This window comes from Oryza glaberrima, chromosome 3 (assembly GCF_000147395.1).
Source record: "Oryza glaberrima chromosome 3, OglaRS2, whole genome shotgun sequence".
Lineage (NCBI taxonomy): Eukaryota > Viridiplantae > Streptophyta > Magnoliopsida > Poales > Poaceae > Oryza > Oryza glaberrima.
The window spans coordinates 11,096,232-11,232,678 of NC_068328.1; the positions used below are offsets into that span (position 1 = coordinate 11,096,232).

At 42.5% G+C, this 136,447-nt stretch overlaps 16 protein-coding genes and 1 long non-coding RNA gene across 20 annotated transcripts; 9 read left to right on the plus strand and 8 right to left on the minus strand.

Moving 5' to 3' along the window:
• Positions 1-13,587: 13,587 nt before the first annotated feature.
• On the plus strand, positions 13,588-14,995 carry LOC127768739 (WRKY DNA-binding transcription factor 70-like). The gene is made up of 3 exons (XM_052294376.1): positions 13,588-13,963; positions 14,082-14,186; positions 14,479-14,995. The coding sequence occupies exons 1-3, from the start codon at positions 13,911-13,913 to the stop codon at positions 14,951-14,953; spliced, it is 633 nt and encodes a 210-aa protein (XP_052150336.1). The 5' UTR covers positions 13,588-13,910; the 3' UTR covers positions 14,954-14,995.
• Positions 14,108-14,519, minus strand: LOC127768741 (uncharacterized). Its single transcript, XR_008016611.1, has 2 exons — positions 14,375-14,519; positions 14,108-14,299 (listed from the first exon to the last, which is right to left on the minus strand). It is a non-coding gene; the product is annotated as an uncharacterized LOC127768741 (long non-coding RNA).
• Positions 14,996-15,948: 953 nt separating the features above from the next.
• LOC127768738 (octanoyltransferase LIP2, mitochondrial) lies at positions 15,949-16,822 on the minus strand. Its single transcript, XM_052294374.1, has one exon. It carries the CDS (start codon positions 16,820-16,822, stop codon positions 16,097-16,099), a length of 726 nt encoding a protein of 241 aa, XP_052150334.1. The 3' UTR covers positions 15,949-16,096.
• Positions 16,823-17,001: 179 nt separating this feature from the next.
• On the plus strand, positions 17,002-19,488 carry LOC127768740 (tRNA-specific adenosine deaminase TAD2). Its single transcript, XM_052294377.1, has 7 exons — positions 17,002-17,141; positions 17,235-17,272; positions 17,389-17,455; positions 17,759-17,918; positions 18,004-18,100; positions 18,393-18,496; positions 18,981-19,488. Exons 1-7 carry the CDS (start codon positions 17,097-17,099, stop codon positions 19,019-19,021), a joined length of 552 nt encoding a protein of 183 aa, XP_052150337.1. The 5' UTR covers positions 17,002-17,096; the 3' UTR covers positions 19,022-19,488.
• Positions 19,489-23,012: 3,524 nt separating this feature from the next.
• Positions 23,013-28,205, minus strand: LOC127768737 (uncharacterized). 2 transcript variants are annotated; one of them, XM_052294373.1, is made up of 6 exons: positions 27,943-28,205; positions 27,494-27,703; positions 26,836-27,184; positions 24,320-26,270; positions 23,863-24,069; positions 23,013-23,642 (listed from the first exon to the last, which is right to left on the minus strand). In XM_052294373.1, the coding sequence occupies exons 3-6, from the start codon at positions 27,162-27,164 to the stop codon at positions 23,307-23,309; spliced, it is 2,823 nt and encodes a 940-aa protein (XP_052150333.1). In that variant the 5' UTR covers positions 27,165-27,184; positions 27,494-27,703; positions 27,943-28,205; the 3' UTR covers positions 23,013-23,306. The 2 variants fall into 2 exon arrangements, with proteins under 2 accessions (XP_052150333.1, XP_052150332.1); XM_052294372.1 differs by having other exon boundaries at positions 23,014-23,642; positions 26,836-27,187.
• A 2,111-nt stretch (positions 28,206-30,316) lies between these two features.
• LOC127768382 (uncharacterized) lies at positions 30,317-31,058 on the minus strand. The gene has a single exon (XM_052293942.1). The coding sequence runs from the start codon at positions 30,907-30,909 to the stop codon at positions 30,556-30,558; it is 354 nt and encodes a 117-aa protein (XP_052149902.1). The 5' UTR covers positions 30,910-31,058; the 3' UTR covers positions 30,317-30,555.
• A 4,624-nt stretch (positions 31,059-35,682) lies between these two features.
• Positions 35,683-40,222, plus strand: LOC127768826 (14 kDa zinc-binding protein). Its single transcript, XM_052294480.1, has 5 exons — positions 35,683-35,842; positions 36,770-36,827; positions 39,147-39,236; positions 39,767-39,884; positions 39,971-40,222. The coding sequence occupies exons 1-5, from the start codon at positions 35,787-35,789 to the stop codon at positions 40,036-40,038; spliced, it is 390 nt and encodes a 129-aa protein (XP_052150440.1). The 5' UTR covers positions 35,683-35,786; the 3' UTR covers positions 40,039-40,222.
• A 485-nt stretch (positions 40,223-40,707) lies between these two features.
• On the plus strand, positions 40,708-43,425 carry LOC127768059 (uncharacterized). Of its 3 annotated transcripts, XR_008016545.1 has the most exons (10): positions 40,708-40,925; positions 41,038-41,225; positions 41,308-41,403; positions 41,526-41,582; positions 41,689-41,769; positions 42,015-42,049; positions 42,212-42,301; positions 42,390-42,546; positions 42,732-42,908; positions 43,116-43,425. XR_008016545.1 is itself a non-coding variant. In XM_052293575.1 (9 exons), the coding sequence occupies exons 1-9, from the start codon at positions 40,796-40,798 to the stop codon at positions 42,846-42,848; spliced, it is 951 nt and encodes a 316-aa protein (XP_052149535.1). In that variant the 5' UTR covers positions 40,708-40,795; the 3' UTR covers positions 42,849-42,973. The 3 variants fall into 3 exon arrangements, 2 of the variants coding, with proteins under 2 accessions (XP_052149535.1, XP_052149536.1); XM_052293575.1 differs by lacking the exon at positions 43,116-43,425 and having other exon boundaries at positions 42,732-42,973; XM_052293576.1 differs by lacking the exon at positions 43,116-43,425 and having other exon boundaries at positions 40,709-40,925; positions 41,041-41,225; positions 42,732-42,973.
• Positions 43,258-47,235, minus strand: LOC127768061 (ABSCISIC ACID-INSENSITIVE 5-like protein 2). The gene is made up of 3 exons (XM_052293577.1): positions 46,606-47,235; positions 46,443-46,514; positions 43,258-43,406 (listed from the first exon to the last, which is right to left on the minus strand). The coding sequence occupies exons 1-3, from the start codon at positions 47,164-47,166 to the stop codon at positions 43,326-43,328; spliced, it is 714 nt and encodes a 237-aa protein (XP_052149537.1). The 5' UTR covers positions 47,167-47,235; the 3' UTR covers positions 43,258-43,325.
• Positions 47,236-55,495: 8,260 nt separating this feature from the next.
• On the plus strand, positions 55,496-59,028 carry LOC127765192 (uncharacterized). The gene is made up of 10 exons (XM_052290039.1): positions 55,496-55,685; positions 56,368-56,522; positions 56,635-56,743; positions 57,588-57,685; positions 57,766-57,834; positions 57,930-58,045; positions 58,122-58,176; positions 58,259-58,379; positions 58,470-58,612; positions 58,704-59,028. The coding sequence occupies exons 2-10, from the start codon at positions 56,382-56,384 to the stop codon at positions 58,803-58,805; spliced, it is 954 nt and encodes a 317-aa protein (XP_052145999.1). The 5' UTR covers positions 55,496-55,685; positions 56,368-56,381; the 3' UTR covers positions 58,806-59,028.
• Positions 59,029-61,240: 2,212 nt separating this feature from the next.
• On the minus strand, positions 61,241-62,624 carry LOC127767937 (late embryogenesis abundant protein 17). Its single transcript, XM_052293426.1, has 2 exons — positions 61,790-62,624; positions 61,241-61,703 (listed from the first exon to the last, which is right to left on the minus strand). The coding sequence occupies exons 1-2, from the start codon at positions 62,545-62,547 to the stop codon at positions 61,427-61,429; spliced, it is 1,035 nt and encodes a 344-aa protein (XP_052149386.1). The 5' UTR covers positions 62,548-62,624; the 3' UTR covers positions 61,241-61,426.
• A 3,537-nt stretch (positions 62,625-66,161) lies between these two features.
• LOC127765336 (histone transcription regulator 3 homolog) lies at positions 66,162-67,125 on the minus strand. The gene is made up of 4 exons (XM_052290204.1): positions 66,934-67,125; positions 66,782-66,844; positions 66,509-66,574; positions 66,162-66,384 (listed from the first exon to the last, which is right to left on the minus strand). The coding sequence occupies exons 1-4, from the start codon at positions 67,123-67,125 to the stop codon at positions 66,166-66,168; spliced, it is 540 nt and encodes a 179-aa protein (XP_052146164.1). The 3' UTR covers positions 66,162-66,165.
• Positions 67,126-84,089: 16,964 nt separating this feature from the next.
• Positions 84,090-90,760, plus strand: LOC127768100 (magnesium-chelatase subunit ChlH, chloroplastic). The gene is made up of 4 exons (XM_052293623.1): positions 84,090-85,790; positions 85,894-85,976; positions 86,787-88,589; positions 89,740-90,760. Exons 1-4 carry the CDS (start codon positions 84,371-84,373, stop codon positions 90,592-90,594), a joined length of 4,161 nt encoding a protein of 1,386 aa, XP_052149583.1. The 5' UTR covers positions 84,090-84,370; the 3' UTR covers positions 90,595-90,760.
• Positions 90,761-95,441: 4,681 nt separating this feature from the next.
• Positions 95,442-100,555, plus strand: LOC127767694 (probable ADP-ribosylation factor GTPase-activating protein AGD14). The gene is given in 15 exon segments (XM_052293116.1): positions 95,442-95,556; positions 95,696-95,757; positions 96,083-96,170; positions 96,252-96,313; positions 96,539-96,635; positions 96,882-97,274; positions 97,362-97,901; positions 98,150-98,260; positions 98,396-98,536; positions 98,603-98,707; positions 98,793-98,870; positions 99,676-99,775; positions 99,778-99,801; positions 99,909-99,954; positions 100,038-100,555. Coding segments are annotated over 15 exon segments (1,998 nt in total). The 5' UTR covers positions 95,442-95,451; the 3' UTR covers positions 100,084-100,555.
• A 382-nt stretch (positions 100,556-100,937) lies between these two features.
• Positions 100,938-101,885, minus strand: LOC127767695 (chaperone protein dnaJ 20, chloroplastic-like). Its single transcript, XM_052293117.1, has one exon. The coding sequence runs from the start codon at positions 101,658-101,660 to the stop codon at positions 101,163-101,165; it is 498 nt and encodes a 165-aa protein (XP_052149077.1). The 5' UTR covers positions 101,661-101,885; the 3' UTR covers positions 100,938-101,162.
• A 10,741-nt stretch (positions 101,886-112,626) lies between these two features.
• On the plus strand, positions 112,627-117,927 carry LOC127768226 (mitochondrial import receptor subunit TOM40-1-like). The gene is made up of 11 exons (XM_052293760.1): positions 112,627-112,992; positions 114,226-114,307; positions 114,379-114,478; positions 114,563-114,658; positions 114,744-114,794; positions 114,937-115,002; positions 115,665-115,766; positions 116,353-116,421; positions 116,505-116,588; positions 116,785-116,880; positions 117,470-117,927. Exons 1-11 carry the CDS (start codon positions 112,782-112,784, stop codon positions 117,524-117,526), a joined length of 1,014 nt encoding a protein of 337 aa, XP_052149720.1. The 5' UTR covers positions 112,627-112,781; the 3' UTR covers positions 117,527-117,927.
• A 3,894-nt stretch (positions 117,928-121,821) lies between these two features.
• On the plus strand, positions 121,822-124,888 carry LOC127765974 (non-specific lipid transfer protein GPI-anchored 2-like). Its single transcript, XM_052290960.1, has 2 exons — positions 121,822-122,539; positions 123,286-124,888. Exons 1-2 carry the CDS (start codon positions 122,092-122,094, stop codon positions 123,435-123,437), a joined length of 600 nt encoding a protein of 199 aa, XP_052146920.1. The 5' UTR covers positions 121,822-122,091; the 3' UTR covers positions 123,438-124,888.
• Positions 124,889-136,447: the final 11,559 nt, after the last annotated feature.

Here is a 136,447-nt window from a genome sequence, read left to right on the forward strand (position 1 = left end):
CCCATTCTTACAATTCACAATGTGAAAAATTGTAACTCATGATAAAATCAAATGGGACATAATTATTTATTGAAAAGAAAATTTAAATTGTTGAACAAATTTATTTTTTTTGACAAAATCCATATAAGAGTTTTAGCTAGAAATTGTGAACCAAAATTATTTATTTGTCGGGTTCAAATTTTGATGAAAACAAAGTTAATTTAAAATTTATTTAAATGTTTTTATTTATTTTTAAAATTTGTTGTCAAATAATTATATTCCCTTTGTTTATTTACAAATAGATCTTTTTTCATATAAGAATTATGTTTTTATCATTAAACTAGCACATAAGTAAAAGAGAGGGGTAATATTGTCAATTTCAAAAACATTTAACGGTCAACTCACAGTCAACTAACGGAATGGGTATAGAGGAGATCAAAATAAGAACTCATGGATATATAAAGGATGAGGCTAAATTCAGGGGTACATAAAGGATTGAAAGACGAATTCTCAAGAGTACATAGGAATTTTTCTCATGATTTATTGATTACGTGAAGACATTTTAGTCCCTATATTTACCGCACTCACAAGATATTACAAAGTATCAATGTATCATACGCTGATCATTTGAGATTTATCATACGTGCAGCAGTGCTCCTCTTAGAAAGTGGTTTTGTATAGTTGATCTACGTGATCATTTATTTAGGTTTTAGTTTTCACGCTCACTTTGCTTACGTGCATGAATTCTCTTTGCATCTTGTAGTTAACCAATCCACGACTTGTAGTACGTAGGTAAAAGTCGATGCCAGGTCATTCGTTGACTGCGACAAACTAATAATTAAACAAATTTGATCAGGCAAAATGATCTGAGGCGGAGGATATATACAACCGAGACTTGTAAGCAAATCTGGCACGTACTGAAGCGTCGACTGACGTCGACCTCCGCCGACTGCCCCCAATTTTTCTACCGGAATCACGTACGCAACACGTCGACGCTAGTCCATTAGTCTTCCTTCCCAAGTACCAAGGATGCCGTTAATTCATTCATTTCCTGTGTACTGGTTCCGAAACGGAGTCTGTGCGAGAAATGAGAAATCGAATTGATGCTGGCCTCGCCAGACAAGTTCCATACAAATATACGGTAGTAAGAAACAAAATACTCCTATGGTGTTTAATTTAACAGAGCTCAACTATTCGAATTCAAGAGAAATGATCAGTACAGTACCAATTTGCTACAGTACGTGGCGCAAAGAGGAAGCAAGCATATGCATACAGCATACTAGATGATCAGTTATCAATTGCCCGTACGTACGCGCGTCGGCGCGGCCACCACCAAGAAGCCGTTCAGATTCAGCCATCGTGTATGTATGATGTGTACCCAGTACCCATCCGCTCCTACCTCACTGCCGATCGATCGCGCCGCGGCCGACGAAACAAATGAACGAGAGTGCCGTATCTGCTGCCTCCCACGAGCACATGTGCCGCCTCCGCTCTTCGACCCCGTGGCGATCGGATGATCGATCGATCGACCGAACAAAAAAACTAAAAGCTAGCTAGGCGAGGATAGATTAGATTCTGAGTAGTCGTGTATCTTTTCCCCTCAAAAAAGCGCCTTTCGGGAGGCGTACGCGCGGTCGGTGGGGGGCGTACTGTGGCCAGCGGCGACGACGTCCGTCTGCAGATGCGTGGTTTTTTTCACCCTTCCTTTCGCGAGACGGGTGCGACCACTGTTGGCGTCGGTTGCACGCAGACGCGCACAGTACGCGCATACAGCTCGTTGGTCGCGTCAGCCGCATGCATGGCGACGAGAAGGCAACGACAACGTACGACGGCGACCCGGGAAAGGTTGGGCTCGAATGGACGGCCGGCCGGCCGGTGAGCTAGCTAGCTTCTCGCCAAACTTATCGAAAAGATTCACGTAGGAATTCGGATAACTCACGGGAAAAGGATATAGCACGATCGAGAAGTCTTCTTTTTTTTCGGGGATGATCGAAGGCTGGTCGATAAATAGTTGCGACTTGCAACGTCTAACTGCTGCAGCAAAGTAAGGGTGTAGGGGTGAAAAGTGGGAGCAGGTTGAATCAGCACATGTAGACATCGTTTTCGTGATATATGTGTACCTAATGGCAGTTGCTAAATCATGGACGTCGTTGAATAATGGGCATGTAAAGCGCTATCGCCTATCGGGCTCCATTGCTCCATTTCCCGCCTACCGTTGTGATCCGGTTCCGGTACTTCACCTTGGCTCAATTGCTAAATCATGATTTCCGTTAATTCATTCTCGTTGGAGCCCATGCCCATGCATGGATTTTGTAACACATGTCACAAGTTCCCTCGAATAGTTAGTTTTTATTCAAATTATGATATACTGTAGTTACAAAATTTTAAAAATAGACTAGATACCATAAGTTGGTTTTCCTAACCTTTTCGGATTCTCACCTGCTAAATTCTCATCAGTTATTTATTAGAATCTAAAGTTTCTCTTAATAGGCTCTTGAGGCTCTGTTATATATGTTAGCTCGAGATTCTATGAAACAAATGATGATAAGAATATAGAAATATGGGTTTCTAGCTTCTAACTCCTAGTTTGTTTTTTATTCTACAAATATATATATATATATATATATATATATATATATATATATATATATATATATATATATATATATATATATATTGGAATTTGGTTAAAATAATCTGGACAATTTAGGGGAGCTGAAGATTTTTTTTAAAAAAACTGCAGCTGCCAGAAGCTTCCCTCAAACATAGGCTCATGCACATAACTGGCACGGCTAGGGCCGTGCACAGGGGCGTCCGGCCTGTGCGACCGTACAGGGCCTCAAAAAATCAGCTCAACTGAAGAAGGCCCATCCCATGTATTCGTGTGAGGCCAGAGCGCCAGAACCCCGTTCGAGTCCGCGCGTATCTCTGCGTGGCGACTTCGCGTGCGCGACGCTTCATATTCTTAACTCCGAGCCCCGAGGGCCCACGACGTTTTGTATTCTCTTTCATTTTCGTATCTGTGACTTATTCAATTCGTCTCGAGTCTTGACGTCTCGTCTCCTCCGAGCACCAAGCCGCCAGCCGGCTCATCTAATTTCACATTTTTATTCAACCAGCGAATAGCAACTTAGCAAGCAACCAACAAGCAAGGCACTAGGCAGCAAGCCAGCAACAACAACGACCATTCTCCGTTTTCAATTTGACAGTTTCTGATTATGCAAAACAAGAGTTAAAAAAATATATTATTCTTGATATATCACATTTGCTCTGCCGTATATACATTATTTTAGCTATATTTGTTACTTGATTTAGGCCTCACTTAGAGCCTTGTACAGGGCCTACAAATTTGACGGCACGGCCCTGTGCACGGCTCTAGATCTCATATCTTTGTTGGATTTAAAGTTTGTAAGTAAAATTACAGTGATTTGAAATTTAATATTTCCTATAAAATAAGAACAGAAAGATTTATCCAAACTGTAATGTTAGATCATATTTATGGATTTCTATAGGCAGAAATGGCTAGCTTTAGAAAATCTTAGGTCAGAACCATTGTATGCATATCTTAAGACCAAGGGCTTCAATCCAAATTTGTAGGAAAACTAGGTAAATTCAATCCAAATTAAAGGAAAAATTCCTATATACGAGTCTTTTGGATGGTGAAGATTATTTCAAATGAATTTAAAAGGATGGGAAAAATCCCTCCATATTTCGAATAAATTCTACACGTGCTCGCACCTCACATTTACAAGATGGGTGAATAGCTAATTTAGTCCTTTAAGTTTCACCGAAGACTCAATTTGGTTCTTCAGGTTTTATTTTGTCCATATAGACCCTCTAAGTATGTGTTTTGGCTTAAAATCATTGTTGGGCCCACTTAATATGCCATATGGCTTTTCTATTCAACAGTTCTGTTAGAAAATGCCCCTTTTACCCTACCCTAGAAAAGAGAAAACCAAGATGAATAAACAACAATGCATATGTACTTTCCATTATTTCAACATATACACTTGAAACTTGAGTCTAATGGCTATCGTATACACTTGCAAGTACATAATTTAGTTTCGTTTATATAAATTACTATGCACTATCTATAAAAGAATTCATTGCACGCAAAATTTTCTCTTATATATGTGAGTGAATGGGGGGTATAAGTGTCATTTATCAAGAGAGTTGTTGGTTATGTTTAGCCATATGACTTCTAAGTGAGTTCAAGAATAAGTTTGAACTTTAATAAAAACTTGAAGGACTAATATGAACATATAAACACATTAAAGACTAAACTGAGCCTCAGATGAAACTTGGAGGACCACTTTAGCTATTCACAATGCACTTTCTCACTCACTCACTCACTCACTCACACACCCACACTCTCTCTCTCTCTCTCTCTCACACACACACACACACATTTCAATATACAAGACTTAAATTGCTGCAATTTATTTTTGTTTTAAAACATCTAAACAACATTTCATGGTTTTATTTCCTATAATATCAACAAGTCATAGCATCTTAATACTGTATTTTTTATATTTTTGTGTGTTTTTTTATTCCCGCGTCCTAGAGAGCCCTAATAGAGAAAAGAAAAGCATTGCATTACCCAATTACCCAGTGTAAAAGGATAAATCCGTGCTCGTGTGCCATCAGGTGGCGGCGTGGCCGTACTTTGCATCAATGAACGAACTCAGAAATGGGGTTATTATGGGGGCGTTACATGTGCACTTCAGCACTTGCCAGTTGCCACACCGATCCCATGCGTGCACGTACTCGGAGCAGGAAAAAAAGGTGGTCTGAGTGTACTTTTCTCGCCAAATTCGCAGGCTCCACCGGGGCGTTAATCACAGAACAACCAGCTGTTTCTCTCATCTCGAACCTACCATTGCATCTTTGCATCCGCGTGGATCTCTCATCCTCCAATGATGGGAGCAATAGTGATCGGGAGATCGGGAAAAAAGGCAGGTGCCTCGTCACCCACCCTGGCTTGCTAGCTCATGTGGACGCCACTTGCGTGAGGTATGCTCATATGCACCGTGAGGAGGAGGGGGAGATGTGATCTGCTGAGTTGGTGCTTTTGGGATCGTGATCTCGTCTTCTGGTGATAATAAGAGAACTGCAGTCCGGTGGACGTTTGTGTCAGGGGACCATTCATTTTTGGCGTGCAATTATATTGTCGGTGCAAAACTGCAAATTGTAGGCGTGCGAAGCAACGAATAAAAATATGCTTCGCTCAGCTCCGCTGCCGTCGTCACTAGCTTTGCATTTTTCTTTATTGCCTCTCAAATTCCATCGCTCTGTCCTGATGCTCTGTCACATAGGGTTGGTTTGGTTTGTGGTCTAAATAGGCCTTACCAAATTTTGTCAGTGTTAAATTTTGGTAAGTTTTAGCATGACTAATTTTGGTAAGATAAAGTTATGTTTGCATTGAAGCCAAAATAGCCTAAGTTCATTATTGAAATAGCCTATTTTGTTAGGCATGCCAAAATTTGGCTTCAAACCAAATAGACACTGAATACTATTGAAATTGCCAAATATTGGTAAGTCTAATTTAGACATCAAACCAAACCAGCCCATAATACGAAACTCGTGTCTCGCCGTTGTTAGCAGCAGCCATTTGCTCGATGTACTAGTTACTTGTTACTCCGTCATGACTTGGCTAGTTGGCTGTGTGTCGTATGGCAGAGATCGATGATGTTATTTTCATTATGTAAAAACAATGCGATAACTACAAGGACTTGGGTACAGCTAGTACTGTCCCGTGTTCTTGTCGATGGCTGGAAGTCGTCGCTAACCTTTGGTCTATGGTGCAGGGCTGCAGGCGCATCCTTTTTCAAGAAGATAGCACGTTGAAGAAGACCTGCAGCGCAGACCGGGTAATTTCGCAGCATAACTACTGAAGCTGACGCTCTGTATCTTGTCTGGGTGCGCTTAGCAGTTGGGACTGATCTGCAGTTGAGGGGCGTCAGTGCGGCGGGTCGGACGAGAACGTCCAAATGTTTGCTTGGAATCTGTCCCCTCTCCTCAAGTGGCAAGCCGTAACATCCTTTTCAGCTTATTTTGTCGCTAGCTTTCTCAGATCTAAGTTAAACAGTAGCTAGCAGGGCAGTCATCCAAACGAATAAGAACAGATCGTAATTTGACAACCGATCGATAGTTGTTTAAAGTGAAGATTGTATTCTCGTGCTCAAGGATGAGTATTCCGGTGACTGAGATGTACTCGAATGAAAGCGTAGTACATTCCTCCATGATATGCTGTATCTGCTCCCCGTAGAGTACTGGACTCTTTGGAGCCGCGGTGAACAGCATAGAAGTAGTCCAGTAGAGATCCTGCACTTTTTGGGACACACGTATATTAGCTTCGATTTTGATTCAATATAAAAAGATGTAATAAGAAAAAAAAATAGTCATCTTTTATGTCATAATTCAAAGATTTATCGTTACGCAGATCTTTGTCAACTTTTGATGAAAATCTGTGCGCGAACTCTGTTGCGTGTTTCTGCCGGCGGGCTGGCCTCCTCCTGGTGGTGGATCGGTTGTGTCACGCGACACGCAGATGTGTGCCGGCCCACGGACGGGCAGCACGGGATTCCACGGCTCGTTCCACCGCGCGGCGGACGCGCACACGGTGCAGCGCCGCCCGCCCGCAGGCTGCTTCCCGCGGCGGCGGCGTGCGTTGATGGGAGATTCTTGGCCCTTCGACTTGGAGAGGCGCGCTCCGCGCGCCGTCGAAATGTTGGGTCGAGCAAGGACGGGCCACCGCAGGGCTGAACCATTGTCGTGGCCCAACTAGTAGTTTTGGGCTACGAAGTCGTTTGAGCGATGGGCTCTAACGCTAGACGGGCATATTTTGGAGGAATAAGTTCAACCTAGGTCTCTTAATTTGTCGCCGAGTCTAAAATTGGCCCTAACCGAAATAGCAGATATAATGGGTTCCTCAATTTATAAAACCGGATCGCCTGAGACCCTAGACAATATTATACCCGGTTTCAGTTGACGTGGTAAGTTGAGTCAGCGTACGACCCATATAGGCCCCAGATGTCAATCACTGGCACTTTTCTTTCTCCTCACTCTCTCTCCCCTTCTCCCCTCACTTCTCGCTCTCCCTTCCCTTCTCCAAATCGCTGACGTGCCACTGTTGCTACCGTTGTCGGAGGAGCAACAAGGGACGACCACGGCGGCATCGGTGCCAGTGGTGGGCGCTCTTGCTGCTGCGTTTCACCTCTCCAAGGCTAAGTACCAGATCGCTGACGTGCCACTGCTGTTGTCGTCGTCGGAGAAGCAGTAGGGGACGACCGTGACAGCATCGCCAGTGACGGGTACTCTTGCCACCTTGTTTCACCTCTCTAAGGCTGAATACTAGACCGCCGATGCGCCATTGCTACTGCCATCATCGGAGTAGTAGGGGACGACCCCGTCAGCATCGGTGCTGGTGATGGGCATTCTCGCCACCTCATTTCACCTCTCCAAGGCCGACCACGATCGGCTCACCGCGAAACCCTCGATGTTCGAGTCGTGCAGGGCGAGGCTGAAGGTTGCAGTGTACACTAGCTGGAGAGGCACCACGTGCGGCGTCGACGGCGACTTGTAGTGGCTGTTTGGGAAGGTGGTCATCCCGCTTGACTTATGCTTCACCCACTTGCCGCCATCGGCGACGGAGCGCATGCACACCTATCGGGCCCCTTCGCCATCCATCGGCCCGATGAAGTTGGCCTTGGCCTCGTCGCTTGGCCATGGTGGTCGAGGAGCATCCACGGCAGCGGCGGTAGGCCCCTCAGGCGATCGTCCTTCACAAAGACGAGGCTGGGACCAGGAGCTTGCCGTCGCGTAGGTACGGCAAGAGGAAGAGCTCCATGAGCATCTGGTCGCTCGGCTTAAACTTGAACCCTGACGAGAGCGCCTGTGACCTCACCATTGCCAGCTCCTTTCCCATCGTCCGTTGTGCGCTGCCCCTTCTCCCCACCGGCGACTGCCCTTCTCCCTACCGCTCGTCGCACCGTTAGCCGTCACCCTAGAGGGGATTGGGAAGAAAGGAGAAGAGAGGGGAGAAGGGGTGAGATTGAGGAGAAAGAAAGTGCAAGTGACTGACTTGTGGGTCCCACGCTGATCCAACTTGCCACGTCAGCTAAAACCGGGTATAATACTGCTTAGGATCTCGGGTGATCTTGTTTTGTAAATTGAGAAACCCGTTATATCTGATTTTTTGGTTTAGGGACAAATTTTAGACTCGACGACAAAATTAAGAGACCTAAAATGAAGTTACCTATTTTGTACAATCCGTCTATCAATGCAAAAAGTTTCGAGGGGTTCCACGGCTTTTTGGCTACTAAGTTTATTTTTTACTCCCTCCGTTTCATATTATTCGTTTGACTTTTTTTAGTCAAATTTCTTTAAGTTTGGTCAACTTTATAGAAAAATATAGTAGTATTTTCAACAAAAAAAAACAAACATGTTATCACAATATATTCAATATTAGATTTAATAAAACTAATTTGATATTTTATATGCTAATTTTTTTCTATAAACTTGGTTAAACTTAACAAAGTTTGACTTAAAAAAAGTCAAATGACTTATAATATGAAACGGAGGAAGTATCCTACACTACACCTATCAAAGTGTTCTTTTCTCATTAAGATTAAGATTAAGATTTTACCTTAGTTTCCGTTAGCATGCTTTTCAAACAACTTAACGGCGCGTTTCGTGCAAAAAAAAAAAACAATTATATATAAAAATTGCTTTAAAATGTCAAATATACCCATTTTTAAGTTTGTAGTAATTAAAATCATACATTAATAGCTTTCTCATTTTACGTGCCCGCTTTTACTCTCAATTCAAAGCAGAAACGAACGGGAGGTCAGATCTGCACATTTTTTGCGAGCAATTAAGCAAAAGATTAGCTGTAGCTGTTAAAAACTCTCGTAAACAAGGCCAGACCATATGTATGAAACTCTGGCACCGGTTTGGGCTCCACATGCCACTGCGTGGTCTTTTTAAAAGGGTTTACTGTTTCCACTTTGGGATGGAAGAGCTAGTTAGAGCATTTGAATTGAACTGGAGTTGTCACATAAAAATATTGCCAGAATTAAGAAAGATTAGTCCAACTGACTGAGTTCTAAAGAACAGTATAACAAACATAGAGGGAAGGATAAGATGCATCGCTTGATCTTGCTAACTGCTCTCCAAAAGGTTTTTACATTCAAGCATATGCAGAGGCGAGCTAAGCATTTCGACGAAGTTACTTTAGTTTCATAATGATAAATCTGGAAGGGCTTGAGACGAACTGCAGTAAACTTTAGATGAGGTGACGGCACACATAACTGCGCACAACTAACCCGCTAGCTACAAAAGCTTGCGAGTTGTTGACACGCGAGCTAGCAACAAGCACTTTCCGGCTGCGTTTGTGCCACCGATCTGTGGGCGCCAACAGGAAACAGCACAGCTGTATTCGGTGTTCCTCGAGGCCATATTTCCCAGATTATCTTACCAGGATAGCTTCTAGAACCGTTCAAACTTGTCCAATATGATTTTCCATTTTTCATTTGCGACATATATGATTTTCTATTTTCCTACTATATGAAATCAAGCTCATACCACTGCTTTAAATGAGTAGCGGTCCTAAAACTTGTATGGCCATAAACTTAAAAGATACACATTTAGATTTCTAACTTAAAAGATATGCATTTCGTGTATGGCCATAAACTTAAAAGATACACATTTAGGGTGTGTTTAGTTCACGCCAAAATTGAAAGTTTGATTGAAATTTTAGGGTGTGTTTAGTTCACGCCAAAATTGGAAGTTTGATTGAAATTGAAACGATGTGATGGAAAAGTTGGAAGTTTGTGTGTATAGGAAAGTTTTGATCTGATGGAAAAGTTGGAAGTTTGAAGAAAAAGTTGGGAACTAAACCAGACCTTACTAAATGTATTAAGACCGTGTTTAGTTCACCCCCAACTTCCAACTTTCCATCACACCACGTCACATCACATCCAAAACTTTCCTACACACATAAACTTTCAACTTTTTTTCCAAACTTCCAACTTTTTTCAGGAACTAAACACAGCTTAAAGCTGGTCCAAAAATTGACATGGCATGCCACATAAATGCTGGCATGGCATCCCTAAATTGTGACAAGTGAACCCTACTAATGAAATTTCTTTTTCATTCTCTTTCTCTCTCTCTTCTTTTCTCCGCTTCCTTAGGTTTAGGCTCAATGTGGTAACTTGAGCACACAACAACGTCCATGTCAAGCTCAATGGCGGCAGCTACGGGTGAGCTCACCCTCCCTAAGTGCAAGCAATCCATCATAGGCTAAGCCTCGGCTCTAGCTATCACTAGTCGAGCTCCTTTGCTCGAGCTCTACCGCCGCTACCGCCGCTACCGCCGCTCTGCTCCTCCACTTTCATCTCTCTTTGTGACTCCTCTCTAGTTATCACCAATACATAGGAGCACCACCTCCACCTCCTCTTCAACCTCTCAGGAGCCACCCTACCCTTTGCCGCCTCAATTGCTGTCGGAGGATGAGCCAGGGTGGAAACCCTAGTTCTACTACCAATGCTTAAGTCCTTAAATCCGTCGTGTTCACTCCACCTCCCAACAAATTGAAGGTATTATTGGAATCCCCGTGTCTAGTACATCATTTTTCTAAAACCTTCTCGACCAATTGACTCCCGAAACTCGCTAGAGCCAATCCTTCTCACCTAGCCTTTGGTTTAGCCACGTGGTGTCCCTATGCCGTGTTACCACTTCTGGCCACCCTGCCCAAGCAAGATCATCCACCAGTTCTGACTCAGCCACTCCTGTCACCTCGAGTTTGGTCGCACCCACCACTGGGTCAACTTTATCCATATCCATCTAAGCAAAGCCTACCACCGGGCACCTTCTCGCCCTACTGATCCTTCCTTGAGCTTGTGTCATCGAACTCAAGGTGGCCTAGACCAGCGAGGCATGAGGATGATGGCACCATATTAGAGGAAGAAAAGGGAAAAAAACAAGCGTGAAAAAGAAAACAAAAGGGGAAACTTTTGCAGGACAGCCCCACTTTGTCTATGGGTGTAGGATTGGGGAAGGTGCCATGTCAGCGTCCGTGTGGCACACCACGTTGGATTTTGGACTAATGTTGGTACCAAGTTTAGAAGTATAAACATATAATTTTTAAATTTATAAATCTATATGACACATATATACAGGTATTAAATCTAAGGACTCTTTGTGTATTTTACTCTTTAGAAATTATCAACTCAACTCAACGGTGTGTTTAAACTTTAACTATTGATAAATTTTAGATTGTTGGATTATGAACGAATGCTGTGTTTATATTTGAAGCGCATTTAAACACCACTCACACCATCGCACGCACTCACAAGGTCCCGGCAATGTCGTCGGTCATGTGCAATGGCAAGTACCCGATCGTCTCTTGGTGTAGATCAAGCCGCACATGCATTAATTAACCGTGTTCTTCTTTCTAAATTTGTGTTTGTTTAATAGGGTGATTTTGTGTTTGTTTGCTAAGGGTGGTTTTGTCTTACTGAACGGCTGTATTTCTAACGTAAGACAATGACCATGTATATTTAACGTTGATTTCTAATTGGTGATGACCAGCCTTGCCGGTTTCCACTAACTAATCTTGGTTTTATAGTGCAGATAATGCAGCCTTGTTTTGACTGCAAGTGCGGTCAGTTTTAATAAAGACCAATGAATAAAAAGGTGCCTCCACATAACTAAAGACTTGCATTGGCCAACAGATTTATTGAAATTTGGTCATGACCCGCACATAAACCATTCTTCACAAGCTTAATGCGAGTCATAAGAAAGAAAAAAAGCTATAAAATGTGTAGCTTGGCGCTATTTGTCTACCTACATTTCATGGACTACTCAATAGTTTTTTTGCATTTGGCCCTAGTGCGGCGGCTGACGGTGCAATATTTTCTCCAAGGACTCTAATTAACTAGTACTATTATAATCGGATGGAAGATTGTTCAAGAAAAATCCAAATATTCAATGTTAGGTTCTAGTGCCTCTCATGCACATGCCAAATAATGCATTGCCTGAGAGCTACTCGTAATGATTCCTTTTGTTAATCCCTAAAGAGTACTTCATCGAAAAGAAATAGTATAGAACTGATCATTTCTCAACTATATTTTGAACTGGATATATTTAAGATCATTATCTATGAAATCTCATGAGATTTGAAAGTATATGAACACGGACGCCCCAGCGGCACGGCAGCTGTGCCTTCTTCTGCATTTCTCTTGTTTATTTTGCCGATGGCATCGCGGAGCCACAACAATACAATTTTCTATCACTTGGCTCCTACTTGTTAATCGTGTAGTTCATTGTGACCACACTTCTACCCTTATTTATTTCTGTTCATCAGGATTGTGACAACATATTTTAGTCTGTAACCAACTAAATTAGCGGGCAATTTACTAGTAGCATACTATATGCAGGTCAATGAATAAGCCAAGATCTGGATGTCAATAGCATGCATCCCCCTTCTCCTATCTTGCTATGGACCAATAGCAAGTCGTTACCTGTCCTGTTTCTAGAAGGAGTCAATTAGAAAATGCCACTGGTTTTTCTCTCGGTCCTCATAGTGTTTGTAAATAGTTAAGTTCCAAGAGGAGGACGTGGGGAGTAACCACTCCATATATAAAAAAAGGTGGAGAACTGGAGATGTATAGTTCTGAATTTTTGGAGATGGGTAAAAGTCAGAGCTCAGCTAAGCAGGTCTTATTCAGCAACAGCACAATAAACTATCTCATCCTTATGTGAGTACGTGTTTCCTTCTCTCTGAATTCATTGACCACGTACTAGTATTTATGATCCATCCATCCATCTATCTATCTATCTATCTATCTATCTATCTATCTATCAAATTTATGATCTACTATCAATCTATCCTGGCTATAGTATATTCATGGTGCATTGCCATCAGCATTTTCACTTGCAATTTTACTACCAAAAAAAAAAGCACATTTACTGCTTCAGGCTTGCAGTGCCACTTGATGCATCAACTGGCTGCTATCATCGTGATGCATTCATCAACTGGCCGCTATCATCGTGATGCACATAACGTCTGTACTGCCAATCTCTACAAAAATATCCCCAGTGGCCGGGCAATGCATCCGCCCAGTTGCCACGCGCCCCTTTTAACTAAGACCCCTATTGGAGGCAAAGCACAGTACATCACTGGTGAGATCATTTTCCGGGTCCTAAATTAGGCGAAAAGCGGGAGATTCCTTGCTGCCTCAACTTGTCCTGCAGCATGTGCAGGTCTTTAAAAAAACCATCGATATGCGTTAGGTATCAGCTAATCTCCCTCCCCAAGCAACGAGACGATTCCTGCCTCTGGCTTTGTGAGGCAAAGGAAAGAATCAGGTCAAGTCCAACTAGTTTATAATTAATCAATTATCTAAGCAATCACCAACGCACCGGGGCAGGCTTCCATTCTGGCCAAGATTTGTGAACTGGTCCGGCCGATTATATAATCAATTTGCCCGAGTTCCAATCAAAGCAATTAATTAACCATTTAATCGCCCCAAGTTGCTAGATCGATGACAGTGCTTAGTCCTTAAAAAACGGGGTGACACATCATTTTGAGGCCACTTGTAGCTCCTATGTGTGTCCGGGGCCTTTGAAGAAGCTGCAAAGAAATTTCTCAAGTCGCCCCGTCGGTGCGCGGGAGCACGTGACAGCGATACGGGGAGAGGAGAAGATAATCTTTGCATCGTTTTTGGTCTTCAGCTTAGAGAGCGGTGGTGGTTTTTATATGGTGATAAGGGCCTCAATTATGGAGCTCTTTGATGTTTTAAGCTAAAAAGGGGTGCCCTAGTTTGGTACGCTTCTGAATTAAGGCTCCCTTGGCCTTCAGTTTCAGGCTCACCCTAGCATTTCTCTCTCCGGGTGTGTGTCTCTCTCTTTCTTTCTCTCTGGAAACAATGTCTCCTGTGCCGAGTCCGCATCAATCACACCATCTAGGCCATGGCTCAAGGTAGCTAAAAACTATTGCTGGTCTTTTGGTTTTTGATCTTTATAAGAGAGTGGTGATGATAGTGCAGGGGGGATTCAATTGGAGTAGAAGTTGATATGTTTCTGAAAATAACTTGCAGGAAAGAGAAGCGCATGAGGAAGGTGGATACCTTTGCGCCGCACAACGACGGCCACCAGTGGAGGAAGTACGGCGAGAAGAAGATAAACAACTGTAATTTCCCCAGGTTCGGATGAAAGATGACATATTTGCAATATATTTCCTCATTTCTGGTATCTGCGTCTGTATATCTTCTGGAAAGAGTGGGCATCTGTTCATTCTTGTCAACCTTGTCCTCTCCTGCAAACAATAAGAAATTTATCAGTTAGACACCTTTCTGTGATGATACTTAGATGCTCTTCTCATTCTACCCACCCAAATCGACCACAAAGAGATGTGTTGCAACAAATAGTCGTAGAAAACTGAACCCTTTTCTTGTTCATTTCACTCAAACTGTTGTCTCGCCTGTCTCATTGCAGATACTACTACAGATGCACCTATAAAGATAACATGAATTGCCCAGCAACGAAGCAGATTCAGCAGAAAGATTATAGTGATCCACCATTGTACTCAGTCACCTACTACAATGAGCATACATGTAATAGTGCTTTTCTTCCTCTTAGCCCCTCGGAGTTCCAGCTGCAGACTGCATCTGGGAAGGCAGTCTCCATCTGCTTTGAATCATCTGGGGCTCAAGAACCAATGACCAATGCCAGCTCACCTTCTTCAAGCGCAGCACGGCGTAGCACACCTTCAGAGAACAAGAATCAGCCTCTTCCACGGCATTCGGAAGCCTATTCTTGGGGGGTTGGTGTTGTAGAACAAAAGCCGTCCTGCACTGAGCTCCAATCTTGCAGCACCGAATGTCAGGATGCATTTTCAGCTGGTACGATTCCTGAAGAGACAGTAGATGCAGGAAGATTTGGTTCTATCAGATTCTTCCATTTTTTGTAAATGAATTAATGGAAGACAGTTTATTTTATTTCAAAGAGCTAATATGATACACATGTTTTTTCCTCTACACCCTCAAAGAGTATGAGAGGTTTTCCTTGCATGTCACCATGAATTTCTTAGTTGAATTGAAATACCAGTGCTAATTTACATTCCAGAGTCCATTCCTGCAAATTCTCTCATTATTTACACAGAGACAATATCATAAATGTACCTTCAGAAGCAATGACTGAGATGTCCTCTAGGATGATGAAGAAGGAAACAACATTGGACAGATCTCTCAAACCATCATAGATATCTGCAGAATGGCCCCAAATAAGCTTGCCAAGATATTATGGTATGAAGAATATAATATTAATAGCTTCTTTGAAGACAAATTCAATGCCTTTTTCGGAGTAACTTGGATTTTTAAGTGTAGGTCCCAATTTAGCTTGAGACCATGTATGCTCCATTCATTAACAAAATACAAGCTGCCTTCAACATGCCAGAGAAAACTACATTTCTCCAATTTCCAAGACAATATATTGTACTCCCTCCGTTTCAATTTACTTGTCGTTCTAGCAAATCTCACATTAAACTAGAAGACGTGTCAAATTACATTGCTACTTTCATTAATTACATCCTAATCATCTTTCCGAAAGCAAACATTGAATTTCTTATGAGAGTACTAGTACTAGTAAGGTTATATTTATGAGAGTAAGAATGGAAAGACATCTCTAAAAGTGCTTTGGAATGTGAGAATGACAAGTATTCGACACAAATTTTAAATGCTAGAACGACGAGTAATTTGAACGGAAACAGATAAGTTGACGAACGCCAATAAGTCTGTGTTTATAGATGAAATGGGTGTAAACGTACACATGACTTACGCTCATGGTTCTTTTCTTTGTTTGACCTTCAAGTATTCCAAAGCAAATAAGGCTTTGTCCAAATGCCTTCGATCTCACGAAAACAGACCAAAAGAGGGGCAAGGTATCAAATGAGAGACAAAGCTTACAGCATCATTTATTCTTCATTTATGCTCCAAAATGGAGGTCACCTTCATTCGCAATGAACAAAACCAGGCGAAAATTTCCTAATGTCATTTCCAGACTTGACGGCAAGACGTTCTGAAGAACTCTAAGTTCAGTATACATAGTAAAACAATCAGGATTGCTTATCTGCAGCTAAGCAAACCATGTCGGCGCACTCGGATTCATCCTTGAATTCCACATCGCTGAAGCAGAATGTTCTTGCTAAGCTCTGCACGAGCTGATCATGGATCACCTCGTCGGGAGGGAGCTCCACCGCCGCCTCTCGCCGCAGAGAGGTGACCTCCTTGTCGGCGATGCCGCAGGGCACAATGTGCTCGAAGAAACCCAAATCAGGATCGATGTTGAAGGCCAGACCATGGCAAGTAAACCCTGACGAGATCCTGACCCCGATGGCGCCAATCTTCCTGTCCCCGACCCACACGCCGGTCTCGCCGGCGGCACCCGGGCGCGCCTGGACGCCGTACAGCGCCGCCACCTCGATCATGGCGGACTCGAGCCCCTCCACGTACCTCCGCGCGCCGAGGCCGATGGCCCGGAGCGAGAGGATCGGGTAGAGCACGGCCTGCCGCGGCCCGTGGAAGGTGACGTCGCCGCCGCGCTCCGTGCGGTGGATGTCGGCGCCGAGCGCCCTGAGGTCGGCCTCCGGCAGGAGCAGGTTGTGGTCGGTGCGCCGCTTGCCGAGGGTGTAGGTCGGCGGGTGCTGCAGCGACAGCACGAGGTCGGGGACCCGGCCGGCCCTCCGGTCGGTGACGAGCCTCTCCTGGAGCCCGAGGGCGTCGCCGTACCTCACCACCCCGAGCCTCCACGCCTCGAGCACCCTCCTCGCGCCGCCGCTCATCTCCTCCGCAGCCGCGAGGAGAAGAGGACACGGCGGCGGGCTGCCTCCTCCGGCTACCGTCAGAGACTGGACAGGATGAAGCGAAACTAAACTTGCGAGGTAAATAAATGGGCCACAAGTCTCTCGGCCCACGGCCTGAAAAGGAGAAGGAAAAGAAACCTAACCCACCTCGACCTGAACCCGATCGCGCCGCCGCTCGCCTGAACCCGCCGCCGCTCGCTGCACCCCAGTGCACTCACCACGCACGCCGGAAGTTCCCTTACCAGACCGGGCGATGGCGGCGGCGGCGGCGGAGTTTATGGAGCTCGCGCTCGAGCAGGTATGGCTGAAATCTCCAGCTTGATTTGCTGGGAAGAACACGTTTTACGCTGCTACGGTGTTTCTGGCGCTGAATTCTGGATCGTTTTTGCAGGCCAAGTTTGCGTTGGACAACCTTGAGGTCCCTGTAGGGTATACCCCTGCTTCGTTTCATACATAGGAGTTCATCCTTGGTTCTTGCTGTGCTAACTGCTAGTAACTCCTAACTGCTGCTGGCTCTACTTTTTTTTGTTATTCTGTCTTGGTAGATGTGTGATTGTGGAGGATGGGAAGGTGATTTCATCCGGTAGCAACAAGACAAATGCCACCCGGAATGTATGCATGCTCTTACATCTTCGGTTAGGAATATTTTTGCTCTTAGATTATTATTATTATTATTATTATTATTATTATTATTATTATTATTATTATTATTATTATTATTATTATTATTATTATTATTTCTTTTGATTGAACCAGCATTAAACATGCCAATTTCATTAAATAGAGCAGGAGTAAAAATTTTGTACAGGTGTAAAAGAAAACCTGTAATTGATACCAACTGCATTTACATGTAAAAGATTTTTTTTTGCTCTTAGATTAAAGCTGTAATTTGATTGTGCCTGTACCGATTCTAAGGCTACAAGGCATGCTGAGATGGAAGCAATTGATATCCTGCTTAGGGAGTGGCAGGGCATGGGACTTGATCAGCCACAGGTCGCGGAGAAGTTTGCAAGATGCGACCTTTATGTCACATGTGAGCCTTGCATAATGTGCGCAATGGCGTTGTCGATACTTGGTCTGAGATGTTTTATCTTTATTGTGTTAAAAATATGTAAGAGCATATGGATTTATGCTTTTTAACATGTTCATTCTTTTGACAGGAATAAGGGAGGTGTACTTTGGTTGTGCTAACGATAAATTTGGAGGATGTGGATCAATCATGTCATTGCATCAGAGTTCTTCTGCTGAACTGTCAGGGTGAGGGAGCAATGCAACAAGCAGCAGAAAGCTGTTTACTCATGATAACATGTTGCTTTTAGTGCTTCATTAGTTGCCCATTTCCCTAACATTTCAATTCAATATCATGATTTTTGCAAACTTGCACATGCTTAATATTTTCATTTTCTTGCACGTACAACATAGTTATTGAGTTCTTTACATCATTAATCCTGAACTATGTTAGTTGTTTATTGAGTTCTTTACATCATTAATTCTGAACTCTGTTAGTTGTTTATGGCACTCCAACTTCAAACTGTTTGTCTCTTGCTAGGGAGGAAATTCCCGGGCCAAAAGGTTACAAATGTACTGGTGGGATCATGGCGGAGGAGGCAGTGGCTCTTTTTAGAAATTTCTACGAGCAAGGGAATCCAAATGGTATGTTCTTTTCCCTGTATTTCTTCTTCTCCATTGTCTAGAATTATTGCTTCTGCATAGAATTCTCATGTAGGTTCTATGGTAGAATATGCTCTCTTTTTTTCTGGTCCATGAGATATTTGCAAGTACATGCACCCAAAGTGTTAATCAAGAGTTAGAATACCTCTATCTCCCAATTAGCACTTAAAATAACTCCTCTCTCCTAAGGACCAGAGGAAAAACTCTGTTCTTCACACTGCATTTACATGTAGATTTTGCACAGTTGGTATCTTAAGATATTTGCTTGGAATACTTGTGCAATCAATATGATATCATTTTAAAGTCACCCCGTTGTTACCACAAATTATAGTGTAAGATTGAGAATCATTTACTGATCTTGTGGGATCAATAAGGTGGATTGGCCTCGGATCATTGGTCCAATCATTCATTTTAATCCTCTGCGTTGTGAAGAAATTTGACATTTTCTCGCTTGCACACATTTCAGCGCCAAAGCCTCACAGACCTGTCCGTATAGCTCCCCAGTGACTGGTTTCTTTAGTTACTCTACAAGCATGATGAGGAAGATCTCAGGAAGGCAGATCTATAGATTGGATGGAGATCCTAATTTAAGGCCCATCACATGATTTAGAGTTGAGCATTGCTGTTACTAAACAGCCTTATGTATTCTGAAATAGCTGCCACATGCGTTCATGTGATTGTTATTATTATTTGCAGCCAGGTATCCTACAGGCTTGATGATTCTGGGAGATTTCCACAGTTTACAAGCCTGTGTTTCAAGCCATATATGCAATTGTTGTAGGCCTTAACTGTAGCCTTCAAAACAACATTGGTTTGTGATTTTTTTTTTTTTGAAGCCTAAGCCAGCTTCTGCTGGTTTTATATTAAGAGAGAGAAAGACTGTACAAATGGTTTGTGATATACGTGCATGTATGGTCCAATGCCACCATGTGTTTTTTTTCCCTGAAAAATATCGCACTACCATTTTGTTGATCGATCTTCAAAACACCTCGTATGTTTATTTTTATTGGTTCTGACAAATGAACAACGCATCCTCTTGGTTTTGATTGGTGAGTATATTTGTATTGGATTGATTTCTAATTTTGTTGCTGTAGGGATATTACGTAGAAATATCTCATAAAAAACAAAAAAAAAGGACTAAAAACAGTAAAACAAATGTATACTCCCTCCATCCCATAAAAAATAAACCAGTGAACCTGTCCAGATTGATGGGTCACATCCCGTACTAGATTTGATTGTATTTTGTCCAAATACTGTCTAGCTGAAATAGAGAGTCACATTATAGAAAAATCCTAGATAAATAAACTCACTCTTACACCTATAATTCATCTACCCTATAATTCATCAACTCACTCTTACACCTACATTACTCATTCACCTACATTACTCATTCATCAAATCCAGCTGACAGTATTCCTCAGTGCCCGATCTAACGATCATCGCGTCCACCTCAGTAGTGTACAGCCGAGGCTGCCGTAATCGCGTGATTTCTTTCCCATCAACGCGCGCGCCTCACTCCCGAAATCCTGCCACCATCTCAATCTGTCGATCCCCTTCCTCGAATTTCGGAATCCTGAAGCGCGAGCAGTCGGCTTCCGCACCTGGTGCCAGCGGCCTCGTCGATCACCTGATCTCTTCACTAGTGCGCGGTCGACGTTCTCGCACGCCTGCGAGGTCTTCTACTGCTGAGGAAGCGTCCGTAGACCGCTACCGAGAGGATCCGGCTGCTCTGTCGCCGAGGATGCGTCCCCGGCCCCGGGTCCCTCTGCCGCCAGCGCCAGGGCCACATCCCGTTCTAGCGGTTGGCGATCCTTGCCTCTTTGCCATGGCATGAGAGCTCTGCAGCGATGGCCACGGCATGAGAGGGGCCCTACCGTTTAGCTGCTGCCCTCCTGGCTGGGCCGTCCACAGCTTCTCTTCGCCCATTAATTGTGACGCTGCGCCTGTTTATCTCCTCCCTCTTGATCACTCACGGTCGAGAAAGGCTGTGGCGAAGTGGGCGGTGGATAACCTTGGAAGGCTAGCGACCGGGTAATCCTGATACATTATGCATGTCCTTCCCAAAGGAGCTCTGCTGCCAAGCACCATAATCTCTACAAGAGCACAGGCTCATATATGCAGGGAAATATCCTTTTTTTCAGTTATTTCAGAAAGGTTAATAGGTTTGTAGCGGATCTATCGTTGCTTTCTGACTTACTGTTTCTCTGAACACTGAAACTTTGGTTCCTCTGCTGGATTTCATGTAGATGAACGTGCAGGAAAGGTATTGAATCAACCCCGATAAGATGGTACTGGAGATCCTGCATGCTGAATCCAGGTCCAAGCAGGAAATGGCTCTGCTGCTTTGCCAAAACTTCATCACTATTTAAGCTCTCCACTCTAGATGTTCAGGGTTCTGCAGATATCTAGGCTGGAAAGCGAAGAATATATAGTACAATCCTAACATGCTACATTGTGTTAAAAACAAGAACTACATCTGTAGAATTGAATTGTATAGCAGAATTTACATAAATTATCATCTTAGTTCAAACTAAATATTAATACGAAGGGATATCGTCCAAACTTATAAAATGTTCATTATAGTAACGCCTGATTTTCAGTACGACTTGCCTGAACCTCACACTAACTGATCAAAATGTGCATTCATGACTAAACAAAGAAGAGGCTGCTCTCTGTTGCTCGGTCATTCAACAAAGAGGTCGGCTGATCAAGAGTTGTCTTATTGCAACCAGCCAATCTTATAGATATTCTCTTATCGTTTTATGCATATGTATGGCACAAAGTTATTTAGTGAGGTGAAGTCTGATCCTAAAAATTGGGGAAGATAGTTTTTAGATGAGTTGATGTCACTATATCATATAATTTGAAACCATAATTGAATGTAATATTTTAATCCGTAATTGTCCCTGTATGCTCTTTTTGTTTGATAATTTGAGAAGTCAGATTCCTTGGGTGTGCGCAAACGCGCCTCATAATCTAATGTTGAGCAGTATTCATGTTAATCAATATATAATAGGCTGCTTGGGCTCATATGTTCACACTTTTGGCTAGCAGCTACAAGGTTGCTTCTATCACTTTGTCCGCTGTGGATAATATCACGAGTAAAGCAGCACCATCAATGCCCAGTACAAGCCTACAAGGTAATTTTATCGTCAATACAAGTGTCAGAAACCATATAATGCTCACCAATTTGTGGTTTATCCTTTTAGACAAACTGACGTTTTGGTTTCTTACCGCATAAATGGAGCAGACAAATGTCCTCTGCAAATTTTATTCACAATCTGCCTATTCTATATAATTCTATATCCACTGTTCATTCATTCTTCTTACTGCACAATAATCATTTTGTACAAATAAATATGTAGTAGCTTTTTGATGTTCCTGCAATATTTGAATAGATGAGTGTAAAGGAATATGTTTATTCTTTGCAGCAGGCAGCTAACCACTGTTACATCTTGATTAGTAAAAAAATATTGCTTTATTTGCATTTCGCATTTTTTGAAACCCCTATGAGCCATTTATTAGGTTTTTGGGCAGCACATGCTTTTCATGTTAGATTTCAGAGCAAAATAGATGGAATGCTACAGGTTGGAAAATAAATATCAATGCCCTCAGCTAAGGTCACCAATGTTGGCATCAATTGAAGCTGCCTAACAAATAAGAAAAACTTTGTAGTGCAAACCCTATATATAATGTAAACCTGAAAACTACCGTAGAATTAAAAATTGAATGTTTGGTTCACGTCACCCTGAGTAAACTTTTGCTCCCAGTTTTAACCATGAGCAAAGGTTTTATTAGGATTAAAAGTTTTACTCAGGATGAACTGGATACATCTCATATGTTCATTTTTGATCCTACGATAGTTTCCCGCTTTGCACTACATATAAGGTTTGTATACATATTTTTGCAACAAATAATGTGTTGTATTTCACAACAGTTATGTATTGGTCTATTGTGACATAATTCTAGCAACTTTAATGATTTCTTCTGCTGCGGTGTAACCTGTAAATATTTTTCTTCTTCTCAGCCAAATGTTATTCCATTAGAGGATTTAATTTGTTTATTCAAATATCTTAAATACAATTTTTTTTCATCATATACTCTGATACAAATGACGATTATTGATGAAGCAATAGAAAAACATTAAGTGATGTTTGTTTATGGCTAAAGAAATTGCTCCCACTTGATTGAGAATTGAACTACACAACTAAAAGCTGCCCAAGTTTGTGATAGTTATAATAATAATTAAATTAGTATGGATGTTGACATATATAAATTTTTTATGCATGCTTACTAAATATCACCGTAGCGTTAGCACGGACCTGCTACTAGTTTCGTAAGAATGACGAGGATATGGTGCACTATTAAACTGGGTACTTACAAAATGTGCGAGGATATGATGCACCATTGCACTGGATACTCAAGAAAATGACCTGCAAAGTACCCAGGTGACCTGATCTGCCGATCAATCAAAATTTGTATGTGCAGCACCAGTAACATAAACATTGTCGAGGTGTTTGTATTCCCAAAAAAGAAAGGTGGCAATTAACATAATAGAGGACTAGATTTGACATAGCTATGATCGGAGGTGCCTCTGAGCATGTCATCCGTCGAGTACTCGTCTCTTACTAGATAATGCAACACATATTGCATTGGTATACAAGAAATCTAGAAAGCAGCAAACGCCCTATTCGGTATTCCATATTCACAAGCAAATGATCTCCTGTGTAAAATGGGGGGAAAGTAAAGCTGTTTGAAAAATGCAAGATTCTACAGCTACTTCTATGCAAATTTACTCCGATTCGAACAGCTTCGATGGCCGAGGGCTGCAGATGATGTCAGATGGCCTGCCGATACTGTCACGTAGTATCGAAATCTCACCCTCTTTAAGCAGTATTTCACCCTCCTTAAGCAGTATGTCTTCATCAAGAGATTTCATCTTCTGCTTTAATGAAGCAACATCATTTTGCAAGGCGCTGATAGTTTTTCGCAGCTGCTTCGTTTCCTGCCACAAGACATCCCTTTCATCACTTACTGTTTTGAGTGTGCACCGAAGAGCAGTCAATTCCTTCGAAGATTCCTGAAAATCCTGTTGGATCTGACTAATGTTCTCCTCTTTCTTCAAAACCTACAAGGTGCAGTACAAAAGGAATTGGAACAAGAAAAACTGCAAACAATTTAAGGGCAATGTAGCTTGCAGCATTTGATCGTTTCCCCTCAGAAGGAACTGACAGTGATATAGAAACAGAAAAAGTTATATTGCTTAGATGGGATTGGTTTCTGATCTAGGTAAGCCTCAGCAACAGTCTAAAACTCCTTTTGGGTGGGGGGAAGGATGTTAAGATTACCTGCATTTCCAAATGTTTGGACTTGTGAGTGAGGCAACATAGTTCATCCTGAACCCTTTGGATTTCATTTTGCATGACATCTTGGATGCGAACTGAAGATGCTAGATCTGACTGCAATTGTTCAATGTCTCGTTCTCTTGACAATAACTTCTCCTTTAGTACTCTACAGAGCATAGACTCTTCTTTCAACTTAAATTCAATGTCATCCTGCATAGAAAAGGGCAAAAAGGAAAGCGGAGGTTTAGATTTAGCTTCTGAGACTTGTCTCTGTACTAGTAGAGTTTACCAGATATATTTTGAGAACATTGTCTCTGTACCAAATTTCACTGTATATGTTTGAAAAAAGTGTTTTTTTGTGCTCTACAGAACAAAGTCGTAAGCCAACAACCACCGGCCCATAAGACTGAAAAATAAATAGGATACTTCCAAATGTAAAAAGGCCCTAGGAACTTCATACCTTGGATAAGTGGTCCTGTTTCAAGATACAGCTTTCAGTTCTCTCTCCAATCTTTTCTTCTTCATTATGCTTTTCAGTCAACATAGATCTGATTGCCCAAAGACATTGTTTTAAATTCTTGATTCTTTCTTGTATGCTCTGGTAACTCAAAGTGTATTCAATGGATGCTAATGCATCAACACTTCCGAAACTCTCACTCCTCTTAGATTTCATTGAGTCCAACAACTTGGCACAAAGCTGACTAGTATCATCAAGCAACGATAAGCCCTGTAGTTGCAAGTTGTCCACTCTGGTGTTGAGCTCCTGTTCAAGACGAACTGAAGAAATACTTAATTTGTTATCACTGCTTTGTAGACGATTTAAAACAGCTATATTCTCTTCCCTTAGAGACTCAACTTCACGGTTACAGGACTGAATTTCTCTTCTCAGCTTTTGTTCCACTCCAGTAAGTCTGATAAGTTCCATTTGCATCCTGCTGATGCTTTCACTAGTACCAAGGGATTTGTTTTCCAGTTCAGCATTGAATCCCTGTCTCAGGCCAGTTATTGTTTTCTCCTGTTCATTAGATATCCTCTGCAACCTTGCAATCACTTTGTGTAATGCTTTATTGTCACCTCCCTTCTCTTTTAAGCATTCCAGGATTTGGTTCCTTTCCTCTGCAGTTTTCGTTAAATTATCATTCAACTCAACCGATGACTTCAAAAGAGTATCATGCTCTTTCTTTACTTTCTGTAGCTCGTCATTGAGCTGTTTGTTTTGCAGTTCTAAACTTGTTATCTTATTAGAAACATCAATTCTGTTCGATTCAAGTAAAGTAACTTCTCTTTGAAAAGATACATTCTGCTCTGCAAGCTCTCTTACTCTTTCCCGTAATCGCTGTTCTTCTGATTGGAATTCTGCCAGTTTGACTGACCAATCATTTGACCTTCTATCAAGCTCCATTTCCAAGGTACTTTGCACATCACTCTTCTCCTTCTCCAGCCTTCTAGTTCTGGTGTTCAATTCTACCTTGGACCGCTTATGTTGCTCTTTGGCTGCAAATCTCTCTGTAAGACGTGCCTTAATTTGTGAAGACAATTGGAGTGCCAATTGCCTTCTATCTTCAATCAAAGTCTGTATCAGCTGCAACATGTCAGTTGAGCTTAAACTATTATCCCTCAGCATGTTAAGCTCATTATTTTCTTCAAGAGGAACCATGAAGCACTCATCAAGTTCTTTAGCTCTTCTAAGCAACTTCTCATCAGTGTCTTGTTCAAGGTTATTATCATGAAAACCATGAGAGTCATCACGACAACAGACATCTGCATCAAAGCATCTTGAGGTAGTGCCTGAAATATAATCCATTGAAGTGTCACAAAAGCATGGAGGTTGTGCATCTTCCAAACGATCATAAATATCTTCCAATGTAGCAATACTTTGTGATTTGCACTCCTCTATATGTGAAAATTTTTCAGAAGATGCTTCAAGCATTTGTGCATCATCTGCAGGCTCTGCACACACAGATGCAACCTTCCATATGCCCTTTGTTTCCTCCTGAGCTAATTGGCAGGCATCAATCATGTCGATGTTTGAGTAGCTATAGCTCTCAACGATTTCTTTGCAAGACTTTGGTGAAGATGGAGCTGTAGAATGGGGTCTAGGTGGCCGTCCCCGTCCCAAATAAGATGATGAGGATCTGACAGGTAATTTTAGCTTATGTTTCTCATTTAGACTGTTTGACTCTTGCTCTCCATCAATATATAGATCTAGAACTTCATTCTTGCTTGAAAGATTGGTCAATTTAGAAGGCCTGCATTTTAACACAACAGGAGAACTAACAGGAGAGTGTCCTGCTGAGCATGAGTAGCATCTTGACTGAGGTGAATCACTTTCCTGTACCCCATGTGTTTTTGGAACCTCTATCGTGTATTCTCCCATATTGGTGTGTCTTTCTTGTGACCAGGGATAGTACCTGCAGACAGAAAGATTGTAACCTTTTATTTCTACCATCCTTCAGTCATCATGCTAAATAGAATACCATGCATGATAATAGTAAGTTTAAAAGGAAAATCTCCAGCATCACAGTTATGATAAACAATTAGGACAAACAGAAACATAATTAAATGGGGCTAAACATGGCTAAAGGTTACATCTGCTCAAGATAATATGCAAAGAGTTCATTGCTGACTGAAAGCTGAATAAGTTTTCAAAAACAGTTCATTGTTAACTGAAAGTTGAATAAGTTTTCATAAGTGGTTTGTTAGTAACACAATGGGCATGAGCTAGAAATAAAAAATCTAGTAACAGATAGTGAGTCTATAATGCACCACCAAACATTGTGCTTGGTTTTAGCTCTGTCAAACCAATTAAAATGTAAAACTACCACTTACTTGGGAAAAAACAGATTGTTTGGAATTTTCCAAATAGGGGATGACACAGTGTTCAGTTATTATTATTAATGATTGATGTTGCTGAAGCATAAGTTACAGACAGTGGGAGCCTCAAGCACAAGTAAATTTTATCTTTAATCCACTTACTCCGCATCCCCAATGTGTCGAGGCGCATCAGAACTATTGGAGAAAGAGCATGGAATATCGCCTGAAAAGTTCATTGTCCGTTCATTCAAGGAACGATCAATTGCTGACGACGTCAATGACATGCACCTCCTGAGCTGAGGAGTGGATGATTCCTCACTGCTTGGTTTTCCATGCCGGCTTCTTGACCTGAATGCCCGTGTGTCAGGAGAATGGGAGGCACAGCTAGTCCCTCCATCCAGTTTGTTCTCATTCTTCTTATCATGTCCCGCTGATGCTTTGCCATTCCCAGCATTACTTGTGAATGAGCGGAACGGAAAGAACCTTCTCATCTTCAGGAGCGTCTAATACTCTTCTGCACGGAGAAAACATCAGGGTAAGCGCAAAGTAACCCTAAAATGTGTGCAACTGTTCTAGATCAAAAGTAAAAATTATTCAAATAATAGTGCAAGCTTTGGATCAATAGCTGTTCCAAGTAGTTGCATTGCTGCAGGCTGAGACACTGAGCAGTTGGTGTACAACTAAACGCAACTGCTAACTAATATGCATTAGAATTTCTAAGTAGCAAATCCATCAGAAAGTAAATGTATCACAAGTCTTTTTTTATAGACAATATGGAGGAGTCAAAAAAAAAAAGGACCACAAATGCTTCGGCACGAACCGCTTGGCACACACAAAATTCGGCGTGGCGATTTCCCAGTAGAACGTGCCCGCGTCCCTTGGTTTGGTTGCTCCAGCCGTGGCGGTGGCGCTGCTGCCCGTGGAGATGGGATATTGGGATCCCGCGGCGTCTTTGGCTTGCTTGCCGCTACCAGCGGCGAGGCGGATGGGACTGTGAGATCGGAGGACAGAGGCGGCGGAACAGGTGCTCCTGCGAGGGAAAGGAGTATTTCGGTCAGGAAATCGGTCGAACAGGTGGCGGACTAACCCTGAGCACGCACCAAGAAATCCAGATAATTTTCCCACAACCAAAAGATGACAAAAAAAAATCGAAAAAGACGAACGAATCTACGAGAATTCGAGACCGACGAGACTCATCAAGTGAAACCATGCATAACATCGCCTGCAAAAGAAACCAAGTTCGGACGGCTAGTAGAAACCAAGACTAACCTGATGATCTTCTTCCTCCTCGAAGAGAGCGCAGAGCAGCAGCAGCAGCAGACGAGAGGAGTCGGCGCGGATCAACCAGTATCCTATGATTGGGGGAGGTCTCAATAACTCCCACTCGCAATCGCCGATTTTCGAAGAGGGGATCGGCGGATATCTGGGGACACGGAGGGGATTTCAAACCGGAGCGGGGGAGCGGCCGGGGGGAGACGACGGATGTGTGTGGCAGTGTGGGGGGAAATCGTGGGGTCGGCGGCGGCGGCGGTGGCCAAAATCCAAAGTTGGGGATATGGCCGTTGGTCTCTGTGGAGCCTGCGATTTGGGGGTTTCAAACGGGCAAGTCCATCACCCCCGTTCGTTTGGATTTTGGGACAGATCGACCGACAAAATCACAAAATACTCCATAATAAACGAAAGGGGCAGCAAAAATATTCCATTTGTTTTCCTTTTTCTTTACAGAAAACCTGCTTGTTTTTTTTCATATTGGATTTTAAAACGAATGTAGTTGTTTTTCAATTTCTGGAAGTTGTAAGTGAAAACTTTTGTAACAAAAGTATAATTTGAAAATCGTTTAAGGCTCAAAATGGAATTTACAACTACTAGCTGAATGCACGTACTTTAGTACAGATAGAAAAATATATATATTATAACATTATCTGAAATTCATAAGAATATATATATATATATATCTCATGAGATGTGACCCATCCTTGTTTTACTATAGAGAACATTCATATCAATATTAGAAAGTTCAAGGGGGTATTTGTAAGGTGAGGTGTCGAATTCACTAATTCAAGTTTCTTTTAAAGCAGAGTAAGTGTATATATATATATATATATATTCAAGATTCAACAATTTAAACCAGAAAAAAGTCTGAATTAGCCCCCTAATTTGAATTACCCCTCAAACCCAAAATCCAGACATATTTCATCCTCAACTATCAATACTAGATGAATTACCCTTCTTAACCCAATCCGAAGCGGTTTTGACCTATGGTATACATGTGACGCCTACGTGACAGTCCAATTGAAAAAAAAAAGATTAAAAAAACATGTCCCACTTGTCATATACCTCACACATCTCTCTCTCAGTTGTTTGCTAGGGGCGAGGCAGGTATCGTTGAGGGGCGTCGAGTGCAGCGGCGGTCAAGAGGGCACTGTGGCGCGAGGGGAAGAAGGGGAGCAGTTGCTAGACAAGAGCTGGGCGGCTGCGGCGATGAACCTTAAGGGCAGTGTTGTAGATGAAGGTGGTGGGACAACTGTCGAACTCATCCATTCGGGAGAACGCTTGGATGGCCTCGGCGTGACAGTCGACAGAGGATTGCGTGGCAACGAGTGCCGCGAAAGTGTGAGAAAGGCCAGGAGGCTAGCGCGAGGGTGTTGAACATGAGCTCATTAGCATGGGAAGAGAAGAGGAGGAGTGATAGACGTAGGTGTGGAGTAGGAGTGAGCGGAGGTGACGGGGATGGCGTTGCAGAGGAGGGCATCCGAGACGGCGTGCAGGGTGAGGGTGGATCTAAAGCGCATATGTTTTCTTGCTGGGTCGGTTTGTTTTTTGGGGCAATAAGCTTGCTTCTTCACAAGCTTATCCCCGCCCCTTTCCTGTCCGTCCCGACCGGCAGCAGTTGGGTTTCCCCATCTCTCCTCAGCTTCCCCGGTCTTGCTATAAAGCGGAGCAAAGCGCATGGCGCTGAAAGTTAAGAAAGCTCAAAAACACACACGAACACGATGCAGGGCATAGCGAGAGGAGGAAGAGAAATGGGAGCAGTGCACGAAGCAACGACGGGAGTGTGGAGAGGAGCACGTGGATGGTGTCGACGATGTTGAGCTTGATGGCTAGAGAGTGGGGATCAACGCACCTATGCAACGCGACCCTCTTTCTCGCCTCCTCCCCCGCCGCGACGTGCACTGACGCCGCCGCACACCTCATCGAGCTCCATGACCAAATCTACTTCGATCGTGTCATCTCCGCCACCACCGATGCCGCCGTGCACCTTGTCCTTCCCATGGAGAGCCCACCTTACCTCAGCTGCCTACAACATCGCGCTCGGCGGCTGCGTCTCCTCCGGAGGTTTCTGGTGTTATCGCCTGCCAAGGTCGAGAATAGGGAAGAAAGAAAGAAGAGGTGGCAGCTGAGGCCTGCCGGCTGCCTCACCGCCGTCAATGCCACAATTAGGGACATTTAAACGGGAAAAAGGGAAAGGGAGAGAGGTGAGAGACTATGATAGCTGGACCCCATCATTTTTTAAAAGAAAAATGCTAATTGGATTATTACGTGTGCGGCGTAGGATAAAAATTGCTTCAGATTAGATAAGGGGGTAATTCATCCTATATTAATAGCTGAGAGTGAAAAATATTTCGGATTTTAACATGGGGTGTCTTCCAGCGCGCCTGGACGAGCGTAGCATTTCTTTCGTTGAAAACACAAGGCACTTTTTTCCATTATTTACACGCAAGTTTATTTTACATGATTTCAAGAAGAAAAAAGCACCCTCGTACGAAAATCTCGAAACTATATAGAGAGAGGAAACAAAAATTTCCCACACTTTTGTTCGTACAACTATGAAATTTATTAAACACGCACAAGTGCGACAGATCGATCAAACCATGGTCGCCCTCACGTCGCCTTCTCCTCCTGCTCCTGGGCCTCCTGGTGCTTGGCGTCCGCGTCAATGTCGACCACCTGGGCCGGCGCCGCGGCGGCGGCGGCGGCGGCGCCGAGGTTGGAGGCGTTTTGGCGGTGGTGCTTGCACCGGAAGGAGCCCGGGTGCGTGGTGGGCGCGCACACGCACGCCTGGGCGCCGCCGCCGCCGGCCCTCCCGCCGCCGCCGTAGCTCGAGAGCGAGTCGTTGGACCACGACTTCCTGATGCACCCCAGCTGCCCGACCGCCCGCGCCGTCGGCGACGACGCCTGCCCGTACCGGTACGCGCGCCGCTCTCTCTCCGTCATCACCGGGCTTCCCCCGTTCATCGCTGCGGATCAAAGGTGTATCTGAAGGCGGAGACCGCTGAAGATTTGGAAGAAGCCGCAAGGAAAAATCTCGCTATTTGTAGGCGCGGAAATGGCGTGGGCGTATGGCACGTCGGCTACTCGATTCAACGCCGCCGCTTCTTCGGACCTTCCAGGCAGCACGATAGCTTGCTAGCTGGGCTCGAGAGGTCTTAATAAGCTTTGCTAATTAGCCTACCACCTGCGTAATGCTTTTGTCAGTAGAGGCTAAGAAAGGCAAGTTGCACCGGATAATTCCTCCGTTTTATATTATAAGTCATACGATTTTTTCTTATATTATAAGTCATACGATTTTTTCTTAGTTAAAGAGACTGTTCAGATTGATATTATTTTCAACCATAATATTTTTTTTTCGTCAAAGTTGCCAAAAAAAAGTTCTACGTCTAGTTTGTTGTCAAATTTGTAAATATATAAGAAATCCTGCTAAAATTTTGACAATATTATCAACTTGCTAATACCAAAATTTGGTAAGGTTTATTTTGGCTACAATCTCAACAGGTCCCAAGTTCCTTAAGTTGATCAAATTTATAAAAAATTTATCATCATCTACGACAAAAGATTATTTCTATTAAATATATTTTAATAATACATTATTTTGTATTAAAAATATTAGTATACCATTTATAAATTTGATTAAACTTAAAGAAAAAAACTAGGAGTATTAATTAATAATAATGGCTTACTTGACCATTAGCAGCCAGTAGTACCGTGAGAAACTTCTACCATATCCGGGCCCAGTTTAAGTTATTAAATAACCCGAGAAAAAGAAAGGTTGGTTCTAAATTTCTAAGGGCAAGACCAACGTTTATGCCACCGTGAGCAATAGGAGTGGGGTCCACTAGAAAGAGCCACAACTGTATCCATATGTATCATGCTTATGACTAGGGGTGTGTTTAGTTCCACGTCAAAATTAAAAGTTTAAATAAATTGGAACGATGCGATGGAAAAGTTGAAAATTTGTGTGTGTAGAAAAGTTCGATGTGAAGAAAAAGTTAAAAGTTTGAAGAAAAAAAGTTGGAATCTAAACAGGGCCTAGGTAAGAAAATAAAGTGGGCCCTGCTGGATCCCACCAAAAGAAAGAAAATGGCGAAAGGTCCCACATGGCAGCCAAATGACTACAAATAAACAATTCAATGCAATGTTGTATTTTATTAGTATAAATAGCAAATCCTATATTTTATTGTCTTATGGCCATACCTTAAGCTTAGGGTGGTGCATTTTAGTTTGGTGATGCTTATGGTGCATCTCCATAATGGCAAAAGTACAAAACCTAGTAGCATTAAATGCTTAATGCTGTCTTTTTTTTTCAACATTGTAGATGCCCTAATAACAGTAGCACATCCGTACTTCAGACTGCGTTCTAAACAAGCCTACTTCATTATTTTTCCTTATCAACGTGATTTCCAAATAACTAAGTGGTATATTTTACATGAAAGTTTTCTACGAAAGTTTTTTCTTTTAAAAAATAAAATTTATTTTTAAATTTTATAATAATTACTCAATTAGGCATGCTATATGTTAATGGTTCATCTTATATGGTGTGCCGCCTTAAATCCCAACCCATCCTCCGCTCCGAGTCAACTGAAGTTTGTTTGTTGACCAACTTCATGGCGGTTTCTGTTTATTTGACCCATACTTTATCCATGTGGAAGAATCATCAATTTTAACATTACGTAATTCTTTGGGCCCTGAGTTCCTCGTGGTTAATCTGAAATTTTCTGGTCGATCTGTTCCAATCACTGAAAGATTAACCATGATATCTAATCTACTTTGCCTTCATATTTCAAGGAAGGGAATAAACACTACTACAAAATAGGTTTTTTCTGGCATTACATCTTTTTTCTCCAATGGATAAAATTTGAAACGCTTGTAAAAAATAACCGAAGGCTTATGGTTAATGACCGCTTATGAAAATCTATTATCACTAGCACTCGTTTTTAAAACAACCGTCGGTAGAAATAGCCCTAATTTCATTAGTGGTCTTCTTGGACAACTGCTTTTGAAAATAAATTTTCGCAAATGTTCTCCTGCATAGCCACCTGGAAAAGAAATGCTTCGCACTATAAAATAACCATCTCTCCGCACCTTATCCTTAGTAGTTCACTCCCCACCATTCACTCCTTCACTCCCATCTTCTCTCCCCATTTATCCCCACAGGCGGCAGCTATGTCGCACCACCAGCGGTGGAGGTCAAGCGCCGATCGTGGGCGGTGGGGTTATGCGAACCACTGTATGGGCACGAGTGCGGCTGCAGAGGGGCGAGCAACCAACTAACCACCACTACCACCCGCTGCTTCGTCTCCTCATCCCCCTCCCTCACCACCGCCTCCTCCTCCTCCTCGACAGTGACTGGACTTCTAGAACCGATGGCTTCACCGCCAGATCCGGCGCTGACAGTTGCGAGGCCTAGTACGGGGATTCCCACATCTGGTGGCTCCCCCATCGGATCTAGTGGTGGCAAGCATCAGCTGCTGCTCGGTCGGCGATAGCGACGACAACCTCCTTTCTCTCTCCCAGCCAGATCTGAGGTGTAGCCCCGACCTTCGTCTGCATAGGCATGAGCCTTGAGGAGCACGCCGTCGATTGTGTCATGTTTTTGCGGTGTCTTCGAGCCAATTACATAATTTTTAGCAAATTTTGCCAAAAGGGTAAAGCAAGCCTTAAACTTCGGCGCAATCTGAATATATATGTCACTAGAAAATCAGCGCGCCAGTTGGCGCACATGATTTATAGTCCGTATATATTATTTTTGTGTTATTAATTAGCACATTGTTCATAAAAAATATAGAAATCAATTTAATTTCTTTGAAACTCATGCAAAAATCATAGTTGAATGGAATTTTCTGAGTTCCAGTTTAACATAACAGATCATATTGTTGAGAAAATCATCAAATTTTCTCTTTTTTTCCACCCATGCTATTGTTTCTTCCTTTGTTTTTCTAAAATTATAATTAAGTTATTAACTCATTATAAAATTGGTGTTGGTATTTTTTTAAAAAAAAACAAAGTGTTTCACCCCTCACATTATTTCTACAATATTTTAACAAATATACATATCATCACATTATTTCTACAATATTTTAACAAATATACATACTATTTTTATAATATTTAACATATACTTATTAATATGCTCCACATTAAATTATGGGTATCATTTGTTTATTTTATGATAAGTTCTGATAAAACTTCACGTTTCATTATTTTCTATTCTTTTACTCTTAGTTTACTTGTTGAAAAAAATATATTAAAAATTGTTTAGCGATCCCGTAGCAAAGCATGGAGAATCGCCTAGTAATAGAAAGTGGAAGGGCCTTGAATCTTCGATGATTCGTCCCCTTCACCGCTCATCGCCATCGTGGCCCGCCATGTCTCAGCGTCACTGGAGATCGTGGCCCCGGGTTCGATGGGTTAAAGGATGCTGGATCTGGTGGCTTAGAGAACTGATCGTTGGATCCTGGCATTGGAGCTTTACTTGTCGTGTCGGTGCTGAGAGAAAGGCGATGGCCATTGGGGAAGACGACACTTGCGAGAACAAGGATTGCCGCGTCGATGCTGAGAGAAAGGCGATGGCCATTGGGGAAGATGACACTTGCGAGAACAAGGATTTCCGTGTCAGTGCTGGGAGAAAGGCGACAACCGTTGGGGAAAATGGCGCTTGCGAGAACAAGGATTGTCGCGTCGGTGCTGGGAGAAAGGCATCAGCCGTTGAGGAAGACAACGCTTGCAAGAACAAGGAGAAGAGGAGGAAGATGATGGTAGCGAAGGCAGCATCGCCCTCGTCCCTTGATTGTCCAAAGCTGGGTATCCTCATTGAGCCCTTCTTCATCCCTCTCTCTTCTTCCTCCTGGATGTGGTCGAGCTTAGGGTCGTGGTCATTGCTACTGTGGATGGCGAGGACGTGCTCGACCTCGATGCTCGTTGGCTGGTTGGCGCGTCCACACTCGCGGACTATCACAGCTGGTACGGCTCGACGCCCTCCGCTTGCTCCATTGAGTGAGTGGATCTTGCTCGTTGGCAACAGCTTCCGTGGATCCGGAAAATATTGCGGTAAATGTCTTCCTCGTTGCCGGTTTACGACAGCTAACATTGGCTCGCTGTTTATATTTTTTTGGGAATTGCTAAAAAGTTGTCACAAGTTTTTTGGCAAAAAAAAACTTTTGAATGTTACTATAGTATAGTTGTAGTATAACTACAATGTAACTACACTATAGTTACATTGTACACAATAGTGTAACTGTACTGTAACTATATTGTAATCTCTATATAAGTGATATAAAGTTGCATATAGTATTTTAATACTTATATACAAGTTACAATATTGTTATGGTATAGTTATAGTGGAATTATATTATAGTTAGATTTAAAAGTTGTTCCTTTAAAAAACTTGTGGCAGTTTTTTGGATACTATTTTTTTCTTATCCATTGTTTCCTCGGCATGCAATCTTTTTCACCAGTTCTTTTCGTGTTATCGTGTGAATTTTTTCAACCGAGTTTAGAATGCTCTGGATTTTTTCCTTTGTTTTATCTAGACTCTTCACACACGTTCAAAATGAACGTGCTCTTCTGGACACGTGGCACATTTTGACGATATATGAACTTGGTTTTTGGTTTGGCCACGTGGCCCAATGATTTGGTAGAGTTTGCACCCTGCAATCGGTATTTTAGATTTAACCAAAATGGGCATGGCATGAGCCGCATGACCCAAAATTGTAAGGGCAGAATAGTAAATTGACGTGGAAAACGAGGGTTTGCGTCTCTGGTGTGCCTTTTATCCACATAAGAACACTCGCGGCGGCGACCACTTGTGCTCGGGGAAGTTCGATCGATCCCTCACCATGGCGTCGGAGAAGGAGGCGGCGCTCGCCGCCGTGCCCAACGACAACCCCACCATGTGAGCACCTCTCTCTCTCTCTCTCTCTCTCTCTCCTGCCGCAAAACCCGCTCTGATTTGTAGGCAGTGTAGTACTCGTGTGTGCTTCTTGATCTCATGGATTGGCAGATTGCGGCATCACTAGTTTATCATGGCCTAGTACGCTGGGAGATCATTGATTCGAACACCTCCCTGTCTCTTTAAACCGAACTTGAGCGAGCGTTTGCAGAAGTAATTCGTGTAGATGGAATTGCTGGATTCATGTGATTAGGGTCCTTTACTAATTATTACTACTGGAAATGAGGCACACCACAAATAAGAGCTTGGCGCAAATACGAAATGGGGCTATTGAGCTGTACAATAGTGCAAGCATGATTGTTAATTAAATTTTTCACTAGCTTGCGTACCAATCTGTACTGTAGCCTGCTTTGGTTTTTACTCCATAAGTTATGGCCCAGTTTTTTTTTTCCTTCTAAGTAAGTGGCATCTGTCTCTGCTTACCCCAGTCAGGTTTATGACATCATTTTGAGGAATTTATTTGACCATTTCTCTAATAGCCAAATACCAATCCTACTTGTGTCACTGAAACACTCGTTTAACGGATTAATATTATGAAGTGAGCCCTGAATGCCTGAACATTAAAGCAGTAGGCAAATCGTCTGATACCCTTTTCATTAAATTTAAAATGTCTGACAAACAACTATAATACATCTCCACAGCGCATTGGAACTCAATAGTCAAGTTAAGCATTGATCAGTGGTTCATTTGTTGCCAAAAGAGCATGCTGTTTACAGTTTGCTTGATGGTAGTCAAGTGTAAGTTTTTCCTTGTAATCAAGATTAAGTTTCTGAAGATGTCAAATTATTGATTTAGAATGTGGTGAAGTTTTACATTCTGCACAGAAAAGTGTGCAATTGAATTGATTTCTGAAATTTGTTGCATCTGCAGATTTGACAAGATCATCAAGAAGGAAATACCTTCCACTGTGGTATTTGAGGATGAGAAGGTACTACTGCTTAGTTTCTTTTCTCTATTTTTTAGATAATGGATTAAAAACCTGGCCTCTACATCCAACGGGATGTACACAGCCAACCAAGTTCATACATGAGCATTGAAACTCCACCCATTACATGGGTAACAAAAACAAAATAACTTGGACCACAAAAGGTGTCAAGAACAACCAACAAAAACAGAAAACCACCATCCAGGCACACCACATCAAACAGACACGAGGTGCCAACCTAATCTTGAATTCTCCTTCTGAAGTTCCAGCCATAGTTGGAGTAGAACTCTAAAACTCTCATCTCTAACATTTTGCAGTATTCTTTCACCAAAGTGCCATCCTCTTCCTTAAGCAACAAGGACCAAAGTCTTGCCCAATATGTCCCCCTGAAAATCACCTGCAAAAAGGAGTAAGCATTTGATCCATTAAAGACCACATCATTTCTACTCAACAACGCCGCTATGCCCACAAAAACTCGATATTTTAGCCTAGGATTAACACCATTTAGCCAACTACCAAGAAGATGAGACATATTGAGCGGTGGACGAATGCCAAAGGTAAAATGAACCGCACTCCAAATATATCTTATCATAGGACAATCAAAAAACAGGTGTTGAATTGTATCATTAGATCTACAAAAGCAACACCTAAGGCTACCTTTCCACCTCCTCTTTGCTAAGTTATCCTTGGTTAAAATGACTCCCTCTTTCAAATACCACAAGAAAATTTTTATCTTCAAAGGAAGTCTTAGCTTCCAAATAAAAGATTTCCTCGGTATTACATTACCATACATGAGCTTTTTGTACATCGAATTGACCGTGAAAGTTCCATTTTTGTTAGCCTCCCAAAAAAACACATCCTTTTGCCCCTTTAAGCTTAAGTCAACCACGTTAGCTACAATCTCATGCCAAGCATGGAGATTGTCTCCCACTATGGCCCTCCTAAAGGAAACGTTCAAAGGTACCCTTCCAACTACCTTGGCCACCACCTCATTTTTATTCCTTACAGGATTATACAAAGAAGGGTATTTCTTATCTAAAGACTGATTCCCGAGCCAACGGTCTTCCCAGAATCTCACTTGTGAGCCATCATGCAATTTAAATGAACCAAAAGAACGAAAGGTATCCTTAACCCCCATTAGTCCTGCCCAGAAGTGAGAGTCCCCCCTTCGCTTCTGCACTTGCATAATGGTTTTACTAGAAAGATATTTTCTTCTCAACAAATTCTGCCAGACCCCCTCCTCATTGATCAGCTTGTATAACCACTTAATCAACAAGCATTTATTCTGAATCTCAAGATTTTGTATCCCTAAACCCCCGCACTCCTTGGGTTTACACAACACACTCCATCTGGTCAATCTGTACTTCTTTTTGTGCTCATCACTTTGCCAAAAAAACCTAGACCTAAAAAAGTCCAGTTTCTTAAGGATGCCTTTAGGCACCTCAAAGAAGGAAAGCATGTACATCGCAAGGCTACTCAAAACCGAGTTGATGAGTACTAGCCGGCCTCCCACTGATAAGAACTTGCCCTTCCAACTACTTAGCTTTTTTTGGAACCTTTATTCTATTTCCCACTGAGTTTCTTTTCTCTATACCCAGTTAGACTGAAAATAGCTTGATTGTGCTTTGTTTTGGAATCAGGAGCACTTGAATAAATTGTTGATACCATTGTTATATTTGCAACTATGAGTAGGATAAGGAACTTTTGAGGGCATAATCAACTTAGTGGTCTGTTATAATTGTTTTAATCGTTACTACTGGAGTCTATGGTCGTGAAGACAAGTCATCATCTATATAAAGGATGCACTTTGTACTAGTTCTGGTTAAGAGACAGATTGATCTGTTTCCCCATCCCTTCTCTACTTAACATACCAGTTCGCCTTGTCCTCCATAATGCCAGCAACTGCTTAGGCCGGACACCTTTGTCATGGCAGTCACCTCCTTGATGCAAACCAATAATGTCTAGGAGACCACACCCTTCACATGAATCTGTCATATGCTCACTACGGTATGACGGAGCACTCTGTACGGAGAGATTAGCTATATCCTTACCTAGGTCATTCTCACGGGTGCCAGAAATGTCGAATACATAGTTCTCTCTCACTAGGTACTAAAGTACTGCAATACAAGTCTCCAGTTTCCAACTCCTAAGGCCCAAGTAAACTGGATGCCTGTCGTTCTACTGTTATTGCATTGAAATGACTAAATCCTAGAACTGCAACAGTTCATTACTCTTATGTTTTGGATCAAACACTTTTGTTCATATTTCTTAATTCTCCAATGTGAATTTGTTTTGGGCATGAACTGTGAGTTTGTTTCCCAGGTTCTGGCTTTCAGAGACATAAATCCTCAAGCTCCGACCCACATTGTGATCATTCCCAAAGTGAAGGATGGATTAACTGGCCTATCAAAGGTAGCATTTAACACTCATCTATTATCACAATTTATGTTCCAGTTTATGTCAACCTTTCTCTTCATATGTAGTCGATTTATAGTTTACCTAAATTTACTAACCCTTTCGTGATTTCAAATTTGCCCATTTCTCATTTGTCCTTGCCCTCCCTTGTGGGCCTAGGAGCAATTAGCTGTGTAATCCAACCTGCTGACTCCTTACCCAAATAGAGAATATATAAATGTCATTTTGGTCATGTTGGGTAGATGAATGTGATTACTGTTATGGACTGCCTTTGGCCTCACTAATGCAGGCGCCATGAGTTGGTGCATGCATGTGGGAGATTGCCTAAGCATGAATGATGAGTAAGGCTCTCTTGTCACTCACTGCATTCTTACCTCGGAATGCACCCACATGCCACAAATTACCAAGCCCGTAAAAAACTGACATGGACTCATGTTGAGTGACAAGTAAACGTTAACAAGAGTAACAAGTAAAATGAATAAAGTATCTTCGAAACTAAATGCATTTCATGTTTCCCATCTTCACAGGCAGAAGAGAGGCATGTAGAAATACTCGGTTACCTCCTCTATGTTGCCAAAGTTGTTGCAAAGCAGGAGGGACTTGAAGATGGCTACCGTATTGTCATCAATGATGGCCCCAGTGGATGTACGTCTCATTTCAGTCTTCTTATACATTAGAACCTATATTTGGTAGACCATTCATCTTCAGTCACCTGATATCTTTATTTGCAGGCCAATCTGTTTACCACATACATGTACATCTCCTCGGAGGCAGGCAGATGAACTGGCCGCCGGGCTAACGAGTGCCCGTCTGTTGAACTGCCTTCATGGCAAGGATGTCACACTGCCTCTCCGTTGAATAATTCCTGTAACTGGCATAACAATTGGTGCCCTGAACTTATGCTATATGTTTGTGGATGTTACCAGGACAGGACATGACCATCCTGCTATGATTTATGGACAAGATACATTGCGTTCTCACTAGTTATTACTGCTTTTTTTTTCCATGTTGAATACTTGCTGTTGCCTGCATTGCTTCTGCATGATGCGTCTGTATTTCAAGAGCAGTGCAGTGAAAGATGATCTTCAGATGGAGTTGATAAACCTATCTCGAATTCAATGTCTTGACTCTTGAGCGAAGAATACGGTCACATGCATATTAGGTCGTGTCATCGCTTGGTTAAATATTTTGGATTGAGTCTACCAGTTAAGCACCTGACTGTTCTTCCCCCTCTCTCTGCTTTTCCTTAGATATTGCACTTACCAACATTTCTCGGCTGAAATTCGGAAAACAAAATCCTATGTGTACTAAAATGAATTTCAGGTGAAACGGTTAGATTACCGCACGACACATAAATTTTGCACTTCGTAAACGGGCCATAAGATGGAGGCAGAAAACGAGGCCCAAAAGGAAGATATTTTTGCCGGTTCGGTTTGCGTGGGACGGCTCCTCCAAACATCGCTTGGTTTTGAGACCAGGAAGAAACGGAGGAGAGGCCTCGGCTAATCGGCTTATAGCCAGCCGCAGCCGAGCGAACAGCTTTGCTCGGAATCGCCATGGCTATGGGGCTCCCCGGCCTCCGCTGCTGCCGCGGCCTCGACGCCGCGGCCGCGCGCCCTCTTCTCGGCCCCGCCCGCGCCCGCGCCTCCCCGCGCGCCTCCGCTCTCCGCTACTCCTCCCTCCAAGGTAGTAGCAGTCGACTTCTAGCTCGCGGCCAGTGTTCTCGGAACAAATTCGGGGTTTATTTTTTTTCTGGTTTGGCTGGTGCTGATTCCATGAGTTCTGCTTCTGATGCTAGCAGCTGGGGACAGCCTCGGGGAGGAGGTCCTGCGGATGTTCCTCGCGGAGAGGCAGGCGCACGGCGACTTCGTCACCAAGATCTCCGACATGGTCTGGAGGAGGAACGGCGGCGACCTCGGCGTGCTAGAGGCGGCGGCGGAACAAGAAAATTCAGCGGATGTCGCACCACCGCAACCTGAAGAAGCTGTAAGATGTATAGTACCAATTCAAAGTGTTTTGTCTGGTGTAATTTTTGCAGAGCAACACTGAGAATCATCCGGTTGTACAGGATGTCATGGGCGAAGGAATGTTGAGGATTGCGGCGACGAGAGATTGGGTCTCCGGTGAGAGCAGCCTTCCTATCAGCAAGAGGCTTTCTGCCAAGGTCTTGTGTCTGTCATGGTGTTCTGGGTTTGCTGCTCAATTGTTCATTGTTTTGGCTAGTGGCCATCTTTTTTGTGGAAGCAATTTGTAGAGAAATGTTAATGCTGTTGCAAACGATGACAGGATCGGCAGGATGAGAGGGAAAGAAGGAAGGAACTCAACCTTCTAAGATATGAAGCAGTAGGTTTTCGTTTCAGCTCTCCTGTGCTTCTTTTTTCTGATGAATTATTTTCAGTGAAGCTTTTGCATCCCATAACTGATGGTCATCAATCATAATCTCTCTCAGCTTAAGGATGAACTATTGCTCCTGACCACAGGAATTGGAGCTGCGTGCAGTTTATACTGTCTCCTAGTCTTTTCTCTGGAGGTAAATAGATTTTCAAATTTATAATTGGCATCAAATTAGACATTACTCTTTGCCGACGTTAAAACGACTAAGTAGTTTCGAGTTATTGTGGTAGTGTGAGTCAACATTAAGCCATCTCCTGTTCCACTAACTTCATAACCAACCGATATGAAACAGAATCAAAGTTATCTCCTGAGCTCAAATGGCTTAACTCTATCTATAATTTTGCTGATTGTGACTGAATCTGTAACGCTCCAATTGAACAGGCTGCTGTCAGTTATGCTTTTGGAGTTGCTTTCAGGTAAGCTCAATTTGCTTCCTATTGAACTTAAGAACTCAGAAGTTTGTGGTACCTTGTTTCAATATAATGTCGCTGGGGCTACTCTCTCAACAGACTGGGTTAACTTCTATTGCAACTATCAACGATAAAAAATAATCTAACCAGTCACATTATGTTGAACAGTTGCTTGTATCTTCAACTTCTCTATCGGCACACAGATAATTTGTCAAAGAAAGATGTTCCAGAAATTTTTATGAAGAAGAAAGTGAAAAGGTAGGTTTGAAAATGTTAATCATTTTTTATTATCAATCTTTTGCCCTCACTTTGTCATTAATTGTCCCTATATATGTGACAATGCTAGAATCGGCATAAGAAGCGAGGATTTGAAGAATACAATAGAGAAGGTGTTGGGTGGTATTTCAGTAGCTCTTTCGTCTCCAAGGCTTGTGATACCCGCTATATTTTTTGGATTGTCAACCTTGTCAGATCACTTTCAAAATAGCATTTTAAATTTTGAGGTATAAGCACAGCTCTGAGCTATTGCAGTGCATATATCAGATTCAACTCCATCTTATGAATTACACGCATTTCATTTATCTCCCTTGTTAACTGTGACAATTATGTAGCAAGGGTTATTATCCTGAACTTTGTTAGCTAAATTGCCCTAACATGTCCTGAGCAACTGTTTCTCCTCCTTATACAGCTTGTTCCAGGAATGATGGGTTTCTTTGCATACAAGGCTGCCGCTTTGGTACAAGTCTACAGGGACAATGAGGACCTTAGATTGATACTGCCTGAAGAAGATGCTGACAGCAGTTGATGTATCAGTAGTGAAGACTTATGTTAATCCAGTTCCTTTATAAATCAAGATAAGAATGATGTATAGATCATATCTCAGCTTTGAATTGAATAAAGTTTCTGTTATTTTTCTTCAACAAAACAAAACTATCCTGAATTTTGTCTGCTTTGCCTACATTCCCAAGGTGTGCGAAAAATAGTTGGAGTATGATTTTGGACTAGCATTGCCATTTTCCCATTTTGAATACGGTAACATTACAGTTTATCTGGGGCACTCTTGCAATCACAGGCTACAGAAAGCATTGCACCAGCGGGAGGAAAGCTAGGCTGCGGCTGCATAAACCACAAGTTAGGAGTACAACACTCTTGCAACAGCACCCAACAATCTGGAGACTGCAGAGAAAAGGGTGTTCTTACTAGCTAAGTAATTTTCAACATGGCAGTTACAGCTTGAACCACCTTTAATTCCAGGGCAGCTTACTTCTACTATTAACATGATTCAGAAGTCGGCCGAGTTAACCCGCCGGAGCTGATTCTTTGGCTCCTGTTGCGGCACATACTGCACTACCGGTTCAGGTGCCTGTAGCAAGCATAAATACACCGTCAGTTTGCAAACAGTAAACCATCAGTGTCACTATTGGGCATCGAACTATGAAAAGAAATCTCCACTGTTGAAGCAGATCTCAAAGAGCAAATGCCTACTAGTTCATCGTTCTCTGAGAAGTCAAAAAGAACACAGTTCACTAGTCCAGCTCGCAAACGGAGCTTTGTTACTTTCCACGTACTGCAAGTCTGAATCTGCTGCATGCTGCATGCATGCAGTTTACAGACTGCGCTGCATGTGGGTAAACAAAGCAGTGCTACTATTGCCTTAAGTACGACTTTACGCCCGGAAAAAAAAAAAGAGAAAACATACAAACAAAAAGATCGTTTCGGACTATGTTTAGTTCACATTAAAATTGGAAATTTTGTTGAAATTGAAACGATGCGACGGAAAAGTTGGAAGTTTATGTGTGTAAAAAAGTTTTAATGTGATGAAAAAGTTAGAAGTTTGAAGAATTATTTTGGAACTAAACATGGCCTCAATTTGTGTTTTCTAAACGTACGCACCCTTTCGAAGTTTATCTGTTGCTGAACGTTTCATATCCGAGCAATATCAATTTAGGACAATGAGGCAAGCGTTTCATACTCCCAGTCTCCCAGATGCAAAGTATAGGACATAAATCTCGTCTTTCGGAGAAGTTGCCACTTGCAACGTTACATGCTGTCTTCAGATTTCTTGACATGGGCATAGGAAGGCGTATAAACAAGTGAAAGAAAACCACTAAACTATGAGAGAGGTGCAGTTCGAGATAGATGTGCAGACTTTGTTAGCACATGGATAGTGGTAGAATTTTCACACTAACCTGAAAAGGATGGCCCAATATTATTTATTGACATGAAGTTCCATCATCCTAGTATCATGCTGATGCATGCCAATGGAGGAACTCGAGCTGACATACGATGTAATAAACTTCTCTAAACCCCTAGTTTAGTCCATCCTTATGTTAAAGAGCTTATACTAAAGAACACCAACTTTTAGTCAAGTGGAATACAGAAAGAGTGTCTGTCCGACAAACACACGATAGGCATTGTGAAAGAAATGGTTGGGCACCAATTGTAGAGTGATCAACTCATCATCAAGCAAAGGCAGCATTGTAGAGCACAACTATTTTCGGATGATATTTTGAAAAATCGAGTATATAGTTATCGGAATTGCTAACAGTTTGTTGACAGAAAATTGATGGTTAAATCTCAGTTTCTAAACCGTTGGATGTGTTTGAGATTCCTGTTAGCCGTTTGATACACATCAAGATTTGTGCTTCTAAGAAAAAAAAGTAAAAAAGCACGGTACTGGGTGGGATAATTTGGGATCGATCCTGTGACAATGCGGGCACGTGACTACCCCTCCCCGCGGGCCTACCCATGACTTCACACAAATTTACATCCTATTTTTATTGTAACTGCATGTTAGTTACATATGTAGGGTGCCATCGTTTGGCATATTGGTGGAATAAGACAAACGACATATTTGCAAACGAAAAATAATTTATGAATAAAACTTATATATATATATATATATATGTTCTTAGCGATCTAAAAGCAAAGGCTAAAAAATAAACTTCGATGAAAAAACCCTAAAATTAGCTCTAAATTTAACGTTGAAAATTCAATTTTTGGTTGATAAGCATATGAATATGCCAAACGATGGGGACCGTAATTACAATACAAATATATTGTAATTATTAAAATTATATTGTAATTGTATTGTATTTACATTTGACAGATTTTTAGAATAATTTTCAATCAAATGTTAGACTACTATATAGCTAGTCCCTATAGTTATTAACCAGAGGAAAAGAGAGAAATTTTCCTTTGTGCAAGATGCAACAGAGGACAAGACGGAACACCATTTGATTGGACAGAACTGTATCGTCCGTCCATCGCCAGACGTCCTCTCATAACCACTTCAGAGCGAGGCCAATCACGCAGAGACAACGAAATAAAACAAAAGGCTAGGGGGTGTTTAGATGGGGCTAAAATTTTTTAGCCCATGTCATATAGGATGTTTGGACGCTAATTTAGAGTATTAAATATAGACTAATAAAAAAACTAATTTTATAAATGAGAGCTAATCCGCGAAACGAATTTTTTAAGCCTAATTAATCCATAATTATCAAAAGTTTACTGTAGCATCACATTGTCAAAATCATGTCGTAATTAGACTAAAAAAATCGTCTCGAGAATTAGTCCAAGCTTATGAAATGAGTTTTGTAATTAGTGGATGTTTAATACTCTAAATTAATGTTCAAACATCCGATATGATAGGGACTTGGAATAAGTCCCTGGAAACCAAACAGCGAGCGTACGGGGGTGTTTCAGTTGAAGGCAGGCAGTTATAGTTTCTGAATGCTTGATTTGCTAGCACAACTACGATCTGTTGCAATTTCTTTTTCTCAAGCTTGCATCATCATGCTAGAAAAGAATTGTGCCAAGACCTGCCTAAAGAGAACTCAAGTAGACTTAAGGTGAAACCAAACAAGAATATGGTAATCATAAAAGTATCAATTCTCTAAGCACGTACTATACTAGATATGTTGCATTTTGTCCCTTAGAATGGAATTAGAGTGGCAATCCTGGCTCCACCGCTGAAAACAACCCGGTTGTTTGTTCCAACCAAATAGATGGTAGACCCCATTTATACATCATTGTATGGTGGCCCCAAAAATCTTAGCACATTAGCAATGAATTGGCCTGAGTGACCTACTACATGCGACAGTGTCTTAATTTGTCCCATACTAGAAATCCAAATGAGTTTAGAAAGCAAAAGAACACCCAAAATAACAAAGGCTAGAAACTCCATCCTATAATACCGCTAGTATGTGACAAATCCTTAAGGTTCCTGAAAGTGATGAACAAAAACAGGCTTGGACACCTGATTTGGCACACGAGCAGGAAAGTTCATGCAATATTTTTAGATAATGGAGTTCAAGTTCATGGATATTTCTGGGCATGCTGCGGTTGAGTAGTGGAGTGTTGATAATTTCATATTTTCATATGATGAATCGAAGCATACCTTGTGCATCCTGAGCCGCTTGTTCTCCTCCTCAAGCCGCGAGATCTTGTTCTCCAGCTCGTTCGTGTACGCCTGCGCCGCCAACCAGAGCTTAGTGCTTGAGCGGGCGCGAGCACGATCCAATGCGTGAGAGAGATCGAGATGGTCGGTGTGAGGAGCTCACCTGCTTCCTGGCGCGCGACCTCGCGGCCGACTCGCGGTTCTTGATCATCCGCTTCTTCCGCCGCTCCACCGTCTTCTCCGCGGCGGCGCCCTCACCCGCGGCGGGGGCGCGCTTACTCCCTGACACCGGGCCGTCGTGGTACAGCGCGTCCAGCACCGGCCCGGCGCCCAGCCCGAGGGGCCGTGGCACGGGGCGCCCGACGTGGTGGTGGTGCGCGCGCGCCCAGCGCGCGCCGTCGGCGCCGCCGCCGCCGCCGCTCCCGGAGTCCGCGCCGGCCCTGGACAGGAAGTCCTCGAGCGTCATCTGGCCCGCCGCTGCCCCCGCCGGCCGCAGGAAGCCGTTGCCCGTCGCGCCCTGTATGTCCCGCCACACCTCGTCCACCGTCTTCCTCCCCGCCGCCGCCGCCCCCGCCCCCGCCCCACCGCCACCCGTACGGAGCAGGTCGTCGAGGTTCACGCCGTGCAGCTGCCCCTCCACCTCGCTCAGCGCGAGGCCGCACAGCGACCCCTGCCTCGACACGCCCCCGCTCCCTTGGTGCGACGACATTGCCTGAGCTCCCATCCACCCCACCCCCAACCCCACGCGCGCGATCACCACCACCTGCGACACACACAACCCCGAGACGCACCCCCCCCCCCCCCCCCCCCCCAACCCTCACGATCAAACAATCAAACACCTGACCTACGCCGCAGCAACAACAACGACAACAACCACAAACCACCCACACAAACAGAGCCCACACTGACCCTCGTCCCTCGGCGGCGGCGCATGGCAAGAAGAAGCAGAGAGGAGAGTGGAGGTGGGGAGGAGGCAAGAATTTAGGATTCCACAAAGGGGGGTGGTGCGCTTGGGCCAATGGGGGCAGACAGGAGGCGATGCCCCTCTCTCCCTCTCTCTCTCTCTCTCGCTTGGGAAGAATCCAAAAAGCGATCGACGAGGCGAGAGGCGAAAGACGAGTGCGTGCGCCTGTGCTGTGCGTCTCCGCGCGCGCGCGGTGCTGGAAAAGAAAGAAAGAAAGAGGCGCTGCCTTTCTAGCTCTGTGACCAAGGTTCGCTTTGCCTTTGCCTTTGGTGGGCAGAGGGAGAGAGAGGGGGGGTTTTATTCGCGGGGGAGATGGCAGCTGCAGAATCTGCACAAGAGAGACGGGGGCCAATGTGACACAAGAGATCAGGTTATTCAGGTACTCCCGCCACATCAGTCTAAGGCCCCACGTAACAGTCGCAGCGTCACTGCTCTCTCCACCGCGGTGATTTTTTTTATTTACCGCTCACGAATCTCTTTGAGTACTGGAATTCGGATAACAAACGCACTCAAACGACGAGTACTATGTTATTCCTCCCTTCCTACATCGTATAATACAGGAGATTCGGATAAGATGTAACATTTTTCAGTACTAGAATGTGTCACCTCTCTAAATTCTTTAGTAGCACGAATATTATATACTATTTGTCCATATTTATAGTAATAAAAAATATGATATCCGGTTCTGGATTATTGTATTTTGAGACGGATGAAGTAGTTAAATTTTAAGGTTTTATAAGAATTTATTAAAAAAAAGGTATTGTTTGATAGCACTATAGTAAAAGCGCAGGAATTTGAGACGGAATAAAGAGAAAACATGAGGTCTGTTTTTGTAGGAGATATTTCTTTGTATTCCATATGCATTCGGAGCCATTTCTTTGTTTCAGAGAATATGAAGCTAGGGATCTTTTTCCAACTAAATTTCAATTATCCAAAATTCCTCTTTTTTTGCTGTTCTAAAAGGAACCTTTAATTTTATAGTATTTTTCATCGCAAGAAAAAGTTATAAGTGCGTTGTTATATGTTTTCGAGAATACCGAATTTTATGCACAACGGGTTGCCGCAGAAGATTCAGGTCCTAGGTGTGTCTTCAGTTCCGAATCTAATACGAGTGGCTGCCTGTGTACTACTCCCTCCCTCCCTTCGTTTTACAATATAAGTCATTTTAACATTTTTCGTATTCATATTGATGCTAATGAATCTAGATATATCATCTAGATTCATTAGCATCAATATGAATATGAAAAAGTATTTTCATATTTATATTGATGTTAATGAATCTAGACATATATATCTATCTAGATTCATTAACATCAATATGAATGAATGTGAAAAATGCTAGAATGACTTACATCGTGAAACGGAGGAAGTAGTACTATCCAATACGAATATATGTAATGACTTTGCTTTCACTATGTAGCCGGTGTATGTTCAGAATAAACATGAAAAGATTTTAAAGCCTCAGCTGCAGCACACTGTTCATCGCTCAGAAAAGAGAACAGGAGTGGGGTTGCAGCAGTACGCCAGTACGTGCAGCGAAACATTGATAGGATGAGAGGACCCAAGTGTATTATCGATGTTTGGAGTCGGAGAATTGAGGAAGATAAAAAAAATATACCCCATAGGCATGGTGGTTGCAATCTTTCTCCTCAGAAAATATTATCCCAGCCTGCGGTCAATTTTGGGGGTGGTTGTCACCTTGTCATTACCGCGAGAAAGTGAGGTTAAAATATCGGCAGCCCGGAGACTAACCTCCATCCTCACTGCTACCGTCTCTGTGGTAATCAAGTATTCTGTGCGTCCGATGATGATATTGATAGCTAACAAGTACTAACAACCAGTCTCAACCAGAAATTGCGCCAGCACAAAATTACTAGTACTACTGCTTAGCTGGTACTGTGACGTATTGGTTGTACCCGTGCCAATCTATTACTCAATCTAACCCACGATATAACGGATTATTAGTTTTTCTTGTAACGTTTGACCAGTCGTCTTATTCATTTTTTTTTTAAATATAAAAAACGAAAAGTTGTGCTTAAAGTACCGTAGATAATAAAGTAAAGTAAGTCACAAATAAAATAAATAATAATTTCAAAAAATTTTGAATAAGACGAGTGGTCAAACATTACAAGCAAAAACTCAAAATCCCTTATATTATGGGACGGAGGGAGTACATCCATCACTAACACGCATTTTGCTAGGTTGCCAGAATTTAGTTTTCAATTGGATTTAGGGAGGTTGACAAATTTATTGTTCGCCACATTTATCGTGTGTTTGTTAAAGGGACACACTAGCGGCTAATATGGCTGTGTGCAAATTAGATCATCAACTTATCAGCCGCAGTCAAAATTTTCAATATTAAAACTTCAATTATCTTAATAGTTTGTTCATTATAATTTGTTTTCCAATATCTACTTACAAGTCAAAAAACACATATTTAAAAGTTTTATCCATAAATTACTATTGTTGTTAATAAGATTTAGGGATAATCAGCTATAGGCGAGCGAAACAATGGGTATGAAATGGTTTACATGCATAGTACATTTGCACATAGTGGTCATGATAACAGTTTGATAAATCATCAAAACTAGGCAGATAATAATTTATCAGTAAAAGTTTTTCTTTTTGTCCTTACGACATGGCTTTTGAAAACAAAAAAGCCAATAGTGAACTTAAATAATCTTATCATTGGATTCGTATTCTCTAATAGCCTACTTCTTCCACTCCAAATATGTATACTACCCAAAAAAAAACCAATCATACCTAGTGCGGTATAAAAAAAATATATTACTATTTACTACTAGCAATAACATCGCTAGAGGATGACAATACTTTTTTTTACCGAGGCGCATGAGGCGGACGCAAAATTCAGATTGCTAGGCCATGTTTAGTTCCCACCCAAAATTTTTACACCCTGTCATATCGAACGTTTGAACATTTATATAAAGTATTAAATATAGGCTAAAAAATAACTAATTGTACAGATTATAACTAATTTGTGAGACGAATCTTTTAAGCTTAATTGCTCCATAATTAGACAATGTGGTGCTACAGTACACATTTGCTAATGATGAATTAATTAGATTTAATAAATTTGTCTCGCTATTTACTGACGGATTCTATAATTAGTTTTTTTATTAGTGTCTGAACATTCCATGTGACACCCTATATAATACCCGATGTGACACGCCAAAACTTTACACCCCTGGATCTAAACACCCCTTAGTTTTGTTTGTGCCGAGAAACCATATGCTTCATCCCAATTATATCTTTTTATGTATGATAATAATTGCTACTCCCTCCATCCCAGAATATAAAGAGTTTTAGAGTTGGACACGATTATTATAAAAGTAGGAAGAATTAAATAGGAAGGGGTTGTGATTGGTTGAGAAGTGAAGGTAGGTAAGAAAAGTGAATGGTGGAGGGTTGTTATTGGTTGAGAAATGAATGTTGATGAAGAAATTATTATATTTTGAGACAAATCCTAAGTGTTAAAAGTTGTTATATTTTAGACGGAGGTATTACTTTACTTTCGATGATAGCCAATGGATTAACGTTCAAACCTCAAACCAAACAACTTGAAGCAACTCCTCTGACATATAATCAGAGAGATATAAGTCCCTGACAGGTGAGATGTCCACCCCTACAGTATGGCCCCATGCGTCAGAGAGGATAGGCGTACTTCTTCTGTCCCACAAAAAGTAAATCTAAAACAGGATATGACATATTCTATTACAACAAATCTGGATAGAGATATATTTAGATTCGTAGTATTAGGATGTGTCACATCCAATTCTAGATTGGTTTTTTATGGGACGGAAGGAGTACATCCTAATCATAGGTATTCAAGTCAATACCCACATATATTTCTTAAAAGTTTAGCTATACTACTGACTTGCTGAACTTGTAGTTGTTGTTGCCCGGTTAGTTAACCCGTGAATCTTAGCTAGTGGTGAAGCCTTAGGTCCTGTTTGGGAAGCTTGTCCTAGCTGCAGCTTTTTCCAAAAGCTGCTTATGCTAGAAGCTATCCTAAACAGTCCACAGTTTCTGAGAATCTGTAGTTACAGATTCTGAAAAATAAAATAAGAAGTCAGAAGCTGGGTTTCAGAGTTTTTCTAGATTCTCATAAGCTGACTATCAAACAGCTGCTTCTCAGAATTTAAAGCTCCCTAAACAGGCCCTTAGATTCTCAGCAACGCCTTGCTTTTTTTTTACAGTGATTGTTTTTCTTTTGCAAGACAATTTTTTTTTTTTGAAAAATACGCCTTGCTTTTTTTTACAGTGATTGTTTTCTCCTATTTTCCTTTTTCTTTTGCAAGACAATTTTTTTTTTGAAAAATACATCTATCATGTCTTAAAATCATGGTAAGCTAACAAGATAATTCATCTTCTACTATATTTTTCTGTACTTTATTATCTACCTAATTAAAAAAACACACATATTTCCGTTAGTAACACAAGCGTTTATTGTTTCAATTTCATAGTGTAAATCTTGAATACCCACACTCTCAAAATCCTGCGTCCACCAACATTATTAGAGGGACACGTTCATGTGATGTACAAACCTGTCGACAACTTACTGTGCCGATTTTTTCTTCGTCCACTCGAGTGATGAATGCAGGTTACTATCAAACTTAACATTGCAGGATTAGCTGATATAAGACAAAACCCTGTAAAACTACAATACAAACTAAGCGGCCGGCCGAATGACCCCACAGCTCTCTAATGCGTGGATTAGCTGCTCGATCAACTCAAATGACAGTTGTCACAATGGAAGGTTCAGAAAGAACTGCACCATTTAAAGATGATGATAATTGTACGTCCAAGCTACTCAGTTCCATGAATGCATCATTGATGTGCAGTTGTGCACTAACGGCTGATATTACTACAAAATTGTGTCACTAAAAAAGGATCGGTTCCACTAATCGTTTAGCACCAGTACTTGTTGCTGTGTGCATAAGCTAGCTAGTTCCACACACTGCCCTTTATTCCAAAAGGGGCAAAGACTATGAACGGAGCGAAGAGACTGTACTTGTAAATGATTTTCTGGGGACATTATACTGCAAGTGGCTAATAATATGCTTAATCTTTTGGGGGCTACATGAACTCCTTATTGGAGACCTTGATAGTAGAATGATACTACTAGATGATGATAAGCAGCTGGGATGCAAAAATAAAAGAGCAAGGTGGTGGAGACTTCAAGTTCCAACGTTCGTACTATGCGCACTCACCAAGCAGGAATCCTCCTTTTTTTTTCTTATCTCTTTTTCGATTAGCAGGAATCCTTTTCGCAAGTGACAATATGATATGACGGTGGAAATTTCTACCTCAGTCGCAAGAATGGCTTCTTTTTAGCACATTAAATTATATAGTTCGGTACTCCGATAGTATTTGAAAAGGCATTGACATGCATGGTAAATGTAAGGACCCTTTAAAACATATGATAAGAAAAATATAAGAAGAAAAAAAAAATGTAGAGACTTAAATGTTGTGTTTCTTCAATTCTACCAGAATTGAAGAACACAAAAAACAGGAAAGATGCTGTTTGATTGCATCACACGAAAAAATAAATCAAACAAAGTTTCCAAGAAGTCTAACTTCTTGCTTATTTTCCCATGGAACAGGTCAGCAGATTACAATCATATGAAAATTTTTGTATCAAAAAAAATAATCTATAGGAAACAAATCCTAGAGGAAGGATTGGCAAAAGATTATTGGAGGATTCATTTCCCTTGTATTTTTTTCTCAATAAACCCCTCTGATTCACATGAAGAAGATATGAAACTTTCCATAGAAATTGTGCTCATAGTGCCAATTCCAAAGAAAAATAAGCAAGAGATTAAACCTCTTGGAAACTTTATTGGTTCAACTTTTCCTATGGTTTAATCAAAAAGGTCATCTTTTCAATTCTACAGGAATTGAAAAACATACTACTCCAATTATTGCAATTTTTCTTGTTCATGTGTGTTTAAACTTGGCCTTACTCTATACATAATCCGCCCATCTCAAAATAAGTTTATTTTTCATCTAACCCATGTAACAATACAAACAAATAAAAATAGAATATACCTACTTTATAAAAATATCAGGGCCTGTTTAGTTCGTGAAAAGAAAAATTTTGGGTGTCGCGTCGGACGTTTGACCAGATGTCGGAAGGGGTTTTCGGACACGAATGAAAAAACTAATTTCATAACTCGCCTGGAAACCGCAAGACGAATCTTTAGAGCCTAATTAATCCGTCATTAGCACATTTGGGTTACTGTAGCACTTATGGCTAACCATGGACTAATTAGGCTCAAAAAATTCGTCTCGCGATTTTCCTCCCTAACTGTGCAATTAGTTTTTTAATGTATCTATATTTAATACTCCATGCATGTGTCCAAAGATTCGATGTGATGTTTTCGGGAAAAGTTTTAGGGAACTAAACATGGCCTGTCAATACTCCCAATACAATTATTTTCTAGTTTCACAAACTTCAATGCAATGACTACTTTATAAATGAACTTACTTTGGTACAAATGAAAGAAACTAAAAAGAAAACTTATTACGGTACGGGGAGTGATTTTTATATAATATTATTAATTGCATTCCAGATCTCCAGTACATCGTCCTTTTGTAATGGGAGGTAAAGATGCATGAGTGATGATGTTTTGTGTGTCAAATGGTGATGGAAAACAAATGTGAGTACATAGTACGGCCTACTCATGCCTAATATATACAAGTACTGAAGTAGGGTGTGTTTAGATCAGGGTGTAAAGGGTGTAAAGTTTTGTCGTGTCACATCGAATATACAGACACATATTTAAAAGCATTAAACATAGTCTAATAACAAAACAAATTACAGAATCCGTCTGTAAACCGCGAGACGAATTTATTAAGCCTAATTAATCCATCATTAGCAAATATTTACTGTAGCACCACATTGTCAAATCATGGCGTATTTAGACTTAAAAGATTCGTCTCGTAATTTACACGCAATCTGTGTAATTAGTTATTTTTTCGTTTATATTTAATACACCATGCATATGTCCAAACATTCGATCTGACATGGTATAAAATTTTGCCAGGAGATCTAAACAGCCCGTATTATATCAAAAACTCTTCGCGTTGGACGCCCGCACACCACATCGCTTAACCATTCCGACGTGGGTCTAGATTTGGCCACCGGAGAAGAGAAATAAGCCAAATCTATACCTGTAAATTTTGTGATTTTTGATATTTCAGTCTATTTTATCTTAATGTTTATTTGAGTTAAATTGAAATATTGCACTGTGTATTTTAATGGTGTTTTACATTTTTATCATCTATTCTTTGAGAATCTGTCGATGTTCAAACGGTGTAAACTTGATGTTCCATGTGTGAAACAAAAATGTTTTAATCTTTGATTCCACTATCTTTCATTATTTTAGTTATTCAAAACATTTTTTATTTAGAGATAAAACATTTTTCTCTAAATGCAAGAATGTGTTGTTCATAGAAAAACATTTTTCTCGTCTTGGTCAACACATCTTTGTCATCTTGAGCAGCGGTTGCGGACGAGGAAGGGATTGGGATCACCTGCAGTAGGAATAGCGACTGCAAGTTAAACTACTGCATGCGATTACAACCGTTCATTTTGGTGATGAATGGACCAGATCTTCAGCTACAGTACTGACGCAAAAAATACTGAATATTTCTTGCTACAGTGTTCTACAGTATCCGGGTGCATGTGAACCGTTAGATTCGGATCTAACATGTGGCAGTGGACTGCATAAGTTATAGTGATAGTACGAACTACACCTGATACAAATCCACGAGGAAGTGCCTCTCGATGACGACGCCCCCGACGCGCCACCCGCCCGCCACATCACCACCGCCGCGCCGGGTCGGGCGGGAGGCGATCCTGCCGCCTGCGGAGAGCTGCGACGAGGCTAGGGCCGGGCGGCCTGGATAACGTGGGGGGGCGAATTTCTTCGTGGGCTTTCGTCTTCACGGTCACGGCACAGCCCACGAAAGTTTGCTAACGTGTCGTGTGCCGCGTCCGCGTGACAGCAAGCAGCCGAACCGAGTCAGTCATACACTCGTAGTCGTACTCCACATTGCCTTTGGACCGAAGGTTTCTTCTCTCCCGTTCCCGTAGCCTCTCTCCATCTCTCGCTCTCTTTCTCCTCGGTTTAAAGCTTCCTCGAGTCGCCTCCTCCGAATCCCCACAGCCCAGGCCAAAGGCAGCCTGAGCCAGGGTGGGGAGCTTCCTCTCCTCGTCTTCCTCCTCATCCTCCTGATCCCGGAAGGACCCCAGGGTACGTGACGTGCGAGCGTTCCCCTCTTTGCTTTTTTTTTTTCTGGCTCCAATTTGGGCGCCGATCGAGCGGGATTTCTGCGCTCGCTCTGGCGGGATCATCGAATCGTGGTAGGCGGGGTAGGGTTTTGAAGTTTCGGGGGGAGGAACCTGTCGGGGTTGCCGCATTCCGGGAGCGGGAGGAGACTTTGGTGGCCGTGGTTGGGAATTGGGAAAGTAGTTGGTTTTGTACTGGTGAGCCCCGGGTTTATGTCTTAGGTCTTGCGGAGCTCTGGCTGTGTCTGCCAAGATGTTGTTTTCAGGTATTGCTTTATCTTGGGAATAGTAGGGGGGGGGGGGGGGGGCATATGGAAACTTCTGAAAAATTGGAGTTTGCAAAGGTTCTGTAGAGTGGTAGATCGAAATTGGATGGACTGTTCACCTCGAAGAGAATCTGTGGTTGTCTAGTTCTCTGCAGGAGGATAAAATTGGCAATCTAAATTACTTGCTGCGAGCCTATGAGGCTTCTGGTTGGTGGCTTACACATGAGACATGAATATATAATGTGATTAATAGTAGAACATTCATAACACTGTCTTCCATTTGTGAGATGTTTGTTTTGTTAGATAACACACAATAGTTCACTTGTTATTACATTGACGATTCTTCTACGTTTTTGTTTGTGTGCCGTTTTGTTTGTTTAGATTACAAGTACTTCATGTCAATGACCAATCTAAGGAGGCGACTCCATCATGGAGATGTCGATGGAAGGAAGAATGAGCATGTTGACATATCCAGCGTAGATTCCCTTAATGAACCTTTACTAGGGAAATCTAGCTCTGATACTGGTGGATCAGAGGTCAGGCCTTTCTTATCATAGTTTTATTTACCATTGCTACTACCTTTTCGGACGAACACAACTGTAGTATATCCTTTTCTAAGGTATTGACAGAATTTTCCGCCATCTGAAGGTATATGATCCCAGAAGGCAAGACTTATGGGATGATGATAGAAAGAAGGAACAGCTACACTGGTCATTTCTTTTCTCAAATTTGATTGCGCAATGGGCACAATGGTTAGGTACTGTTCACTTGCAATTTGCAACTTTGAATAAGTTTTGTCCCACTTGACACTAGTTGGCTGCCAATCCTGTCATTGTTCATTTCTGTTTCCTGGTTTTCTAATTTTGGAGCACATGTAATGAGTTACAGATAATCCTTACTGATTATAACCTCAGTAAGCTACCCATTGACACCATCTTTCAGAGTTGATATTCTAGGTTAATGTGCCTATATTTCTCATACACAGTATGTTTATGATTTTGTCTCATACAAGCATTATTTTTTTTTAAAAAAAAAATTGGTGATGAGTAACCATTGGTAGAATGGTAGTCAGGTTGTCGGGCTGATCTAATGCACACAGGTATAGTTCTGTTTTTGTGTCTGCCCATGCCATACTTTATATAATTGCTGGCTTGCTGCTTTAGCACGAATTCAAGAATAATGGATGCAGCTGTCATCATGTCTTAGTTCTCTTATGGAGCCTTTAGTACCTTATCTTCATTTGCTGATGTCATCATTTTCATAAGAACTGCAAAAACATTCTTGTGGGTTAGTAAACTTGACTAAACAGAATAACTGTTGTGAAGTAAGTTTGCTAATTTGGATGTCTGTGTCATATCATTGACCCTGTTTCATTTTTTGAAATCATGCAAATAAATTGTTGATGTAGCAATGTTCACTTGCATAAGAAATCGTAGCAGTGGAAGTAGTATTTTTTCCATTCTGTAAACGCATGCCTTAATTTTTTTTCTCTGATTCACTACAAGTGGTATTGTTGTGCCGTGTTGCAACTATTTCACAGATGTAACCCTTAGTGCTTTCAAGAATAAGATACTGATTCCCCTTTGCTGTTCTACGTGCAGCAAATATTATTGTTGGCTCTGGATCACTATTTGGTAGATTGTTTCCCTTTTCGTTGGACAACCAGAACAGCAGTCCAGTGTATCTTAGTCCTTTGCAGGTAATGTATTGAGAAAAGGTATAATAGACACACAGGAATTGATGTAATTCTGAACCTTAATGTATACAATTTTCTTTCAGGAAGATAGACTGAATACTTTAAGGTCTAGATTGCAAATCCCTTTCGATGGCTCCCGTGTTGAACACCAAGTATGTAAACCTATTTCAATAGCTTAGGTCTGGCTATAATGTGGCCACAAGTGACCCTCTTATGCAAGCAAGTAATTTTGCATTGTTGCTATTAGGATGCTTTGAGACAACTTTGGAGGTTAGCATACCCCAACCATGACATTCCTCCACTGAAATCAGAACTATGGAAGGAGATGGGTTGGCAAGGCACTGATCCATCAACTGACTTCAGGTATTCCATTTATTCCATTTTCTGCTCCAGTCGAATTCAGTTACAAAGCCATCTAATGCTGATATTGTCCACGCAGGGGTGGAGGATTCATATCATTGGAGAACCTCATATTTTTCGCTAGGAACTATCCTGTAAATACCTTCTATATGATATTCTGAGAAGATTTGTTAATGCTGTTTGTTTTTGTATAATTACTCACCTATTCTGGTACAGGGTTCCTTTCAGGCGCTTCTGAACAAAGTACAAGGGCAGAGAGCAGACTGGGAGTACCCTTTTGCGGTTGCTGGGATCAACATTTCATTTATGCTGATCCAAATGCTGGATCTACAGTCAAGTAATATCTCAGTTTCCAAAAATCGTCTTTACACTATAATGGTTGGTGTGGTTCCCATTCCCCTGGTTTAACGCTCTTCGAACTGTGCAGGTGTTCCATCTTCAAAGTCAGGAGTTCGTTTTGTTGAACTGCTTGGACGAGATGAGAATGCATTTGATCACCTCTACTGCGTAGCCTTTCGGCTTCTCGATGCTCAGTGGCTTGTGAAACGTGCTTCTTACATGGAGTTCAATGTAAGCCCGAGTGGCTGGGTGCATATTATGCAGTTACTGTGTGTATGTTTTAATCAATGGCATGCTTATCTGTTCGTTTTCGTGGTGCCAGGAGGTATTGAAATCTACAAGAACTCAGTTGGAGCGTGAACTAGTACTAGAGGATGTATTGGAGGTGAAGGACCTGCCGTCTTACACAATGCTGGACAAATAATCCAAATAAGTAAGGGACTGTATGTGGCATTCAAGTGAAAAAAGTTATCCGGATCTGCAACTGATTTATGTTGGCGGGGCCTTTTGTTGTCTGACCATCTGAGTGCATATTTATCTTTTCCTTGTTCAAGAGAAAAATTCAGGCCTGTGTACATAGTGTTCATTTTCTGTAACTTATGACTCGCCATTTCAAGGCAATAATAAGCATCAAGTTGATCACACTATGTAGTATGTACTACTGTTTGTGCATTGTCCCGAATCAAAGTTGTTTTTTTTTCTTTTTAAATGCTACACCCTTCGTTCCATATTATAAATCGTTTAACTTTCTTTTTAATCAAAGTTACTTTTTAGCGTTGCTTATAGAAAAATTAGTAACATCTTCTACACCAAATTTAATATATCTACACCAAATTTAATATATTATTTTGATAACATGTTCATCTTTATATTTTTTTAAAAAAAATACTCGTGCGTTACAACGGGTGACGATTATTTTAATCTTATTATTGTTATTATACAGTTTAGTTAAGGTGAAATTCACTGTTGGAATTCGCTTGGATATATTTCTTTCTAGAAAATCATGAGCTACAATTAGGAGTCCAATCATCTCAAGTTAGCATGCGAGTTTTTTTAAAGAGATATCTTATATAGCTCCTTCCGTATTTCTAAAAGCGTACAAATTTAAAACCCGACTCAAATACGGATGTGCAATTTCAAAATCAAACGAACTTAAAAAACCAACTCATACATGGATGACGTACCAAAATACTGGTAAAAGTATTTTCAATTTTTGTAATGGTAGAGATAGATATGTGAATGTTGACTCTATATACATGTGCAAAGTTGGCAAGGAAGGCTAGCTGACAAAGAAATAGGGGCTTTGCAAAGAAAAATATGAGATGGTAAAATTATGTATGTTCATCAGGCCTGCTTAGGCTGCGTTCGGGAACCCCTTCTCCCGGGCACACAAAACGAAGCACGCGTTATTACATAATTAATTAAGTATTAGCTATTTTTTCAAAAATAGATTAATTTAATTTTTTAAGCAACTTTCATATAGAAACTTTTTTTTAAAAAAAAACGCACCTTTTAGTGCGGAAAACGAGAGAGAGGGGTTGGAAACTTGAAGATAAGAACACAGCCTTAGAGCACCCGTAATGGTAAAGTAAGGTGCTATCTATAAAACATGTACATCTCAATAATAGACTAGATTAATAGTAAACCATTTCAATGGTATGTCTACATGGGTATCTATAGCTCTTTAATCCATTGCCTCGTTTTTCTCTATAGACTATCTCTAAGTTAGTAGATAGCTCTGCTCTCTCTTTCCATTTAATCTTTTCCAAGTAAAAAAATATACTGACATGGATCTTTTATAGAGAGTCTATAAATAACTATTGCGGGTACCCTTAGTTAGGTAGGCTCCTCGTGTGATAGGGTGTTTGGATCAGGTGGTCCAGACGGATGCGTAGTTACACCCCTATGCCTGGAAACGGATGAGAGCGGCTCCGTGTATGAGTGTAAGTCCGTTAGGGACTGACCACACGATGGAAAAAGGAAAATCAGATACGGATTAGAGACACATAAATAGTTAAACTGGTAGCGATTATGTGCGAGGCAGATTCGGACACGACAACTTACCGAGCCATCGGCAAAAACATCTTTAATTTTTATAATAGTAGAGATAGTTTCATTAAATTTAATATTAAATATATTATTTTGATAATATAATTTTTATAATAGTAGAGATAGTTTCATTAAATTTAATATTAAATATATTATTTTGATAATATGTTTGTTTTTATAAAAAAAATATAAGTATATTGTTTTATAAATTTGATCAAACTAACCGAGAAAAAAAATCAAATCAAATGACTTATAATATCCAATGGGAACATTATAAACGTAAACGGAAACGGATGTGAGTCCTACTTTGCTCGGATTTTCTCACTTCGAACCGTCTGGTATTCTGGTGCGTGGCTAAACTGGCTATCTCGCTCCTTCGCATTATGCCGGCAGCAGCAGCATCGATTCGGATGGACGAATTGAGAGAGATGCTGAGCTCAATAACGTTTCACTCGGGGGCATCAGGCCATCAGCGATTGTCTTTTTTTCCCGTTGGTTTGCGGCAGAGGATGCATCACCAGACGACAGTTCACCACCACAAGTCCAAGAGCCCACGACTTCTCTATCCGTTCTCTACGAGCCGCGCCGATCGGTGGCGATTGGCGAACTTAAACGAGCACTCCCTCGCCAAAAAAAGATTCTCATGAGATTTTCAGGATTATCTAGCATTCGAAAATTTACTTTAGAAAAGCATTCTGGGAGGCTCATATATAGAGATTTGGAAACGTGCCCACGATAATATCCCAAATCCAGAACCAGAGAAAAGAACGAACATGCACACTAAACCACACGAGACATTTGAAGCAAAAGTGGTAAGCGGTAAACTGAAGGGCTTTATAAAGATTTTAGCACCACTGCACTTAGATTACCAGAAGGAACATACACGGTAGTGGAAACTTAACGAAAGCAAAATAAAAGCAGCTAGTGAAACTTGAAACACAAAGGTTAACATGCTGGGAGTTTTTTTTATTAGTCGTCCACCGCGCTCATGGGGGATCACATCTTGCCGTGGCGGTGGGCGCAGGTGGCGTCGGGGCACCCCTCGACGCACTTCTCCACGCACTTGTCCACCCGCTCCGCCGCGCGCTCCCTCGTCAGCCGGTCCTTCTCCTCGAAGTACACCGACGCCGCCTTCTCCGCCGCGCGCTCCTTCACCGCGCGCTCCTCGCCGCCGCCCAGATGCTCCTGCGTCGCCGCCGGGCTCACCGTCAGCTTCTCCTTGATCGCCCCCGTCACGTTCCCCAGCGCCCCGAGCAGGCCCTGCCCTTGCCCCCTGCATCATCAACAAAAAAAATGTGGACATTATTATCGATAGCTAGGAGCACTACGTGCTTGCGGATGGTGTTCCGGCGAGTTTACTTGTCGGTGGCGTCGTCGTGGGTGGCGGCCGTCTCCCTGGCCTTGTCGGCGGCGGTCTGGGTGGTGTCCTTGGTGGCGTCCTTGGCCTTCCTCGCCGTGTCGGCGGTGGCGTCCCTCGTCTCCTGCGCCGTCGCCTTCACGCCGTCCTTGAACTCCGTCGCCTTCTGCGCGGTGGTGTCCTTGGCGTCGCGCGTCTTCCTGGCCAGCGCGTCCTTGTACTCGCCCAGCTTGTTCTTGGTCGCCTCGGAGGCGTCGCTCGCCTTCTGCGCCACGGCGTCCTTGGTCTCCCGGGTCTTGTCGGCGGTGTAGTCCTTGTACTCGCCGAGCTTGTCACGGGTGGAGTCCGCCGTCTCGTTCGTCTTCCGCGCGACGCTGTCGTTGGTCTCGCGGGCCTTGTCCGCGGTGTAGTCCTTGTACTCGCCGAGCTTGTCCCGGGTGGCGTCCGCCGTCTGGGAGGTCTTCTCCGCGGCGGTGTCCCTCGCGCCGCCGAACGTGCGCCCGACGGCGCTCACGAACGACTTGGCGCCCTCCTGCACGCTCTCCAGGATGCCGCCGCCGCCGGCGGCGTGGTGGGCGGTGTCGGCGCCCATCGTGGCGGCGCCGCGGTCGGCGCGGGCGCGGGCGATCTCGTCCGCGGCCGACCGGGCGTCCACCTCCGCCTGCATGACGCGCTCGTCCCGCGCCCGCGCGATCTCCTCCGCCGCGCGCCGCGCGTCGGCCTCGGCCCGCGCCTCCCTCCTGTCCTGCCTCGACGCCATGGGCGCTCTGTGTAATTAAGCTTCGCCTAAGTGAACCTCTAGCTCTGTGATCAGTGGTTGCAGTGGTAAGTGTAGCTTCGCAGTGCACAAGTGCGCTCGGCACCGGCGATGGCAGAAGCGTCTATATAAGGCGGAGCGAGAGGGGACGGCGCGACACGTGCCCCGGTGAGGTGGACACGTGTGCCTCGGGTGAGTAGGCTGGCGCTAGTGACACGTACGTCGCCCGGGAGCGTGCGAATGAGTGGTAAGCGGACACGTGCCACTAGCGACGCTTTGCTTAATTTTCTCGCGTGTTCTGCTGCTGCAATGTTCTTGTCTCGGAGACTCGGATCTCGAAATTGGAATTCCAAGGACGTGTGCTCTATTATGGTCAGGAACTACGGATAGGATCATGCATCTTGTCCGTTGAAGCCAGAACAATGTTTGGTGTAGATTTCTCCTGCTGCTAGGATCCTTGTACGAATTCAGATGTCGGGACGGCCGAAGCCCAACTCCATAAGGAATAAGTTCACCTAACATCCCTCAACTTTATGTCAAGTCTGTCTGAGGTCCCTAATCCACAATATCAGAAATCTCCACCCCTAAACTACAAAACCGTGCACAAAAGATCTTGAGGCAGTATAGATCTCTGGTTTCGCTAGCGTGGCTCCTAGTCAACAGAAAAATGATATGAAAAATTATGAAACCCACATGTAAAGAAAAAAATGTGGAACCCAAATCTCTTCTATCTTATATTTTCTCTTTTCTTTTCTTTCTTCTATTCTTTTCTTTTCTTTTCTCTTCTCTTCTCTACTCTACTCTACCCTTCTTGGGAGGGCATCGGCGATGAGGGAGAGGCGGCCGGTGAGCACGCAAGACCTCCACCGTCTCAAGAGGCTCCGTCGCCGCCACCCTGAGCGCTTCGTGACAAAAGCAGGGAACAGAGCTACCGACAACAGATGGGGAAGAGGCAAGCGACGAGCCCGGTCGAGCGGGCGGGCTAGCGGAGAGGGGGAGAGGTGGCCGGCAAGCCTGGCAGCTGGTTGCCATAAGAGCCATAGGTGATGCGGCCAGGGAACTGGAGCGGCCGACATTTCCTCCACAAAATCTCCTCCGCCGCCGCCGCCAAGGCGCCACTAGCCTCGTCATCGCTGCTACATCCCTGCCATGAGGATCGCCTGTTCCACGACACCATCTTGGCTATGGCCGTCGTCTTGCCTTCGATGCCGCTGAGGGGGGTGAGCAGCTGCTTCCGGCTGGCACCGGCACTGGCGCTGCCTGCTGCATCCTTCGCCTTCGGCTACGGCAACGACGACCCACTTCTCTCTGTGGAAATTTGGTCATAATTCGGCATATTTTAATCCAAAATAACAAGATAATAAACATGATATTTACAATGGGATTTGATCCAGTGATAGTGGTGAATGTAATCAACATGAGCATGCTTAATGTAGAATAAGCATCAACAATCACATAATAAACAATGTTGACATTGCGATGAACATTAACAGTAAAACTTCTAATTGAAATAATGTAAGAAGGTTATACCCCAAGAATGGTCCTCCGCTGGAGTTTGAGGCAATATTGCCTCCGTTGGTGTTGACGGGAGCCTCCTTCTCCTTGTATCTAGTGTTGCCGTTGTCTCTAGTGTTCGAAATATTGGTGAAGGTGAAGTAGATGTTGATGAACAGTGAGTAGTCGCGCCTTGCGCTCCCCAAAAACCTGATCGCCCGCCCGTCCGTGCAAACGTCGCAGCAGCGTGTGGTTTCGGAGGCCTACTCTCCCAACGTGTGTGCACACACTTGTCGGGATGGGATTACCGTAGCAGCAACAGCGTTGGAAAATGGATGAAAGTGTGTCTCACTATTCTCGCGGGAGATCAAATCCATTCTCATTTTATAAGAGGAATGGAAGATGAAGAGTAAGAGTCATGGAATAGGAAGAGGAATAGAGCAACTAATTGTCATCAACTAGCCATGAACCATCCTCCACTACACCACCATCAACCAACAATCAATTAGGAGTAATTGATGTAAGTTACCAATGGAATAGGAAGAGGAATAGAGCAACTAATTGTCATCAACTAGCCATCAACCATCCTCCACTACACAACCATCAACCAACAATCAATTAGGACTAATTGATATAAGTTACCAATTCCCTAATCAAATGGATTAATTCTCAAAACTCTTCATCCCATTGATATCCCATAAAAGAATGAATACACATGAATTCCTAGCATAATGAGCCTTGGAATTTATTTGATTTAATTGATTTAAATGGATCAATTACCCAATTAAATCTAACAATCCCCACCAAATTTCAAGGCTCATGAGAATGCTCTCTATTCCATAGCAGCTTTTATATACCAGTGTTTCGGTGAAGACTGTTAAGTTGAACTTTCACCTAGAAAAGGAGCTACATCTGACCACAACTGAACAATGGACTATGCCTTGAATTGTCAGTCTTGTGCAGTTAGGTTTCACTCAATTCCATAACTGATACTAGGCAACCATTAGTATTCCCTCGGGTTGGAGCTTATAAGTCATACTCCAGGCCTTTCATGAGTATCTAGAGATCACCCAAATCTCATAGACTATGACTAGCAGTCGAACTCATATAGGTGTGTTCCTTCTAAGATGTTCTGCAGGTCAACATCTCTGCTTAATGAAAGTCACTCGGAACACATTGAGGCATAAGCCATCCTACCATACAGTATAGGAGAGAAGTACATCATGAAAATGAGCCCATTTAAGGGTCTCTTCTCTCGGTTACACAATAGTCACTACAAGATTCCTAACTTTTACCAAGGGTGTTTAAACCGTCGGCCACCTATTAAAACTGTCGGCCATACATATTACTGAGTGTGAACTGTCGGCAACTTCCCCTCAGCCACATGTGGTCGGTAATTGATCATATTGCTGAGGATACCCTCGGTAACTATGTACCCGAGGGTTTCGTCCCGAGGGTTTACGGTCGGTCCTTTTTTCAGAGACCACGCATGGTTCTTTCTTGCCGACCACATTTCCCGAGCGTATACCGTCGGTTATTCATTGAGTGACAGTATAATATACCGTCGGCCTTATTCTCACCGAGAGGTTTATTTTCCCGTCAAATTGTGATTACCCTCGACAATTTAGTAACCGATGGTTCTACACGCCTTCGGAAATAGTATTTGCCATAGGTTTTTATATACCGTCATCCATTCGTTACCCTCGGAAATAGTATTGCCGAGAGGTTATTTAAGTTACTTGAAAAAGAAAATCAAACCCTCGGTGATTTGATATTTTCTAAAAAAATGCAAATTTAAATTGTACCCATTTTTAATTAATCTTATAAAAGTAACTTACTGCGCATAGTCACATCAAAACAAATTTCAGCTTAATTAATCCATAAACAGATCCACGGGAAGTTCAACCATAGATATATAACCAAATTGTTCAAAAATATTTATCATCCATCACCATAGCAAAACTAAGTAATTCCTGACATGTCTTGCATGAAAGACTTTAATTGAAACAAGTCTGTAACATTTAAAATAAGATAGACTAAGAGAAAATTCTCTAAACTGCAAGGGTGGTCCATCTTCTACATAAGAAAAAGTAAGCTTCATAAAATTCATGGTCTCCATGTTCGCTTTTAGATAATCCATAAATCAATATCTTCATGGTCGCTTTCAGACATTCCATAATCCCCATCAGTGTCATCACCATTGCCCTCTCCTTCAGGAATCTCATTTCCTTCCCCAAGATCAAAATCATTGTCCTCATAATCAAGAATCTCATTTCCTTCCTCAAGATCAAAATCATTGCCCTCATCTTCACCAATATCATTTCCTCCCTCTTGATCAACATCACTCTGCATATATGATTGTATCTTAAACATTAGGTACTGCACTTTATTTAGATAATGTTAGGTATTGCACTAGAGCAAATTTTTATTCGCTATCACAAGAATATTTTGAAAGAAACTTATTTTCTACCTGGTCATGTTGATATTCAGCCTCATGATGATCTGGAGCAGACCCAACATCTTTAGTTGAGGAAGCCTACAATTTTGAAGCAACATCTATATATTATGCTACGAGTGTTTAGAAACACAAGACACTAACATCATTTGAAACAGAAGTCAAGATGAGTAAACCACTTTTAGTTGCTCTCATGTATACTATCGATATCATGGCATTATTTAAATATAGTTAGTTACTAAAACAGGAATGAAAAACTATTACATATTATCGAGAGAGTGAACTAACCAACTCAGGAGCATATTGTCTCACAAGGGTTTCATAGTCAAGTCCACCTTTAGCAGCCAATGCCTGCAAAGTTACAAAATCAAGGCCATGATTCTAATAAAAATTAAGTAAATGCTTGTTTTTGTATCCAATTTATAAAGAACAAATCATACCCGCACAACACACTCCAAGCCACGGTAAGAAGCATTATCTCTTTCCAAACATTTAATCTTCTTTTGTTGATAAATTTCTCTTGCAGAGACACGTGATGGTGGCGGTGTCACAGCCCTCTTCCTTGACTTAATTGCATCCTTATCTTTATTGCTAATTGCCTCATTAGCAATGGCTAGCCTACCATGTGGCATTCGACCTGTACTATTGTAAATAACATTGGCATCTAAGTCAGGCTTCTCAACTTGCCAGTTTGGTCCATATTCTCTTTCCATTCCTCTTGAAAGACATCCCTTTGTCAAAATTAGAAACCATGCATTAATCAGTGATCCATAATTCTTAAAATTGCAAATATTGTACATATATACGTCAAATGTTTTTCTATGTGGTCTTAATAGCAGAAAACACATGTATTTAGTGTCACAAGGCTGATCAGGCCTCTATACTTAACTAACTAGTAAGAAATTGGAGTTGTCAACTTTCAGGAATCAGACTACATAACTATTTCTAATTGCTTATTTGACTTGCAGTTTATATGTTTCTCAATCGAACATTATGTAAATTCATTATAAACTTCTTTTTTCATGCGAGCTGACGATCTAGAAACCATCAATTCATCTTAAAAGATCATTCAGATCACACCATGTGTTTTGGAGGGTTTCTAAATTGGCACACATGGAGGAGTTCCTGATGAAAATTTCGAAAAATAGGAGGCAAGTAGCATCTACGTCTAAGTCCAAACTTAAGCTAGTAATTGATCATGAGAGGTTCAACATTACTGAGGTTTTGGTTCTCATAATTAAGCAGCAGTCTTTAAAAAGTAAAATTACAGAGCTTACCCAAGCTTCTTTTGCCCTCTGGTTGCATAGCTGCTCATTTTTTCCTTGTTGCATCCTGTGTGTGTGCTGCCAAGCAGCAGCAAGTCCTTGCTGCCCACCTTTTGTATGTTGCTGCATTACAAATAAATTAGTATATGCATCGATTTTATATAGGAACAAGCTCTATGGATTGCTACAAATTAACAAGTACCAGGTACTGCTTTGTAGCGACCAAGCCCCGCGACCCGCCGCATTGGTATACAGTATCACCTCCAGCTAACCTATTTCTCTTCCCATTTAAAGATTTCTTCCTAAATTCAGGTGTACTCCAGTGCTCACAAAGTAAACGCCAACCCTCTTCAGTAACTGAAAAATCCTTTGGTTTAGCAGAAACCAAAGCTTGCACAGTAGGCCAATGGTTACCATCCTCATCAACATCCTCTGCTGGTACTTTGCCTTTTTTATATAACTTGTTGGTAGCTCTTTTCTTCTCTTCGAACAGCACCTGTGGCACTTTCTTCTTGAAATTTTGCTCCAAGACTTTATCAGCTTCCACTTTGTCAGTGGGATCACATTTAAAACGATACTGCCAAATCAAGCAAGAATAATATTATTTTTCCACGCTGTTGAGACTATCACAAATATGAGAAAAACTTACCCAAAATTCTTTAAGAACTCGGTCAGCTGGTGACATTATTCTTTCATTTGTAGACCTCTTGTAGTCCCTCCAAGTAAGTGCAGGTGTCCTGCATTCTACGAGACCAAAAGCACCAGGATAGAACTTACGCAATAGTGCACCTTGCACTGTTGATGGTCTACGAGATGAGATATAAGGATACACTTCAAAAGCGCTACAAACAGAAAGTAAAATATTAGTATATCCACAAATTCGTTCATCCATATATATTAGCTCTGTTTTGTAATAAAGATTTTTGTTAAGCATGCACTTGAAGAAGTTGAAATGAAATTTATGTAAAACTTACTCTCCAGCTGGGACTATTCTAGGACGATCAGCCTCCTCCAGTCTATCACCACACCCAGTCCTTGCACGGGTGTTGGACTCATCGTCTTCGACATTGGTTGGCGAAGACCCTCCATTTCCTGCTTGAGCACTGGAAGCTGATCCTGTTTGCCTTGATGATCCCTCACTTTGAGGTTGAGGTCTATGTCTTAAGCGCCCGCTCATCCTACAAGTGTGAGATGGTAATTAGTATAGTTGTATCACAGTGAAGCACTGCACAGAAAAATAATGAAAATAAAGAAACATGGTACTGGCCTTCTAGAGTGAAAACAAATTAAATAGCTGATTATATAATAGAACATAGTACTACAGGAAATTAGCATGACACTTAGGATAAATTTGCACCAAAGTATTGATTATATAATACCATATATTATTAAAATAAATTATCAGGATAACTCAAATAAATTTGCACCAAATTAATAAAGCTATGAAAAAAATAAACTCAATAATCATCATCATCATATTCTGAATCATTTCCATTCTCCTCGTCATCATTGTTCTCGTCCTCGTCATCGCCATCATCAACTTGTTCTTCAGAACCCTCCTCCCCACCACTTTCATCTGATTCTTCATGGATCTCATCACTACCAATGTTATCTGAAGGTTCCTCATTGCCTTGCTTTTGTAGAATTTCAATTTCATCAGGATCAACCACATATTCAGAATCATTGGTTGACATTATAATCTCATCAAATAAGTTCCCTGAATCTACGACTAAATTTCCCTGCAAATCCTCTTCTTGGTAACAGACATCTTCACTTGGGATGACCAAGCTTCTAATTGGTTGCATCTTGTATACAACCCACCAATCACGCAAGTCTCGCCTTCGGGAAGGATATTGCAGATAATATACTTGTGTTGCTTAATGAGCCATAGCAAATGGTTCAAAGTTTGTTAATTTTGAGGTAGACTTTATTTCTACCATTCCCAAAGTTGGTGTGGATCGTTTGCCCCGAATGGGGTCAAACCAACGGCATTGGAGCAGCACTATTTCAATCTTCCGGCCAGCATCAAATCTTAGTTTTATAATGTCTTCGATGACACCATAGTAGTCAAGTTGCTGGTCATCAGAGGTGAACGAGGACAAACAAACCCCTGAGTTTACTGTGGTCAACCTTCTATGAGATTTTTCATATTTCTCGGACCTAAAACGATAGCCATTAATATCATAAGAATTGTATGACAAGACCCTAGGCTTGCATCCAATAGCTAAATTCCACAAATCATCATCTGCACTTGGATCATTTCGACACTACAATAAGTAAATAATTTAGAAATTAAAAATATATATTTTGAACATTATAGGTAAGAAAATATAAGGATATATATAGAGTTTTTACAGCATTCTTAAACCAGTCAACAAATTCCTCTCTCATCAATTGATCAAGCCCCTCGACTGAAAGATTATTATGCATTGCATGCTTCTCTTCAGAAAACTTTCTACAAATAAGATATGATTAGAAATTTTGTTTGTAACAAACTAAATATAATGAAATTTTCATCACATACTCTTGAAATTTGTCGACCATAGAGCAATTAGTCAGGACATATAACATCGCAGCATTCAACTCTTGTGGACTAAGGTCTCGAGGCACACCTCTACCATGAAGCATGCCCTGTTCCTGGAACACATCTAAGGTGCAACCATCATTTTGCACCACTGTACCACCATTGTTGTATCTATTAGGCTTGTTCCAGGTTGTTCTAATGTCTTTGTTAAAATAAATAGACATAAAATTTGTTGTCTCTTCTACAATATATGCCTCCACGATTGAGCCCTCTACTCTTGCCTTGTTACGAACTTTAAGACGAAGTTTGCGCATACACCTATAAATATATTAGAAAATTTTCAATTTAATTGACAAGACAAATAGTATCTAAGCTAGTTAAAGCTACAATACCTTTCAAAGGGGTACATCCAACGAAATTGTACAGGACCGCCAACCCTTGCCTCATAAGGAAGATGTAGAATCAAATGTTGCATTGAATTAAAGAAACCCGGTGGAAACATTTTCTCAAGCTTGCATAACAGAACTACAATTTCCTTTTCAAGTCTATGCATTTGTTCTTTATCAATTTCTTTGGCGCACAACTGTCTATAAAAAAAACTTAGTTCAGACAAATCCTTCCATTCTTTCTCTGGAATGAACCCCCTCAATGCAACTGGTAGCAGACGTTCTATAAATATGTGAAAATCATGGCTTTTCAACCCAATAAATTTGCACTGAGACAAGTTCACAGCTTTCTTTAAGTTAGCTGCAAACCGATCAGGAAATTTCAAGTCCTTAAACCACTTCATAATGGTCAATTTATCCTCCTTTGTAACACAATATTTTGCCCTAGGCTTTTGCCACCTACCATTGGTGCTTTTAGTCATGTTTAGAGTTGGTCGATCACAAATATCAGCCATGTCAAGTCGTGCTTTCACATTATCCTTAGTTTTATCTTGAATATCTAGGCAAGTGCTCAACACTGCCTCTGCAACATTTTTCTCATTATGCATGACATCAATGTTATGACGAAGCATCAATTTCTTGAAGTATGGTAATTTCCATAAACCACTTATACCTGTCCAATTGTGTGTCTCCCCAAACCCTTCAAAGGTATGCTTACCGGTTCTATCAGGAACAAGGCTCATGAGCTGCTTGTATATCTCATCACCAGTTAAGCGCTCTGGGGGAAGATCTAACACTTTTGTTTTCTTTCGAAAACATTTTAAGCTCCTACGAAATTCATGATTACTAGGGAGGAACCTCCTATGGCAATCAAACCAACAAGCTTTATGCCCATGCTTCAACTGAAAGGCCTTCGTACCACCCCCACATATAGGACAAGCAAGTTTTCCGTGGGTGCTCCAACAAGATACTAAGCCATAAGCAGGAAAGTCATGAATAGTCCACACTACTGCAGCCTTCATATTGAAGTTTTGCTTCAAAAAACGATCATATGTGACAGCTCCATTCATCCATAGATCAAGAAGCTCATCAACTAGAGGCTCCATGAAAACATTTAAGTTTTTCCCTGGGTGCTCTGGGCCAGGAATAACAAGTGAAAGAAGAATATTATTATCTTTAGTGCACATTTCAGGTGGTAGATTATATGGAGCAACAAAGACTGGCCAACAAGAGTATGGAGTTGAAGCTATACTAAATGGTGTAAAACCATCTGTTGCTAGACAAAGCCGCACATTCCGTACCTCCTGAGAAAAATCAGGAAACTCCTTATCGAATTCCTTCCAAGCTTCCCCATCCGAAGGGTGACCCATAACATTGCTTTCCTCACGAGGCCTTGCATGATATCTCATATGCTTTGCCATGGTCTCAGACATGTACAATCGCTGCAACCTTGGAGTGATGGGGAGATATCGCAAAACTTTCCGTGGGACTCGCTTTGATCTATTTCCTCTAGCCGACTCTTCATACCGAGCCTCACCACAAACAGTGCAGTTTTCTTTATGCTCGTTTTCCTTATAGAAAAGCATGCAATTGTTTGTACATGCATGAATCTTCTTGTATGGCATGCCAAGACTGTGCACAAGCTTTTTAGACCTATGGTAATTTTTGGGGAGTTTATTTCTAGCCTCATCTCCTAAACTATCATGTAGTAGATTCATTATTTCATTATAGCAGGCTTCTGACATGTTATTTTGTGTTTTGATACTCATTAGACGTGCCACAATTGACAAACGTGTTTGTCTTGTATTCTCATGCACTGGTGTGTCTACTTCCTCTAGCAATCTGTATAGTTCTGCAGCTGTAGGTGTTGGTTCCTCACTCGGATTAACATCATGTGCAACAATTGCATCAGTTAACATTTCATTCATTTGATCTACCGGACCTATATGTTGTTCTGCTTCATCTTCCTCAAGTATTTCTGGCTCACCATGACTAGTCCACCTTTCATATCCTAATTGGAAGCCATAACGGCATAGATGGAGTGTCATTTCCTCTCTTGTGCGTTTGTGGCAGCAAACACACTTACTACATGGACAATAAGATTTCCCATCAACAGTAACTTCAGGCAATGAAAAAGCATGGTCTAGAAATTTTTCTAACCCCTGCCTCCAAGCTGTACTAATGGACCTGCCCTTTTTTTCAGAGTACATCCAACCACGGTCTTCCTCCATTAGCAGGTTGCCTGAGTGTATCATTCAAAATTTTATATACTATATTGCGGAAGTTAAAAATGAGTATATATGGGAGTTTTCTACATTCAACAGACAAGGGCATGATTGTGCAGAGAAGAATGACAGTATATAGATTCCTAAAAAAAATGGACAATCTGCAGGGGAAGTAAACTAAAGGACAATAGTACATGTCTTGAAGAATTCTACGGTGCCAACAGGTGTGCATGTAATATGGGAATACTGTGAAGTGAAGGGCAGGTTCGCTACATCCCAGATAAAAGGGAGAAGTGGATTTGGAGATTTGAGAAGAGGAGTATTTTCAGAATTTTTATGACAGAGCCAGCACTAGGCCACCTAGGCGAATAGTAGAGGCCACAGCGCAACATCCACTACAGATCTTTGATAATTATCTGAATTTAGCACATAGTTGTTCATCCACTACAGATCATTGCTAGAAAATTGCACTCAACAAAAATCGAAAATCAGAATAATGGAGAGAATAAGGCCATTGCAGGAAGAAAACTTTGAGGGAGGGAGAGCAGGAGGGAGGGATGACCATACCTTGACGTGGAGTGGTGCCCTCGCGTGTGCCCGGCGAAGCAAATTCTGCCGGTAGGGAGAGGAGGGACCGGCGATGACGTACGGAGAGAAGGGAATTCACAGATTCAATCTAATGAATCAGTTTTGCTACCAACTATTTCGAAGGAGAAAAGACGCAAGAGTTATATATTACTTATCGCGTGGGCGGCGAATTTGCGCGCGTATTATTTTAGGAGATCGGAAGTGGGCGCGAATAAGGAAACCGTCGGCCACACTCTGCGAATTGGAAATTTTTAGGTCGCTAACACGTACTTTAATATTTTGGTGCCTCTTTGTTCAGTGTGCAAGGCGTAGCTCAGCTGGTTTGGAATCATCATATTTATGTGTTGGAGGTCTTGAGTTCAAACCCAAGAACTGAAATATATATTTTTTAAAATTTCGGATTGTATTACATCATGCTTACAAAATAGATAATATTAATAAAATATGGCCACATTTTTATGCTCATGATTTTTTTTTTTGCACAATTTTAATACTATTGAATAATGTTCTCTTTAGTTTGACGTAAATGCATGCCATTTCATAAACTTATCTGGTCAAAGTTATAAATTCTTTTAATGCAAACATACATGAGCATACATGGTTGTATCATGTGAAAAATAATCGTATACCATTGCATTTGTAAAGAAATGAGATAATAATTTATGAGATTGGGACGTAACTACAAAGGTGCCATGAAGCGGGTACATACAGTGGGCAGGAGGCCGAGTTAATGAAATGGAAAAGGAGAAAATTGGCTATGAGAATAACTCGTACGAAGAGGATATATGAGAATAAAATGGATAAGCATATATACTATCTTTGATGCTAAGCACAAGATGTCTTACATATGAAACCAATCAAATTGAAGATAACAACTATGTGGTTAATATGGTAAAGACTAGAGAGTCTATTAATTTATTGTGCCCACATGTATATACTTCAATTTGATCTAAAATAAAGATTTTAAAAAAACAAAGTTACTATATATAAGGACGTTTGTTTTTTTCAGTTATAGCCTACAGTACATATTATATTACATTTTTTAATGCAAATATAGTTCTCTTTGTCACATATTATTGCCAAAGGTACCATTGTGAACCATCGGTAAAGTTATGTCCTCTCGGTAATTTTTTCCTGTACCTTCGGAACTTATAACCATTTCCGAGAGGTATATTAAACCCATCGGTTACTAATATACCCCGTCAGTCACTAATAATAATTTCCGAGAGTTATATTAAACCCCTCGGTTACTAATATACCCTGTCGGCCACTAATAATCATTTCCGAGAGTTAAATTAAACCCCTCGGTTACTAATATACCCCGTCGGCCACTAATAATCATTTCCGAGAGTTAAATTAAACCCCTCGGTTACTAATATACCCTGTCGGCCACTAATAATAATTTCCGAGAGTTGAATTAAACCACTCGGTTATTAATATACCCCGTCGGCCACTAATGATAATTTCCGATAGTTAAATTAAACCTCTCGGTTACTAATATACCCCGTCGGCCACTTAAAACCATTTCCGAGTGGTATCTTATAACTCTCACTCACTGATATATCCCGTCGGCCACATGCTAAATAGCCGAATGTTCTCATAACAACCCTCATTAAAATTTCAAACGGTCGGCCACCTAAATCTTCCTGACGGTCTGTAGGATTTTTTGTTTGGACGCTTGGCAAATCTTAGGATTCTAGTAGTGAGTTTGTTTCGCCATCCAAATTCACGGGATCTCCGATCACAATGGACAGGTTTCCACTATTGTGCAACTCTAAGTGGGTCTCAAGCCCATTTCCCTCGATGCACTGTCTATCACATTACGTGGTAGCCCCTTGGTAAACTGATCTGCCAGATTTTTAGCTGTCTGGACATAATCCAGTGCTATCACTCCGGAGTTTTTCTGCTTTCTGACAGATTTCAGTCTTCTCTTTACATGCCTAGATGACTTCATGTTGTCTTTCGAACTGTTCACCTTAATAATCACTGTTTGATTATCACAGTTCATTAGGATAGCTGGCACTGGTTTTTCAACAACCGGCAAATCCATCAGGAGTTCACGAAGCCACTCGGCCTCAACTGTGGCAGTATCTAGTGCTGTGAGTTCTGCTTCCATTGTTGACCTCGTTAAGATGGTTTGCTTGCAAGACTTCCAGGAAATAGCGCCACCTCTAAGTGTGAACACATATCCACTTGTGGCCTTTATCTCATCAGCATCAGATATCCAGTTTGAGTCACTATACCCTTCCAGTACTTTTGGGTAACCAGTATAGTGAATTCCATAGCTCATTGTACCCTTTAGATAGCGTATGACCCTTTCCAGAGCTTTGCCAATGATCATCTCCCGGATTTGAAACAAACCGGCTCAGCTTGCTCACAGCAAATGAGATGTCAGGCCTCGTTGCACTAGCCAAGTACATCAATGAACCAATGATTTGGGAGTATCTCAATTGATTCCTTGCTATTCTTCGGTTTTTCCTTAATAGCACACTGGAGTCATAAGAAGTTGGAGCTGGCTTGCAGTCACTATAACCAAAGCGACTCAAAACCTTGTCCACATAGTGAGATTGCACGAGTGTAATCCCACCCTCATCTCCTCTCAGTAGCTTAATGTTAAGAATAACATTAGCCACTCCCAAATCCTTCATTTCAAAGCTTTTGGACAAAAAGTCCTTAACCTCCTCAATCACATTGAGGCTGGTTCCAAAAATCAATATGTCATCGACATATAAACACAAGATCACTCCCTCTCCCCCACCATAGCGATAGTACACACATTTGTCAGCTTCGTTCACAACAAAGCCAGCAGATGTAAGTGTTGTGTCAAACTTCTCATGCCATTGCTTAGGTGCTTGCTTAAAGCCATATAAGGATTTCAACAGTTTACACACCATTCCCTCCTGACCTTCTAGTACATATCCGTCTGGTTGATCCATATAGATCTCCTCTTCCAGCTCTCCGTTTAGGAAAGCTGTCTTAACATCCATCTGATGGACGAGAAGGCCATCAGAGGCTGCCAGAGCAAGTAGTACTCGAATCGTGGTCAAGCGGGCAACTGGTGAGTAGGTATCAAAAAAATCCTTGCCTTCTTTTGGATATAACCCTTAGCCACAAGCCTTGCCTTATACTTTTCAATTGTACCATCAGGCCTAAGCTTTTTCTTGAAAACCCATTTGCATCCTACAGACTTGCACCCATATGGACGCTCAACGACTTCCCAAGTACTATTAGACATAATTGAGTCCATCTCACTGTGTACCACTTCCTTCCAATAGTCAGCGTCAGTAGATGAATATGCCTCTTCTATGATTCTTGGAGTGTCATCCACAAGGTATACAATGTAGTCATCTCCAAAAGAATTTGCAGTCCTTTGTCTCTTACTCTTTCGAGTTGCTACAATGTTATCCTCCTCAGGATTTTCCTCAGGCGTTTGATCATTGTGTTCTATCAGTGCAAAGTGCTCGTGGGGTAAAACAGGTTCTTGACTAGACGTGCTAGGTGTATTTTTCATGGGAAATCCATTCTCAAAAAATGTGGCATCTCTGGACTCAGTAATTGTACCAACACGCATGTCGGGTACTCCAGAGTTTACTATTAGGAACCTATAGCCCACGCTGTGGATAGCATAACCAAGGAACACACAGTCTACGGTCTTTGATCCAAGTTTACGCTTTTTGGCTATAGGTACATTTACCTTGGCCAAGCAGCCCCATGTGCGTAGGTATGAGAAATTTAATTTCTTCCTTTCCCATTCTTCGAATGGTGTTACTTCCTTATGCTTCACTGGAATTTTATTCAGGACATGACAAGCAGTCATAATTGCCTCACCCCACCATTCCATGGAAAGTCCCGCAGTGTCTAACATGGCATTCACCATCTCAGTTAGAGTGCGGTTCTTTCTTTCAGCTACCCCATTTGATTGGGGTGAATAGGGAGGCGTCCTCTCATGAATAATTCCAAACTCTTCGCAAAAGGACGTAAACTCATTGGAAAAATACTCTCCACCCCTATCTGACCTCAACCGTTTGATTTTCCTTTCAAGTTGGTTTTCTACCTCAGCTTTATAGATCTTAAAGTAATGCAATGCCTCATCCTTTGTTTTCAATAGGTACACATAGCAATATCTAGTGCAATCATCTATCAGTGTCATGAAATATTTCTTTCCCCCTTTAGTCAACACACCGTTCATTTCGCACAGATCGGAATGAACTAGTTCTAGTGGTGCCAAATTTCTCGCCTCAGATGCCTTGTGAGGTTTGCGAGGTTGTTTCGATTGAACACAAGTATGGCACTTGGAACCTTTGACCAAAGTGAATTTTGGAATTAAACTCATGTTAGCCAACTGCGTCATACAACCAAAATTCACATGACAAAGTTGTGAATGCCACACATTGGACTCATCATTCTTGCTAATATGGTTCACAACATTATTATTATTATTATTACACATGTCATCCAAAGAAAAACGGAACAGACCTCCACTGTCATAACCTTTTCCAATAAAAGTTCCATATTTAGATACGACACATTTATTGGATTCAAACACAAGTCTAAAACCATCTCTACACAATAGAGAGCCGCTAACTAGATTCTTCTTTATTGAAGGGACATGCTACACGTTCTTCAGCTGCACGGTCTTTCCCGAAGTAAACTTTAGATCGACGTACCAACACCATGAACAGCCGCAAGCGACCCATTTCCCATCAACAAGGAGGAACCTCTCCCGACCTGATAAGAAGAAAACAGGGAAATATCAGCACACACATGAATATTAGCACCAGTATCAACCCACCAATCAGGTGAATGAAAAACAGAGAGAACTGTAGGTAAAAAATTACCATACCCCGATGTTCCTCCGCCCTCGCTAATAACCATGTTGGCAGACTTCTTGTCCTTGCGATCAGGACAATTCTTCGCCCAATGCCCAGGCTTACCGTACACAAAGCAGTCGCTCTTGGCCTTTCCTTTGCCTTTCTTCTTAAAATTGGTTGTAGCCTTTGGTTTGACATCAGGCTTGACTTTCTTGTTGTTGTTGTTGTGGGATGCGTGAGGGTTCTTCTTTTGCACCAAATTGGCGCTAGAACCTCCCTCGATATTTTTGCTCCGGTGTCCTTTGCTCTCGCCTTCTCCTCAACACCCAAAGAGCCAATGATATCAGTAAAACTGAACTCTTGCCTCTTGTGTTTTAGAGAAGTAGCAAAGTCCGACCAAGAAGGTGGCAATTTGGCAATAATGCCACCCGCCACAAACTTGTCTGGCAACTCACAATTGTTGTTCTCAAGTACCTTTGCCAGCATCTGAATCTCATGAGCCTGTTCCACTACAGAACGATCATCGACCATCTTGTAGTCATAGAACTGCTCCATGACATACAGCTCGCTGCCGGCGTCGGAAACTCCGAACTTGGCCTCAAGTGCATCCCACATGTCCTTCCCTAAAGGCATGTGCATGTACACGTCCACTATATTGTCCGCGAGTACACTGATCAATGCTCCACGAAACAGGCAATCCGAAGCCTCGAACTTAGCCTCCTCCTCAGGAGAGAGAGGCGGTTCACTTCGTTTGCCCCGTGAAACATAGAAGCATTGCATCGCTGTCAACCACAGTAGTGCACGTGCTTTCCATCTCTTATAATTAGAACCATCAAAAGCATGTGGTTTTGGTGTTGCAGCAAAGCCAACTACCGAAAATGACCTATCAGGTTTTTGGATTGTTGGAAATTTGGTCATAATTCGGCATATTTTAATCCAAAATAACAAGATAATAAACATGATATTTACAATGGGATTTGATCCAATGATAGTGGTGAATGTAATCAACATGAGCATGCTTAATGTAGAATAAGCATCAACAATCACATAATAACACAATGTTGACATTGCGATGAACATTAACAGTAAAACTTCTAATTGAAATAATGTAAGAAGGTTATACCCCAAGAATGGTCCTCCGCTGGAGTTTGAGGCAGTATTGCCTCCGTTGGTGTTGACGGGAGCCTCCTTCTCCTTGTATCCAGTGTTTCCGTTGTCTCCAGTATTCGACATATTGGTGAAGGTGAAGTAGATGTTGATGAACAGTGAGTAGTCGCGCCTAGCACTCCCCAAAAACCTGATCGCCCGCCCGTCCGTGCAAACGTCGCAGCAGCGCGTGGTTTCGGAAGCCTACTCTCCCAACGCGTGTGCACACACTTGTCGGGATGGGATTACCGTAGCAGCAACAGTGTTGGAAAATGGATAAAAGTGTGTCTCACTATTCTCGCGGGAGATCAAATCCATTCTCATTTTATAAGAGGAATGGAAGATGAAGAGTAAGAGTCATGGAATAGGAAGAGGAATAGAGCAACTAATTGTCATCAACTAGCCATGAACCATCCTCCACTACACCACCATCAACCAACAATCAATTAGGAGTAATTGATGTAAGTTACCAATGGAATAGGAAGAGGAATAGAGCAACTAATTGTCATCAACTAGCCATCAACCATCCTCCACTACACAACCATCAACCAACAATCAATTAGGACTAATTGATATAAGTTACCAATTCCCTAATCAAATGGATTAATTCTCAAAACTCTTCATCCCATTGATATCCCATAAAAGAATGAATACACATGAATTCCTAGCATAATGAGCCTTGGAATTTATTTGATTTAATTGATTTAAATGGATCAATTACCCAATTAAATCTAACACTCCACTGTTGCTGTTGCTTCCACACCTTGCTGTGCTTGCGGCTCGTGTAGAGCGACACGACGATAGCGCAACGACGGCCACAACGACGAAGAGAGACGTGGTCTAGTCTCCTCCTTCTCCCGCCAATCGCCTCCTCCTCCCACTAGGCTTGCTGGAACTCCACCTCGTGGCTAGCATCGGGCGGCAGCTGAATGGCGGCAACGGCTCCTGATGCCGCCTCCCCCTCCCTCTCCCGCCTCTTCCTCTCTCCCCTTGTCCCGTTGGGCGCCTCCCCTTACCTCCCAAGCTTCGGAAGAAAAGAGCAGAAAGAAAAGGATGCTGACACGCGAGCCTCACATTTTTTCTTCTCATTGACATGTGGGTCCCATAATTTTTTTTATTTTTCTTTGCTGACTAGGATGCTATGTCAGCGAAACTAAAGATCTATACTACATCCGGACCTTTTTTGCACGGTTTGTATAGGGGTGGAGATTTCTGGTATTAGGGATCAGGGACTTTAGATAGACTCGATAGGCCGAGATAGAACTATATAAGATGCTGCATTTATGCCCACCATATAAGTTATGTATTTTGTGGCCTAAATAGGCCCATCATAGCTCAAACCGTAACAAAGAACACCAGATCATCGATCCATTCTCAGTTCATCTAAAAGCACAGTCCGTTTTCTCCAAAATAAAAGAGAGAAGAAGAAAAAACACAGTCCGTAGGAAAGGATAGCTAGGGTCGGCCGCTGGCGACGGAGAAGGATTACACGAGGAAGCTGGTAAGTCAGTCCTGGGCTCAGCTAGTTGGGCTACTTTATGGCCCATAAAATAGTTGAACTACTAGTCGTCGCGGAAAGGAAAAAGTATACATTTTCTCCCTCAACTATCGCCCGACTATCAAAACCGGGTATATCGACTCCTCCAACTATCAAAACCGGTGCAAGCAATATCTCTTGGTGGTTTTGGAGGTGGTTTTGGCTGACGTGGCGTTCTTTACCGGGTCTTTGTCCTACATATCATTCAGACAAAAAAAAAGTGTTGTGGGACCCACCTCCCCCTCCTTCCCTTCTTCCTCCCCTGCTCTCTCCCTTATCTCTCTCTTGGGAGCGGCGGTGGTGGCGGTGGGGACGAGGCAGAGGGAAGCGGCGGCAGCAGTAGTCAGGAGCGGCCGCATCCTCCTCCTCTTCATCCGCTCTCCTCCACCGCATCCTCCCCGCAAACCCTCTCTTCCGCCTTCTCCTCCTCCTCCCGACCGCCGCCGCCGCTTCCCACCGCCACCGCCACCGCTGCCGCCGCTCCCCACACCTACAGCAGCTACCGCTCCCTTTCTCATCGTCCCCACCGCCACCGCCACCGCCTTCGCTCCCCACCGCCACACTCCTCGACCGCCGCCGCTCCCGAGAGAGAGATAAGGGAGAGAGAAGGGGAGGAAGAAGTGAATGAGAGTGAGGATGATATGTGGGTCCCACAATATTTTTTTTTGTGTGAATGACAAATGGATGCCACATATTTTTTATTCTAATGCCACGTAAGCGCCACGTAGGACAAAGACTTAGTCAAGACCGTCACGTAGGCGCCGCGTCAGCCAAAATCACCGAGGGATATTGTTTGCACCGGTTTTAATAGTTGGAGGAGTTGATATATCTGGTTTTATGTTTGGAGGATATGAATCATACTCGGACGATAGTTAAGGGAGCAAGTATACTTTTTCCTCGCGGAAATATCGGATACTAGCCGAACGTTTTGCGTGCCGGGTGTCGGAGATGAAAACTCCGACCCCAAAACGCTAACGTGGTCTCACTGTTCGAGCGAGATCAGCGCCGTGGATGCCCGTATATACTCTTCGTTTTTTTGCGATTACCCCGTATGCTCTTTCGATTATCTTGCATATCGTGCCCTTCGTACGAAGAGAGAGGCCATTAGTTCATCATCAATCATGCATCAGATAGAGCTACGGTGATTAAGTTTCTTTTCCCTTGCGAATGTAGTACTACCAAGTCACGCTCTGAGTTTTTTCCCCTCCAACGGCTTGATCAGCCTACAGTGCAAGTAACGAAAGAGCAGATAAAACAATCATGAACTGAAATGTTACAGGGTATACGGTTGTACATTTAGGACTGTAGTTGGTCAGACAAGGAAGAACACAGGGAGGAGATCAGGACACAGGGAAGAAAGGATCAGATATTTGCAGCGTTTGTTATATAGTTATCGTTGGTTAGGACAACTTTCTTCGCATAGTGTTTTGTCATTCGATGAGAAATTACAGTTTTACAGCGTTCCAGATAATCTGCCTTGGAACAAGGTTCAGTATACCCTTCGTATATAGAAATCATCAAACCAAAGTTCCTGTTGCACACGGTACTAGCACCGGCATTGCACGGAGCAGTATTTTTGGTTGCATCTGCTACTGCTAGTTCTTTCAGTATCCGAGTAGTTACTTCTCTCCTCTCATAGTCTCATTAGACGAGGGAAACGTGATTTACACATACTCACAAACACATGAAAAATAAAAATGATTGACGACGTTGGATCTAGCATCACATGAAAAATAAAAAATATATTTTTTCTTTGATGGGAATTCTATACGATTAGCATGCAAACAGCCAAACAGTAACTTACACATTGTTAGGGACCTTTGATTTGAAGAAAAAACGTAGGATTTTTAGAGGATTTGAACCATATAGGAAAATTTCCTATGAAACCCTTTAAAATAAAGGATTAAATCCTATCATATCCTTTAAAATTCCTATGGAATGGACAATCCTATAGGGATTTTGGAGGAAATTTAGCAAGAGCTCCAACCTCTTGGAAACATTCCTTTGAGTCTATCTCTCTTATCCGATTCCTGTGTTTTTCCTACGGATCAATCAAACGGTCATTCCTATATTTTTCCCGCGTTTTGCAATCCTCTGTTTTATATTTACATTTCTGTCAAAATCCTACGTTTTTCCTATTACTCTATTTTTTTTTCATTCCTACTACGATTCAAATGAACCTTAATTCACCCGGCAATCAATCGGATTAGAAAAAAAAAAAGCAAAATAAAGAGAACCGTCATAGAGCAGTCCGCAACGCCGCAATGCTCGCCCGTACGCCGCTCCGCCTGCCCATGCCGCTACACGCCGCTGCGCCTGCCCATGCCGCTCCATCGCCCCAACCGCACGCCCGCCGTATGACGAGTCGGATCCGGCGGTGCCGAGCTCGTAGCCGCTGGATCCGGCGTTTTGCGAGGGCCAAAGAGCAGCGAGAGAGAGAGAGTTGGAAGGCGGTGGTCGTCGGTGAGGAAGAGTAGCGGCGGCGACCGGCGTGGAAAGTGGAGGCGGCGGCCGACGACGAGAAGAGGAGTGGAGGCAATCCATCCCTCATCCCCAAGCCCTCCCTTCAGGCCGGACCTTCGTCCCCATCGTCCCGGCGGCTGGATCTGGTTGCTTTGAGCTCGCAGGCACCAGACCCGGCAGCGGGCAGTCGTAACTCGTATGGCTAAGGGAAGGCCGGCGGCCGGTGATGTGAAGGGAGGGGAAAGCAGCAACCGTCGTTGCGCAACGGCGGCGACGACGCTCGTGAGGCACCGACCGAGCGAGCAAATGAGGAGTGGGAAGGTGACGGGATGCTCGACCCCCTCTCGTCACGCTGCACCCACTGGAGGGCGCGGGTGCGAGCCAGGTTCGGTGCAGGTAACGTAACCCAAACACGCCCTTATCCGCGCGCCTCATCGCCTCGCCAAGACGTCAACCAAACACACACCCCTTATCCGCGCGCCTCATCGCCTCGCCACGGCCCCGCCCGCCCAGGAAATCCCGCGCGGCCAATCACAGCACGCCCGCCCGTGATCGCGAGATCCGACGCCCCACCCGTGATCGCGATCCCACTCCCCTCCACCCGCGCGGGTACCCCCCCACGTCGCCTACTCGCCTCGTCTCCCCGTCATCGCCAACGTGTCGCGGCTTTCCGCCACCAAATCGATACGGAACCCGGCGCGCATCCGGTCCTCTCGTCGAGGCGAGAGGAACCTATACATTCGCCACACTCCCCTGCTTCGCTTGCTTGCCCTCCTCTTGCGTAGGGAAAAGGAAGAACACAAGAGCAAGCGAGAGCCCAGAAATCCTATCCTCGACTGGAGGTTTTTGTGTATTGTATAGTGGTAGATTTTTTTACTGACTTGGGAGTTGTGTCATAGTGTGGGTTGCGTTCTTTTTTTAGTGTGTAAACGATGTCGTCTTTAGTGTCGACGCCGTTCACGACGGCAACCGGGGTGCAGAAGAAGCTGGGGGCGCCCGTGCCGCTCCACTCGTTCTTGCTGAGCCGGCGGCAGCCAGCGGCGGGCGCGGGGAGGGGACGCGCGGCGGCGGCGATACGGTGCGCGGTGGCCGGGAACGGGCTGTTCACGCAGACCAAGCCGGAGGTGCGGCGCGTGGTGCCGCCCGAGGGCGACGCGTCGCGGCGCGGGGTGCCGCGGGTGAAGGTGGTGTACGTCGTGCTGGAGGCGCAGTACCAGTCGTCGGTGACGGCGGCGGTGCGGGAGCTCAACGCCGACCCGCGCCGCGCGGCGGGGTTCGAGGTGGTGGGCTACCTCGTGGAGGAGCTCCGGGACGAGGAGACGTACAAGACCTTCTGCGCCGACCTCGCCGACGCCAATGTGTTCATCGGCTCGCTCATCTTCGTGGAGGAGCTCGCGCTCAAGGTGAAGGATGCCGTCGAGAAGGAGCGCGACCGGATGGACGCCGTGCTCGTCTTCCCGTCGATGCCGGAGGTCATGCGCCTCAACAAGCTCGGCTCCTTCAGCATGTCCCAGCTCGGCCAGTCCAAGAGCCCATTCTTCCAGCTCTTCAAGCGCAAGAAGAACTCCGGTGGCTTCGCCGATAGCATGCTCAAGCTGGTGCGCACGCTGCCCAAGGTGCTCAAGTACTTGCCCTCCGACAAGGCGCAGGACGCCCGGCTGTACATCCTCAGCCTCCAGTTCTGGCTCGGAGGCTCGCCGGACAACCTCCAGAATTTCCTCAAGATGATCGCCGTCTCCTACGTGCCGGCGCTCAAGGGCGCCGACATCAAGTACGACGACCCCGTTCTCTTCCTCGACGCCGGCATCTGGCACCCGCTGGCGCCCACCATGTACGACGACGTCAAGGAGTACCTCAACTGGTACGGCACCCGCCGCGACACCAACGACAAGCTCAAGGACCCCAATGCGCCGGTGATCGGCCTCGTTTTGCAGAGGAGCCACATTGTCACCGGAGACGACGGTCACTACGTCGCCGTGATCATGGAGCTGGAGGCCAAGGGTGCCAAGGTCATACCGATCTTCGCCGGCGGGCTGGACTTCTCGGGACCCACGCAGCGGTACCTCGTCGACCCGATCACCGGAAAGCCGTTCGTGAACGCGGTGGTGTCGCTCACCGGGTTCGCGCTCGTCGGAGGGCCGGCGAGGCAGGACCATCCCAAGGCGATCGCCGCGCTGCAGAAGCTCGACGTGCCGTACATCGTGGCACTGCCGCTCGTGTTCCAGACGACAGAGGAGTGGCTGAACAGCACATTGGGCCTGCACCCGATTCAGGTGGCGCTGCAGGTTGCGCTCCCGGAGCTTGACGGTGGCATGGAGCCCATTGTGTTCGCCGGCCGTGACCCCAGAACAGGCAAGGACATTTCCAGATTCCTTTTGGTCTCACTCACCTACTTCGCAGGTAATCCTGTACTTGTAGCTGAGCCTGAAACTGTTTTTTCCTCTGTTTGATGCAGGGAAGTCACATGCGTTGCACAAGAGGGTGGAGCAGCTCTGCACTAGAGCAATCAGATGGGCAGAGCTGAAGAGGAAAACTAAGGTACGCAATTCCACACGGTTCCTGTATAAATTGTAGTACCCGTATAGAATTGCATTGTTTCTGCTAGAGAGCAAAGGCAACCACAAACGTCACATCTGGATAGTTCTGAATTCACTTTCATATCTTCTTGAGGTTTTTGAGGGATTTAAGATTGCATGCTAAACAAACATATTAGCTTAACAACTTCACTGTCATGCTCAAAACTGGTATTGCACATGCGCCATTCATCCCATGAAGAGCTCTTGTACATTTGATGCCGCAATCCTGATGTGAAAATTCCAGTAATGCATACCATCACATGATATTAAGTTCAATGAAAAGCCACGTGTTATGCAATCATTAGCTGCCAACTGAAAGTTATCCTTCAAATGAAACAATACATCATGTGAGAACAAAAGGCTCAATACTTAAGGTGCATAAAGTATGTTCAACTGAGAACTAGAACTACTCGTATAATCGATCAATCAACTCTTCCATCCTCTGAAGAACTCATGTACATAACGGCGCCACAAGCTTGCCACATAATCCCTGTGATGCATACCTTAACATGAAGTTCAGTGATGAATATATTGTAGCATTACATATATGCTAAAACTGCCTACTGACTGAAGTTTCAAATCATGAAACAATACAATCATTCGTAAACATAAAGTCAAAAGTTTATGTGTATGATCCCATAATCCAATTATGTTATCTAGTTTGCAGTTTCGTGAAAAGTTCCTAAGTTGAAATACTCATTCCAAGTATAGTATGGTGACTAGGTTTGCAAAGCACACAGAAACAATAACCTTATTTGTTTGTCTGCTGCAGGAGGAGAAGAAACTGGCAATCACTGTTTTCAGCTTCCCACCAGACAAAGGCAATGTTGGCACAGCAGCATACCTGAATGTTTTCAACTCCATCTACTCCGTCCTCCAAGATCTGAAGAAGGATGGCTACAATGTTGAGGGTCTTCCAGACACAGCTGAGGCCCTCATCGAGGAGGTTATTCATGATAAGGAGGCCCAATTCAACAGCCCCAACCTCAATGTTGCTTACCGCATGAACGTGCGGGAGTACCAGTCACTCACTTCCTATGCCTCCTTGCTGGAGGAGAACTGGGGCAAGCCACCTGGGAACCTTAATTCTGATGGTGAAAACCTCCTTGTCTATGGGAAACAGTACGGCAATGTATTCATTGGAGTTCAGCCCACTTTTGGCTATGAAGGAGATCCGATGCGGCTTCTGTTCTCAAAATCTGCTAGCCCTCACCATGGCTTTGCAGCATACTACACCTTTGTTGAGAAGATCTTCCAGGCTGATGCTGTTCTTCACTTTGGTACCCATGGGTCTCTTGAGTTCATGCCAGGGAAGCAGGTTGGGATGAGTGATGCATGCTATCCTGACAGTCTCATTGGCAACATCCCCAATATCTACTACTATGCAGCAAACAATCCATCAGAAGCAACTGTTGCCAAGCGCAGAAGCTATGCAAACACCATAAGCTACCTGACACCACCAGCTGAAAATGCTGGTCTCTACAAGGGGCTCAAGCAGCTTTCAGAGCTCATCTCTTCTTACCAATCTCTCAAGGACACAGGACGTGGTCCGCAGATTGTGAGCTCAATCATTAGCACTGCAAAACAGTGTAATCTTGACAAGGATGTTCCCTTGCCTGAGGAAGGTGTGGAGCTTCCACCAAATGAGCGTGACCTTATTGTTGGAAAGGTGTATGCCAAGATCATGGAAATAGAATCACGCCTCCTACCATGCGGTCTGCATGTGATAGGTGAGCCACCAAGTGCCATCGAGGCTGTGGCCACCTTGGTGAACATAGCTTCCCTTGATCGCCCAGAGGATGAAATATACTCACTGCCTAACATACTTGCTCAGACAGTGGGCAGGAACATTGAAGATGTGTACAGAGGAAGTGACAAGGGAATACTGGCGGATGTTGAACTGTTGAGGCAGATAACAGAAGCTTCACGTGGTGCCATCACTGCCTTTGTTGAGAGGACTACAAACAACAAAGGGCAAGTTGTTGATGTTACAAACAAACTTAGTACCATGCTTGGTTTTGGTTTATCAGAACCATGGGTACAACACTTGTCCAAGACCAAGTTCATCAGAGCAGACAGAGAGAAATTGAGAACCTTGTTTACTTTCTTGGGAGAATGCTTGAAGCTAATTGTGGCAGATAATGAGCTGGGAAGCTTGAAACTTGCCCTCGAGGGAAGCTATGTTGAACCTGGCCCTGGTGGTGATCCAATCCGTAACCCGAAGGTTCTCCCGACAGGGAAGAATATCCATGCTCTTGACCCTCAGGCAATCCCAACTACAGCTGCCTTGAAGAGCGCCAAAATTGTTGTAGACCGTCTGCTGGAGCGGCAAAAGGTTGACAATGGTGGCAAGTATCCTGAGACAATTGCACTTGTCTTGTGGGGCACCGATAACATCAAGACCTATGGTGAGTCATTGGCCCAGGTGCTGTGGATGATTGGTGTGCGCCCGGTTGCTGACACCTTTGGCCGTGTCAACCGTGTGGAACCTGTCAGCCTTGAGGAGCTTGGACGTCCCAGGATTGACGTTGTTGTCAACTGCTCGGGTGTCTTCAGAGATCTTTTCATCAACCAGGTATGAATTCTGCCCCAGCCTTACATATGTAGAACTAGCATGGTGGCTATAATAGCATATGTGTTTTCTCATTATATTATTAAAATATATTACAATGACAACATAATTTTAAATTTTGCAATAACTTTACGAAACTATTAATGTGTAATATTCATATTGTATTTTATATACGTGTTAGTTATTAATTATGTTTAATATCAAATTTTAGTTACTTGTAAATTATATATATTCCTATATGGACTCTAGACTCGTCTTTTAATATATTTTTTCAATTCTGAATTTTTATTATTTCTAATTCTATTTCTACGTGGACTCTAAACTCATCTTTCAATATTCTTTATTTTTTAATTTTAAATTTCAGTTACTTCTAAATTGTATTCCTATATTGACTTTAAACTCTTCTTCCCATGTTTTTCTTAATTTCGAATTTTAGTTATTTGTAAATTGTATTTTTATACGGACTCTAAACACTACTTTTCATTTTTATTATGTTTATTCCGAATTTTAGTTAGTTTTAAATTCCTATATGGACCCTATACTCTACTTCTAATATTCCTTATTTTTAATTCCGAATTTCTATTATTTCCTAATTGTATTTCTATATTGACTCTATATTCTACTTCTAATATTCCTTATTTTTAATTCCGAATTTCAATTATTTCCTAATTGTATTTCTACATGGACTCTAGTCTCCTCTTCTAATATTCCTTTTTTTTTAATTCCGAATTTCAGCTATTTCTAAATTGTATTTCTATATGGACTCTAGTCTCCTCTTCTAATATTCCTTATTTTTTTAATTCCGAATTTCAGCTATTTCTAAATTGTATTTCTATATGGACTCTAGTCTCCTGTTCTAATATTCCTTATTTTTTAATTCCGAATTTTAGCTATTTCCTAATTGTATTTCTATATGGACTCTAGTCTCCACTTCTAATATTCCTTATTTTTCAATTCCGAATTTCAGCTATTTCTAAATTGTATTTCTATATGGACTCTGTTTTTTTTTCTCCGATTAATGTGAGAATTTCTAGACCATGAGAGCGAACGCGGAAGCTTCTTTTTCTATTCCTTTAATAATATAATAGATTTTGTGCATATATAAGGAAAAATCATTGCTGAAATAATGTACTTATGGAACACACTGATGCAGATGAATCTACTGGACCGGGCAGTGAAGATGGTTGCCGAACTGGATGAGCCAGAAGAGATGAACTACGTGCGTAAGCATGCACAAGAGCAGGCACGGGAACTTGGCGTTTCATTAAGAGAGGCGGCAACAAGGGTGTTCTCAAATGCATCAGGCTCTTACTCATCGAATGTGAACTTGGCAGTGGAGAATGCATCATGGACTGATGAGAAGCAGCTCCAGGACATGTACCTGAGTCGCAAGTCTTTTGCATTTGATTGTGATGCTCCAGGGGCAGGCATGCGAGAGCAACGCAAGACATTTGAGCTTGCTCTAGCAACAGCAGATGCCACATTCCAGAACCTAGACTCATCAGAGATTTCACTAACAGATGTGAGCCACTACTTTGACTCAGACCCGACAAAGCTGGTGCAAGGACTGCGGAAGGATGGGCGGGCACCTTCCTCATACATAGCAGATACAACCACAGCAAATGCACAGGTGAGGACATTGTCAGAGACAGTGCGCCTTGATGCAAGGACAAAGCTACTGAACCCTAAGTGGTACGAGGGGATGATGAAAAGTGGCTACGAGGGAGTTAGAGAGATTGAGAAGCGGCTGACAAATACTGTTGGATGGAGTGCAACATCTGGACAGGTTGACAACTGGGTTTATGAGGAGGCAAATGCCACATTTATTGAAGATGAGGCTATGAGGAAGAGGCTCATGGACACCAACCCCAATTCATTCAGGAAGCTAGTTCAGACCTTCCTAGAAGCCAGTGGCAGAGGCTACTGGGAGACATCAGAGGAAAACTTGGAAAAGCTCAGGGAGCTCTACTCTGAGGTTGAAGACAAGATTGAAGGAATTGACCGGTAAATTTATTTGATCTATCAGATCCTGCATTCAACCAAGGAGGAGAAATCCTTCTGTCTCACTGAATCTAGAGTTGAGACTTGTACACTTTGTATAATTTATAAAAAGTTGTAACATGACATACACGAGGATACCGTGTTTTAACAAAGAGGGTGGCTGTGAATGAAAATGGAGCATGGGTAGAAGTACTTGAATGAATGAAAATGGCGTTCCCCAACTTCACCGATGTCGCCGGCGCCGTCGTGCTCCTCTTCCTCGCCGACTCGTCGCCAGCGCCGTCCCCGCCTCCACCTCCTCCCACTGTTAGGTACTACTTCCGCGCAACACTCCCGTTTCTCCATTAGGTGTTCGGCGCGACGAGTCGGCAACGGAGACGGCCATCCGGGCGGCCGTCGGCGACAATGCTGGGACCAGCAAGGCCCTGCGCTTGTGAGTACCACACCGCCTCCAATTCCAATTTGAAGCGGTTTTGGAATGGTTGTTCATGTTAATTTCAATATGAAGCGGTTTTGAAATGGTTGCCATGTTGCTAAATTGTTTGTGTGGAATCTGCAGGTTGCTGAAGCATGGGGGGTGCTTGAGGCGTAATGGCACTGGTGGCCGCAGTGATCCGTATGTTTACATGGTATGTGAAACTTATGCTAACTGTTTGAATTGAGACGGGAATACCAAATTCGATGCATGTTCTGTGTTGTTGAATGATGGTGGCTCATTGTATTGTATCTTAAGAGATATTCAGAATGGAGTAGTATTACCCTTTTATAGTGTGCAAATTTTTTGAATCGAGATAGTGAACTTAGTAATTTCCAGTGGCCCAGTTGGACATACAGATTTGAAGCAGTGCTTAAACCTGACCTAAGTTTGCATTAGTGCTCACTGATCACTCTTTAGTTCTATTTATTGTGTTGCGAGCTCTGCACAGGGAAAGTTCACAGCAACAGTGGCTGTTAGGAACTTGGGAACCTGACGGCCATTGCACAGGCATACACCACAAAATGATGTCTGAAATTTGTGAATGATGTCTGTAATTTCTACTACCTGTTTGTCTTAATTACTGTTTAATATTGCCTTCTTGCATATAAGAAGTATAGCCATAGGAGAAATCATAGTTCCCATGTTAGAAAGAGCGTGCATAGATATTTGTAAAGATAGGTTACTGGATAGAAATATAGACAAACAATCGTACACTCAGGGATTTTATGTCATCACGTTTTAATGCTTTATATTAATGTATGTCGAACTGGAACCCTCAAAGTATAATGAGTTCCATTTTCAGACACTTCTTTTGCAGTGAAATGTTATCTGAACTTCTCTGTGGGAATGAAATCTGTTTGTTGAATTGGAATTATGGGGATCTTTTTTTTGAAACTGAATTATTGGATAGTTTGAATAGTCCCTTTAGTCAGCCTTTGGTCCTGATGAACAAATTTGAAATGAAGTCCACTCCATTTATTTCCCCTTGTATTGCGGAAGCTAATGAAGCTACCAATCTCCACATTGGTTATTTTTCACATTTAATTATAGCTACTAACGTGCTAAGATGAGCATACGCTAGAGTGAGCTTTGTTCTGAATTCTGACAGTGGAAGGCTGGAAGCCTTTGAGGCTTTGATAATTAGTCTGCATACTTTAGTTCCTCTTCTTTCTGGAGAGCATGTTCTTGAACCAGAACGCTTGAGTCCTTGGGGGTAACTCTTTAACGTCTTATAGACTATAGTCCACAACTCCACATAGACGATACCGAAACGGGATGTGTACCCGAGCCTCCACTCGAAGTTGTCGAGCATTGACCAAGCAAAGTATCCAATCACTTTGGCACCATCGTCTATCACCTTCTTGAGCTCAGTTATGTAATCTCTGTAATATCTGATTCTTGCAGTATCATGCACACCCTGGGTGATATTGAAGTTGCCAGGTTGGTCCATTCCTGCAAGAGCATAACATTGATCATAAAGTAACCCTTGTTTAATACTACTTTTCATTGTCAACAAGATTATTATTAGGAGAAACAGGGATAATTCTAATAGAATTGCCGAATTAGTAACATTTTCAGAAAGGATCATCATAGGGTTTCCATATGTTTCCTTTACATAGGTCACAGCCTTGTTGATTCCCCATGGCACAATGTAAAGCCAGTAGGAGTTTTCCTGCGTGAATTCAATTAATTCAACTATTGAAGTGCGATGGTTTAGCTTGAAATTCAACTTGTCCTAACTGTTTAACGTACTACTGTACAATACATTGACTGCCACTTACTTGAGCTCCAATGGGCACGCCATTTCGTTCATCTGGAGAAGACAGGTGAGTGCATGAGCAACTGATCCAGTTAACAGGTGAGTAGTACAACATACTGAATTATGTATCAGAAATTCAGAATTATCGGGGTGGAATCTTTGGAACTCACAGACAAACCCAACATGCCAATCATCCTGATGACTGACCGGCGTCAGGTTCCATGGCCCGGGATCCTTCATGTAGAAAGAGGTGTAGTGGTTGATGCCAACACAATCTATGGATGGAGTCCTTCACCATCCTGGACTCCTCATCACTGATGATCGGCATCCTTCCTCATCACTGAAGATCGGCATCCTGTCCTTGACGATTCCGAGCATCGTGTACGGGTACCGACTATGGATAATGGGGTCAAGGAACCTTTAAGGGATCATAATGTCAGTTTTTAGATCCAAAAGAAGGTAATTTCAGACTTTCAGTTGGTGCCTGCACCAGCTAGTCTTCGGTAATGACCTTACAGGACACAACATGTTTAGACTAGCACCATTTTTAGTTTCCTGGAAGAGGAATCAGGCTAATGGCTCATTCGAAACGCTGGAACTTTACAGGATTTTCACGGAAATTTAGTTTAGTTTTCAGAGGCCCCATCGTTTGGCTTTTTTCCTAATAAGCCAAAACGGTTTATTAGGGAATAAAAATAAATTTTTAGGTAAAACTTTTATATATATGTTCTTAGTGACTTAAAAGCCAATACTGAAAAAAAAACTACGTTGAAAATATCTCAAAATTAAGTTTGAAAATTTAAATTTTGGCTTTTTCTTTGGCTTATTAGGCCGTCCGATGGGAGCCCAGGTTTTTTTAGTTCCCCCGTTTCGGAATTGAGAAGAATCGTTCTTAAAGGAATTTGATGCGCAGAAAATGAGACTACCTGATAGAAGGTAAAAAGTTTTGTCACTATAGTGTTACCAATATGCATTAGCCACTGAGAACGCCTTTTTTTTTTGTCCTTTTTGTTTTTCACCTTTTATACTTTGTTAATTGCTACTTCTTTATTACAATTTTTACCAAAATAAAAATGATTCACCGAGGAGTGACCACGCGGTCCTCCGCAACCTCTTTGAAATGTGTGGTTATTATACCTTCCTACTTAAATTAATATTGGTGGTTGCGGACAGTATTTGTAGCTGGAGTGGCAGTTCAAACAATCAAACCCAACAGCAAACGGCGTCTCTCTCCCATGTGTGTGTGCCTAGCCGGTGACCACACACTTCTACCCAACAGGCGGAGGCTACCGGCATCGGTAGAGCTGCTCAACAACCTAATCTTTGGCCAAATCTCGTGCCCACCAGCGTTCTCCAGCGGAGTAGCCAAGCCAAGCCAACCGGGCATGGTTGGCTTGGCAAAGCGAGATGTTAAGGCACATGTTATCCGTGTCGCTTAATTCAAGCGGCAAAAGCTTTAAAGCGAGATCCACCCTTGGGACAAGGGGAATATGGGATTAAGCTCTCTGTCTGTACTCTGTTTGCTTGGGTCCGTTTCCTCGGTATCTTCGCTAATGACCTTATTACTACTACATGATCTAACATATTAGGGCATTCCCAACCCAAGACACTAACATAGTTTCCATAAACTCTACATCATCAACAAACTAGTACTATATACTACTCTTCCAATGCAAACATTACTATTCCATACTTAAATTTAATGTTACTTATCTCACATAATGTCTTGGATGTTGTGTAGAAACCATGTCTCATGCAAGATATTGTTTCCTTCTCTTTCCTCATTTATTCACTTGCCACATCATTTTTCATTATAGGTGACAGCTTATTTAATGCTATGGACACCATCCTAGTCATTGGGTTGGGAATGCCCTTAAGACTAGCACCGTTTTTAGTTTCCTGGAAGAGGAATCAGGCTAAGAGCAAGTATAATAGCTAGCTATAAGCCTACTATAAGCTTAGATGGAGGAGAGAGATAACAAAAAAAATCAAGGATGTTGGCTCTCATGCAAGAGCTAAATTAACATAAGCTCCTAGATAAATACATTAAATGCATAGGTGAGAGATAGAGAGAAGAAGAAAGTTGTAGCCAACCTTAGCTAATCCATTATATATATTGGCTTTAAAATGGTCTAATAGTAGGAAGTGAACTCTACTATTATCCTTACTCTAATGGCTTACTCAAAACGCTAAAACTTTAGAGGGTTTTCACGGAATTTTGTTTAACTTTTTTTAAAAAAATCCTTCCGTTTCGAAATTGAGAGGAGTACTTAGAGCAACTTTAGTACTAAACGTGGTTTTTAAAAATTAAAGAAGTCGTTGCAATTCCACGCTATTACTACTAGTCATTTCCACACCCGTTATTCCCAACCGCATCGCGTCGCGTCGCCGGCTCAAGCAAACGCACCGGCGCCTCTCGCCGTCGCCGTCGCCGCCATCTACCAGCGTCTTCTTCTCCGGCGCTTCCGTTTCACGCCCTCTCACTTCCTCGCCGGTTTCCACGGAGGAGGGAGCGATCCAATCCTCCGAGGAGGCGGCGGCGGCTGCGGGATCGCGGGATTCGTCGTTCGATCTGTGTGGCTTCGGGTGCGCGGGGGGGGGGGGGGGGGGGGGGGGGGGAGTGGTCGATGGCGGCGGCGGCGTCCAGGAAGGAGGAGGAGAGGAACGAGCGGGTCGTGAGGGGGCTCCTCAAGCTGCCGCCCAACCGCAGATGCATCAACTGCAACGGCCTCGTAAGGATTTTTCCCTTCCGCCACACTCGCAGCTGCTCGCCGATCTCCTTTCTCGTGTGTGTGCTTCTGATCCGGAGTGATTTGTTTTTTTTTCTTGTTGTACTGAACCCTCTCCGTGTGTGCTGGAACTCTGATCCAGGGGCCGCAGTACGTGTGCACGAGCTTCTGGACATTCGTCTGCATCTCCTGCAGCGGCATCCAGTGAGTGCTGGGCTCTCGCCTCTGTTAATTTTGGACTAATTTTGTGTAGTGTATTGCATCCATGTGCCAGCGGACATAGTATTCGTAGTTATTTTCTAGTTCATGCTTGTCGATGCGACGAGAGTTCAGTTGTCCTGTTCATCAGTTCAGTTTATTTATTTCAGTCTTGTGGGATTAGCGTGCTTAGCATACATAGCATTTCATTTATTATTGTAGTGAAAATTTTTACCGTGTCAGAGGCTCAGAGTTGTCAAGTTCTGGTCTCCTTGTGAAGGAGCTTTATATGTTCTCTTCTGTTATTCTGACACATTCATGGAATTTTTAGCCGTGAGTTCACGCACCGTGTGAAGTCAGTATCTATGTCGACGTTCACCACGCAAGAGGTCGAGGCCCTCCAGAACGGTGGGAATCAAGTAAGGCGATCAATTGGGTTGGTTTGATCTTGGAAATCCCCCTTTTGGTTCATGTCATGACTCTTAAACTGAATGACGCAGAGAGCCAGAGAATCGTTCTTAAAGGAATTTGATGCTCAGAAAATGAGGCTACCTGATAGCAGGTAAAAAGCTTTGTCACTATAGTGTTACCGGTATGGCGTTAGCCACTGAGAACACCTCCATTTATTGTCCTTTTTGTTTTTCACCTTTTATGCTTTGTTAATTGCTACTTCTTTATTATTTCAAGGGCATCCTTCTATCCTTCTCTTTTAAAGTTACCAATACATTGTCTTGTGAATACATATATAGTGGGCACAGTACATGCTTACGCTAAACTATTTTTGCAGCAATGTCGACAGTCTTAGGGAATTCATAAAAGCTGTTTATGTGGAGAGAAGGTATGCTGGTGGAAGGTTTTCTGAAAGGCCTCCAAGAGATAAACAGGTATGTTTAGCTTAATTTACAACATCTAGTTAGTCTGCATGAGAACTGTTCTTTACCTGTCCATTTGTTATCACAAAGCTTTTGAATTTCTGCTTCAGTATGCGTAGATGACAATGAATACTTTTATAGAAGTTACATTCATGTTTTTTTTCCTGTGATTCTTTGGAAATTTTAAGTTTTCATTTTCTCAACGTATATTCTGCCAAAATGCTTCTCTCTTAACTAATTCATGTTCCATCAATGCAGAATCAAAAGAACAATGAACAAGAGCATAGAAGGGCTAGTTCGTACCATTCATTTTCTCAGAGCCCACCTTATGATTACCAATACGAAGAAAGACGCAATGGCAAGCAATCCGTGATGCTAACTAGGAAACCTGGTTCAGATAGGGGGCATGATGGGAAGATGTCTGGATTTGCTTACAGTCCACAGAGCCTGCATGAGAGGATGTCAGAAGACCGATTTGCCAATGAGAATTCTGGACCAAGAATTTCTGACTGCTCAGGGTCAAGCATCAGTAATACATTTAGAACGACACCACACTCACCGAATTTCCTTGATAAAGGGTGTTCCAGCCCCTCTATGCAACAAAATCAATCAAACATACAGGCTTCTAGTGGAATCACTCAATCTGAGGTGGTAAATATTCCACTCTAAACAAATAATTGGTTTTCCTTTCTTTTCATACCAAACAAGACATGTATTAATTTTGATTGCTTTCTGCAGAGAACTATATCAACAGGAAACATAGATTCGTCATCTACAAAATCAGGCAAATCAAGCTTAGCTGATATGTTTTTTGAATCTGATATTGCTCATAGAACTCAGCAAACGAAGGATTGCATTACTCCAAGTTTCACAGCTTTCTCTGATGTTGCCAACATTGCACAGAAAGATCTCCTTAATGAGCCTGTTGCGCAGCAACAACCTGTAACTGGTTTGGATCAACCAGTAGATTTTTTTGCTAGCATGCCTCCAGCAACTCCATCCACTGATAGAATGCTCACAGCAGCTCCATCAATGGACAATGCTGGGTGGGCTACATTTGACACACCACCAGAAGAAAAGCAACCTGGAGTGATTGGGCTTTCTGGCATTTCCGTAATGGATAAACATGCTTTGAGTGGTGATTTGTTTTCGTTTGAACCAAATAATGATCAACCAACGTGGCTCCAGAGCTCAAAGACCTCAAAAAATAATGCTTCTGTGACTGATCAGTCTGATGTACGTTGTAAATATACATCCTCTGATGCAAGTAATTCTCAGGTGAGGAATATTTGCATTGCTCTAGAAAAAACTTTTTTCATATGCTCTCATGTTAGGACATACATGCAACAAAATGCAGTCCATTCTTCAAAAAAATGGTCATTGTGTTTTTGCATGTATCATTTGCAAATGCACGAGAATTATTTTTTCATTTTTTTTTTAAAAAAAAAAATCTGATTGTGCCACACTACTATGATATTCCACTTTTGCATTTAAACTTATAAATAGTATTTTTCACATTTCTTCAGGCTTGGAGTGCTTTTGAGGCCAAAAGTGTTAGCACCCAACAAGCCTCGCCAGATCTTTCACTAATGAGTTCTATAGAACCTAAAGAACCAATTGATGAAAATAAATTGCAGGTGAGTAAATTATGAAACTTGTGAATAAGCAAGTTATTTCCTGTTGCTGCAATGCTATTCTGGTATTTGACCTATCCTGTTAAGTGTCAACCGTTTCCCCAGAACTTAGTAGTGTCCCTTGTTGTGTTTTTGCAGCTCTGGCATTCATTCGATGATGCAAGTGAGACTATGACTCTCAATCTGTACAATGCTCAGCTGCAAACTAATGAGCACAAGAATGCTGATAACAATTCCCTAACAACAAGCAATCCATTTACTTGCTCCATAACGTCAAAGGTACCCCTTTCTTCTCAAGTAATTTTCATGGTCCTGAACAACCTAATATATTTTTCCGTCATGTAGGAATCTCGTGGTAATGATTCCCAAGAAATTTTCATGGGTGGATTAGCTCCTAGCGAACCCTTTGCTCCATTCCCTGAGCCATCACTGTTTGCTACTACTTCCGTGGTAATGTAGATATTTAGCATATCTGTACACTTCTGCTGTTCCTTGAAGTGATTCTGGATCTGGAATATAATGCCACCGTTTACAGGGAGAAGCCTCTGTACAGCAGATGCCGTTGAATCCATTTGATCTTCCATTTGATGCTGACTCGGATTCTCCAGATATGGTATGCTATTCTTTTTTGCACATAGTAGCCAATAGGATCCAAAAATGGCAAACCAGTCAAACCACCGAGTCCTGTTTTTTGGCACCCCAGAAATCATATTGGCAACTTTAAATATTTAAATATGTAAAGGGAAAAATGACATTTAAAATGGAAGAGATAGAAACTGGAAGCAAACACCCGTGGCTTGGTTCATTTGCAATTTCCAATATGTTACAGAGTTATTTCTTCATTCCCTGCTTTCAATGCATTTGAGTATCAAGCATTTTATGGATGGTACTGTTAATATCGTTTTGTGCTACTGTCACTTGGAAGCTGTTAATATCGTTTTGTGCTACTGTCACTTACCTATCTACGGTGAATACTGTGGACTGAATATATGTTTAGAATTTGACGATGTGGAATAGACGTATTGATGATGAAACAGTAGATAACCCTTTCATAATTCTCATGGAGACGGACATGGCACCCACATGATCCAATATAGATGCAAAATACAGTTTCCAGAGTAGCATGTGTTGTGGATTGGCTAGGGTAAGGATCCGAAGACCGGGAGATAGGGCACTGGCCCTCTCCCTGCTGAGCTAAAAGAGGCTTTGAGGCTTTGATTTTTATATTTTGGGACGGAGGAAGTACTTATTTTCATACTGAAAACCGTGTAATCTGATTCTTTAATAATAAATGAATAATTATTGATTTACCTAGAGTCAGCATAACACATTCTTCAAAATGGACAGTCTGTTGTATGTAGTGCTGGTCAGCATGGCATTTTGCCCATCAGTTATCTGAACAGCACTCCATTTTGCAGTTTATGGATGTGACAGCGTTGCAAGCGGTTTTGCCTAATGCTGACCTATCAACTTCTTTCGTTGATGGTTTGCCGGAAACATGGTTCTCCAACAATGCGTCCGCTATGTTCCACCGGGGTCACATGGTAAGCTTAACTCTGAGTCTCTGGCAACCATCTATCTACCTTCGCATAGCTTGTTCCTGCAAACATATAGAGCTTGTGGGAGGTTTTAACGGCCCATGCATCTTCAGGTGGACCTCCATGCCTTGTCGAGCAAATCCCCAACTCTGCACTCAGGTAAGCTGCTTTGACCTGCTTCTGTCCAATATGGCATCACTTGCTATTCATCCATACGCTGAAATCAGCCTTGTTTATTTCAGGAACATAACATTGAGCGCTGTATCAACTGGAAATCCTTTTGCATAGAAAATGGCCTCAGCCTTCAGTTTACAAACTAGAAAAGCTAAAGGCTCGGTAAAATCCTTTTCCAAAAAGCAGCTCACCAGTCACCACCAAATTACCAATTGGTGTGTGATTCCGTCCTTTGGTTAGTGAAACTATGCATATGTACAAACAAGGAGGAACATCGTGAAGGGGACTGCGCGGAGAAATTTTGCACACATACGGTACAAACCAAGGAAGAACATCATGAAGGGGACTATACGGATAGGATAGGATGCGACTCGTTGGTTGTGGCAAATGACAAGCTCGGATGTGGGAAATGGTAGACTTTCTCACAAATCTTATCAACAACTGATTCAGTTTTAGTGTATTTTCTTTAGGCAAATGTGTACGGATACCATTGCTCCTTGGAGCTATAGTGCAGCATGTTAGCTGCGGAGTTCACTGGAAAGATTTTTTTTTTTTTTTTGTGGAAGTGATTATTTAGATTCCTCGGTATATGGATCAGTCCCAGAATCCTATTTTCAGTTTTTTTTTTGGACTAAACTAACATTATAGATTGTCTTCATTTCCACAACAGATCTGAGAATTCGTTTTTTTAAAAAAAAAAATCTAAGAAGGATTCACTCCAAACTTCATAATTTCTGAGTTGTACTCATTTTTTTATTACTGCACAATTCTCTTTGTTTATTTCTGATGTTCTAGAGCTGAGGTGAATGTGACGCTTCCCATTATTTGAAGGCTGCCATATGACGGTACACAACTTCTCTAATCTTTACTTTGCTTCTCTAGAATGCGTGAAAACTGGTCAATTAACCACCGTTTTCTTTAAGTAAATGTCATTATCTGTTTTCCTCTTAAGTTCTCTTAGAAAGATCTTTTCCTCCCAAAAAGTAGGTATCAGAATTCAAAATGTTTGAAATTTGTACATTCTTCTATACTACTACCATGTACCACCTATAGATCATATCCTAATACTCCGTATGGTATATACACATCCCAAGGAAGGCTACAGAAGAGGAAAAAAAAAGTGAAAGAAAAAGAGAAAACTCAACAAAAATTCAAAATTCAAAAAAGCCACTGCGAATTCTGCGATTCTCGGCTCAGGACGGAGACGGCTGACGGTGGCGCATCCTGCTCCCCCACGTCTCCCGCGACGCGGCCCGCCACTGGAGCCCGGCGAGCTGCGCCTCCCAGTCGGCGAACCCGGCCCGCCGCGCCGCCTGGGCCCCGGCGCCGGCGCCGCAGCAGCGGAGCTGGATGTCGTAGCCGCGCCTCCGCTCCGGGTCGGAGAGCACCTCGTACGCCTCGCGCGCCAGCATGAAGCGCTCGGCTCCCCCCGGGCACGCGTCCGGGTGCCACCGCCGCGCCGCGCGCCTGTACGCCGCCTTGATCTCCTCGGCGCCCGCGGTCTCCTCCACCGCCAGCACCTCGTACATCGTCGCCGCCCGCCTCTCCGGCGCCACGGTCGAGGCCGAGGCCGACACCCTCACTCTCGCCCGCGGCGCCGCCACCCCACGCCCCCGCCGCTGGGACCAGCTGCTCGCCGCCCCGCCGACAAGGTACCCCACGCCGACGGGCCTCGCGCACACCGAGCTCATCTCCGATCTCTCTCTCCGCCGCCAGGTGACTGAGGGCAACGTGCAGGTTGCGAGTAATAAAACCAAAATCAAATCTACACGCCTTGATCTGATTGGGCAAATGGATCGCGGGGTGATAGCTGTTTGTTCTTGTTGGTTGCGGCAAAACCGCTGCAAGGATGTGGGGTTTATATAGCGCGGCGAGCGAGTGACGGAAGCTGGGTGCCAAGGTCGTCTCGCTTCTCTGGAAGACGCGGAGCAGCGGGAAAGATAAGCGCGAAAGGCGTCATCGCCCACGGGAAGCGCCTATCCCATTCTGCCTGACTTGGACAACTCTTTTAGGCTTTTTATTGTTTTCTATTTTATATAAATGCATTCGGAATTTTTTTTTTCTGAAAACGTTCGAAAAAGTGCTGGTGTTGAAAAAATGGCTTTCACTGTCACAGTTCCAGTAAAGATGTAATCTGCGGCACTACATGATTAGGAACATGTTCTGTGTACATAAGCTATCATGTGTACACATCGTACACACCAAATAACAAATATTATCAAAAAATTTAAAAATTTATACATGTATAGTATTACACCTGTAGGTAAAATCTTAATCTCAAATTCATTATATTTTAAAATCTTAATTTTTCTATATTTTTTTTATATATTTTAGTTCATGTACACGATATATACACGTGAGGGCTTGTGTACATATGATATGCTCCCGCATGATTAAGTCACCCTTTATAGCTAGAAAAAATACATATGAAGTTACAACGGTGTCCTCATTGGACTTAGCAACCCTAAGGGTATTATGGTATAATCAATTGGCTATCTCGCCCATTTATGCTTGTGCTAGCTTGTAACAGCAGTTGGAATGGTCCTTGGTTTCTTCTAGTAGAATATTCCTTCCAGGTATCATGGCCGAGCTTCATCCACATCCTTCGCATGTAGTTTGGCTTTCTTCTCGTGATTAGCTCAAATACCTTATGCCCACTCAAAATGTTCCCGATGAAGGTTACTCACCTCGACAATTATCCTTCTGACACCTGCTTGAAAACTTGAAGTACACAACAGCTAAGGACCCGGCCGGTGTGTCTCGGTCGGAGATACTTCCTCCGTTTCATAATGTAAGTTATTTTAGTATTTTTCACATTCATATCGAATATATATATCTATCTAGATTCATTAACATCGATATAAATGTAAATAATGCTAGAATGACTTACATTGTGAAACGGAGGGAGTAGAAAGGAGCGACACATAGTCTCTGCTACAATAGTTGGCTCCTAATACTTCCAGAGCTGTTTATTTATTTCATACTAAGCTTGAAAAAGATAAGTTCTTCAACCAAACAAAAGACATGCACACACATCCTATGTAGGTAATTGCTATTACGTTCTGACACGAGACCAATAATATATCTTTAATCTCACTAAACTCTTATTACGTAGGAATAAAATGTATTCACATATGCAACTATATATGTGTAATATGTAAGTGCAAATTTAAAACATGCTAGGTGGAGTTATACGTTCACATCCTATCATGACACATGTTTGGTGCTTCTCTAAATTGTGGGTGTGTTTATAGGGGTGAATGTGCGTGCATTGTGAGCGTCTGCGGTACTATGTTTCTTAATAAATAAATAAATAAGTGGTAATTTACACCAGACGAGATGATGATTTTTGCTACATCGGTCGCTCTTTTTTTGGAGTTTAATATACACATGATCATATTGTTGTTTTACAAGTGGGAGTGAGATAACGATGGATAGAGAGTAAGTAGAATATTAAGTGTACATGTATTATAGTAAGAAAACTAACAACGTGGCAACTTATGATGCATATATATTGTCCATTTATAAACCTAACGATATCGACTGCTGACATTAAGACAACAGAACAACATTAATAAGTCAGATCCATGATTGTCAACATAATAAGCAAAACAATTAGCATATTCATGACATCAAATTCAATCCTCAAAAACCACTTGTGGCACAATTTGTTTAATAAGATTGAGATATATATGAGAATGACATATTATTTTTAAAGGTCCATCGGACGATCTATTTCAGCTACCTAATACTAACAGCTTGATCGATGCTCTTTTGCTTATCAAACCTAGTTAAAATTTTAAACTTAATTTTAAGTTGATTTTTACATTGTATTTTTAAGTCACTAAACATATATTCACTCCATCCCAAAAATATAAGAACTTAAGATAAGAGGCTCTGTTCAAATTCGTAATATTAGGATGTGTCTCTCTATCTAGTTTTGTAGTAATAGGAATGTATGATGTGTCTTATCCTATCTTACTTTCTTATATTCTGTGATGAATATAATATATAAAATATTATAATCTGTTATTTAAGTGTTTTTATAATATGTTATTTTGGACAATTTAATTTCTATGCTGGTTTTATGCTCCGGTTTTCTGGCCCTGTGACTGCTGCAACCTCTAGCCGGACTTGTAAGATGATGACTTGTAGGAAGCGGTCAAAATCCATGCGGCCAAAAGCCAATGGGGCCAACTGTCGTTTCAAAACTTTGTCGACGTGGATATCTCAAGCATATGGAGTATACTGGAGTACTCATTGACTTGCTCTCTACTCACACTGTGAGATCTCTATATCTGTCAGCAGCCAGAGAGATGGATGACTGGACCGACCCTTTTCGCCTAAACCATCTAAAATTGCCCGTAGTTTTCTAGCGTGCTCCTGTTTTCCTCTCCCATCTAGAGATTCAAAGTAGTACACTAGTACTTTTAGTACGTGTTCACTTCAGGCTTTGTTTAAGATAGATTAGCGACGGTTTCAGTAAAAGGCGGGGATTGAAAGATAGAGGAATAAAAAACATAGAATTTAGTTATAAAAAAACATTAAACTTAATTTGATAGAAATATAAGTATAAAATAAAGGACCGTAAATCACAGAAAATATACAAAAAATAATTATTAATTTGAGTTGACCGCATGAAAAATACATGAATCAGATCATAGAGATAGAACTTTAAAGAAAAAAGATTAAGAAGTTAAAGTTCTTACTAACTTTTCTCTAAAATCTATATAGAATTGTCTATTCTATAGGAAATTCAAATGAAAGGATAGGGTTGAATGTTTGTTTCAAATATTTTTCTAGAAACTTTCTGATAGGATTGAAAGTTTTCAAGTTTTCTATATTTTTCTTACAAATTTTGAAGGTGGACTGACCATGTTATTGTCACATATTATCTATTTTATTATTGTGGGGGATAAATAAATGTTGGTATAAGAAATAAACTTAATTAACAGAAGCTAATTAAGAACAAGTGTGGTAACAGGGCCTATAATAAATGGAGAGATCTTAGCCTATATGATTGGAATTCGCTATTTCGCTCTCGCTAGCTTCTAGATGATCGCTCTGACGTGACGCGATCGGTGGGCAGCCAATCGATTTTTGGGTTTCTAGATGCAAAAGAAGACGCGCGCACCGGTCGGCGTCGTTGTCCAGATCTCGTGGCCAACCTGGCGGTGCCGGGTAAGCTTACTCCTCTTTCAGTGGCGCGTACGGTAATGGTGGTTTAGCTAGCCAACTTACGGGAGGAAGATCTGTTTGTTGGTATGTGCTTCCTCATATATTCTAGTATGAACCTCGATATATGTATATTCAAATTAATAGTATTAGGATGTGTCATATCCGATACTAGTTTGGTTTTTTATGAGACGGATAGAGTACTACTGATAGAAGAACACATACTCCCTCCATACTCGTAAAGGAAGTCGTTTAGGACAGCGGCATGGTCTCCAAAACACAACTTTGACTTCTTGTTTCTATAAAAATATTTATTGAAAAGTGATATATGTATACTTTTATGAAAATATTTTTCAAAACAAATATATTCATATAATTTTTATATTTTCAAACTCAACAACTTGAGAGTTATTTATGATTTATATTTTCAAGATTTGACTTAAATATTATTCTAAACGACTTCTTTTATGAGTATGAAGGGCTTCTAGGAGGTGCATGTGCGGACACGTGGCTACAACAACTTCTAGAAAACGAACGTTCCGATCGATCGATCGGTTGATTATCGGTGTAGCAACTTCTACAGCAACTTCTGGACATGTTGATCGATCGGTGATCACTACCAACTTGTCTGGACCATCTCTACAGTAATTCCAAACATCTCGACCCCTCTTCTCCCTCCAATTCCGACGGTTCTTCACCGGTCAGGGCTGGAAGAAGGGTCAGGCCTCCTCCCTATACTAGTACTAGTATAGAGTAGTTTGTCGTGTAGCTCAGATTCATTTTGTTTTCTTTTTCTCACCGGTAAAATTGCCATGGCGATTGGAGAAGATGATGTCAACAGCGGTGGCTGTAGGTGTGGGTGTCCGTGTGCTCTAGGAAATGGGTTCCCGTGTAGCTCACCCTCTCTATCGACGGTCCCCGCAATGAAGGCGGATGGATTTGGGATAGTCGACACGATTTGCACGGTGACGAGAGGTGCTGGATCCAGCACAACCGGCTCCTGCTCGTTGATCGGCCTAGCGGACGAAGCTAGAGGTGGCGGATCTGGGTGGTCGGGCCATTCTCCATGGTGACGACGGCTGGAGGTGGCAAACCGAGTGCGCCTAGCTCCTGCTTGTTGGTCTCGATAGGCGAAGTTGGTGCAGCTTGCTTTATTCTCTAGCCTCGGGTACTCGTGGTTATGGATGCCAAGCAAGGTGGCCCCAACAAGTTCATCGATTTTTGTGGTAAATCTTCGACGGCCTTCTTGCTTGATGGCTGACACAATGTCTGGGTTTCATGGGGCGTCGCTTGTGAGGCACAGTTGCTCTTCGTGGTAGTGGTCATCTGGTGATTTGTTGTCACCGGGTTAGAGTGGAATGCGTGGTGGTGAGGCTTGATCGAATCGCTGCTACCGTGTTTCGTTTCCACCTAATCGTTCCAAGGCAGAAGTTCAGTCGACGCCATCCTAATCCTTTTGTATTTAAGGTGGGCTGGGGTTTGGCACTATCTTCCAATTTCTCTTGCAATAGTTTCCAATTTGAGAACTATGTTTGGGTTGAGCGCACACCACCGATATATATGCTTTTCAAACTACTAAACGAGGTGTTTTTCTAAAAAAAGTTCTATGCAAAAGTTGCTTCAAAATTTATATTAATTCATTTTTTAAAAGCTAATACTTAATTAATCATGCGCTAATGAGTCACCCGTTTTACGTGCGAGAGGGATGAGTTCCTACCACCAAGCAAAGAACTCAGCATAAGGCAACCACAATGTGGTTCAGAAGCATGTAGTAAGCAATGAATACACTTTTATTATCAGGTTGTACGTATTATGAAAGGAGGTAACAACAACTACCTGGTTGTAGTGCTACTACCGGGTAGCAAGCAAATAAAAAAAATAGCTTTACATGGCAGATGAGGAAGGTAGCAATTCTACTACATTGGAAATAACATTTTTTTTTGGTGGACCCCATCTTACTCCATAGCAGGCAAGAAACATTGTGCCCTCTGTCATGCACTACTACCTCTTGTTGTTTGGGCCCACACTAATACCAAGTTGGGTTGGATACACTGAGGCTTGGTTTAGTTCCTAAATTTTTTTTCTAAAAACATCACATCAAATCTTTGGACACATGTATGGAGCATTAAATATAGATTAAAAAACTAATTGCATAGTTAGGGGAAAATCACAAGACGAATCTTTTGAGACTAATTAGTCTATAATTAGCCATAAAGTGCTACCTACATGTGCTAATGACGGATTAATTAGGCTCAAAAGATTCGTCTCGCGCTTTCCAGGCAAGTTATGAAATTAGCTTTTCTATTCGTGTCTGAAAACCTCTTCCGACATCAAGTCAAACATCTGATGTGACACACAAAAATTTTCTTCCGCCAACTAAACAGACCTTGAGAATGCCTTAAGTTAGCTGAAAAGATGCGATTTGATTGATCGAGTGGACGACGTGCCTGATTGCCTAATCAGATTCAGGTGATGTTTGGGATGGGAGAGACTTGCGCTAAAATAAGTCCCTCCCATCCCAATCACTACCTCAGAGTCACAAATTATTCGGCTGAAAGGTTCGATCGATCACGCAAATAGGACTCGCTGCTGTCCATTTTCTACTCTGTCAGGCCTCAATTTTAATTCTTGATGTGTACAATGTACAGTAACTGCTGCACTTGTATGCCTGCAATTAAACCAAGGACGTACTCCGTAGAATGGATCATGACTGACATATCCATTGGTTCCCTTGGAAAGCGACATCACAAATTCAAAGAATCACAGCCATTTCATTCACCAAGCACCGATCGATAAAAGTACTATCAATAGTACTCCTGTGGTTTATCGGAACATTTACCTGCTGCTACGTTGTTCACGTTAAAATTAGAAGTTTAGTTGAAATTGGAACAATATAACGAAAAAGTTAGAAGTTTATGTGAGTAGAAAAGTTTAATGTGATGAAAAAAGTTGAAAGTTTGAAAAAAAATTAGGATCTAAACACGGTGTTAATTGACTCTGATTCTGCACGTATACAGCCTGAGAAAATCAAATCATCAAGCCGGTGAAAATTTCTTCCTCCATGAAGGCCCGGGAGGCCGGGAGTAGTAGTAAGATCAGATCGTGCCATGCCATGCATCTCGAGGCGTCGTTGTCTTCTTGGGAGAAAATTAAACCGTGCCGACCAGAAGAAGCCCAAGTGGGCACCGCAAATCTGCAACTCGCCGCGGGTGAAAAGGAGGCCGCGGCTTGTACTCTTGTGCGTTTGATGCGCCATGTACGACTTGTTCTCTTCAACACCCAAGCCGTAGATTGCTAGTGTAGCACAAGCATGATGGCCCCAGGATCGTGGTCATGACGCATGTGTGCATCCACAAGCTATGAAGGACTGGGTATCCCGCAAGGAGAGACTGAGGTTGATGCTCCAGTTGAGATTTTGAGATGGATATGTGTCTAGAAAGAACAGATGAATCTAAAACTTTCGCCAAAATTTGTGTCTAGAAAGGGATGTCATTTTCCAATGTCAAATTTGTGACTTTCTCGTTACATGTTCAAGGACAGCAAAGGAAGACTTATCAGTTGGTAAGGCAACCAGTTGTGTGGGTTATAGATGGCCATATGGTCCGAGGCCCGACGGCTTGGCCCAAGGCATGGTAATTTGGCCCAGCCCAAGCACTGCACGGCCTGACACGGTCGTGCCCATGCCGGCCTGGCCCGACAGTAGAGGACTGCTGATCGGCGACTGACCGCGCGCGCCTGCGGCCACGCGGTAAGTTTCAGCCTTCCCCTATATACTACAGTACTAGTATACTATACTACCCCTTATACTACTATACTATGTATATATATTTATACATATAAATATACACATATGTATACTTTGAATATATACATGCTCACTATTGATGTATAAAATATATACACTTATACAAACTTTGTATACATACGTATACATTTGTATAAGAGAGAATCCACTCAGTGCCACTGAGTTTTCACCACTTCTACAACATACCGCTGACTTTGTCAAGTTGAATAATATGCCATCGTGTTTTCCCGAACGTCTACTGCGTGCCATCGCCGTCCACAAGTCGTTAGGGTGCATTCGTTTGGTGTATTGATTTTTTTTCTTAATGACTAAAATGCCCTTGACTAATAAACCCTAGCACCTATTGACAGAAAACCCTAACCCTGCACACCCAAATCGATCTGCCCATAGCGAGGCGACGACTCGATGGAAGGCCCGCCGCCCAAGTCCCCGACGCGCCGCCGGCCACCTAGCTCCCCATCTACGCGCCGCCAAGTGTAGGGATCCCCATCGACGCGCTGCGGCGGCAGGTCGCCGGGCTCTCCATCGATGCGCGGCGGCGGCCGGTCGCTGGGCTCCCCATCGACGCGTGGCCGAGCGCAGGGCTTCCCATCCACGCGCGTCGGCGGCCGGTCGCTGGGATCCCCATCAACGCACGGGCGCGGCCGGTCCCCAGCATCCCCGTCGATACGTGGCGGCGGCCGGTCGCCGGGATCCCCATCGACGCTCGGCCGCTGCCGGTCGCCGGGCTCCCCATCGCCGTGGCCGGCCGACTATGCGGCATCGTGGGCACAACCGGCCGCCGACTACGACCCCGCGGGCAGCATCTTGGCGCTACCATCCCCTCCGACGCGACCACCTCCCCCAGCATCACGGCGACCACCCGCCGACCTTGCCTCCACCGCCGGTGTCCTGGCGCTTCCATCCCCAACTCTGCCGCAACCGCGACAAGCCGCCAACCTCGCATCCACCGCCGGCGTCCTAGTGCTTCCAGCCCCATCTCTGATGCAACCACCTCCGCAGTTGTCGCCGCAACCAGCCGCCAACTGCGTTGATGTTCTCTTTTATATTTGTGGCCATCTATGTCATCCCCATCTATATGCTTGTAACTTTTGCGGTGCAGATCATGTGTTGAACTTCTATTTTGGTATGCATATGGCTGAACATGTACCGATCCTTATGATCCATGAACCCTTGTGATTCATCTCTAAACTGTATGGGGTTGGCTAATGTAATTAAATATTTATGCTGTCTTATTAAACTGTATGGATTTGGCTAATTTTAGTAAAATATTTTGGTATTCATTTCTATATCTATATGAGCTCAGTGCCATGCACCATGTTCAAACTTGTTTTATATCTAACTGTATGGGGTTGATATTTTTTCATTATGTACATTTATTTTTTTCCGATATGTCCCATTTCAAAGTCAACAGATCACTACGTCTCTACCAACGCGTGAAGCTAGCAATCATAGGCTGTTATATGATTCAATCAGTTTATCTATATGTATTCATATGTCCATCGGCAAAAAAAAAAAAAATACCATGTACAATGAGTTAGGGGCAAATAGGTTTTTTTTACAGCTCTAACAGATGCCCAACTAACAACTTCTGAACTGTGATGGCACGCAGTAGACGTTCGGAAAAACACGATGGCATATTATTCAACTTGACAAAGTCAGTGGTATATTGTAGAAGTGGTAAAACCTCAGTGGCACTGAGTGGATTCTCTCTTTGTATAAGTGCATATGCAAACTTTGTATATATAGTATATAAAGTTTGTATTTCTATATGACGTATACAAACTTTATATACGACATATACAAAGTTTATATACGTGTGTATACAAATGTATACGTACGTATACTCACGTATACAAACTTTATATATGTGCGTATACACACATATACAAAGTTTGTATACATCGTATATAAAGTTTGTATACGTCTACTTTGTATATATCGTATGCAAAGTTTGTATTTGTATATGATGTATATAAACTTTGTATACGACATATACAAAATTTGTAATATAAACACACGTATACAAACTTTGTATAAGTATGTAGGTCAAAAATCAAAAGTTAAGTATATACTTAAAAAACGAAGGAAACGACAAAACCGGGAATTAACCAAAGAAAACCGAAAGAGAAACGAAAAAACCAAAAAAAATAAAACTGCGCTCACGAGTCCTCCCGCGCCCTCCTGCCGCCCCTCCCCCTCTCCATGCGTGCCACGTGGCTGCGCCGCGCGGGGGGAGGGCGCGCGACCATTCGCTGATTAGCAATTTCGCTGACAGCGGGGCTGTGCCTGGGCTGCTCCCTCGGCACCGTGGGCCGACACAGCCCGACACGACCAAAGAAAATAGTTGAGGGACCCATCATAGACTTAATTCGGCTATTTGAGGTATAGCCCAAAGACATGAGGTTTACAAAATAGACATATTCTAGCCATATAAGACCCAACCTAAAGATATGAGGGACGAAAAATAGACTTATTCCAACCATATAAGACATAGCCCAAAGAGATGAGGGAAGAAAAATAGACTTATTTAATAGAGAAACACGGCGCGTTATCGTGCCTTTGGGCTGGTCCGGCATGGCCCGAGTCTTGTTGGGCCGTGCCTGGGCTGGGGGGTGCAGCCCATGGGTAGGCACGGCCCAAGTAGCCTCGGCCTAGGCCCAGTCGTGCCTGGGCCGTGCTGGGCTGGGCGGCCCATTTGGCCATCTATAGTGTGGGTCTAGCCTCCAAGTTTTGCCACCACCCCTTTATACTTTATTAGTTACTCGAAGGAAAGAGCTAGTGCATGCTCCCACCGTTGCTTAATAGATAACGTCGTTAACTATCATCCATCTTATTTGAAAATTTTCTGTAAATATATAATATATAAATCATGTTTAAAGTACTTATAGTGATAAAATAACTCAAAATAAAATAAATAATAATTATATTATTTTTTTTGACATGAATTCACAGCAGATCATAATAATCAGGTCAGGCTCGTTTAGCGTGACTATGAGGTGAACTCGACTCGAGCTTGTTCTCAGGCTAGTTTGAAGTGAGAAGACAACTGAGAACAGCGAGAGCGCTAAGCACAAAAGACAATTGGCAACGGATCTACATTGGAAGAAATATGCCAAATGAACTACCCAGGTGCGCTAATATTGGGTGGGTGGGCTTTTACAATTAAAGAGGTTATGGGTAAGAAACTTAAAATTATAATGATAATTAAGGTGGTTTACGCAATTCTGCCAAAAATCAAACCATGAAAATAGAGAACAAACCATGAAAATAGAGAACGCTTTTGCTATGTCTCATTCCGAATATTTACTTAGCCTTTCACTTGATTTTCTTGATCATACTATTCACCTTGAAATGTGTGCAATCTGGCGGAGAAAAAAGAAATGCTAACACAAGAGGTGAGAAAAGAACCCACAATCTTATGGTTAAGGCCATGCAGCCATAATGAGCTAGTACATACCAATCTTATTTTGCTATGCACACATCCAATATAATTATATAGTGTAATTATGGTGTACTGTTCTAATTACACAGTGATTATACATTATAATTAATTAATTATAGTTTTGGGAGGGTTTCTTTTCATTTCTCCCATTGAAAGGAACCCTCCCAGAACTCATGAAAAGAGCGTCACTCGCCGCAGCGGCAGGAGAAGCGACTGAAGGTCTGAAGCGAGAGAGGAAAAGAAAAAAAAGAAAATCAAAAGGGGGTCGGTGAAAAATTCCACCTCCGCCGCGTCGCGAGGTGGGAGACGAGAGCCCACGCCTCGCTCGCTCCCCCTCACCCAAAAGCCCATCCAGAACCTCCCCCGACATCTAGGGTTTTCGCCGCCATGGGTTCGGCCGCCTCCGCCGCCGCGCCTCCCCCGCCGCCCACAGCGCAGCCCCACATGGCCGCGCCGCCGTACGGGGCCGGCCTCGCGGGGATCCTCCCGCCGAAGCCGGACGGCGAGGAGGAGGGGAAGAAGAAGGAGGTGGAGAAGGTGGACTACCTCAACCTCCCCTGCCCCGTGCCCTTCGAGGAGATCCAGCGCGAGGCCCTCAGTTCGTGCCCCCATCCTTGCCGCTCCTTCGCTTGTTTAGCTATTTTTTGACTGCTACCGCGTGTGAATTGCTGCGGCATTGGCGAATTGTTTCATGATGATGCGTATTATCTCGTGGTTAGTGATAGAGTGGTGGTATAGTAGGTTGCTCGGTCGCGAACTGATTTGCTTGATGCTGTTCGGTGGTCCATTGGTCCAAATTGCTGTTGAATCTGAAATGTGTAGTTCTTCAGTGCTTTGTTGGTTGTTTCAGTTGTGAGTCCTAGAATTTGTTTGGCGATTCATTTGTCGTCTAAAATTTGTGAATAGCATGTTTTACTCTGGAATCTCGAGGCATTTGGAATCACTGTTCTCTATTCATTTGTAATATACGTAGATTACATTAACTACTGGTGCATTGCACTCAACAAATCCTAGTCCATGCGATATTTGTGCAAACTACACTTTCTAGTGTTGCAGTAATATCTTTTTGCACATGGTACTATGGTAGTATCCTCCCATACTACCAGAACTCAGAGCCATGTGCCACTACCCTAGTCCCAATATTGTTCCGACTTCTGAGTGGAGCAACCTTGTCATGCTACAATGTGCAATTCAGGCTTTAGAAAGGGGCAGGGTTAACTTTTTTTTTTTAATTCTTGCTGTTGAGTCTTTCCTGTTTTTTCAAGTGACCTAATGGCCAATGACTTATTAAGTACTGTATGGCTGTTCCTAATGTTTATGAGTTTATCAAACCTGTTTGTCTAATGAATAATAAAGGAGGATATTACAAATTTATAATTAGGTGATTAAACATAGTTAGCGTAGTGTAAGGTAAAAAACCTTTAATGTATCTACAGTTTCTTACATTCAGACCAACATAATCGTGCACATATATTTGTCTGAAAATGCCTTCAACTCCTTACATTTGAACCTAAATAATGACGAACAATCACAGAAGAAATTGCACTGTGGCCACACTCACGTGCACAGTTTCCTTCTAAAGTTTGATTGCTTAGTATGTATACCATATAAACATTAGCTTCTGCAAACATAGCTCCATCCTTGTAATACCTTTCACCAATCTTAGTTACACCTTAACATTCTGCATGAGTTACCCTACCCTCATTGCAGTGTTAAACTTGAAAGGACTGATTGTGCGATTTGATCTGTTGTTGCATACATGCTATTTTCTATCTGAATTTTGGCTCTTGAACATTTCTTTTGTGAGTTTGCTGACATTCTCCATTTTCAGTGTCGTTGAAACCTGAACTTTTTGAAGGATTGAGGTTTGACTTCACTAAAGGATTAAATCAGAAGTTCTCACTCAGCCACAGGTAAGGGAAACAGATAATGTTGATATGTGTTTCACTTTCTTTTGGGCAATTTATTCTGACAACATCAACAGTGTTTTTATGGGTTCCTTAGAAGTTCCATCTCAGTCAACTGAAACTATAAAAGTTCCAACATCACATTACGAATTCGGTGCCAATTTTATAGATCCAAAGGTTTGTCCGTATGGAATTGAATATTATGAATTTTTTGCATAGTGTATTTTGTAACTTGTGATTTTGAAATGGAATTGTCTACAGTTAATTCTTGTAGGAAGGGTGATGACAGATGGAAGACTGAATGCTCGTGTGAAATGTGATCTGACAGATGATCTTACTCTGAAAATAAATGCACAGGTACCTGAATTTGAATGTTGTGGTTAATCTTATGTGTGATGACTGATATTTTTCTTTATTTGGCTTTTGAAATCTCATTCCCCAGCTTACTCATGAGCCGCATTACTCCCAAGGAATGTTTAACTTTGACTACAAGGTCAGTATTTCAGACTACACTTCTTTGACCAATAAGTGAATTTCAATAATCTGTGAGAATTACTTATTAGAAAACTACTTTTTAATTTTGATTGCTTCCATCTGATATCTGTAGTCCTCTTACAATTCACAAATCTGTGTAGGGGACAGACTACCGAGCTCAATTTCAAATTGGAAATAATGCGTTCTATGGGGCAAATTATATTCAGGTAAGCACCTTTACTTGCAGACGTGCATTTATCTTTAAAAGCCTCACATTGTCATCTTCAGGACTTTAGGTAAACTGAAAAGAAAAATGATGATATGTAAGCTTCTCCTTAGTTGTTCGTTTATTCATTGATTGTTTAGATTCTGCAGGAAAGATGGTTTAATATCTCGTTGTCTTGAATTTGTGATATTGTGGTTATGCTTATTGGCCTGTTTATTTGCTGTATTGATTCATTTGCGCCTTCCTCTGCCTTTTATATTACGACTGGAAATAAACTATACCATTTGGTTACAGACAGAAGTTGAGGTATTACGTTTGATATCAATTTGGAAATATCATGTCAGAACTGACATTTGTGCATTCAATATGCTGCTATGCAATTATGGTTCACAATTTACAATTGCCTCTTGTACACCTTGTTTGGGATTTGGATCATATAGGCTTCACGGTTCATATTGAGTTGCCTTGTAGTTTAGTGGGCAGATACATGTTAATCCTGACTAAACCAATTTCTGGTTTATATTTATGGTAAATTACCTGCACAAATATGGTTGTGAAGTTAAAATTTTCTTTATCTAGCACAAGTACAGTTGTGAAATTAAAATCTTCTCTGTTAAATCTTGTCTATTCTTGACAGTGAAACAATGAACTTTTGCATTTCAGAGTGTTACGCCGAATTTGTCAATGGGAACTGAAATATTCTGGCTTGGCCACCAAAGGAAGTCAGGAATTGGTTTTGCTTCTCGATATAATTCAGATAAAATGGTAAGGAGCTTATAGACCTTGTCAGTAGTCGATTCCACAATTCATCTTTGGATTGAGAACTGTTTTGGGCTGTAAGATAGTCAAGTTGATTGAGGTTTAACTGTGTAGCTTTTCATTCCCTGTAATCCTGTATACCTGTTTGCATGTGTACTTGATGTCCTCTTTCCAGACTGAGATTTCTTCCATTTTGGATTGCACTTTCCCCCAAGTTACTTGTTCAGTACCCCTAATGTCACTGAAAACAATGCTGGCTTGATTAGAAGAATGGGGGAATATATCCAATCCTTCAGGTTTGTGTATGCTTTAGTGTTTTCCCTGCCAATCCGATGGGAGCTGGGTCAAATCCACTCCTATCAAAGCAGGCCCTTAAGAATGAAACTCACCATTCCCGGTAAAACAATCCTTAGCAAGATCTGGTCCTTTCCTTTCACCAATCACTGTAAAAGCACTGTTATTCGTCATTGCTCAGTTGTCAGATTTAGTGACATTGTTAACAATTAACACAACCTCTTGTTTTGTACAAAGAGAATTGAGCTACCTTGAGGGTGTAAACTGAGCAAGATTTTTCTGTTTACTGCCATTGTAGGTGGGTACTCTACAGGTTGCCAGTACTGGTATAGTTGCCTTGAGCTATGTCCAGAAAGTTTCCGAGAAGGTAGGGCCCCACCAAGACCACCATTATTTTCAACAGAAGTTTCACACTTTATTTTAATCTGATTGTAAGGATATGGTATGCAGGTTTCCCTTGCGTCTGACTTCATGTATAATCACATGTCAAGGGACGTTACTTCCAGCTTTGGTTATGACTATATGCTTAGGCAGGTTAGTGTTTCTATCAAATAGCAAGTAGCAATGTATTCTTTCTTGAGCTTATCCAGTTTTGCATCTCTTCATGGACCTGTTTGTGTATATGGGTATCTGTGAATAGTACAAAGCTGTGTACTCTTGCTCCTGCAGTTCCTTGTTTTCTGATATTTCCGTTTAGTAGTTTTGAATTTATCAATGAATTTTACTGCAGTGCCGACTAAGGGGAAAAATTGACTCAAATGGTGTTGTTGCTGCATATTTGGAAGAGAGATTGAACATGGGAGTTAATTTTCTTCTTTCTGCAGAGGTATTAGTTGTATTACAGTTCAGGCTAACCTGCTCTATTCTTACCACTGTATTTATACTCCCTCTGATCATAAAAATATCATATTCGCAACTTTGAACTATAATTTCTATTACAAAATGTTCGAAAAACCAGATAAACTTATAATACTATATTAAGGGAGTGTTTGAGAGGAGAAAGGAGAAAATTGAGAAGATACGTAAAACGAGATGAGTCATTAGCGTATGATTAGTTAAGTATTAATTATTTTAAACTTCAAAAATGGATTAATATGATTTTTTAAAACAACTTTCCTATAGATTTTTTTTTAAAAAAAATACACCGTTTAATAGTTCAGGAAGCGTGCACGCGGAGAACAAGAGAAATCTTCTCTCTTTGTCCCTGGCTCAAAGGCAGCCTAAGTAACGCTTGAGATAAATCCAACATATAGTTTTTATACATCCAATCTAAATAATTTTATAGGAATAAGTCTACATAGTCCCCCATGACCAAAACAAATGTTCTCATGACCAGATGAAGTATATATTTTTTGTTAACAAGAAGTGAGTTTTTCAGATTAGTGACTTTTGTGAACTTATGTTATGTGGTGCAGATTGACCATTCAAAGAAGAACTACAAGTTTGGTTTTGGAATGACCGTAGGAGAGTAAAATATGTTAACTGGAATGGTCGTGACTTGTGAGAGGACATGTGGTACTTCTGCGGTTGGCTGTATGCCCCTTGGAAGGATGTTCACATACTTCAAGCTTCGTGTTACGAGTGACCAGGTTCTTGCCCTTCTGAGTTGTGAATGCGAATATAGGAACGCTGTTGCTACTTTTACAGTCTTTTTTTGGCGTGATGGAGGTTGTCTCATTTTGGTTGCTAGATAAAAAGGGCATTAGGGGAGGGTAGTACATGATTCTTTGTTCAATCTTGGATGGAGCAAGCTGAATAGTGTTAATAATGTTGTACTGTCTCTGGCAAAATTTTACCCCGAGTGTCCGACGCTCGTCCTTTTTGTGTAATAGTAACACCTTGCACGAGCTGCAGAAGATAGCATTTAAAGTCATCTCATGTTTGATGTCCTCACGCGCATCCTATGTTCATAAATTGTAAGCCATTTGCGGTCTGCTGAACAAGTTATTGCTACCGACTGATGCACCTATTTTTGTTAGTGTAATATACATTTTTTGTTTGTTAGTGCATAAAAGGTATTAAAATTGCGTACCCGCCTTATGTGCATGATCAATCCTAAACATATGATGATGTTCTGCTAATCTATACGCTAATTTACTTGACCTATCAAGAAGGACGAGCTATTGAGCTAACCCTGACAATAGCCTAGCAAGTAATATTTCTACAAGAGAAACTTATTGGTCACAACTGGAGTTCGAGAAAAAATATGACTAACGACTGTAGACAACGTTTTATCGCCAAAGATATTTTTGGCACCTCAACACTTTACAACATCCATTTTTAATTTTAATCGGCTGTGTTACTCAATGAACTTCTAAACCGGACAAATATAATTATGATTTCATTAACATCATTTATAGGTATCCAAGGAACAAATATATCAGCGAAGGCAATACAGCAAGGACGGACAACAGCTTCGCTCTACTCACCAACCAATGGCATGATTATGCAATAATGTAGTCGGGTTTAGGCCACATGCGTTGCAAACCCGAAATATGAGAAAAAAAAATCATCAAGAATGCAATTATATAATACTCCTTATTACTTACAAACATGACAAGTTATACTGCCATGCCATAAACAGCAAGGAGTGAAAATAACATGTCACCCGTGGAAGACGCCACGAAGGTAGCAATTCGTCCATAGATGAAGTTCATAAATTTGGGATCTAGAAGCATGGCAATTTCTAGCACAAACTAATATGATAAAACATTGTATGGAGTAGTAAATATTTATATACCTATACTTCATATCAGGGCAATTTTTAGCAGAATCTAGTGTGATAAACCATTGTGTTATTTGCGGGGTAGAGAAGGAAGATATTTCACATGCTTTGTGTCGTTGCCCACATGCAAAAGCGCTTTGGATGTCAATGAGGGAGGCAGGACATATTTCACAGGAAGCCAATTCTGCAAACACAGGTATGGCGTGGCTCTTTGATACTCTTCAATTCATCCCAAATTCCCAATCCCTAAACAAATGATGTCTCTAATGGTGTTTTGGCGAATCTAGCATGTATGAAATGAAATCGCTCACGGCAAATCGGCACCACCGGTGGCTGTCTCGCAGAAGTTTATCAAGAGCTACATCGACACTCTACTCCAAATCAAGCAACACCCTCAAGCAGATATGGAGAAGGCGAAGCATGTGGTGAGCTATGTCAATATGTCATACAACGTGCTACGAGATTGATGCTGCCTGACATAGGACCGGTTCAGAAGTGGGAGAAACCAAGAACAAGGTGGATGAAGCTGAAATTGATGGGTCTTTTGAAGATCAGGATGATCGGGGAGGAATTGGAATGATCCTAAGAGATAGTGCTGGCCAAGTTATTTTTGCATCATGGCACTCTCTGGATTATTGCACCGAGGTGCTGGAAGCTGAGTTTTTAGCATCCAAAGAAGGTTTATCCCTAAGGATCCAATGGATGTGCCTGCTAATTGTCGTAGAGACGGACTGCAGTACGGTGGTACAACTTCTTCAGGCCAAAACCAGCGATAAGTCGGGACTAGCTTATATAGTCAAAGAGGCAAAGGAGCTCATGACGGGACATAGGGAAATAGTGCTCAACAAAGTTCACCGAAGCAAGAATAATATTAGTTCTAAATATGAATATGTGTCCTTGTTGGTATTCTAGCCTGGAGCTAGCATTATTAAAGAACTTTAAAATATGAATATGTGTGACACTAAATATTGTTAGTTTAACAATTATTCAAAAGTTACGAATATTGACTTTACGGAAAAATATGAACACGTTATATTATTTTATGGGAGCTGTTATATTACGGGATTCCGATTAGACAGTATGATATCGTGCATGTATCGAATTCTGATACCCCATTAGTACCTACTAATACTTGTCAATATCAAATATGATACCCTGCCGGTATCAATATCAAATCTGATACCCTACCGGTATCAGTTGATACTTGTTAGTACTAGCTGATACTTATCGGTATTAAATCGGATACCCTATTGGTATCAACCAATACTTATCTGTACCAGCTGATACTTGTCCGTATCAGATCTGGTACTCTATCGTATCAACCGATACCTGTCGGTACCTACTAATACCCAATAAGTACTAGGCCGATATCCTTTCCCTCTCCCTTGATCCCTTTTCGGGCGATGACGACATTTTCCTCACCGATGCCTCTCCCCTCTCCGGCGAGGTCGATGTGCTCCCCAGCGATACAGAACCATTCTCCTGCAAGACCCTATTCCCCCACCCTCCTCTCTGGCAATGAGCTCCCCGGCAACGCAACAAGGCGGTGCGGGCCTCTTCTTCGAAAACGTACTTTGGTGGCGCGACAAGGCGGTTAGGCCCTTCTCAAATGAGCTCCCATTCTGCAGCAACGTCCGATGACGTGCTCCCTGGTGACCGAGCGAGGTGGGCATGGGTCTCTTCTCCGGCGAGTCCCTTCCACTTCTCCAGTGATATGCTCCTTGACGGAGCAACGAGGCAAGGCGTTCTCCGCTGCCACATTCCCAATGCCGCACTGCTCTTTTTTTGCATGCTTGATGCCTGTGCTATAGGGGACAAGGCACACAATCACGGAGACGATATCATCGCGGGTGCTTGGGATGGGATTCCATCCCCTAGCATTCTCTTTTCTTTATATCCATGAAGTGATAAGATAAAATCTTAGGGACATCAAAATAATTTCACGTCAATCTTTGTATCTACTAAAGCTCCTTAGAACTACCTAGGTCCTCTTTGATTTGTAGAAAAACATAAAAATTTTAGAGGATTTCTATCGTATAGGAAATTTCCTATCAAATCCTTTGAAATGATGGATTGAATCCTATCAAATCATTTGAAATTTCTACGGATGGACAATTCTATAGAGATTTTGGAGAAAAGTTAGCAAGAGTTCAAACCTTTTGGAAAATTTTCTGAGTATCCCTCTCATGCGATTTCTGCATTTTTCCTACTTGAAACGATTGTTTATGTGTTTTTCCATGAGTTTTACAATCATCTGTTTTGAACTTAAATTCCTGTCAAAATCCTATATTTTTCTATTTGTTTGTTTGTCAATACCGCGTTTAAAAGGATCCATTATATTCCGTGGATAGAGGCCATGTGCTGCTCCGGCAATTCTTCCTCTACATCGTTCTCACGCTGCAACCATCTTGGAAGCCCTCTCTACTAGGCTCCTCCGACATTGGTGTCAATTCATGGTGGTCCCCTACATTCGCCTGTGCGGTATTGGTAACCCCGTTGCACGCATTCATCCCGAGTTGTCTCTAGGTCTGGCAAACCCGATGTGACGTCTCGTCCTTCATGGTTCGACAACATCGACTCTTCGGCGTCATCTTCCTTAACAACTGCAACAGCACGTCATCGTCATCGTCTTCAACACGTCCTCGCTCACGACCACTCTACGGCGTCCCATGCGCACCCTGCGGCTCGGCTATCTCGACATCATTGGCTCCCCGACTTCGACTACATCGACCACAACTACTTTACACATGGCTTCATCGATCATGGGTCCCTCATGTCCTTCGTTTTGGTTACGTCGAGTATGACACAAAGGGTTATCATCCGTATTGAGCACTCTCGTCTTTCTTCTCCAGTCTAAGTGTTCATGTTGCTCACGCTTGGACTGTGGGGGATGTTAGAATACATGGATAGGATCGTATTGTATCCGATTTGTTGTGATATGATAGGATTAGTTTTCATCTCTATCTCTCTGAGTTTACTTAAGATACAATCCATATAACATATATATATATATAGACCCCTGAGACTCAATACAACGTGTCCAATATTTGTAGTATTCCCCTCTCTCTCTCTCTCCCTCTGGTATTCAACAATTATTATCCGTTTATATTTTCCAGTGAAGTATGGCTTGACGAGATGTACCCGAACTAGCGTTGATGGCCCCCAAGCTGTTGTAGATGGAGTATATGTAGTACACCCCCGTCACTCGGCGCACGCACACGAACACAAAAACACACAGCCGCACACGCACGCTCGCCGCGCTCCCCATCTCCACATGTCAAACACATATCAAGAAGCACAAGAATCGGCGCCATGGCTATGATTATGCTGCCCGCGGCCTCGGCCGCCGCCGCTGCCTCCGTTTTGGCGCTCCTCGTGCTCACCTCGCTGCAGCCGCACGCGGCGCGGGCGCAGGTAGCGTCCTCGCCGTGGGCGGCGCCGGCGCCCTGGCCCGGCGAGCTCGACTGCACGGGCGCGCTGCTGAACCTCTCCTCGTGCCTCACCTACGTGGAGTACCGGAGCACGCTGACCCGGCCGGACAAGGGCTGCTGCGGCGCGCTCGCGGGCGTCGTCGACGGCGAGGCCGCCTGCCTGTGCGGACTCGTCGGCGGGTACGGCGCGTACGGGGTCCGCGTCGACGCCGTCCGCGCCCTCGCGCTGCCCACCATCTGCCGCGTCGACGCGCCCCCGCCCAGGCTCTGCGCCGCGCTCGGTGTGCCCGTCGCCGAGCCGCCGGGCGGCGCCGTGCCGGAGGAGTCAGGTACGACACGGCCGCCCTCTGCCGCGTGCAATCAATTAAACGGAGCTGTCGTAAATTGACCGCCTTTGCTACACCTTTTCCGTTTCTTTTTGCAATGTGGAGTTTAAATGCACAACCTTTAATTTGTTGAAAATTGCATGCTAATCAAAGACCTGTACTTTACTAGATTCTTATACTGCACATACTCCTCCCGTAAAAAACTAAGCTAGTACTGGATGTGACACTATCTAAATTCATTAATAGCATAATGTATCCCATATAATCTTAATATTTGTTTTTTGGGATGGAGAGAGTACGTTGTTACTAGTAGCTCAAAACTATCAAATCATTTGCATCTTTAATTTGACAAACTCCCGTTAGGAATCAGTACTCCTGGCTCCACCTCCACCTATTCCATTGTCAAATCAACTGTCATCTAGCACTAGCACGCGATACAGCAGAATTTTACTCCACTGTATGTAAAAATCGAGTTTTCTGAAGTAGTGAAGAGCAAAGTGAATCTACGTAATCAAGTAGGTGTATCAGATAATGTGATTATGTTTGTACTGTTAGTGATATATTCAGTGGCTAGAACTTTCAAGGAATCAAAATATTCGACCGAACCACCACCCTTTTTGGGTAGCCGAATGTCGGCACTGCCAAAATTAAAGCAGCACGGCAAGAAAATGTCTGATCAAATTTCTCATGTATACTTGTTTCACACGGCGAGATTTGACTGTACTGACAATGTCTCAAACATCCGGCAGGGTTGTCCGGCGGCATGCCGGCCAACGCACCGTCAACGGCGGCCACCGGCAGCAGCGGCGGCGGCGGTCCGGCGACGCACCGACCCACAAGACGCCACCTGATTCTTCTTCTGCTGCTCCTGGTGTTCCCCGCTTCGCTGCTGCTCCTGTAAAACTACCCCGTCACACCGGCAAGCAGCACACATCTGACCTGTACATGCATGTACACCGTTCGTCGATTCAATTCCTCTCAGAATTCTTCCGTGACATTGCCCACGGCTTAGATCGCGTCATCGCCGCGAGCAGCGTCCGCCATGCCCGATGCCACCCTCGTCCGGTGGGTGGCGCGTGATGGCGACGCCCGAGCGAGCTAGCGGAGCCGAGCCGAGCAGCTTCGGCGCGGGGGAGCAACCGACCGGGGCAGCAAGACGCGTGACATGGTTAACGCCGCCTCGGCTAGCAGGCTAGGTGGTTGGTGCATCGCGCGCGCGCGGGCACGGGCGGCATGTGAGCCTGCGAGCTGTGGCCGCTGCTGCTACTCTGCTCGCTGTGTGGATCGCCAGCGATCGGTTGCTGCGGTGCGCGTGTGCCATGCCATCGGCAGCCAGCGATGCGTGTACAATACACACACGGCCTCGCGGGGAACAGCGTGGTACGGGGGCAAGGGGGCCTTGCGTGCACGCCGTCGATCGTGTATTCGTGTGAGAGTGTGACCTGGTTTTGTGCGTTTCGGCCGTGCCTGCGTTGCCTGGTTGGCTCAGGTACGGTGGGGCTGCGCCGGCGGCTGGTGGACCGTCGTTGTCGACGCGAGGTGGCCAACAGGGCGACCGTTTGGTTGGTCTCTCCAGTTTTGTCTGCTTCTTCTCCTACCTGCCAGGAAACTAGTACAGTATCCAATATGGATAGTTGTCAAAAAAAAGGAAAATCCAATATGAATGGGCTGGGTTAAGATAGCGCTGGCAGCGCCGATAGGCCTGGGAAAAGGGAAGGAAGGCCCAACTTAACAAGCTGATCCTCTGAGCCCATGTAGTGAAGTACAACAAATAAATAAGTTCACTTTACTTCCCTCAATTTGTCACCAAGTCAGATGTTCGTCCCTAAACCGAAATACCAGAAACAACGTGTTCCTCAACTCTCAAAACTATTGTGGATAAGGCCGCAAGGCGATCTGAATGGTGGTTTTAGCTGACATGGCGCCTACGTGGATGGTTTGACTTTGGTCATCGTCCCACATGGCGTTGACTCCTCATTGATAGCGAAGGGAGGATGAGATAGAGAGTGCCACGTGAGATAAGGATCAAGTCAAACCATCCACGTAGGTACCACCATAGGACATTATTTGCAGTGGTATTGAGAGGCAAGGGAGGGAGGTGTTGTATATGGTATTTCGGTTTATGGACGAATTTCATACTTCGTGATATATTAAGACCCAAAGTGAACTTATTCCTATAGCAAAGGGGTCGAGATTCTGTGGCCGTGTTCTGCGTATTGGACCCTTTCCTGAGACATCCATTATAGATCGTTGGAAAAAGTCCACCTTACAGTTATGGGTCAAGTTTTAATTCATGTCATCCAACCGCAATACTAGGTATAGAGCATCTCTCAACTATCAAAACCAGTATGAATCGAGTCTCTTAGTCGTTTTTTGATGGTTTGGCTGACGTGGAATTCTAGTCAGCATGAAAAAAATGAAAAATATATAGGACCCATATATCAGAGGGACCCATCTCTACTCCTCCATTCTCTCTCTCTCTCTCACTCTCCCTGTGTGTGTGTGTGTGTGTGTGTGGACCTATGGACGCACGGCGGAGGAGTGCAGCAACGGGTGGAGGCCTTCTACTAGCTAGGCAGAGGAGCTCGATGTTGGCCGCCGCGTCGCTCGCCCTCTCTCAAGGCCTGCCACAGGAGCTACGACAACAAGAGCTCCGTCCTGATCATCCACCCCGCGTTGTTGCATCAAGTGGAAGGATGCCATGTACAACGTCGACCGCAACCTCAGCGGTCGCATGTACCTATCGGTAGCGATGGAGAAAGGGAACATGGCTACCCAAGGAGGTTTTGCCCTGGTGAGCGCCATTGCATCCTCATCGACAACGGGCCGGAGCTCGAGCCCCCAACGCCTCGCCCCACTGCCAGATTTGCTCTCCCCAACCATGCTCGCTCCTCCAGCGACTATGCCGCCAAATCCACCCATCTCCATGCGCGTGGGCCTCCGCTGGAGCTGGCTGACACTGGAGCTCAAGCCCCCAATGCCTTGCCCTCCACCAGAACACCGCTCCCCCAACCTCCCCCCACCTGCCGCTCTAGCACCATCAACCGCCGCCTTCTCAATTTCCTCGACCCACACGTCCCACCGGAGAGGAAGGCGGAAAGGGAGCTTGACGCCGGCACCAGGGTGGAGAGGGATTAAGGAGGAGCGGAGGCCGGCAGCCACACTGGATGCTAGTATTGACAACGAAACGGTTGGGATGGCTGACTATTGCTGTCATCTGGGTGCCCACTTCTCTCTGCCGTCGGCGCCGCTATCTTGGCCGACCGACTGAGGCCGTCAAGGGGAGGGGTCAACCAGAGAGAGGATAGAGAGGACGATGGAGAGAGAAAATAAAGAGGAAAGAAAGAAGGAATGGTTGGGATGACATGTGGGCTTAGGGTTTCTATATTATTTTCCTTTGTGTCTAGCATGTGGGACTATTTTTATTTATATTTTCTGATTCTTATATCACATAGATGCCACGTTAGATGAAGATCAAGTCAATAGTGTCATGTGGTATCACGTCAGCCAATACCGTTGTCCAAACCACCTTGGGACTATATTTACACCTGTTTTAAGAGATGAAGAATGTGTTATACCCAGTGAGGGATCTAAAGTGAACTTTTTCATAGGCCGTTTAGCATTTAGGTGGTTTAGTCGCAAGGCCCAAACTCGTGGGGATTAATTATTTCTCTTTACGGACGGCTCCAGTTCCACAACGCATCCCCGTGGATGGAATCTCTGAACATAATGCCTCTTCATTGTGATATTTTTTTGACGTACACCCTTGTGAAATTTATGCGCCGGTTTAACTCGATGTTCAGATCATTATCTCTCATGGATGTGTACAGGAACCTAGTGAAAGTGTGGGGACTACTATGCCACACAAGTATTCTGACAAGATACGGGTAGCGGAGCAGATGAAAGGTGGAACTTTAGAGTCCGGTTTAATTACTTCGATCACGAGATCAGGGTAAATTTACTCAGCAAAGATGCAGAGATGGTCGAACACGAGATCTCTACTAGATCGTCCGCGACGGAAACCAACGCTAGGAGTAGTATTTCTCTGAAGTCCTGAACAGTGAACATGGACAGGTAGGCGCGACCGAGACACGGAATCCGAATCCCTACGCGTGCGGGCTACCTTACCTCTCGAAGATGGAACAGTGAAATCTACTCAGGATCTCGGCTACACGTGTAACGATCCCCTCAGGCGCAGCCGCTGCCCGAGCGGGAGGGAGCACGGCGCCTGCCAATTGGCCATTGACAAATCATCGCTCGCGCGCGCCGGGCTTCGCTTTGCCCGCTCCGTGTGACTCGCTGCTGTCTCTGGCAGTGGCAGGCAGTTGTTCAGTGAACCTGTCCATGTATTGGCTTGCCGCCATGGCCGGCGCGCGCGCTCTCCGGAGTTCAATTGGGCAGGAAGACGGCAAGCGGCATGTGGTTTTTTATCTCGACTCGAGAGGGGGGCAGTGGATAACAAAGAGAAATCCCTTCTGGGGCGTCGCGTCGCGCAGGATCAGGTCCCTCAATTGCCGGCAACTCATCTTCAAGCCATGGCAATCCATTGTTTTATCGATATAATAGTACTCATTCAGCTTAATTACCCCGAGTTCTGAATGTTTCAAGAGGAGGTGTCTCGAGTATTCAGTCAGGACAGTGATAGAGGTAGATTAATCCCTGGTGTTGCCACATGTGTAGTAAACTCTACCATTCGCAAATCAAGAAATACTGTGCAGTTTCCGACAGTGTTCCTGCAAATCAAGAGTAGCGTGTGTATTAGGAGCATGATTGTACTATATTCATAAGTGACCCTTCAAGCGCCCTAATGGCTCACCTAAATGATTACCCCCTTGCTAATTTCAAAAGGACCAATGCTTCGTTTGGTGAATCAAAAGAAGACATAGAAAAAACTCGACTAAATCCGTGAATATACACACGCTTATGTATGTGCGTGCGTATAGAGACCACCTCTCCGTCGCCGTCATCGTCTAACGAAAAATTGCCCGTCTCCCTTCAGAAAGAGAGTGGATCAAATTGGTACAGTATATGTCACCAAATCAAGTATTAGAGGTGTATAATACGTAAACTCGAGGTATATAGATACGTATTCTATACAGCTAGCACAGTAGTGCGTTATAAACAATAGACTGCCACAATCATTACTGTCATTGTGTACGTACAGTTGACACTCGTGGCAATTATAAAGTTGCTAGTGTTGACTTTCTCCTGTACATGTTCGTACAATTATTTAGTGACCAAATATATTTTTAGATAGAATAAAGCTCGACCTTTACTTCAAAGAAGTTACAACCACTTATTACAAATATCCGCTCAATAAATAGCACGTAACACTACCCACAAAGAGAGCACACAAAATTCAGGAAGTGCAAATATATATATTTGGTGACCAGTCTCACATCAGATTATGTTAACAAAGATGTACTCCCTCCGTCCAAAAAAACGAATCTAGAACTGGATGTGACGCATTCTAGTACAATGAATCTGGACAGAGATATGTCCAGATTCGTAGTACTAAGATGTATCACATCCAGTATTAGGTTGGTTTTTTATAGGATGGAGGGAGTAAGCAGCAGGGTTAAAAAAAAGAGATAATCCATTCTATGCCATTGACAAAGCATGGATTCAACAATATACCATTGACAAAGCTCAGTTCTATAATATACCGTCGAACAACTACTTTTCTTCCTTATATGCCATCGCCGCCAGTCAACAGTTAGTCAAATTCTGTTAAGAGCAAAAAAATTGTCTATTTTACCCCTAGGGTACGATGCATCCTCATCGATTTCACTTATCATGATCCACTATTTATTCTCATTGATGAAAAATTGAAATTGCTTGTCTTTTTATCATCCAAGATTTTTTACCGCGATATGGCATTATGCAAAATCTCAATTTTATGCTAGGGGTAAAATGGTCATTTTTCATCTTTTAACAGCGGTTGACTAACGTCGATGGCATATAAGGAAGAAAATGAGTCATTCGATGGTATAGTGTGGAACTGAGTTTTGTCAGTGGCATATTGTAGAACCCGCGTTTTGTCGATGTCATAAAATGGATTGACTCTAAAAAAAAACGCCTTCAAAAACTCCAGAGCAGTTTTCTTAGTTTTCACGAAATAGCTGAATTAATACTTGTGAAATTCGACTAAATTTTGTCAAAATTGAGTTTATTTTTTTTTTACTTAACCGATTTGTGCAAAACCGAGCGGTTTCCATCAGCTTTGTTAAAACCCTGATTAAGCAGTAACGTAACCACTTCTTTTCTACTCTATCAGAGAACACGCAGGGAATTGACCCCATGCTCTATTGGAGAAAAGAACAACTTCAACTATACGTATTCAATTCGAAGACTTGCCGTTCAGCATATTCTGGATGACGACTGTAGTCTGTAGAACTATTCCTCATCCCCAAATACATTTTGTCTCCCTGCTTGCCACAGCTTAACCTTTCTCCTTTCTGCAATATTTTTACAGGACAGGAAAGGTTCTTCAGAAAATACTTCTACTACTACAACAACAAAAGGTGGCCTTTCTTTTTTGTTGTGGATGTAGCATGTGTGAGGAAACTTTGACGGATCGAAACCGCGTGAAAAAGGCCCAACAATATCACCTGCCGACACCAAACCGCATCTCTGGTCTCGAGACCTCGCATCGTCGAACAGCGGCGAACTGGTCCACGCACCCCGCGTGGGCGGTGACCGGCTAAAAGGCCCGACCGGTCCGCCGGGAGCTCGCCGTCTTGGGGTTTTTGCAGTCGCGGAGTCTCTCGGTGGGGCGGTGCCATGGCAGTGAGTGGCAAGCTTTGCTTTGCTCCCTGCGTGATGAGTACTCCTACCTGCTAGTATATAGAAAGCCCCAAAGTAAGTAAATGGGCACATTTGGACTGCTTGGAAGTTTGATCTCACAAGAATTTCTGTAGGACAAAAAGAAGAAAAAATGGCGGCACAACTTGGAGAGAGTTTGGGTGGATGTTGCATATCAGTTCTCATATTTGCTCAGCAAGTCAGAATAGCTGAAAGTTCTTAAAACAGAGTATACATAAAAAGGAAAAAAAGAGAGCACCCACAATGCCAGAGATTACTGATTAAACTACGCTATCAGGGGTTCAGATAGGATCAAACAGCCGCGCGCTCTTTCCTCTTTCTTAGGAGTATAGATTGACAATGCATTTGGCATTTGCTATTTCCCACGTGATGGTGATGGCGATAAATCATTTTAGCTACTACTAATATGATGATGGAAGACACTAGGGGTGCCCCATAGCATAATCTATCAGCCGCCTTGTGCGTTAAGCATAATTTGTTTAAGTGGTCGAGGAATTTACCAAGGGTGGAAGGCATGCACTTGACAAGAAGAATTACTTTCTATCGCAATCACCCGGTATAAAACTATGTTATCTTGCTTACACTAGAAAGTTGATTTCGAGCCTTGCGTACTAGGAAAATGTTTGCCGCAAAAAGGTGGCGCGTCACGATTACTGGAAAAAAGTCAGTGAGATGTGAGGTCACAATAATCAGTTAATTTATGCCTGGGTTTTAACGGCAATGTACAGTTGTCCAGCCAACTGTCGAGACTACTACAGCTCCCAAAAAGAAAATAAATGAGCAGCGTACACCTAATTTATCTTCCATTTTATTTGTATATTTTAGGTGGAAAATTATAACATCCGGCTTTCCATTTTGTATGGATGGACTCACGGGCAAAATGCTACTAACACATGCCACTTGTTAAGAGAAAGGTTGGCGAAATTACGTTACCCAATATCAATACTTGAGAAGATGAGAGGAGGTTAGAGAGGAACAAATACTGCTACTCGATATAGTCAAATTGTAATCAATGTGTTTCGTGAAAAAAATATATATGTAAAATTTTCTTGGAATACTTTTCTAAAATAGCTTTTTAATTTCGTATGAGTTAATTTATTTGTTTATATACGTAAATTAAATAGATATTAAAAAAATCAAATACTAATCATTTATTTCAGCTGGTATATCAGATACTAGGATTGACAAGTTCGTTAGAGTTAAGTGGGTGGTCCGATGTAAAATTGAAAAGATACTCCGTACTCAGTGCAATGAAAGGGTTGAGTTACCACGTTGGTAGGGTTGCGCGAAAGCACCAGCTCGGATCTGTGTCCTCTTCCTTCGGTGAGGTGGCACGGACAGACTGGAAACCGATCGAGACGAATGGAGGAGTAATGAGCACGTGTCAGAAATCCGATCAACAAGGAATTGAAACTGGCGTACAGCACATGGGGACCCGATTGCCACTCATTTGATTTCCTACTCCTATTGAAGACGGAATTTCATCGTCCCGAGTTCTAGATTGTGGTAGTAAATCACTGCTCCAAAGTCCATGCAATCTGCTACTGCTAGTAGATTTTGACGTGAATCTACCAGTTGAGATGATGGCTCCAGCGCTTCGTGTTGTCTGAATGGCCAGGGGGTGACAGGTTCAGGGCGAGATCCGAAACTGAGATAAGGATGAATGATTGCTTCCACTGTCACCAACCAAATCATAAATAAACAAGACGCCGCAACTAGCTACTGCCTACTGGCCTAGTGAATTTCAGATCATGCTGAGATGGTATTGTAATACTCTCTCAGTAAAAAAAAAAATTTTAAATAGAATGTCACATACTTTCTCTGTTTTATAATGTAAGTCATTCTATCATTTTCAACATTCATACTGATGTTAATGAATTTAGATTATGTAGAACTCAAGAGTACATTATAGTCAATTTTTTCTATGTATTCTTATATCATGGACCAATTAAGCGATAGATTCTCTATATTCTCCACACGGTATTTGTGCTCATGAGCCATGCGCCAAAATTTAGCCATCTGAATTTTATATACCAGCAATTTGACGGCCTAGATTCAATCATATCCAACCAATGGTTAATGCGCCCCTAATTGTGGGTTAATGCTTTTGCTAGCTAGCCTAGCTAAGAACAATAGTCAGTGCGGACGCTGAAATGTAGCACTTCTCCAATCCCATCCGTTTCAGAATTTCGGTTTTATCCTATCTAAAACTTCATAAAGGTTGGGAATATTTATAGAAAAAACATAGCAATATTTTTATAGCACCAAAAAAATATATTCAATTGTGGATTTAATAAAATTAATTTGGTGGTATAAATATTGCTATGTTATTCTATAAACTAGGTCTAACCGTGGCTTGTCGGCCTTGGCACCTACGGTAGCTTCTGAAGCACCCACTTATATGCACCTGTGCCGGAGACCAACTGGATCGCCTACATAGCTCGGGTTTAACGGCGACTGCTCCCGCCATGTCGCCGCGCGGGGTTGCGACGTCGGGGAGGCACGCCGCAGCACAACATTGTGCACCTGCGCGGCGGCGGGAGCGGCTGCAATTGGCATCTTTTTCTTGGGCCGCCTCCCTTGCTGGCGCCCTCCTCACCGCCTGCGGTATCAGCTGGAGAGAGGAGAGAGATGGAGGAAGAGAAAATATGGGAGGATAAAGGAAGATGGAACTGTTATATGGGTCCCTAAACCAATGTTTAGGGGTATTAGACGGGAGAAAGAAGGAATAAAACGGGAAAAAAAAAGAGATGGATGGAAAATATGATAACAGTAGTATGGTCCTAATTTTGTACAGTTTCAGTTACATGGATAAACACATTTATTGTAACGATATTTATTTGAATAAACACATTTACTTATGGATTCAATTTACCTTTTATTTTTATCCTTAGTGCAGTGTCTGTCCAAGATATTGTGGTTATTAGAGTCGATCGACAAGATATTTTTTAACCACTTAATATGTGATTTATTTTTAGTGTGTTATGTTTTGTACCAAGTATGTTTTTACATAGTACATGATTTGCCGATTTCCAGACCCTCCGGATACGCGAAACGACATATTTTCAATTGAAAAATAATTTGTAAATAAAAATTTTATATATGTGTTCTTAGCGATCTAAAAGCAAATGCTAAAAAATAAACTTCGATGAAAAAACCCTGAAATTAACTTTAAATTTAAGGTCGAAAATTCAAAATGTGGCTGATAAGTATAAGCGTAAGCGAAAAGACGAGGCCCTCGCAGGGAGGGTTTTGTATATATCCCCTACCAAGCTTTTGCTTATTTCATCTCATGCAAAGTTTTGTCCCTTGCTCAGATTTTTTAAAGTCAAACTTTATGGTTGTTGTGCATCCTATATGTAGATGTCGGCCATGTTGGGTAGCTAATCATTTTTCTTATGTATATAAAATTAAAACTTAAAATATTAATACATTTACTAATTTTGTTCTAATAAAGGAATTTTAGGATACATCTGGATAAGTAATGCTCATATAAATCCTTAAAGTCTCTTATATTTTTCGACGAACTAAGTGACATTTGTTACTAGACTGTACACATGAAAATATTATCCATAGATCAGTATAAAATTTCTTTCATAATATTACAGGTTTATCAGGTCATAAAGTTGAATCATAGGTCAGGTTTGATCGTGCATCTACAAGTAAAACGATAAAAAATATTATCGTCAGTGAAGAAAATATCGGGGTTTTTTGCGTGAGAAGATTTTACCCGCTTGTAATTCAATAGTTTTGACTCATACGATTTGACTTTTCTGTTCACCTCTTGAGTGTCTTGACGTACGTAGAAGCATAATTATGCAGCATGTACGTGCAGCTATTCAGTGGCGAATAAAAAAATAGTAGTGAGGTCTGAGCAAACTCCACTCCTTCCATCTATATATGTAAAATACATATTGATCCCTCGGTCTGAAAAATAGAAAATATAAATAAATGGAGCGTAGGAGTATTTCAGTCAGAATTACTAGTAGCTGGATAATTAAGGATATGTTTAGTTCACGTTAAATTGGAAGTTTGGTTAAAATTGGAACGATGTGACGAAAAATTTAAAAGTTTATGTGTGTATAAAAGTTTTGATGTGATGAAAAAATTGGAAGTTTGAAGAAAAAGTTTGGAACTAAACCAGGCCTAAGAATCGTGCTCGGACAAACTATGAAATTAAGAGCTAGCTAGCACATCGACTGAAATTTCTTTCAGGTTGTCGGCTGCCTGTTTCTTTTTCCAGTTTTTTTTTTCTTTTTCATCAACTTGGTACTTTTTCAAATTGACAATGCGACATATCAATTTATATCGATACAATGGCCGCGGTTGACTACACATGTTTATATCTATAGGTCAACTGATTGTACTCCATATGCTAAGAGTAGTACTCTTTGAATTAAAGTAAGAGCATTCTTTATTCAAACATGGAAAAATGGTGGAATTTTTTCCTAGTCAAAAATACAACCTCCTCTGCATCTCATCAAAGATTGTACACGCTGTTTTCACTCAAGTAAAACCATGGGTCAGTTTCAGAGAGTTTCTGACAACTACATGTCTACAACTACTCCTAGAATTTGATCTCTCCCAAATAGTTTAAATTCTCACTTGAATTCTAATACTTTACTCCATCCGTCCCTCAAAGACTATTATTTTATTTTAGAAATTCAAAAACATATAAAAAATAAATAAATGACTAACATACCCTTTTGTCCATGTGGAGAGAACGAGTAGAGGAAGGAAATTAGGAGGAGATGGGTACTATTGGTTAGATAGCTAAAAAAAGATGAAGTAGTATTAAGGTTTAGTTCGTTTCGAGTGTTGGCCGCAGTAACTCCGTGGTATATAAAACGAGATAAGCCATTAGCAAATAATTAACTGAATGTTTTTAGAACGAATAATTCATTGAATGTTTATAATTACAAAGTTTAAACAAATAGATTTATTTTTTTAAAAAAAATACTTCTATAAAAAAGGTTTTCTAAAAAGCAAACCGTTCCAGAAAACGAGGAAGTTGTCACTCCAAACCCGAACCTAAAACTATAGTTTTCATGGGATAAACTTTTAGGCTAAACCAACCATTTTTTAAGACGTATAGAGTAATAGTTATAATTTCTAGAAAATAAATTGGTTATCAGAAGCTAGGTTCTCTAAATTATCACTCAGTCACCGGTTAATTGTCAAAAATTTTAGCTGTCCTGAATAGAGCATATATTGTCGTCATGCCTGTTCGAGCTACGGATTATAAGCCGTAGCTAAGCTCTAAATTTGAAACTTAAATTTTTCCATTAATTTCCCGTCGCTTTTGTCACTCAAACTATTGGACACCACTAAGAACAGAAATGGAAAAAAAAATCTTACTCCAAAGTCATTTAGTTTTCCCTTTTCATTCACCACGTCTCATCAGCCTATGTCCAAAAAAAAAACACCTCACGACCAGCAGCAATATTTCTCCAGGTTAGTTACTGCGTGCTCCAGCAAAGTTACCGACCGTGTGTGCCCAAACTCGTGTGCAGTACAAAACTGTACACGCGCTGGCATCATGCATTTCAACCGCGGACCACTCCAAAGCCGATCTGAAGTGCGTTCCACGGGACCAGGTGATGCTACCGAGACGGCCACACGTGTTCACCGCCCAAGAAGCACGATGAGCACGTGCGGTAGATCGGATTGGTGGTCACGACGGACGGCCCGAGATGTGACCACGACCCACCCCACGCCTTTACGTGTACGGCCTGGATAGGCCCCGGCGACCATTTCACCGGCGGTATATCCCCCCCGCATCTCGACTAGTACTGCGCGTGGTTGCTCGTCTGACGAAAGCAAGTAAAAAAAAAAACTCGAGCTTACTACTACAGTATAGTCCACCTGGAGTTAGAGTAGCACTCCAGTAGTAGTGCCATTTGTAGAGAAAAAGTTGGAGTACGCTATTCTACTAGTAACCTTTTTACTGTACTCTGCTAGCTGGAAGTGTACCATTGAGTTATAGCTATACAGTTCTAGGAAGGAAATTCTGGATGTGGTAGTTTTCATGAAGCAGTACACAAAATACGTCAACCACGTCTACTACTCCAAATAGGAGGCATACGTATGTCCGGTCATTTTCTATTCATGTCTAAGACAGTGGACACCGTACTACACCCTACTGTATCGATCCACATGACCTAGAAAAATGGAGCATATGTACAAGCAAATGGGCACATCAGAATGGCCAAAGAAAAAACATATCTAACCCCAAAAAAACTACTTCCTCCTCCGTTTCAAAATATAGCAACTTTTAGCCCTTAGTATTTGTCCTAAAATATAACTTCTCCACCAACATTCTCTTCCTAACCAATCACAACCTCCAACATTCAATTTTCCCACCTATCTCCACTACTCACCCAATCACAATCCTCTACCACTCACTTCTACCACTATCTCTAAAAAATAAGTCCCTACCTTAGAGACTTATTTTTGGAGACCCCCTTAATAACCGTATCCAACTCTAAAACTTCTTATATTGTGGGATGTAGGGAGTATTACCTGCAAAAGGAAAAAATTGATATCTAACCAGGACATGATTGGGGGAGTAGTACAACTTAAATGGCGAAGAGGAAAAAAAAAATACAAGATCGTTGCGGAAACCGTAATTAAATCCGTCGCCCCCAATTATTTCCCGGTGCCTGAACAAGATCAAACTATCAGATTCCTGTAGCCCTGTATTGCTGTGGCCAACGGTATCTGAAGCAGTAGCAGTACTAATGCAAGTTGTTCTGAGGAAAACAAGAACCAGCAGTACTCCAAGTTAAAAGCACACAAATGTACCAGGAGTACAATGCAACAGCATCTGGCTCTGATTAAGGTCCGTGTTAACTTGCACTGTTGCACAAACTCGATCCATTAAGAACAGGTACAATAATAGACTATTAGCTGACTACAAACATATTTTAATAAGATAAAAGATAAGAGAGAAAAGCAGCAGGCTACAGATCTGTAGCCAGCTGCAACACGGACTTCAAGACATAATGTGTGTATAACAGGTGTGATCATATACTAACAGTATAGTAAGCAATTATTGTATAAATTATCTATTATATTAGTTATAAA

Bases quoted from the DNA above. Each gene is read 5' to 3' on its own strand.
- LOC127768737 (XM_052294373.1), bottom strand. From the start codon at position 27,164: ATGAGAAGGTTCTTTCCGTTCCGCTCATTCACAAGTAATGCTGGGAAT. The intron at 26,271-26,835 runs GTAAGTGGATTA...TTCTGTCTGCAG, and splicing joins CGACACATTGGGGATGCGGA to GTACTATCCCTGGTCACAAG. The intron at 23,643-23,862 runs GTAATCTTAACA...TGCACCTTGTAG, and splicing joins CCAAACATTTGGAAATGCAG to GTTTTGAAGAAAGAGGAGAA.
- LOC127768061 (XM_052293577.1), bottom strand. From the start codon at position 47,166: ATGGGAGCTCAGGCAATGTCGTCGCACCAAGGGAGCGGGGGCGTGTCG. The intron at 46,515-46,605 runs GTGAGCTCCTCA...TTGGCGGCGCAG, and splicing joins GGTCGCGCGCCAGGAAGCAG to GCGTACACGAACGAGCTGGA. The intron at 43,407-46,442 runs GTATGCTTCGAT...TGCTTGCTACAG, and splicing joins AGCGGCTCAGGATGCACAAG to GCACCTGAACCGGTAGTGCA.
- LOC127765336 (XM_052290204.1), bottom strand. From the start codon at position 67,125: ATGCCACATGGTAGGCTAGCCATTGCTAATGAGGCAATTAGCAATAAA. The intron at 66,575-66,781 runs GTTAGTTCACTC...TCAAAATTGTAG, and splicing joins GACAATATGCTCCTGAGTTG to GCTTCCTCAACTAAAGATGT. The intron at 66,385-66,508 runs GTAGAAAATAAG...TCATATATGCAG, and splicing joins CTGAATATCAACATGACCAG to AGTGATGTTGATCAAGAGGG.
- LOC127768059 (XM_052293575.1), top strand. From the start codon at position 40,796: ATGGCTATGGGGCTCCCCGGCCTCCGCTGCTGCCGCGGCCTCGACGCC. The intron at 41,770-42,014 runs GTAAATAGATTT...CCAATTGAACAG, and splicing joins TCCTAGTCTTTTCTCTGGAG to GCTGCTGTCAGTTATGCTTT. The intron at 42,302-42,389 runs GTAGGTTTGAAA...TGACAATGCTAG, and splicing joins ATGAAGAAGAAAGTGAAAAG to AATCGGCATAAGAAGCGAGG.
- LOC127767695 (XM_052293117.1), bottom strand. From the start codon at position 101,660: ATGAGCTCGGTGTGCGCGAGGCCCGTCGGCGTGGGGTACCTTGTCGGC.
- LOC127768740 (XM_052294377.1), top strand. From the start codon at position 17,097: ATGGCGGCGGCGGCGGCGGAGTTTATGGAGCTCGCGCTCGAGCAG. The intron at 18,101-18,392 runs GTGAGGGAGCAA...GTCTCTTGCTAG, and splicing joins TCTTCTGCTGAACTGTCAGG to GGAGGAAATTCCCGGGCCAA. The intron at 18,497-18,980 runs GTATGTTCTTTT...CACACATTTCAG, and splicing joins CGAGCAAGGGAATCCAAATG to CGCCAAAGCCTCACAGACCT.
- LOC127768226 (XM_052293760.1), top strand. From the start codon at position 112,782: ATGGGTTCGGCCGCCTCCGCCGCCGCGCCTCCCCCGCCGCCCACAGCG. The intron at 114,479-114,562 runs GTTTGTCCGTAT...AATTGTCTACAG, and splicing joins CCAATTTTATAGATCCAAAG to TTAATTCTTGTAGGAAGGGT. The intron at 116,881-117,469 runs GTATTAGTTGTA...TATGTGGTGCAG, and splicing joins ATTTTCTTCTTTCTGCAGAG to ATTGACCATTCAAAGAAGAA.
- LOC127768100 (XM_052293623.1), top strand. From the start codon at position 84,371: ATGTCGTCTTTAGTGTCGACGCCGTTCACGACGGCAACCGGGGTGCAG. The intron at 85,791-85,893 runs GCAAGGACATTT...TGTTTGATGCAG, and splicing joins CGGCCGTGACCCCAGAACAG to GGAAGTCACATGCGTTGCAC. The intron at 85,977-86,786 runs GTACGCAATTCC...TGTCTGCTGCAG, and splicing joins AGCTGAAGAGGAAAACTAAG to GAGGAGAAGAAACTGGCAAT.
- LOC127765974 (XM_052290960.1), top strand. From the start codon at position 122,092: ATGGCTATGATTATGCTGCCCGCGGCCTCGGCCGCCGCCGCTGCCTCC. The intron at 122,540-123,285 runs GTACGACACGGC...AACATCCGGCAG, and splicing joins CGCCGTGCCGGAGGAGTCAG to GGTTGTCCGGCGGCATGCCG.
- LOC127768382 (XM_052293942.1), bottom strand. From the start codon at position 30,909: ATGAACGGGGGAAGCCCGGTGATGACGGAGAGAGAGCGGCGCGCGTAC.
- LOC127768738 (XM_052294374.1), bottom strand. From the start codon at position 16,822: ATGAGCGGCGGCGCGAGGAGGGTGCTCGAGGCGTGGAGGCTCGGGGTG.
- LOC127768826 (XM_052294480.1), top strand. From the start codon at position 35,787: ATGGCGTCGGAGAAGGAGGCGGCGCTCGCCGCCGTGCCCAACGACAAC. The intron at 36,828-39,146 runs GTACTACTGCTT...TTTGTTTCCCAG, and splicing joins TGGTATTTGAGGATGAGAAG to GTTCTGGCTTTCAGAGACAT. The intron at 39,237-39,766 runs GTAGCATTTAAC...CCATCTTCACAG, and splicing joins GATTAACTGGCCTATCAAAG to GCAGAAGAGAGGCATGTAGA.
- LOC127767937 (XM_052293426.1), bottom strand. From the start codon at position 62,547: ATGGCGTCGAGGCAGGACAGGAGGGAGGCGCGGGCCGAGGCCGACGCG. The intron at 61,704-61,789 runs GTAAACTCGCCG...TTGATGATGCAG, and splicing joins CACGACGACGCCACCGACAA to GGGGCAAGGGCAGGGCCTGC.
- LOC127765192 (XM_052290039.1), top strand. From the start codon at position 56,382: ATGTCAATGACCAATCTAAGGAGGCGACTCCATCATGGAGATGTCGAT. The intron at 56,523-56,634 runs GTCAGGCCTTTC...CGCCATCTGAAG, and splicing joins CTGATACTGGTGGATCAGAG to GTATATGATCCCAGAAGGCA. The intron at 57,835-57,929 runs GTATGTAAACCT...TGTTGCTATTAG, and splicing joins GCTCCCGTGTTGAACACCAA to GATGCTTTGAGACAACTTTG.
- LOC127768739 (XM_052294376.1), top strand. From the start codon at position 13,911: ATGTCTCCTGTGCCGAGTCCGCATCAATCACACCATCTAGGCCATGGC. The intron at 13,964-14,081 runs GTAGCTAAAAAC...AATAACTTGCAG, and splicing joins CATCTAGGCCATGGCTCAAG to GAAAGAGAAGCGCATGAGGA. The intron at 14,187-14,478 runs GTTCGGATGAAA...GTCTCATTGCAG, and splicing joins AACAACTGTAATTTCCCCAG to ATACTACTACAGATGCACCT.